Source organism: Schistocerca gregaria, chromosome 7, assembly GCF_023897955.1.
Source record: "Schistocerca gregaria isolate iqSchGreg1 chromosome 7, iqSchGreg1.2, whole genome shotgun sequence".
Taxonomy (NCBI): domain Eukaryota; kingdom Metazoa; phylum Arthropoda; class Insecta; order Orthoptera; family Acrididae; genus Schistocerca; species Schistocerca gregaria.
The window spans coordinates 487,336,256-487,480,434 of record NC_064926.1 but is presented as its reverse complement, the minus strand read 5'-3'; the positions used below and the strand labels follow the sequence as shown (position 1 = coordinate 487,480,434).

The following is a 144,179-nucleotide window of genomic DNA, read 5'->3' as shown; positions in this document are numbered from 1 at the left end:
ACTAGCAATAATCTTCAACTACTGCCTGACAAACGAGACCATCCCCGACACATGGAAGACGAGCAAAACTATAATGCTACCAAAACCGGACAAACCACGCACAGACCCGAAATCGTACCGACCGATCTCTCTGATAGACGTCACAGGAAAGACATATGAACGAATCATCACAGACAGACTCAAAAAATACACAGAAAACAAAGACCTACTCCCCACGACACAATCCGGATTCCGACCCAACCACTCGACAAACGACCCCCTATTTAAACTGACCAACGACGTGACAAAAGGGTACAACACAGGCAAATGCACGCTCGCCGTTTTCCTCGACATCGAGCGTGCCTTTGATAAGTTGTGGCATCGGGGTCTACTGTTCAAATTGTCGCAACTGGGAATACCAGCCACAATGATAAGAACAATAAACGCATACATTACCAACAGAACATGCAGGGTGCACGTAGGAGACCAATGTTCAGACCCTTTTACACCACAAGCAGGCGTACCCCAAGGAGGAATACTGTCACCGCTACTGTACACGCTGTACACTGCAGACATACCAAAAACTACGACACCTGACGAGACAGTAGCAATGTATGCAGATGATACTGCATACTGGTGCACTGGACTGAGAACGACTGCAATCCAACGAAAGACGGGACTATATCTCCGAAAACTTGAGGCATGGATGGCAAAATGGCGGATAAAGCCAAATCCGACCAAAACCCAAACAATACTTTTCAGACACAGAAACATGACGAAACGACGAACACAATCACAAGATGACATCCGACTAACTCTATGGGATACACAGCTAAGACTAAGTAAAACAGCCAAATACCTAGGGGTGCACCTGGACGACCACATGAACTGGAAAACACACCTGACGCACCTACTAGACAAAATCAGAAACAGACAAAACCTAATAAGACTTATCCAAGGGCGTTTCCGCGGATGTGACAATAAGACGGCGATACATACATACAAGACATTCATCAGACCTCTAATAGAATATGCGACAGCACCCCTAGGAGGCATCTCCAAAACAATCGCAAACCGACTTTACAGCACTGAAAGACGACTACTCCGAAGCATACAAAGACTGCCACCACTAACCCCTACCGAATCACTAAAATAGAACCCTTACAGACAAGACTTGCCCGACTCAGAGGGAACTACGGTAAACACATTCTACAAAGACGCCCCGACATGGAAGACCTAATCACTACTAGACCGCCGACCAAAAGAATACCCAAACGTAAATACATAGTACCAGCGTGTACAGTGGCACACAATACAACTAAATCATTCCCAGAAACCGCCCCAACCATGGAACCTATAACACAAAACGTGCCACAACACCCGCATCTAGACGAACGACAAGAACAGTAAAACGCACATACAAACAGAAATGGAAAACAAAACACACAACGACACAGCAAAACACCTGACATACACACACACAAGCACACACACACGTACAAGTACGTCGACTGCCCGCACCACAGCACAGCTAACACAACATACAATAAGTATTACCTAGTTAGTATGGAACCACCAAGTAGATATATATATATATATATATATATATATATATATAAATAAATAAAAATATCATTAAGAAAAATGTACCAATGTACACACTAACTGTATATTTAGATTAAGATTTAGATTAAGATCCTTAGAATAAGATAGTAACAATAAGCATATAACTGAATATAAGGAATTGTAAAAGAAAAAAAAAAAAACAACGAAAATGCACTTTTGTTAACGAACTGCAAAAAACTATGAACTGTTAAATAAAGAAATTAATGTAAACCCAATAAAAGTATGGCTGAAAAGGGCATTGCAAGCCTTAAAGCAGCCCGCTCCTCCCCATCAGGGAGGAGAATGAAAAGTGCAAAAAAAAAAAAAAAAAAAAAAAAAAAAAAAAAAAAAAAAAAAAATCCGACCCGTCAGTCGGCAAGACTCACTGGAGGAGAAATACCTCTCTGAAGATGTCCAGCGCAGCTCTGGACGAAACGTTTGGAGCTGGAGAGTTTTATGGACGACGACCTTACATCCCGGAAGGTTTACCAGAAGACAAAATACATAACCTTAACTCTTGTGACAAAGTGGTGTCAAAACTGAAATGTAGCATTTTTACTTAAGCTGGTCTAACAGTCCTTGTTAAGATACTTGTCTATAGAGTAGTCAGCTACCAAAAAGTCTTTCTAACTCTGTTTAAACTGTGCTTTATCTGAAAGCAAGTTTTTAATGGTTGCTGGCAATTAATTGAAAGTATGAGTTATTGAATATTGGACCCCTTTTTGGACAAAAGTGATTGATTTTAGGCCTTTATGTAGGTTGTTCTTATTTGTAGTACTGGTACTGTGTTCGCTTCTTTGGAAAGAAAGGGACCAAACTACAGGGTTATCAGTCCCTAACAAACTTTGTCAAGGACTATATATATCGGGAGGCAGTGGTTAGAATACCCAGTTCGATGAACAACTTTCTATGTGATTTTCTGAATTTACACCACAAATGAGTTTTCTTACATGCTTTTGCACTCTAAAAATGTTTGCTGGTTTTGATGAGTTACCCCAGAATATGATCCCATACGACATAAAATAATGAAAGTAATCAAAGTACACAAGTTTTTAATATGTATGGCTCCTACATATGACATAATTTGCATTGCAAATACAGACTTGTTCAGGCGCTTCAGCAATTTTGCAGTATGTCCTCCCAACTGAATATGTTATGGAGATATCATCCCAGAAACTTAACATTGTCAACCTTTCATATCTGCATGTCTTCACACATTATACACATGCTGGAAGAAAATCTCTTACATGTTCTGAACTGCATATATTGGGTCTTTCAAAGTTTAATGACAGTGAATTAGCTTTAAACCATGTATTAATGTCTAATTTGATTATCAGGCATTTCTAACTCTGGTCTTGACTTGCTATTTATTGCAATATTTGTGTCATCTGCAAACAAAACAAACTTAACATCTGGCACTGTAACAGATGAGAGGTCATTAATATACACAAGAAAAAGCAACAGACTTAGGACGGGACTTGAGGAACACTACATGTATTTAATTTCCAGTCAGATGATGACTTTTCCATGATAAATAGAAATGATGTGGAATGAGCACATATAATAACATGCTTAAACTTTTTTTAAAAAAAGAAAGAAAACAAAAGATAGAAGAAGACAAAAGATTTACATATGTGAGTGAGTAGTTCCTACCGACTACCTTTTACATGTTACAAGAAATTCTACAGAATAGAAGGTGTTGTCGAAGAGGAACTTTCTAATTTGGCTTTCAAATTTTACTTTGCTGTCTGTATACATCACTGTTCCTTTTGAACTGTAGGGGGTTATTTATAAAAAACTTCATGAGGGAATAAATATACTGTGAAGCAGTCAAAATGCCCAACTCCTTAACTGATTTCTACAAGATGATTGTGAGTGAGCACCACATTTTATTCTTACAGCACACTTTTGAGCAATGAAGAATGAGTAAACCCAGAACATTCCCTTAGGGAAATGGCAGCAAGGGACAACAAAGGACATCAGGTGCACTTAGTGTGCATACCTGGGAGCCTCATTCAACATGTTGAACAGGCTGTTCCAGCAGACACTGAGGGAACAGGATGCAACCAACTGCACATTTTGGCGTGCTGGAACAAATGATGCCTGTTGTCTGGGCTCCGAGGCAATATTTGGGTCATTCCCGCAATTGGCAGAGAAGGTTGAGAAGACCAGACTTGCACATAGAGTGTCAACAAACCTCACAGTTTGCAGCATGGTCTCAGAACTGATCATGTCCCTCTGGCTATGAGTCAAGTGGAAGGACGGAACCAGAGACTTTGAAGGTTCTGTGACAGGCTAGGCGGCAACTTCTTGGACTTGCACGATAGGGTTGAGAATTGTAGGGCCCTCTAAAATGGTCAGATGTGCACTACACGTCAGAGGCTGTTACTCAGTAGCTGACTATGTGTGGGGTGCACACAAGGTTTTTTTTTTTTAAGATTAGGTGACTCTTCATCCAGTCCAGATAATGGCAGCTGTAGGAAACCAAGAAGTATCAGTGAAAGGTGAAAAGAAATGCCTCTCACAAGTGAGAGTATCAAAATCCTAATGGCAAACTACCAAAGCATTCACAACAAAGTGCCAGAGTTTGCAGTACTCATAAAAAGCAGTGCTCCCATAACACCAGGTTAAAATCTGAAATTGACAGGAGTGAGAATTTGGGAAAAAAATTAAGTGTATATCAAAAGGAAAGACAGTTGAGAAATGGAAGTGGTATATTGGTCACAGTAGACAAGAAACTCAGATCCACTGAGACAGAAACTGGACTGCATATGAGACTGTTTCAGCTAGAATCAGTAGCAGAGGTGGGCAAGAAATGATAATTAGATCTGTAGGTAGTGGGGAGCAGGTGTGGTAATTATGACAATAAACAATCACTCACTTTTCTGTCACTTACTATGAATAATTTTATTCTCACAGCGTGTACACAAAATCTTGTAGCATAGACCATGTACTTCAGAGGACTCACTTGGCAAAGATACAGTTATTCTTGCTCAGGTAGGGCAGCGATATTATTGGGGGAGGAGGGGAGGGGTTGAGCCAGTGGTTCTACATCCCACAGATCCTTCTAGTGCCCACCAGACTCATCTCGTGATGTAATTGAAAGCTGTATAGAAAACATCATTTCACTTGTACCAAAGTTCTCTAATTATAATTCAATCATCAGTGGAGATTTTAATCAACCAACAGTTAACGAGGAAAACTACATTTTTGTCAGCAGTGGGTATGGAAAGACATCCTGTGACACATTACTAAATACTTTCTCTGAAAACTATCAGAACAGATAGTTAGGAATCCCTATCATGATGGGAATATATTGGATCCAGTGGCAACAAACAGACCCGACCTCTTTGAGGATGTCCATATGAAAATGTGTCCATGTTGCAGTTGTGGCATCAATGATTCAGCAAACTAGATAAAATATCAGCAGTCTCATATCTAGGTAAGGAACTTGAAACTTTCAGCACAGGGCACGAGCATGTGGAGGAATTCTGGCTCAAATTTAAAAGAACATTTGACCATGAACTGAATAGTTGTGTACCCAGTACAACATTTCACAATGGCGAGGAACCACCATTGTACGCAGTTGCTGTAAAGAAACTTCTAAAGGAACAGAAATTACTGCATAATAGTGTAAAACAAAGTGTAGGGTTATAAATAAAAAAATGCTGAATGAAACTTGTAGGGCTATAGATAGAGAGATGCAGAATGAAACATGTTTGGCTGTCAAGAGAGCAATGCATAATGACTTCAATGGATTACCATAGCAGAATCTTGTCAAATGATATTTCACAAAACCCAAATAAATTCTGGCCATATGTAATGGCTGTTAGTGGCACCAAAGTTAGTGGATGAGACAGGAACTGAACTTGAAGGTAGCAAAGCAAAGACTCAAATGCTTAACTCCTTTTGAAATATTCCTTTACAGAGGAAACCCCAAGAGAACTGCCCCCATTTAATCCTAGACCCACTGAAAAGATGAATGAAATAACTGTTAGTGTCAGTAGAATCCCTATCAGAGCCCATATTGAATTTGTGGCTGATTTAGCTCCTCTTTGTAATCTCTTGTAGATCCCTCAAACAAAAGGTCTTGCAAAAGGCACAGGTCACACCTGTCTACAAGAAGGGAAGTACAAGTGATCCACAAAACTACCATCCAATATCCTTGACACTGATTAGTTGTAGAATCTTAGAACATATTCTGAGCTCAAACATAACGTGGTAGCTCAAACAGAATGACCTCTTCAATGCCAAACAGCAAGGATTCTGAAAACATTGGTCATATGAAACCCAAATTCCACTTTTTCTCACTTGACATACTGAAACCTTTGGATCAAGGTAGTCAGATCCATTATTTCCTGATTTCTGAAAAGCATTTGCCTCAGTACCACACCTATGTTTATTGTCAAAAGTAGAGTCATAAGAGGTATGAAGTGAAATTTGTGACTGGATTGAGGACTTTTTGGTAGGGAGGATGCATCATGTTATCTTGGATGGGTTGTTATCGTCAGATGTAGAAGTAAGTTTGGGTGTGCCCCACGGAAGTGTGTTGGGATCATTGCAGACAATATTAATAGTAACCTCAGACTCTTTGTAGATTATGCAGTTGTCTATAATGAAGTACAATCTGAAAGAAGCTTCATAAACATTCAGTCAGACCTTGATAAGATTTCAAAGTCTTGCAGAGATGGCTACTTGCTTTAAATTTTCAGAAATGTAAAATTGCATCTCACAAAATGAAGAAAACATAGTATCCTATGACCATAATGTCAACGAGTGACTATTTGAATCGGCCATCTCATACTAATATCTGGGTGTAACAGTTCATGGGTATATGAAATGTAATGATTACTTAGACTTGGTTATGGGTAAAACAGGTGCCAGACTTTGGTTTATTGGTACAATACTGGGGAGGTGCGATCAGTGTACACAGGACATAGCTTGCAAATCACTCATGAGACTGGTTCTAAAATATTGTTAAGCGTATGGGACTCATACAAAAAGGATTAACAAGGGATACTGAATGTGTAAAGAGAAGGGCAGCACAGATGGTCACATGTATGTTTCATCCATGGGAGAGTGTCACAGCTGGCAGAAAATTGAAGATAGATGTAAACTATCCTGAGAAAATCTATGAACAAAATTTCAAAAACTGGCTTTAAAGGATGACTCTAGAAATATACTACAATCCCCTACGCAAAGCTCACACAAGCATTCAAACAATCTTTCTTCCTGTGTTCCATAAGTCAATGGAATAAGAAGAGCCCTAATATACCGAGCAAGGTGGCACAGTGGTTAGCACACTGGAGTCATATTCGGGAGGAAAATGGTTCAAACGCATGTCTGTCCTTCCTGACTTAGGTTTTCTGTGATTTCCCTAAATTTCTTCAGGCAAATACCAGTATGGTTCCTTTGAAAGGGCACGGAATAGAACTGAACGCCCCTTACAACTCGTAAGTCCGGCTATCTGCACAATATGGCAACACTGTAAGATGCGGAAGTGTTAGGAGGAAGTGTTGGCTACTTCTGAGATGTTCTTGGAGCGTGTGATCCTGTGGTCTAGTGGTAATCGTCGTGCATTCTAAACGTATAGTCGCCTGTTCGCATCAAACTGTATTCTTTTTTTTTTATACCACATTTAGGCACTCGTCTAAAGTTATGAGTCTTATTGAACATCGAAGATAATTCGCTTCACATTCTACCCACCAGAAATAACAAGTACTTCCAGAAACAACTCCGCAGGACAGGTCGTGGCTGCGTCGCGATCATAACAGCTTACGCTCGAGCGTTTTCCTCGTGCTGCAGCGGCTACCGGCCACCGGCCAGACGTTACCCGCCGCCTGAAATCCGGCACCGCCCATGTGGACGCGGCGTGACGCTGTCAGTGTATGTATCAACTGTCATTTTCGAATCTGAAGTTCTAGTTACCACCTTGCAGTTAAGCATTGGATTTTGCACATTTGAAAATCATCAACTACGGTTAAGCATTGTAAAATTTAGTCGCGAGTGGAAAAAGGTGTAACATCTGCAACACAGTATTTACTTTTGGTATAACAGAGGGGTGAATGCAAGAGGAGGCAGCTAGAAAGAATTGAATTGTGTGTGGAGCGAGTGCTTTTGGGAAAAATACGCCAGAAAAAGATATTCTTGTTTCAACAAAGATTGTTCTGGCATGAATGATTTTCCACTTTAAGGAAGTCTCGACTACTGATATAGGTGATGGAGTCTACCATTTAACCATAACACGACATTTCCTTTCAACAGGCAAAGTTCAGAAGTCTGGTGTAGGAGTAGTGCATGCTCTCATTCGAAACAACAAAAATCAACGGAGTGACTATTATTGAACGTTATCAAATACCTCATTGAGCATTCCTATGCAGGACTGTTAGTGGTGACGTGTTTTGATACCTTTATCATTAACTTCCTAAGAAGTAATGAAAAGCTGAGCCCCACCAAGAGACGTAAACTCGAGCAAAGAGTAGTGTGAACATAATATTTTACATCTGATAGCTCCAAAAGTGTGTTTTGGGCTACGAATTCTGCCCCAAGGAATGTGTGCATCGCAACTGGAATTTGTTACCAACAACTGAGACACCTTTCGGCCGCAGTGTAAGAAAATCGAGCAACAAAACGATGTCACCTGTGCTACTGCATGATAACACACACTGTTGATTTGAGAAACAAAACTATCCAGGAGATTGATAGGAAAGTCGTCTCTCAGGCACTTGTATTGATAGGGAAGTCCTCTCTCAAGCACTTGTTCCTCACGTCATATAACTGTAAAATTTTACCTTTCTCCTTCTTCATCGATCAACCGTCAAGGCAATGCATTTCTAGATGAAAATACTCTTCAGACTACACTGGTTTATTGACATCGTTAGAACCAGTAGGTTTCTACAGGTGTAGAATTTGTATACTACTTTAGCATTGTCAGATTGTTTTAGATATCGCGAAAGAAAGTTTTACTGATGATTAATTTCTCTTTGAAGATTACTGTTGCGTTTAGTAAACTAATGGAAAACGCAATAAAAATATTCACTGTACTAATAAAAAAAAAAACCAGCTTACTACAGAAACATCATGAGGGCAGTCTATCTTAATAGAGCATTAAGTGTCTAAGACGATTGAGCCTGTTTTAAGACGAATTATTAGGATATTCCCGACTTCTGACTTCAAAAAGATCTGTATTTGCTTTATCTCATGCATCATTCGCAAGTATTATGAAAATGTGGAAGTTGCTAGATAAAATTATGTATTCAGAACAATAAAAATATGTCGGCAGAAAACAAAAGCTGCATTATGAATTTGGCAGTACTGTAATGTTTTTGCTTTGACACTAAGGGTTACTAAAAGTAGCAAGACGAATTTTGCTCGAGCGTTGTCTTACGATTGCCTCATTGAATTTGTTATCTGCCTGCTTGTAGCTGTGCTACAAAAGAATAAAAAATCTGGCTTTCAGCGACTCTCGAAAGGCAAACAAAGGCAGTGTGCATTTGACAGGCAAGCACTTTACCTTCGATATTGCTCGATGCGTTTGGTCTGGGCGAACGTCACAAGACACTCGTTCAAGTTGATTCTTTGACTCAGTTTTTTTTTTATTTATTTATTTATTACAGTGAGCACGCAGCCCTCTGTCCGATCACGCTGAGCTACCGTGCCGGCTTGAGACGAGAGTAGTTGTATTTTCCGCGTGGAACGCCTTTCGTTACTCAAAAGCATTAGCTGATATCCTTATGTCACATCCCGAGAGAAAATCACTCACAGTATTCAATTGAAATGATACGGTAATATCAAGTGAATTTAGCAGGATAGTTCTGTGCCGACAAGGAAGTAACTCGTCGATCACAGAGTTGCCAAACATTCTGCGCTGTTGCCAAGTTTCAGTTATACTGCCAGGAAGGATACCAGCTGATGTATGCTGCAGGAGACCTCGGAAGTGACTATAGCTTCGTCTAAAAGTTGCAGGTGGCATTTCTGTAACTAGGTTTAGGGGATAGAGTACAATTACTTGTAATACATCGATGCACTGAATGCAAACTAAATGTCATAAATTAATAACTGCAACAATTATTTGTGTTCTACTATACTAACCGGACCGAAACCTTGAAAGCGTATTCACCAGACGCGATTCACTATTTTAGAGCTTCTCCAGTGGTTGAGTTGGCAATGTATCTTTACTGTACAATATTGTTATTGAGATCACTGTCATTGGCACATCCGCCAGAAGACAGGCATGGCCTGGCTTATTGTTGTCAGCTTTTCTTACGGATATTCTCAAATGGTTCAAATGCTCTGAGCACTATGGGACTTAACTTCTCAGGTCATCAGTCCCCTAGGACTACTTAAACCTAACTAAGGACATCACACACATCCATGCCCGAGGCAGGATTCGAACCCGCGACCGCTGTAGCGCCTAGAACCGCTTTGGCCACTCCGGCCGGCCACAGATATTCTGCCTTTGCTCGAAATGTGAAGACTTAAGGTGAATTCGGACATTCTATACGGCGGAAATTTGATGTTTCTATTCTTCCAGCTCTAACATTTAAAAAACAACTACGGTACAATAAGAGGCAAAAAAGCGCCTGTCAACCAACAATTGATAATGCAGTGATAATTAGTGGAATCTGATAAATTCCATCTGTCATCTCATAATTGTGAAAAACTACTTTTTTTCATCTGCACAGCACTGCAGTATGAACTCAAGGGTTTCATAGGATTCCTATACTTAATTTCGTTGTGATCGTTTTCAATGACAGTAGGGGAGGAGCCAAACCATCTGACTTGAAACATATTTTTCCAGCAGGATTTGAATCTTTGACTACAGTTGCGGTAGCACTTCCAGTGAGGTATCAAGAATGTGAGCAATCCACTCATTGGTATAGTACCGGCTAGGGCAGAAAGAAGCAGGTTTACGACAAAGTAAACAATGAGAGACACTGTCGCTGTCACAGAAATTGCTCAGAAAATTACATCTAGTGAAATGAGTAGGTTGATGTCCAGCACTATCACTGAGTTGCCATACATTTCCGAATAGCACTTAAGATAAAAATGAAAAACTGTGTGTGTGTGTGTGTGTGTGTGTGTGTGTGTGTGTGTGTGTGTGTGTGTGAGAGAGAGAGAGAGAGAGAGAGAGAGAGAGAGAGAGAGAGAGAGAGAGAGAGACTATGAGTCTAAACAGACAGCCTTGTTAATCAATTAAATATCCAAGGACAGATGTCCAGGCTGTCATGGGCGTTAAAATAGAACAATGGCGTCAGACGAAAATTTGTACCTGACCAGGTTCGAACCCGGATTCATAGTGTTTTTTTTTCTTTCGGACATGTCCGAAAGAACAGACACCACACATATATCCATATTCAGGGTGTTTCAGAAGGAATAGTAGATATTTTAGCAAGTGGTAGTACAGACGAACTGCATAAAAACATTCCATATAAATGCGTCCACTTTTTATTGAGTACAGAGATACAGATACGTGCGGTGATACAGATACGTATACCTAACAAACCGAAAGGGGGACATTCAAAGTTGATTTCAAAAATTCCCCCACCAACTTCAATGCCCATTTGACTTCTCTTGACAACACCACGTGTAGCTCTTCTGAGGTCGTTTCTGCGTTCTTTTATGAGGGCTGCACTATTCATAATCCGAACGATCAAATCGGCTCTTGAGTTTACTTTTTCTTTGTAGAGTTTGCCTTTAACCATCCCCGCAGGCAAAAATTCAAAGAGATAAGGCAAAGAAAAGTGCCCATATCTACTGATCCATTTTCCGGGAAATGATAGGTTTGGATAATGTGTCACCTGACGACCAGAATGCGCAGGAGCTCCGTCATGCAGGAGGAACATACGCATTCTTGTAGTCAAATGAACCTCTTCCAATGTCGCTGGAAGCTCATTTTCAGGGAAGTGTAGACAACTGGGTCCTGTAAGGACCAACATACGAAACGAAAATGCATTGAACCCAGCTATATGTACGCAATAAAAATTGGACAAATGGTATTTGGCATTTTTTCTGCAATTTGTCTATACTACCACCTCCTAAAATATTTACTATTTCTCCTGAAACATCCTGTATAATTATTTGGGTCTCGACGGGTCATCAAAAGTTTTCAGTGCTAGACGCACGTCATCATCCGAACCCTCGCGAAAATACAGTGTGACGGGAAGTGTGTGTAGATAGGTGCTGCAGAGAGGTTGGCTGCTGTGTCCTTACAGTGCCCACCTTCGGAGCTTCGAGTCCTCCCTCCGGCATGGGTGTGTGTGTTGTTCATAGCGTAAGTTAGCTTAAGTAGTGTGTAAGCTTAGGGACCGATGACCTAAGCAGCTTGGTCCCATAATATGTTACCACAAATTTACAAAATTTTAATTCCAAAATACTGCATCTCGATTCTTACAATAGTGCAATAGGTGCACACTGGTTAGATGTAACTGAAGAGAGACTCCAACTCAGATTGTGGTTAAGGGCAAATCCCAAGCGCATGGCTACGAACAATTGGGAGCGGAAACTTAATGTCATCGGAACCTTGTTGAAAGACCATGACATGCGAGTGTTAAGACCGACTGCAGAAAGTTCAGCTTATAAATACATACATACTTAGCAAAATATATCATGTCCCAGCAGTCTTACCGATACCACAGGTCACCGCACATAAAATATTAGCTGTAGCTTCTTGGTATGTGTGGGAAAAAAATATCTTCAAAGTATCCTTCCACAAGGCGACTTTGCAGAGACAAAACGGAGGACTTGGAATTAAACACGTGTTTGTAAACTAATACATGCCACTAAGACAGGCATCACGATACTTCTGTTCCTCTCGTTAGATCCCGGGGATAGGAACGCTCCTGCTAATGTATCACATATAGATGCCAGCCTAGATTATGTACGAACGTACAATGGCGACCGGAGCTGTATAAGACGTCCACCAGCACAAACCAACACTAGAGCCGTCTATGATTATATTACCAGATATCATCTTCACAGCACAATTCTGGTAAATTAATCTACTAAAAACTGGATGAACGTCTGGAAAAATGTCAACAGTAAAATTCTGCCATCTAGAGTCAGTGTCATATGGTACGACGTTGTAAGCGAAACCATACCCACAGCGGAACGATGATGGAAAATCAAATTGAGACCATCTCCATACTGCGACAAATGTCGGCTTGTAGACACTGTAGCGCACATCTTATGTGAAAATGTTGTTGTTGTTGTGGTCTTCAGTCCTGAGACTAGTTTGATGCAGCTCTCCATGCTACTCCATCCTGTGCAAGCTTCTTCATCTCCCAGTACCTACTGCAACCTACATCCTTCTGAATCTGCTTAGTGTATTCATCTCTTGGTCTCCCTCTACGATTTTTACCCTCCACGCTGCCCTCCAATGCTAAATTTGTGATTCCTTGATGCCTCAGAACATGTCCTACCAACCGATCCCTTCTTCCAGTCAAGTTGTGCCACAAACTTCTCTTCTCCCCAATCCTATTCAATACTTCCTCATTAGTTATGTGATCTACCCATCTAATCTTCAGCATTCTTCTGCAGCACCACATTTCAAAAGCTTCTATTCTCTTCTTGTCCAAACTATTTATTGTCCATGTTTCACTTCCATACATGGCTACACTCCATACAAATACTTTCAGAAATGACTTCCTGACACTTAAATCTATTTTCGATGTTAACAAATTTCTCTTCTTCAGAAACGCCTTCCTTGCCATTGCCAGTCTACATTTTATATCCTCTCTACTTCGACCATCATCAGTTATTTTGCTTCCCAAATAGCAAAACTCCTTTACTACTTTAAGTGTCTCATTTCCTAATCTAATTCCCTCAGCATCACCCAACTTAATTTGACTACATTCCATTAACCTCGTTTTGCTTTTGTTGATGTTCATCTTATATCCTCCTTTCAAGACACTATCCATTCAGTTCAACTGCTCTTCCAAGTCCTTTGCTGTCTCTGACAGAATTACGATGTCATCGGCGAACCTCAAAGTTTTTATTTCTTCTCCATGGATTTTAATACCTACTCCAAATTTTTATTTTGTTTCCTTCACTGCTTGCTCAATATACAGATTGAATAACATTGGGGAGAGACTACAACCCTGTCTCACTCCCTTCCCAACTGCTGCTTCCCTTTCATGTCCCTCGACTCTTATTACTGCCATCTGGTTTCTGTACAAATTGTAAATAGCCTTTCGCTCCCTGTATTTTACCCCTGCCTCATTCAGAATTTGAAAGAGAGTATTCCAGTCAACATTGTCAAAAGCTTTCTCTAAGTCTACAAATGCTAGAAACGTAGGTTTGCCTTTCCTTAATCTAGCTTCTAAGATACGTCGTAGGGTCAGTATTGCCTCACGTGTTCCAACATTTCTACGGAATCCAAACTGATCTGCCCCGAGGTCGGCTTCTAATAGTATTTCCATTCGTCTGTAAAGAATTCGCGTTAGTATTTTGCAGCTGTGGCTTATTAAACTGATAGGTCGGTAATTTTCACATCATCAACACCTGCTTTCTTTCGGATTGGAATTATTATATTCTTCTTGAAGTCTGAGGGTATTTCACCTCTCTCGTACATCTTGCTCAGCAGATGGAAGAGTTTTGTCAGGACTGGCTCTCCCAAGGCCGTCAGCAGTTCTAATGGAACGTTGTCTACTCCCGGGGCCTTGTTACGACTCAGGTCTTTCCATTTCGTCTTCATCTACATCCTCTTCCATTTCCATAATATTGTCCTCAAGTACATCGCCCTTGTATAGACCCTCTATATATTCCTTCCATCTTTCTGCTTTTCCTTCTTTGCTTAGAACTGGGTTTCCATCTGAGCTCTTGATATTCATACAAGTGGCTCTCTTATCTCCAAAGGTCTCTCTGATTTTCCTGTAGGCAGTATCTATTTTACCCCTAGTGAGATAAGCCTCTACATCCTTACATTTGTCCTCTAGCCATCCCTGCTTAGCCATTTTGCACTTCCTGTCGATCTCATTTTTGAGACGTCAGTATTCCTTTTTGCCTGCTTCATTCACTGCATTTTTATATTTTCTCCTTTCATCAATTAAATTCAATATTTCTTCTGTTACCCCAGGATTTCTATTATCCCTCATCTTTTTACCTACTTGATCCTCTGCTGCCTTCACTACTTCATCCCTCAGAGCTACCCATTCTTCTTCTACTGATTTTCTTTCCCCCATTCCTGTCCATTGTTCCCTTATGCTCTCCCTGAAACTCTGTACAACCTCTGGTTTAATCAGTTTGTCCAGATCCCATCGCCTTAAATTCCTACATTTTTGCAGTTTCTTCAGTTTTAATCTACAGCTCATAACCAATAGATTGTGGTCAGAGTCCACATCTACCCCTGGAAATGTCTTACAATTTAAAACCTGGTTCCTAAATCTCTGTCTTACCGTTATATAATCTATCTGAAACCTTTCAGTATATCCAGGCTTCTTCCATGTGTACAACGTTCTTTTATGATTCTTGAACCAAGTGTTAGCTATGATTAAGTTGTGCTCTGTGCAAAATTCCACCAGCCGGCTTAATCTTTCATTTCTTAGCCCCAGTCCATATTCACCTACTACGCTTCCTTCTCTCCCTTTTCCTACTACCGAATTCCAGTCACCCATGACTATTAAATATTCGTCACCCTTCACTATCTGAATAATTTCTTTTATTTCATCATACACTTCTTCAATTTCTTCGTCATCTGCAGAGCTAGTTGGCATATAAACTTGTACTACTGTAGTAGGTGTGGGCTTCGTATCTAACTTGGCCACAACAATGCGTTCACTATGCTGTTTGTAGTAGCTTACCCGCATTCCTATTGTTTTATTCATTATTAAACCTACTCCTGCATCACCTCTATTTGATTTTGTGTTTATAACCCTGTAGTCACCTGACCAGAAATCTTGTTCCTCCTGCCACCGAACTTCACTAATTCCCACTATATCTAACTTTAACCTATCCATTTCCCTTTTCAAATTTTCTAACCTAGAATCAGAAATTGGAACTGGACTAGGAAGAAATTAGCACCATCAACAGAACCACAGAAAGTCATATACCGATAACTGAAGCTTTACAACCCGACTGGAAATGTTACCCGTCCGCAAAGAATAACAGTTATTCGTGGCTTCTGGAACAGTTTGTGTTTTACGTCTTAACAAACAAAACTTTGAACTTAGAAGAGTACATGTTTTATATTACAGGAGAACATTTTAAACTGAAGAAGAATAACAAACATAAGGAATGGTTTCAAAAAGTTTTATCTATTGCTTTATGTGGGCTACAAAGAGGTGGACAGTTTTATTGATTAGAAGCAAAATACTATTCTTTCACTTTTTTATTCCTGGAATCTTCTTTTACGTTGATTCTAAAATCAGAACTGTTCTAATTTGGTAAAACCCCTCCGGCTCCGAAATTTCTTTCATTTGTTGGAAAATATATGGCTTCTGTACAGACCTCATATGGATCCAGTGCATAATAACTTAAATTGTGAATATATTTCTGAATGAATGTTTGTTATGTATTTTTCCGTCACCCTTTTCACTGTTATAAGTTATGTTCTACAAGAAACGCACGCCATTGGAGGTGACAATCTGTAATTTATTTTACCTTAATTACTACTTCAATTTTGTTATACAATTTAAGGCATATATGAACCATGGACCTTGCCATTGGTGGGGAGGCGATACAGCGATACAGATGGCCGTACCGTAGGTGCAACCACAACGGAGGGGTATCTGTTGAGAGGCCAGACAAACATGTGGTTCCTGGAGAGGGGCAGCAGCTTTTTCAGTAGTTGCAGGGGCAACAGTCTGGATGATTGACTAATCTAGCCTTGTAACACTAACCAAAACGGCCTTACTGTGCTGGTACTGCGAACGGCTGAAAGCAAGGGGAAACTACAGCCGTAATTTTTCCCTGAGGGCATGCAGCTTTACTGTATGGTTAAATGATAATGGCGTCCTCTTGGGTAAAATATTCCGGAGGTAAAATAGTGCTCAATTTGGATCTCAGGGCGGGGACTACTCAAGAGAACGTCATTATCAGGAGAAAGAAAACTGGCGTTCTACGGATCGGAGCGTAGAATGTCGGATCCCTTAATCGGGCAGGTAGGTTAGAAAATTTAAAAAGGGAAATGGATAGGTTAAAGTTAGATATAGTGGGAATTAGTGAAGTTCAGTGGCAGGAGGAACAAGACTTTTGGTCAGGTGAATACAGGGTTATAAATACAAAATCAATTGCGGTGATGCAGGAGTAGGTTTAATAATGAATAAAAAAATAGGAGTGCGGGTAAGCTACTACAAACAGCATAGCGAACGCATTATTGTGGCCAAGATAGACACGAAGCCCACACTTACTACAATAGTACAAGTTTATATGCCAACTAGCTCTGCAAATGATGAAGAAATTGATGAAATGTATGATGAGATAAAAGAAATTATTCAGGTAGTGAAGGGAGACGAAAATTTAATAGTCATGGGTGACTGGAATTCGGTAGTAGGAAAAGGGAGGGAAGGAAACGTAGTAGGTGAATATGGACTGGGGCTAAGAAATGAAAGATTAAGCCGGCTGGTAGAATTTTGCACAGAGCACAACTTAATCATAGCTAACACTTGGTTCAAGAATCATAAAAGAAGGTTGTACACATGGAAGAAGCCTGGAGATACTGACAGGTTTCAGATAGATTATATAATGGTAAGACAGAGATTTAGGAACCAGGTTTTAAATTTTAAGACATTTCCAGGGGCAGATGTGGACTCTGACCACAATCTATTGGTTATGAGCTGTAGATTAAAACTGAAGAAACTGCAAAAATGTAGGAATTTAAGGCGATGGGATCTGGACAAACTGATTAAACCAGAGGTTGTACAGAGTTTCAGGGAGAGCATAAGGGAACAATGGACAGGAATGGGGGAAAGAAAATCAGTAGAAGAAGAATGGGTAGCTCTGAGGGATGAAGTAGTGAAGGCAGCAGAGGATCAAGTAGGTAAAAAGATGAGGGATAATAGAAATCCTGGGGTAGCAGAAGAAATATTGAATTTAATTGATGAAAGGAGAAAATATAAAAATGCAGTAAATGAAGCAGGCAAAAAGGAATACAGACATCTCAAAAATGAGATCGACAGGAATGGCTAGAGGGCAAATTTAAGGATGTAGAGGCTTATCTCGCTAGGGGTAAGATAGATACAGCCTACAAGAAAATTGAAGAGACCGTTGGAGAAAAGAGAACCACTTGTATGAATATCATGGGCTCAAATGGAAACCCAGTTCTAAGCAAAGAATGATAAAGCAGAAAGGCGGAAGGAGTATATAGAGGGTCTATACAAGGGCGACGTACTTGAGGACAATATTCTGGAAATGGAAGAGAATGTAGATGAAGATGAAATGGGAGATACAATACTGCATCAAGAGTTTGACAGAGCACTGAAAGACCTGAGTCGTAACAAGGCCCCGGGAGTAGACAACATTCAGTTAGAACTACTGATGGCCGTGGGAGAGCCAGTCCAGACAAAACTCCACCATCTAGTGAGCAAGATGAATGAGACAGGCGAAATACCCTCAGACTTCAAGAAGAATATAATAATTCCAATCCCAAAGAAAGCAGGTGTTGACAGATGTGGAAATTACCGAACTATCAGTTTAATAAGCCACAGCTGCAAAATAATAACGCAAATTATTTACAGACGAATGGAAAAAGTAGTAGAAGCCAACCTTGGGGAAGATCAGTTTGGATTCTGTAGAAATATTGGAACACGTGACGCAATACTGACCCTACGACTTATCTAAGAACAAAGATTAAGGAATGGCAAACCTACGTTTCTAGCATTTGTAGACATAGAGGAAGCTTTTGACAATGTTGACTGGAATACTCTCTTTCAAGTTCTAAAGGCGGCAGGGGTAAAATACAGGGAGCGAAAGGCTAGTTACAATTTGCACAGAAAGCAGATGGCAGTCATAAGAGTCGAGGGGCATGAAAGGGAAGCAGAGGTTGGGAAAGGAGTGAGACAGGGTTGTAGCCTCTCCCTGATGTTATTCAATCTGTATATTGAGCAAGCAGTAAAGGAAACTAAAGAAAAATTTGGAGTAGGTATTAAAATCCAGGGAGAAGAAATAAAAACTTTGAGGTTCGCCGATGACATTGTAATTCCGTCAGGAACAGCAAAGGACTTGGAAGAGCAGTTCAACGGAATGGACAGTGTCTTGAAAGGAGGATATAAGATGAATTTCAACAAAAGCAAAACGAGGATAATGGAATGTAGTCAAATTAAGTCGGGTGATGCTGAGGGAATTAGATTAGGAAATGAGACACATAAAGTAGTAAAGGAGTTTTGCTATTTGGGAAGCAAAATAACTGATGATGGTCGAAGTAGAGAGGATATAAAATGTAGACTGGCAATGGCAAGGAAGGCATTTCTGAAGAAGAGAAATTTGTTAACATCGAATATAGATTTAAGTGTCAGGAAGTCGTTTCTGAAAGTATTTGTATGGAGTGTAGCCATGTATGGAAGTGAAACATGGATGATAAATAGTTTGGACAAGAAGAGAATAGAAGCTTTTGAAATGTGGTGCTACAGAAGAATGCTGAAGATAAGGTGGATAGATCACGTAACTAATGAGGTATTGAACAGGATTGGGGAGAAGAGAAGTTTGTGGCACAACTTGATTAGAAGAAGGGATCGGTTGGTAGGACATGTTTTGAGGCATCAACGTATCACAAATTTAGCATTGGAGGGCAGCGTGGAGGGTAAAAAACGTAGAGGGAGACCAAGAGATGAATACACTAAGCAGATTCAGAAGGACGTAGGTTGCAGTAAGTACTGGGAGATGAAGAAGCTTGCACAGGATAGAGTAGCATGGAGAGCTGCATCAAACCAGTCTCAGGACTGAAGACCACAACAACAACATGGGAACAAATCTGGAGTACATGGAAATAGTGCAGCTACTTAGTGACTGGTATCGGGGAGGCATTGTGGCCAGGCCTCGGATCTCCGAGACCTGCCCTCTTTGCCTCCGTCTACCTGGTGCTGAAAGTCTTCTTAAAAAAAAAAATAAAAAAATAAAAAAAAATAGTGCAGTGGCCAGCACGTCTGTCTAGTAATTAGGAGGTCCAGGTTCGAAGCCCAGTTGGTCACAAATTTTCATCTGCCGTCGTTGCTGTATTTCAACACCCTGTGACAGTGTGGACGTCGGTCCTTCAATATTTATGATGCAATTGTTTATTGAGACAATAGAGGTGATTTGCGAACATTTGTCTTTTCATCAATGTAAGGGACTTCTACGATATCCAACCCTTAGTGATTGCTTTGTGATGGCGGTAACCCTTGTCATATACATGCGAATCGGACTGATCAGATTGTAGTGCATATTTAGTCAAATAATGAATGGTCAGTGAAGCATTTACGAAGAGTAGAAGCAGGATTGCAGCGAACTGACCACTTAACCAAGTGTAACATAAAGTACCTGTGTAATGAGTCATTCCAGCTGCATAGAGGGTAATATTTGTTAAGCAATTCACCGCAGAATTAATGTAATACCCGCACGATGATCTTTGTAGTCATACTGTATCATTAGCAGCTCGCAAAGGGAGTACTACATCGTTAAATCGGATTACTCAAGCTGATGCCAAATAAAGAGAAGTGACGTGCTAAATTATGTGCGCCACCATTATCCATTTGACAACAACTCCACAACTACTGACAACCTGTATCATTATCAACACACAGTTGTAACTCGCAGTGATTACAAGTTGCTGATGTTTGTAAAGAATAGTGGAAACCGCCTCTGAAGTTCCATTTGTAGTCCCTCTTATGCCTAGGATGGAAAGAATCCTAAATAACAGTAATAGGTCACCTAGCGAAGAGTCCACGTATTGTCGCAAGTTCTTGCAGTTTGATGTTAATGCAGTTCCCGATGGTTTTACACTAACAGGTTCTTTTGGTTATCGGAATACTCATATGGGAATTATCAAAGTGTAATTGCTAGAATGCTCAACTACCTTAATAGCACCTCATTCTGGATTGAATACGACTCGGAAAGCGACGTTAATTTGACGTCCATCTCCTGAGGTCTTACTGAATGAAGTCTGAAGTGCACGCACAGTTGTGTTGCCTGCCGCATGGATTCTGTGAAGGTTGTGGCAGCTGGCAGTCATTGCTGAATACAGACATGTGCAAATATCCTCACTGCTCTAGCAGAACTCGTCTTCGTTGGATTTCTTCCATACCGTAATTAGCACAATAACATAAGACTTATTTTACTGAAGAACTTGATGCTCACAAGTTCTTAAATAAGAAACTCCTAGTGGCAGTAATGCATGAAAGGAGACAGACTGTTGGACAAAGGAATGGACAGCTCCCTGCTTTTTGTGTTTGCGATAGCAACTACGATAAGAATCTGGTGTCATATTATGCTTCAGAACCCTAAACTGTTTTTTTTTTTTTTTTTTTTTTTTTTTACTTCATACTAAAATAATAGTTATGATATGAGGAGATGACTTATATGCTTCTCAGGAACTTTAGTTTTTCGTGTTTATTTTCTCACTTCATACTAAAACAAGGGCGTTAATATGAGAAGAGGAAATGAAATATACACTTCCAAGGCATATGATTTTCTTGTGTGCTACTATTGCGTGCATGAAAGCCCTGCAGTGAATTTTTTGTGTATGTTGGGTAAATTTTGATATCACCTTACATTCCTTTGTGAGAAGGTTCCTTTTTCCTCAGGATTCAAATAGAGTGGACATTTCATCACTGGTTAATATTCTGATGACTAATGACATGATCTCATTGCAATTGCTCCATGGCACCTGTGAGTAGAGTCTCACTTTGGTTACTATGTGAACTTGCAGGCAGTGATGTCCGCTCACTGCAGTCAGAGCAAAGGTGATTTCTTTCTGTTTATGGGGAAGCGTCTGCTGCAGTGTCCACGCTCAGCCAAATAAACAAATCGCAGCGGCATTGGGCACTGCTAATTGCTGCACTTACGAGCCTCGACAACAAGAGCGCACTGTCTCTGCTAACGATACTATGGAGTTAACACATCTTACTTAAGGTGATGTGCAGGACGTGGGTTGGGTAAAAATTCAGTTTGCAACTTCCCATCGCATTAAAATACTTTACAGTCATATTTGATGCAATATTTATTGTTGGTTGTCTCTCTAATGTTAATAGCATTGATTCAGATTGTGCGTGAACACGAAAACACACACACACAGTGAGGGTGACAACTACTGTGTGCTGAACAACATATGCACCAGTCAAGTCCTCAGTTGGCATTGAGTGGATGAGACTTGTCATTACCTTGCATTGCAAGAATTGTAAGGAGGAGACTGAAAGCTGTGACAAAGCAAAGTTTGACCGATTATCAGACAATTGTCCACATGGTTTTTGTGGACGATCATTATGTAAGATCTCTCGAAGGCGTAGGGGCATTCATTTCTTTAAGTCGTCGATAGTGTAGCGTGATGGTTTACTTCCCACCATACGTTCTCTATATTCGTCCAAAGGTCGCTTGCATTTGTAGGTCCACATGGCAATGTCCTTGTTACCTCTGCCCACATATTCTGTATGTGGTTGATGTTCGGTGATCGTGGCACAAACGGCAACAGCTTTATCCTCTCTTGGCCCTGAAATCAATCTTGCACTGCTCTTCTATGATGGCTGGAGCTCTGCTCCTGCAAATACACTTTTATCTCGTTACTTCATAGGTTTATATTTAAATAATGTATTTGTAATAAGCACATTGTATTATTATTTTCCATAGTGTTAAGAATTCAGGCCCTGTCATAGATAAGTGATATAGATTCAACAGTCTGATTAAGAATGTGTTTTACCCAGTCTATCATACGATGAGTTGTAGTCAGATATCTACATTAAGACTGACTGGCTGAATGCGATTAGAACGATCTGGTATTGAAATAAAATTACAGAAATCGGATAATTTGATCGTCTGTATTGCAACAATGCTGTGCGCATAAATTCCTTTGATGGAGTAACAGGTAGCAACTGTCTAAGAAATATATCTACTGGCAGCAGTGTAACGTAATTATGGTTGGTTGGTTGTTTGGGGAAGGAGACCAGACCGTGTGGTCATCGGTCTCATTGGTGTACGGAAGGAAGGGGGAGGAAGTCGGCCATGCCGTTTCAGAAGAACCATCCCGGCATTTGCCTGCATTGATTTAGGGAAATCACGGAAAACCTAAATCAGGATGGCCGGACGCGGGATTGAACCGTCATCCTCCTGAATGCGAGTCCAATGCCTTACCACTGCGCCACCTCACTCGGTTAACGTAATTATAACCCACATTTATGTGATGGAAATACTGAATCGAACAATACACATCTACTTCAGTGGTGGGAAGATACACCATATAGGATTTGCTGATGACATAATAATAATGATGATGATGATGATGATGATGATGATGATGATGATGATGATGATGATGATAATAATAATAATAATAATAATAATAATAATAATAATAATAATAATAATAATAATACCCCATGTGGCAGATAGAGAAAAGCCTCCCCCAAATGGGTGGTACCGAGGAAACCAAATATTTGGACTGAACCAAATACTAACACAATCCTGAACGGCTACTCAACCCGTTGGACCCAAAATCCAGACACGTCTGGGTGAAAATCACCACAACTCTGGCCACTGTCTGTTAGCTCAATGAGCTAGGCTGAAAATATATGCTTTCAAAGGCTTCAACACCCTCTGGTCCTGTCCGGTCCTGGTATCACCCAGGCCAAACCAATGAAACACAAGCAAACATGAACTATGCAAGCAAAGTCAACTTTGCCCCAGGTGGTACACAACCTGCCCGTCGACAAGCGGCAGTTGGATTTTCGGATTCTGGGGAATCCAGGCTAGCACGGCAGAGAATATCAAAGTTCTCTGATAAATTTCCCTACAAGCAGAAAACATGCATTTGAAAACTAAACATCGATACATTGATCCAAACACGAAAACTAAATAATCTCACTAAATAATCAAGAAACTGAGCGAAAAAAAATTCTTGTCCTTGCTCTTCAAGAACCACGACTACCTGACAATGAAACCTTGCATTACGGAAACCATTGCATCTTCGAGATCAAAATACAACGAAAGGTGGTGAAAGGCGCACCAATCTTTGGCATGCCATTTCTCAACACAGATCTATCATCAACTCTGTCAAAGAAATCACACCCATCAACAATCGACTTATGAGTATGCCTCATTCAGAGACCTAGTAAAAAATATACACTCATCAATGCACATGCCCCCACCAAAGTCGAAAATAAGAAAAACACCGAAAATATTGAAACATTCTGGAACACTCTCGAAAAAACCATGAGCAAAAATATACACTCATCAATGCACATGCCCCCACCAAAGTCGAAAATAAGAAAAACACCGAAAATATTGAAACATTCTGGAACACTCTCGAAAAAACCATGAGCAAAATTCACCTAGATGACGCGAAAATACTAATGGGAGATTTCAACTCTCTACTAGGACAGAAAAGACATTGGAACAAATTCAACACAGCGAAACACTTACACCAATGGCACACATCTGACTGACATTTGCCAACGATTCGACTTCAAAAGGATTTCTACCCACTTTAGGAAAAAACCAGTCCCCAGGTAATATAAGGGAATCGTAAGACAAAGCTCGAGCAAAATTCGTTTAGCTACTTTCAGTAACACTTAGTGTCAGAGCGAAAACATTACGGTACTGCCAAATTCATAATGCAACTTTTGTTTTCTGACGACATTTTTTGTTGTTGTCAATACATAATTTTATCTAGCAACTGCCACATTTTCATAATACTTGCGAATGATACAGGAAATGAAGTAAACACAGATATTTTCGAAATCAGAAGTCGGTATTCCTACTAATTCATGTTAAAATAGGCTCAATGGTCTTACAGACACTTAATGCTTTATTCAGATAAACTGCCATCATGAAGTTTCTGTAGTAAGCTGAATTTAATTTGTATTACTGCAGTGAATATTTTAATTGTGTTTTCCATTAGTTTACTAAATGCAGCAGTAATCATCAAAGAGAAAGTAATCAGCAGTAGAATTTTCTTTCACGATATCTAAAACAATCTGACAATGCTAAAGTAGTTTACAAATTCTACACCTGTAGAAACCTACTGGTTCTAACGATGTCATTAAACCAGTATAGTTTGAAGAGTATTTTCATCTAGAAATGAATTGCCTTGACGGCTGATCGATCAAGAGGGAGAAAGGTAAAATTTTATGGGTATATGACGAGAGGGACAAGTGCTTGAGAGAGGACTTCCCTATCAATACAAGTGCCTGAGAGACGACTTTCCTATCAATGTACACGTACATGTAGAACAATATTCTATATGACATTACAGAATGAAAATATGCAAAACACATCAACTTACTGATTGTCTCTCCCCAAGATTTGTTATGATTCTGAGCACAAATGTGTCTGAACGGGCTGGTCCCAGCGGAGGTTCGAGTCCTCCCTCGGGCATGGGTGTAAGTGTTCGTCTTTAGGATAATTTAGATTAAGTAGTGTGTAAACTTAGGGACTGATGACCTTAGCAGTTTAGTCCCATAAGATTTCACACACATTTGAACATTTTGTATCTGAACAAAGTTGTTTTTTGGAGTTCCAAAATGTTTCTTTTCCAATTTCAATTCCCATCAACGTGGACCCCCAAGAATTTTTAAGTTTTCACCCTTTTATTATTACCTCACCATGTGTTAAATTTATTGTTGGCGTATTACTCCTAGATGTAAAGAACTGAATATGTTGTATCTTTTTAAAATTGAGGTTGAGACCATTCACAGAAAATCAGTCAATGATATCTTTAAGAACTTTGTTTACAATTTCTTCTGTTTCTGTATGTATGCTTGGATTTATTATAATGCTAGTGTCATCAGCAAAAATAAGTTATTCTGAGATTCTTGCATATTGGATGGGAGATCACTTACATATATGAGGAACAATAATGGACTTAAGATTGAACCTTGGGAGGATCCCATACAGACTTTTTCCCCGGTCACAATTATTTGTTGAATTAGAAAGTCCAGTTTTCTTTTGGTTAGGTATTACATTGTCCACTGAGTGGCTTTACAACCAATCCCATAAATCTTCAATTTATTAAGGAGAATACTGTGAGTCACAGTCAGATGCCTTAAATAGGTCACAGAAAATACCAACCATTGTTGTTTTATAAGGGGTGTTTAAAAGAAACGAGCCGGAGTCTGGAATGCATGAACCAATGACAGGAGGGTAATATCATAGTGTGTGTAAGGAGGTGTGGTTCCGGCCAGAGCGTGGAAGTTCACAGCCAGTTGCTGGAGGGCACGTGTGCACATCATGTGACTATACAGAGCTAGCAGCAGCACGCATCAATTGTCCAACGCTGCCACTCGCATTGCAAACAGTGACATGGAGGCGTCAACAGAAGAAGTGTTGTTAGTTTTCTGACAGTGGAAGGAGTAGGAGGAACGGAGATTTATCAACGAGTGTGACAAGTGTATGACAAACACTGCATGTCCCTTGAAGGGGTCAAGGTGTGGCACAAGCACTTCAGGGAAGGACAGATGTAGTTAGCTGATGATGCATAGTCTGGAGCACCACACTGCATTACCAATGACGTAATGATGTCGTCTAGCTAGTGAATGCACTCATTACCCAGGACCGCTGAGTGACCGTGAAAGTCGCAGCTGCCATGGTCAGATTGAGTGTCAGAAGTGTTCAACCCATCATGAATGAATGACTGCACATGCACAAAGTGTGTGCCCAATGGGTGCACCACAGTCTTTAACCACATCAGAAAGCATGTGAAATGGCCCACTGTCTTGCTCATCTGCAGCGCTAAGCTCAGGAAGGGAATGCGTTCCTGGTACGAGTGTTGCCCGGAGAGGAGTCATGGTGTCATCACTTCAAACCAAAATCAAAATGACAAAGACTCCATGGATGCATCCAGGGTCGGCAGCACCAAAAAAAGCCAAGGCCATCCACATGAGTACAGGGAAGGTTATGCTGACGTTCTTCTTTGACCACCATGGCCCCCTTCCGATTCACTTCCTGCAGCATGGGCCAACAGTGAATGCCCAGTGTTACTCACAAACCTTGATGACCCTTAGCCAAACGATCAAATCGAAATGGCCAGGCAATCTCACCCATGGGGTCATTCTACTCCAAGACAATGCAGAGCCTCATTCGGCCAATACCGTCACGGCACTCCTGCAGAAATTCAAATGGGAGGTTCTCGGCCACCCTCCATACAGTCCAGACCTCTCTTCTTGTGATTACGCCATTTGTGGTCCTTTTAAAAAGGCTCTGAAGGGCAAACGATTCACCTCGGACGACAATGTCCAACTGTACAAGCGGAACTGGTTAACATCGTAGCCCCGGGAATTTTATGAGACAGCCATTCACTGCCTTGTGTCACACTGGGGCAAGTGTCTCAACAGTTGGGGTCTTCTAACACACAGGTACTGGTTTCTGTAATTATGCCTCCAGCTTGTTTCTTTTTGAAGGCCCCTTATATTATCTGATGCTTGTAAAATCTGGTGAGTGAATATGAAAATCCATTCTTAGTAGAGCAACTCTCCTGAAACGCAAACTGTCATTTTCTGACAGTATTATTGTTCCAAACTACATCACTTTATTCAATTTTTTGAAAGTGATGTCAGCAGTGAAACAGGTCAGTATTTATTGACATCTCTCTTACCATGTTTCTTAAAGAGGGATTTAACAACAGCATATTTCAGTCTCTCTAGAAAAACATTTTGAGTCAGTGACGCATTACATGTTTCCAATGAAACTGGGCTCATCCTCATCATATGATATCAAATCTTTGGTATGCTATTGCAAATACCATCAAAGTCAGATGAGTTTTTATTTTTGAAAGAAAGTACAATTCTCTTTAGGAGAAGTTGGTGACACAGTCATATGATTGAATTTTATGAGATTTGATTTTTCAATATACTGCTGTAATTTTTCTCTTCGCCTGTTTGTCCCTATGCTTTCTGTTGTATTTCAGAAATTAGTATTAAACACATTTGGTACCTGTCACTCATCACTTGTCTGACTAATTAATGTGTCTGCACCATAAAAATAAACAATGACATGAACTGTGTAGATTATTCCATCTACTCAAGTCTGAAGACAGTAATCATTGACTGAAATCAATTACCTGATTAATAAACATTTGTGGTTCATGACTCAATTTACCAACAAAATCTGAATTGCTGGAGAACCTTACTGCAACTAAGTATGTTGCAACTCATGGGTATCGATATTACTTAGTTTTTGTAGTACAGGTGTATTTCTGCAAACAAACAGCACATAACCAGAACATGAGCAAACATTGGGAGTGTATGTCTTGTGTGCTTCTTCGCTCGACAGGGATTGGGCACAGACCGCTGAGTGGTGTCTGACTATTTAAAGATTGGCATATGAAGAAACTGTTATGTGAGAACCTACATGTCATTTGATAACAGCTATGTTAAATTTTTCTATTCACAATGGACTATAAGTAGGCTGACTGACAAAATTTTGGTTTAAGAAAAATGTGGTATTCTAGGAATTTTTGAAAGTTTGTGGAATCACTTTTTGCATGTGCATTTGGAGTACTTTACTTACGAGGGTGAGCATCATATTGAAAATTACTGTAAATTATACAAAATTCTTCATTAATGATTCAATCAGTTAATTAATTATGTCACTTGGTGTATAAAACTTGGGTTAAACGAAGTACAATGGAATAGGTCAAAACTTAACAATACTGTGACAAAATGGGTAATATGAAATTTAACTACTTATGAACGTTAATGTTAAAGAATGGGAAGTCCAGGTTGGCATATGAACAACTATGAAGAAGACAGATTGCTACTCACAGTAAAGATGACACACTATCTTACACATAGACACAACAATAAGACTATTACACACTGAGCTTTTGGCCAAAGTCTTCCTCAGAAAAGAAAGGAAAACACACACACACACACACACACACACACACACACACACACACACACACACACTCTCTACCTCCAGACACTGTGTGCGTGTCCTTTCCTTTCTGAAGAAGGCTTTGGTCAAAAGCTCGTTATGTAACAGCCTTTTTGTTGCGTCTATCTGCAGTTCAGTGTATCATCTTTGCATTGGTTAGCAATCTACCCTTTTCATAACTGTCGGACTTTAATGTTAATTGTCTCATAAATTAATTAGTTTCAAAGAACTTGGATTATGTTATTTTAAAGTTGAACCTACCTACTAATCTTCATATCCAGTGGATTCACCATGCCCAGAAATACTTACTAGATCACAATAATTTTTCTTGTTATGCAACATGGCAGAATAATGGATCTAACCGAGGAAACAGTTTAGTTGACACTTTTAAATATTCAGACACTTTACACATTAAACTAGTTAGAAACTGCACAAAATTTGAGAAATAAACAAAGAGGAAAGAATGTGTTGTTCACAGGAGTTGAAGTCACAACAGATGGAATAGTTCCAACATGCTATGTTACAACTCCTAAAACAGCTTAGTTCAGCCACAATTGCAGTTAAAATCATTGCAAAAGACGGTGACAGACAAATCCGTAAGTCAAGATATTTTGCATATTTTCAATCAATAATATCATATGATATTATGTTCAGGAGTAACTCATCTTAAATTAAGTCTTCATTGTTCAAAATTGTGTAGTAAGAATAATGTGTGGTGCAAGAAATGATGACATTCACTACTCCACAATAAGGTAGTCTTTATTACAAAAAGGCGTGAACTATGCTGCAACCAAACTTTTTGATCACTTACCCAGTAATATAAAATGTCTGACATACTTTATTTAAGTTTACTTTCTGTCCAAAGCATCAAGTTACAAATTAAAAGGAAAAATAAATAAAGTACAAGTTACAGGAACAGAACTGAGAAATAAAATTTTGAATAGTTTCAAATTGAAAAACAGCCTGGGTTATGAAGTTATTTAATCTCAATGATAAGTTTCACCCTTTTAAAGCATCATCAGAATGTCTAAAAAACAAGAAACACTGGAACATACATCAAAACTTACGCAAAAGTAGGAGTCATAAAGAATGAAGCATGGACACAATAAAAAGAAAGAAAATGACAATAAGCTACCCGCTGTGTGAAGGACACAGGAAAATTTCAAAAACTGTATGTTACCTTAAGCGTAGCAGCAGACAGTGTGATAGCAGCACAGCACAGGACCATGGTACAAAAGTATAAACACGGTATCAGCTGTGCAGGGCACAATAGGTCCATTTAGTACTCACACAAATATGACTACGACAGATTAAAAATCACACACAGTATTAGCCCATTTACTGAACATTACTGTGCCTTTATTACATCTTGTTTTGCTATTTATCATTCTACTATCATTTTACCTTCTTCTTTTGCCCATATACGGGCACATTAATATATACTTGTAAATAAAATAGAAAGAAACTTCCTCATGGGAAAAATATATTAAAACAAAGATTCCAAGACTTACCAAGCGGGAAAGCGCCGGTAGACAGGCACAATAAAATAACACACAAACACACACACAAAATTTCTAGTTTTCGCAACCGACAGTTGCTTCTTCAGGAAAGAGGGAAGGAGAGGGAAAGACGAAAGGATGTGGGTTTTAAGGGAGAGGGTAAGGAGTCATTCCAATCCCGGGAGCGCGCACACACACACACATCCATCCGTATGCGCAGATGGATGTGTGTGTGTGTGCGAGTGTACACCTGTCCTTTTTTCCCCCTAGGGTAAGTCTTTCCGGTCCCGGGATTGGAATGACTCCTTACCCTCTCCCTTAAAACCCACATCCTTTTGTCTTTCCCTCTCCTTCCCTCTTTCCTGAAGAAGCAACCGTCGGTTGCGAATGCTAGAAATTTTGTGTGTGTGTTTGTGTGTTATTTTATTGTGCCTGTCAACCGGCACTTTCCCGCTTGGTTAATATATATTTGGTTTTACATACTTCATATGACTACTTCTGTTTTTCATATAAGCATTTTAATCTACACTGAAGAGCCAAAACATTGTGACCATTTGCTTAATAGCTTATTTGTCCATCTTCTGAATGAAATACACCGCTGAGTCTGCATATCAGGGATCTGACAGTTTGTTCACAGGTTTGTGGAGGTATGTGGCACTAAATGTCTATGCACAGTTCACGTAATTTGTGGAAATAGCAGGCTGCTGATATGCATAAGTGGTGATTGTGTCAGATAGCGACCCAAATGGATTCCCTAGGATTTACATCAGGTGAATTTGGTCACCGAGGCATCAACGTGAGTTCACTATAATGTTCCTCAAACCACTGTACCATGATTCTGGATCTAAGACAGTGACAATTATACTGCTGAAAGATGATATCATCGTTGGGGAAGACATAAAGCATGAAGGGATGCAGGTGGTATGCAACTGTCAGCATACCTTTGATTACCACCGCATGTCAAATGCAGGCACTGGAGACTGTCTCCTATAGAGTAATACTGATCCTGCTAGCCTGCGTCCATGATGCACTGCACGTTTTGAGATGCCATTCACTTTCATCATGGCATTTGTGGAAACGACCATCGACCTAGTGTAGCAAAAATGTGATTCACCTGAAGAGCCGAAACTTTTCCATCAATCGACGGTCAGATTCTGATGAGCCCGTGCCCACTGCAATCGAAATTAACGATGTCGGTGGGTCAACATGTGAACATATAGGAGTGGTCTACTGTGGACCTCCATGTTCAACAATATGCAATGAATGGTGTGCTCTGAAACACTTGTTTCATCCAACAGCATTGTGCTGTTTCCACAGAGATGCCACAGATCACCACCTATCCCACTTCACAGATTAGACAATCATCCAACATGAAGAGTCATGGACAGCCATCCATTTTGCGCCTAGTTGTAGTTTCACTGTCCTACCTCTTTCCATAGATGCTCGTGACAGTAGCTCATGCACATTCAACATGCTTTGCCGTTTTCGAGATGCTTTTTTCACTGGCTCAGCGTAAGAATAATTTCCCCTTATCAAAGTGCTTATCTCAAAGGAGTTCCCAATTTTGCAGCCCACACCTTTGCTAGGGTGATCCCCGCCCGTGTCTGCTCCACTTACATACTTTTGTTATGGCATCACTTACCTGCAACACCACCAGGTGGCATCCAATGTCGCAGTGGGCAGTGGTCATAATGTTTTGGCTTTGGCTTATCAGTATTTGTTCACACAGTTTTATAACCATGTAAATGCCTTGTGGCTAGTTTTGTATGCCATCTGGTTATCTTTTGCCACACTAGTGGCGTGTGTGCTTTCTAGTTTGTCATAGTTGTATCTGTGTAAGGGCTTAACAGATCTATTACGCAGTGCATGGCTGATACTGTTTTTATAATTTTGTAAGTGTGGGCCTATGCTGTGCTGCTATGGTGGTGCCTGCTGATGCGGTTAAGGTAACAAATGGGTATTTGAAACTTCTGAAATTTTTCTGTCTTCTTCATACACAGGTTGGCTTATCGTCGTAATTTCCTTCTTTTAATTAGGTTCAACTCTCATTCTTTGTGACTGGTACAGATGAGTTTCACGTCTAGTTACTTTTGGTTCACTATATGTTTTCGTTTTTTATTCACATAGTTGTACAAGACACGACCATCCCCCCTTCCCCCAATTTGTTCTTAATAGATTGTTTTCTTATTTTATAGAGAATATGATGATGCCCCAAATGGGTGAAATGCATTACTGAAGTTAAGTAACACGGCAACACACTCTGTTTTTCAATTTGAAACAACTGACAAGTAATCTTAAAACAGGAAAAAAGAGTATTTTCAGCAGAATCAACTTGCACATAACACCACAAAAAATAGGGTTTGCACCTTTCATCTATGTAACAGGCATGAATCATGAAGGTTCTAGTTAAAAATGTACAGGAACTTCATTGGAGCACTGCCTTACCTCAAAGCATTTTGAGTCATCTTAGAGAGACCCTCACATAAGCAACACTGTGCAAACTCCGAAATGAAAGTAGGAAAAACAAAACCATCTAGAACACTGTAGACTAACACTGTGGTGCTAAACAACCTTTAGTAAAAAACAATAGCACTGGCAGTGTGATATTCCACTAGTGAATATACCTCCTTATCTGGTGCAACTCTGCAAACTCATATCATTCTCAGGTTTGTCATCAGCTGTCTGAAGCCCTTTGCCACAGACAATCTCTTCGACCTCCCTGGAACTGCTGCTCCCAAACCCTTGTCACATGGCTCATACCCCTGTAATATATCTAGATGCAAGACCTGTCCCATACATACTCCTACCACCACCACCCACTCCAGTTGTGATGTTAGCTTGCTTTATTTCTTCGTTGATGGTCCTCGGTGTCGACATACTGCATTGTGACACTGGCTGAAAAAATAGGGTGGGGTGGGGTGGAAGTGCAGTACTGATTACTGTAAATGATGTAGTCGACAGGTGCACAGTTGCGTTTCACGGTTCTTTACTTTTACTGTTCACCCCCCCCCCCCCCCCCCATATTATACAGTTATACGGCCACTGCACTATTGGTTAACTTTCGGTAAGCCTCAATAATAGGTTGCAGGCAAACATCCACATATTGCTACAATAGTTTACTGTTGAACACTTACGAGCAGTAAAAACCTCACCACACATTTCACAGTCTTTCAAATAAATTGAACAGACACTGTCATTGCTTTAACATATGACCTATTGGTGTAACACTTATTTCGCAGTTAAGTTGATGCATTGTTGTTGACCTAACCAATATGGGTTCTGTGTCTGAAAATCAGTCGCGGACTGTCTCGGGACCAAAAATCAAGCCCTTATATATCCTCACAATAATAGACACTGAAACTACACATTGTTTGATGTTAAATTTACAGAAATCACAGTTAAAACTTAACTCATTAAATTAACCGAATACATCGAAAACTTCCTTCTTTTTAACAATTTCTCCTACTAAAAGGGTTAAGCCAAATTATTTGTTTAAATGATGAAATTAACGGATATATTTATACAAACAATACTATTGACAAAACTGGGAATTACTTTGCAATTAATTAAGGGCTGACTTTGCTAACATGTTTTTGAATAGAGCCAAATAGATCCTTTACGAATACTATTAATTGTTCCCCCAAATGTTTATAATTAGTACTGAATTTATATTTGTTTATACGCCCAACAATAGAATTTAAGTTATGAAACAATTACTGATTCACCCTATAATAAAAGACACTGACTAGGAATAGTCAAAATAAATAATAAAATCAATTACATACATAAAACTGAGCACAAAATTAGATCTGGTGTTATATTCTTTAAAACTGAGGGCCAACCTTTCTTGTTTACGAAAATGCAGATTATACTCACATATGTTAATGGTAATCAGTTCAAAAATGAAAAAAATGAATTTTAAGCAGGCAGATGGCGAAACAAGAGGGGAATGTAAAAATGTCCCAGCTTGCTTTGTCACAGAGTCCAGTCACAAGCATTGTCTATCTCATCAAAGGCAGGGCTACTTGTGAAACCAGTTATTTAATCTACAAGCTAAGCTGCAAATACTGTGCTGCGTTCTATGTGGGCATGACAACCAACAAGCTATCTGTCCACATGAACGGCCACTGACAAACTGTGGCCAAGAAACAGATGGACCACCCAGTTGCTTAACACGCTGCCCAATGACATTCTTCGTATCAATGACTGCTTCACAGCCTGTCCCATCTGGATCCTATCTACCAAAATCAGCTTTTCTGAAATGCGCAGGTGGGAACTCTCCCTGCAATATATCCTATGTTCCCATAACCCTCCAGCCCACAACATTCGTTACTTATTGTCCTTTAGACACATTTCCATTAACCTGTTCCTACTCCAGCACTGTACAACCCACTATTCCACCAATGAACCCACAGTCTTTCTACTTCTCTCCTTTTCTGCTGCCCCCCCCCCCCCCCCCCTTCTGCTCTCTGTCCAACCTCCTGACTGCACCTACCTTCCCTATCCTCTCTCTCCACCTCGTCCATGTATGCTTCCACAAGCAGCAATTTACTGTCCACCACCCTTGCCCCACTATCCCTCTCCCACCCTGCCTCAGACTCCTCCTTACCCCCACCATCCACACTGCTTTCCTCATCATGCGCTGCTGCTTGCAGCCTGGCACGATAGTCAGACACTGTAGTCATGAGTGTGAGAATTGCATTTGCATTTGCATGTGTGTGTGTGTGTGTGTGTGTGTGTGTGTGTGTGTGTGTGTGTGTAATTCTGATGAAGGTTTACTTGTTGGACAATCTTTTTGTTGTGTCTATCTGCAAACCAGGATATCTGCTGTATGGTGAATAACACTCCATCCTTTTAACAATATTGTCATTATTTCATCCTGTGGAATTAGTGAAGTTTGGTGGCAAGAGGTACAACATTTCTGGTCATGTGAATAGAGGGTTATAAATACAAAATTATATAGCGGTAATGCAGGAGTAGGTTTAATAATGAATAAAAAAATAAGAATGTGGATAAGCTACTATGAACAGAACAGTGAACTCATTATTGTAGCCAAGATAGGCATGAAGCCCATGCCTACCTCAGTAGTACAAGTTTATATGCCAACTAGCTCTGCAGATGATAGAGAGACTGAAGAAATATATGGTGCAATAAAAGAAATTATTCAGATATTAAGGGGTTGAAAATTTAATACTTATGGGGGACTGGAATTTGATAGTAGTTAAAGGAAGAGAAGGAAAAGTAGTACGTGAATATGGACTGGGGAATGAAACAGGAGGCCGCCTGGTAGAATTTTGGACAGAGCATAACTTAATCATAGCGAACACTTGGTTTAAGAACCAAAAAAGAAGGTTGTATACATGAAAGAGGCCTAGAGACACTGGAAGGTTTTAGATAGATTGTATAATGGTATGACAGAGATTTAGGAACCACGTTTTAAATTGTAAGACATTACCAGTGCCAGATGTGGACTCTGACCACAATTTATTGGTTATGAACTGTAGATCAAAACTGAAGAAACTGCAAAAATGTAGGAATTTAAAGAGATGGGACCTGAGTAAACCGAAAGAACCAGAGGTTGTAGAGACATTCAGAGAGAGCATTAGGGAACAACTGACAAGAACAGGGGAAAGAAACATTAGAAGAAAAATGGATAGCCTTGAGAGATGAAGTAGGGAAGGCAGCAGAGGATCAAGCAGGTAAAAAGATAAGGACTGGTAGAAATCCTTGGGCAACAAAAGAGATATTGAATTTAATTGATGAAAGGAGAAAATACAAAAATGCAGTAAATGAAGCAGGCAAAACAGAATACAAACATCTCTAAAATGAGATCGACAGGAAGTGCAAAATGGCTAAGCACGGATGGCAAGAGGACAAACGTAAGGATGTAGAAGCATATATCACTAGGGGTAATGTAGATACTGCCTACAGGAAAATTAAACAGACCTTGGGAGAAAAGAGAACCACCTGTATGAATATAAAGAGCTCAGATGGAAAACCAGTCCTCAGCAAGGAAGGGAAAGCAGAAAGATGGAAGGATTATATATAGAAGGTCTATACAAGGGAGACATACTTGACAGCAATATTCTGGAAATGGAAGAGGACATAGGTGAAGATGAACTGGGAGATATGATACTACATCAAGAATTTGACAGAGCAGTGAAAGATATAAGTCAAAACAAGGTCCTGGTAGTAAACAACAATTTGTCAGAGCTACTGATAGCCTTGGGAGAGCCACCCATGACAAAAATCTTCCAGCTGGTGCACAAGACGTACTAGACAGGTGAAATACCAGCAGACTTCACGAAAAATACAATAATTCCATTTCCAAAGAAAGCAGGTGCTGACAGGTGTGAAAATTACGAACTATCAGTTTAGTAAGTCACAGTTGCAAAATACTGCCATGAATTCTTTACAGACGAATGGAAAAACTGGTAGAAGCCAAAGTCTGGGAAGATCAGTTTGAATACTGTAGAAATGTCAGAACACGTGAGTCACTACTGACCCTATGGCTTACCTTACAAGATAGGTTAAGGAAAGGCAAACCTACATTTCCATCATTTGTAGACTTAGAGAAAGCTTTTGACAATGTTGACTGAAATACTCTCTTTCAAATTCTGAAGGTGGCAGGGGTAAAATACAGGGAGCGAAAGGCTATTTACAATTTGTACAGAAACCAGATGGCAGTTATAAGAGTCGAGGGGCATGAAAGAGAAACAGTGGTTGGGAAGGGAGTGAGACAGGTTTGTAGCCTATCCCCAATATTATTCAATGTAGTAAAGAAAGAAGAAAAATTTGAAGTAGGAATTAAAATTCATGGAGAAAAAATAAAAACTTTGAGGTTTGCTGACAACATTGTAATTCTGTCAGAGACAGCAAAGGACCTGGAAGAGCAGCTGAATGGAATAGCCAGTGTCTTGTAGGGAGGATGTAAGATGAACATCGACAAAAGCAAAATGAGGATAATGTAATGTAGTAAAATTAAATCAGATGATGTTGAGGGAAGTAGATTAAGAAATGAGAAATTTAAAGTAGTAAACAAGTTTTGCTATTTGGGTAGCAAAATAACTGATGATGGTCAAAGTAGACAGAATGTAAAATGTAGACTGGCTATGGCAAGGAAAGTGTTTCTGAAGAAGAGAAATATGTTAACATCAAGTAAAGATTTCAGTGTCAGGAAGCCTTTTCTGAAGGTATTTGTATCGAGTGTAGCTATGTATGGAAGCGACACATGGACAATAAATAGTTTAGACAAGAAGAGAATAGAAGCTTTCAAAATGTGGTGCTACAGAAGAATGCTGAAGATCAGATGGGTACATCATGTAACTAATGAGGAGATAGTTAATAGAATTGGGTATAGAAGAGGAATTTGTGGCACAACTTGACTGGAAGAAGGACACATTCTCATGCATCAAGGGAACACCAATTTAGTACTGGAGGGAAGTGTGGAGGGGTAAAAATTGTAGAATGAGACCAAGAGATGAATACACTAAGCAGATTCAGAAGGATGCAGGTTGCAGCATTATTTGGAGATAGAGGCTTGCACAGGATAGAGTAGCATGGAGAGCTGCACCAAATCAGTCTCTGGACTGAAGACAATGACGATGACAACAACAACAACAACAACATTTCATCCTAGATTTTCCATTGTTTCAAAGAACTGAATTGTCACACGAACAGTCAACAATTAACCAAGCCGTTTAGCTAAGGTTTGGTGATCCTATATTTGTATTTTCGCACACAGTATTTCATAGAACTATGGATGCACTATACTACAGCTGCAGATAAAGAGCAATGATGCTGCAAAAACTAAAATATGTATCAATAATTATCACACATGTAATCAAACAGGAAGATAAAATATGTACGCGAAGTACAGGATATTGGATAAACATTGCCAGAGCAGACTTTGAAATGAAGAAGTCAAAAAGATTATATAAACAGAACTGTCACAGTAACTGATGCATGTTATGCAATAGCATATCAAATATAGGAAAGATTTTTCCATTTGTAATTTGTAATTTTCAACTGTACTATCATTTTTTCATGATGAGGGCTTTGAGAAATATGAAAAATGATTCCCTGTTGAAATGATCGCACAGCCAATAGCATTATATTAATTTTCAGAGAAGCAAAGTCTAAAATCTGAAGTAGGACTTTTGTTTCATGAGTAACACTAACATTTTTAGTTCACAAGTGAAATGACCTGGAATTAACATTTTGAGAGAACACAAAATTTTGACAATAGTCACCACTGATAAAATCTTCTCAAGTGATCATCTGGGTGGTTGCATTGACTTGTCAGAACATTTCTGTGAGTCTTGTACCCATCTTCTTGAGACAAAGTGTTGCGATGCCGTGTTCTGCATATTTATATAGCCGCTGGACAGCTGAGCTCTTCCGTAGGCGCCTCTGGAAGAAGGTGCTGTGCTGGTGGTGTGGGAGCAAGGTTTAGCCCTGGAGAGACATTGAGCCCTGATGTTTGTCTGTTCTGTCTGCGGACACCGCTACTTCAGAATGGAGCATCCTGTCGCATTTTCACTATTGCAACATTCCACACTCTGCTGAGTTTGCCATGCTCTGCCAAGCTGAAATACCCTGTCCCAGTTTATTAGGCTGTTGTGCAGACTTATTTCTACTGCTTCTGACAACTGAGTCCCGGAATTCATTGACACTGCATAGCTTCTTCATTTGTTCAAAATCGAAGATGTGTTCTTCATTCATGTTAAGCTCTACCACTGTGCACTTGTCTTCCTGCCATAGTCAAACATTTCTGATATGTTTTGAACAGTGCTTGAGATGCATCACTGCATCTGTCAGTATACTTCATCCCATATTCACACTCAATACTGTAAACACTCAATATCTGTTGTCCAAGCTGGTCTTTGGTTGAGCCAAGCATGTCCTTAATGATGCAACAACATCTATGACATGTTAAGACCAACCTACTCTGTAGCTCAGGAATGGGCACAGACATCATCAGAAGGCTTTACCCCAGGGCACTGGCACCACGACGACTATATGGCCTCCTGAAAATACAAAAGGAGGGAGTACTCTTGCAGCCTGTATTGAACACCATAAACTCGCCAACAAACAGGGTAGCCAAACATTTATCACAGTTGCTAAAACCTCTCGTCAGTCACTGCTAACACTACATCAAGAACTCCATTGAATTTGTGGAAACACTCCAAGGATTAATCTTGGACAAGAAAAGCCTACTAGTCAGCTTTGAAGTCACATCGCTTTTCATCCGGGTATCACTTGATGATCCTTCCTTCTACTTGAGGAACTCTTTTACAAGGACACAGTAAAACTCTTTCATCATGTACTAACCATCAACTATTTCAAATGTGGTAAAGAATCCTATGAGGAAATAAATGCAGTTGCCAAGGTTTCTCCATTAGCTCTGGGTATGGCCAATTTATTCATGGAGCACTTCGAGGATGTAGCACTGAATACTGCCCACCTAAAATCAAAGGCATTCTGTAGACATGTAGATGACACCTTCTTGATGTGGCCACATGGCAGAGAAAACCTACACGAGTTCCTACATCATCTCAGTGGTATACATGACCGCATCAGATTCATTATGGAGATAGAAGAGAATGGACGCCTACCTTTCTTAGACATTTTGATCAAGAGCAGTCTGGTCCGCAAATTGGGACACTCAGTCTTTATGCAGGAGATGCACATAGACCTGTACCTTAATGCTCAGCATTGCCACCATCCAGTGCAATGCAACTTGGTACAAACAACCTTGGTACATAGTGCCAGGTCCATCTGCAACAGGCAGAACCTGCTGGATTAGTCGTAGCATCTGAGGGAAACTTTCCATAAAAATGGTTATGAGAAACAAATTAGATGTGCCTTGTAAAGTGATGAGAGAAGGGTGGACAACCAAGAAGAAGAAGAAACCAAATGTGATGCATTCTTCTGCATCGGGGCTCGCCGACAGCCAAGTTCATGAGAATAATTGAAAAGCATCAAATAAAGACCTTTCCAGACAACACAGGAAATTAAGGATGGCTTGAGTTTGAGCAAAGACCAGCTAGGGCTTTAGGCATTGGGCACTTAAAATATTGAGTGTGAATGTGAGATGCAGTACATCCGACAGACACAACAATGCATATCACAGTACCATGTAGAACACGTAAGGAACTTCATGGTGGCAAAGCATAGTATGAATGAGGAATACACCTATGATTCTGAACAAATGAAAAAGCTAAACAGTGCCAGCAGGTTTTGGGACTCAAACATCACAGAGGTGTAAGAAATAGGTCTGCACAACAATATAATACAGCAGGATAGATTACAACTCAGCACAATGTGGAATTCCGCAATTGCAAAAATATGACAGGAATGCCCCACTCTGAAAGCACCAGCATCCACAGACAGAATGGATAAACATTGGGACTTGATGCCTGTACCAGGGCCAAGCTGATTTCCCTCACCACTGGTGCACCATCCCCTTCCAGAGGCACACGATCGACCTGTCCACAGAAGATGTCAGCAGTTGTATAGATTTGCAGAACAAGGCATCCTGACAATTCACCTGAAGATAATGGGTACGAAACTCATTGAAACATTGCAACAATACCATGTCACCACTCGGCTGATCACCTGAGAAGATTTTATCATGGAATATGCCAGGAAAGCCTACAATCACATATAATTGTCTCAACAATGACTATGATTGGTGCTGAGGCTGGCAGATGCTTCTTAACTCTGTAAAAGATTTTTGATGCTTTTAAGCAGCACAATGAGTAACACACGAGGTTGACTGCATCAATAATGCTGTCTGTCATATATAGGTGTACTAATGTTATTTTAAACTATTTTATTACACTTGTAGTTATAATCTGTATTAAAATTGTTTGGGTTCCATACAAATTTTGAAGTAATTTTACTATGCGTAGATATTTTGAATTCATGTGTGGCCCTCCAGTTACATTAGTCGTGTAAAACCACTGATTAGAACAAATTCAACTCCTCATTCGATATAGAATAGCAGTACAATTTAAATTTAGTTGACAACTGCTCATGTCGTGCATTTCTATAAAATCACAGGAAATTCATACCAAGACGTGTTGTTCCTCAGAAAGCAATTTTTTGTTCTCAGAACAACAAATTGAGGACTGAGAGAAATGCTTAGGCTGTATAAAAATGACTGAGCGTAACCAGGCTGAGCACATGGGGAGTGTATTCAGACAGAATACCTGGGTATAATAATTATGGATTCGAGATCACAGCCCATTTGGTGTTAGAAACACTCACTCAAAAGTTGTCTTCCTTCCACATTTATAATTATGGACTAAATTGTCACCAGTGACATAACCATCAACTACAGCTTATCAGTGTTATACAATGAGTCCGTGGATGGCACACTTACAGAAGATGTTTAAATTGCTATCTGGCTAAGACAACCAGCTGCGAATAGCTTTGGCAGTACTAGGTTCGATAATGAACCAATAATACAATGCTTTGTTATAAGACTCACTTTCAAACCAGTCCTGTTAATATTTAAACTTAGTAATGTTATTGCAATTGACACTTTTTTCAAATGTTCATTTCTGATGAAACTTCCACCCAGATAATTCCAAGCCATGGTGGTGATAATGTACATCAGTTTCATCCCATGACGTGTCCACTGGCTTAACTTTTTTTCAGCTTTCTTGCATGTAACTGTGGGGCACAGAACTCTGCTTCTGAAATCCCAACAGGATTATCTATGGGTACACATCACTTTTATATGCATGCAATCAAACAACTAATCTTCAAGTACCGTCAGCACTTCCACAGCTATGTTTGGGGTGAAGTTCTTCCCAGTACTGTACAAATTTGCACACCTCAAAATTCAACAAATATGCACCCTCAGGTCATTCAGCATTTGTTAACAAACTAACTAGAGCGTAACTTCCTGGCAGTTTAAAACTCCGTATGGACTGGGATTTGCAAACAGAACATTGGCCTGGAGACAGGGGTGAGCAAATAACTGAGACCAGGGCAGTTTGGCTGCCAGAGTGTTGTCTATGTGAGCAAGTAGCTTGGTCGAGTGCCCTCTGACAGGGGGACCAAATGCTTCATGCATGTGCAGTACAAAGTGTGGACACAGTGCACTAAGTCTGCCAGGCAGGTGCCCTATACTACATGTGGCTGCCCACAAGTGAGCTGATGGGCACTCCACAGAGCCGAATTTGAACAGCCTGCCTTTTGCTGTGACTAACCATTTCATTCCAATATTCTTTCTTCTGGGAGAGTAAGCACTGTGAGGTGTGCAGGAGAATCTTCACGTTTGCAGGGCAATGACTGATCCATTAAATATTGGGTAGATAGGCACATAAATTCTATTTCTTCTCTACAATGTCGGCTCACTCTGAAGATGACAAAGATACACAACTGAAATATCAGAAGAAATAGAATGTATGTAGCTGCATGCCTGAAATTTAATGGTATACACAGGGGAACTTCTGTGAAGCTTGCAAAGTAGAACAGGGATGCTAACAGAAGTAAAGCTTTTACAGTACTTTGATAGTGCAGTTGGCAGATCATTTGCCTGTGAAATGATCTGCCCACAAGATTTGCAGTCCCTAGTTCCGAAGATAAATTCCCTCATATCAGTATGTAGTAAATTACTCCATGGAACATAAGGAAAACAATATATGTAAAGAATTAGAATAACGTCACTTTCATGTCAACATAGGATGAATATAAATATTCATATAAATATTGTAATTAGTTTAGTGAAAAGGATATGATTCCACCACAACTGACAATCAAAATTCATAATTGTTCATAGATACCTCAGGGAAAAATCAAGACTACTGCAAAGTACACAATCTTATTTGTTGAATGATTCTGATTTAATCTGTTTGCTGTGAGCTATATGTATGTTTAGTAAGTACTGTTTTTAGATGGGCCTGATTATTTGGAGCTTTTGGTTAGGGAGCCTGTACTAAAAATGGACACCTGTATCTTTGTATCTGGTATATAAAAGATGGACTAAGAGGAAAACATGGAAATAGTTATATAAAATTGATGCATGAATGGAAAACACACACACACACACACACACACACACACACACACACACACACACACACACAGCAAAGAGAGAGAGAGAGAGAGAGAGAGAGAGAGAGAGAGAGAGAGAGAGAGAGAGAGAGAGAGAGAGGGGGGGGGGGGGGGGCGAGAGAGAAATGAATTTATAAAAATATAATCTCATAACCATTACAGTGCACACTATTATTTGTCAAGCTACTACTGATTGCTCCAGAGGGGAATGCAACAAGTGGAGGTATTAGTTCTGGCCAACAAAAACTGAAGGAGGAGGACAAGTTGAACAACAGGAAGGGAAGGGGGCCTACTATGTGTGTGCCATATGTTTCATACCAAGTCCATATGTTTCATACCAAGTGAAAGCAGATCTGAAACAGTCAGTCAAGAATTCCTTACATAATATACATAAGTGCCTTGTGACAAGTTTGTTTTCAGTTGTGGTATTTATTAGTACGAATAATGTATCAGTGCTCAGAAGCAGCATTCAGTGACATAGTTTATTCTAACAGACATTCTCCAAGTCACATATGGTTCCAGTGTTGAGTAAACAATTAATTACTCATTCTCAAACAAAGAAGCTCAACAAGACAACTGGTACTGACTTTAACGAATACTAAAATGCTACACATACCAATGTTATTGTTAAGATATGTAATGTTCACAATGGCTAGAAACATAAATACCAGTTTCAAGCACAACAACCAGAAAAGTTACACAGATGATGCTCGTACATTCATATATTTCACTTTATTTACAGAGGCTCGGCAAAAAGGCACAACATACTGGTAACTTTTTCATAAAGCACAAAACCTTCAATAGTCCTGCAAATATAGGAAAATAGAGAACAATACATTGCCTTGTTCCGCATAAAGCAATCATCGCCACATTAAAGCTCATCTGTTACAGAAATCTATTAACATTGTTTGTGAAACAAACTTTCTTTCAAAATTAGAAATTAAAATCTGCAAAAATAATAAAACCTTGCTTAATCAGAAAATATCTCCCTAAAAAAAATGAATCAGAAAAATTTCACTCCTCTGTTATCATCAAAATCCATAAATTCAGCATTACCACGTTGCTGCAGGCGAAGAACTGAGCGGACCAGTGTGTCTTCATCCAAACCATGGAAATCACAACTGACAGTATCATCTCCATGTGTTAGTTCGTATAATGTACATACTGTACCACTCATGCCGTTATCACGTGCCCAAGACAGAAGGCAGTCTGCCCACTCATCTATAGTGCGGCCACAATGCACAGCCCAGGTATAGCCCTGCTTGTCGAGACGTTCCGCATGACCAGTGCGAGCCAGTTCTTCCATTACAGCTGTTATGCCCTCTTCGGGAAACCGTCGGTTGATGGTGGCATTGGCAAATGGTGGACCCCGCCCTGCTTCACGCACGTCTACTTTACTTTGCCGCATCGCTCCGTACCATTCGAGTACAAGTGACCTGGTGTAAAGAAATATTTCTTTTCAGCTCTCTGACAAAGTATTAAATGAAAAAACAACACACTTTATACCAACTTCAATCCCATTACTCTTTTTATGTTAATTTTAGGAGAAGTCACGTAAATTATGAAAAGTAGCTTGACTGCATAACAGAAAACAATAAATAATTTTGTTAGACAATATCACAGGAATGAAACTAACCTCAGACTGCAGGAGCATGGTATGTGAGACATGTGAGGATCAGTATTATGTCCACTCTTATTTTTAACCTACACAAATGTGCTGACAATGACTTACAAGGTGATATCAAAAACTATAACGCTCGCTGATAGCAGTAGCATATTAATCAAGCATAGTATTAAACACTATTCAGATGTATTCTGAACAGGCTAGCAGTTTTAATTTTACACTCACAAGGACTCGTATTACAGGAAATGGACCGTTAGTACCAGAAGACGACATTAATCATCATACTCTTAACTTAAACACTGAGCCTAAAATACCTCAGGATCCAACACAATGAATTAAAATGGAGTCGAACACAAAAAACTTAGACACTCAATACAGCTTGTTTTTCTCTTAGAAGTTTGCCTCATTGTGCAAAATAGAGTACCTAATCTTATATATCCTGAGGCTAACATCTCCATCTCTCCTCATCCTTGCAACAGGTGAGGTCCACTCAACCTGACATTGAAGCGACCTACTCCATCTCAATCGTTTCCAATCCATACCTTCTTTCTCAAGAAAAGGAAATGACAGTTCCAAAAACTAGGAACAGGTTTTTTAATGTCTATTCGCAGTACTGGAGTTATGAACATACTGGCCAGCCATTCTGTGCACTCATAATTTTAGAAATAAATGCTTATAGAGTTCTGGGAAATACATTATTCCACATCCTACATTTATCAAACCAATCATGGAAACTTACAGTGACACCATTATCATCTTTGAAGATACAATCCAGAGTGGTGAATTAGCAATGTTGTTGAACAAATATGACCACCTCCTGTTTCACATATCACATTCATCAGTTACATTTCCTTTCAGTGTGATTATATAACCCACCGAAAACAACAAAACAGCAACCAAAACCATTATAAAAACTTTACCATGCATTACAAGTGGGAGAAAACTGGATAGTACACTTAACTTCTTTTTATGCCCATATGTATAGACTGTAAAATTAGAAAAAATCTTTGTCTTCGTTTCTTCATCATCAAGCCACATTGGGGCATTTATGGTGCTTCTCCACTTACCCCACCTTTCCATCATTCTTCTTCTACAACTGTTTTCTTCCAGTCCACATTCCTTCTTCTTAACATGGTCTTGATTGAGTCAATACCTCTTGCTCCACTTATCCCTCTTGCACTCAAGCTTGGACTTTATATCATTTGTTTTGGTATTCTTCCATCTTTCTTTCTCTTCCATCATTTAAGTCTTCTTCTCCATTTCCTTCCTAACATCTACATTTCTCACACTGTCTCTCCTCATTTTCCATAACATATTTCTTAGGAATTTCATTCACTGTCTTGGATGCTACTCTTCTCTCTTGTTGCACTGTCCATGTCTTTAACTCATATGTCAATGGAATGTACGGTACTTCTTGCACAGCATTTCCGTACACTTCATTGGCATCTCCCTTCCCCACATTAAGCCCCTCTCACACTAGCAAAATGTATTGCTTGGCTGTCCTCTTTTGTTGATTTCTGTGTCCGTCTTTGCATTCTGCATTATCACACTACTTAAATATTTAATGCTGTCCACAATTTCTATACCCTGTCCTTTTATGTATACATGGAAGAATCCTGGAGATACTAAAAGGTATCAGATAGATTATATAATAGTATGACAGAGATTTGGGAATCAGGTTTTAAATTGTAGGACATTTACAGGGGCAGATGTGGACTCTGACCACAATCTATTGGTTATGACCTGTAGATTAAAACTGAAGAAACTGCAAAAAGGTGGGAATTTAAGGAGATGGGACCTGGATAAACTGAAAGAACCAGAGGTTGTACAGAGTTTCAGGGAGAGCATAAGGGAACAATTGACAGGAATGGGGGAAAGAAATACAGTAGAAGAAGAATGGGTAGCTTTGAGGGATGAAGTAGTGAAGGCAGCAGTGGATCAAGTAGGTAAAAAGACAAGGGCTAGTAGAAATCCTTGGATAACAGAAGAAATATTGAATTTAATTGATGAAAGGAAAAAATATAAAAATGCAGTAAATGAAGCAGGCAAAAAGGAATACAAACATCTCAAAAATGAGATCGACAGGAAGTGCAAAAAGGCTAAGCAGGGATGGCTAGAGGACAAATGTAAGGATGTAGAAGCTTATCTCACTAGGGGTAAGATAGATACTGCCTACAGGAAAATTAAAGAGACCTTTGGAGAGAAGAGAACCACGTGTATGAATATCAAGAGCTCAGATGGCAGCCCAGTTCTAAGCAAAGAAGGGAAGGCAGAAAGGTGGAAGGAGTATATAGAAGGTTTATACAAGGGCGATGTACTTGAGGACAATATTATGGAAATAGAAGAGGATGTAGATGAAGACGAAATGGGAGATACGATACTGCGTGAAGAATTTGACAGAGCAGTGAAAGACCTGAGTCGAAACAAGGCCCCCGGAGTAGACAACATTCCATTAGAACTACTGACGGCCTTGGGAGAGCCAGTCATGACAAAACTCTACCAGCTGGTGAGCAAGATGTATGAGACAGGCGAAATACCCTCAGACTTTAAGAAGAATATAATAATTCCAATCCCAAAGAAAGCAGGTGCTGACAGATCGAACTATCAGTTTAATAAGTCACAGCTGCAATATACTAATGCAAATTCTTTACAGACGAATGGAAAAACTGGTAGATGCGGACCTCGGGGAGGATCAGTTTGGATTCCGTAGAAATGTTGGAACACGTGAGGCAATACTGACCTTACGACTTATTTTAGAAGAAAGATTAAGAAAAGGCAAACCTACGTTTCCAGCATTTGCAGACTTAGAGAAAGCTTTTGACAATGTTGACTGGAATACTCTCTTTCAAATTCTGAAGGTGGCAGGGGTAAAATACAGGGAGCGAAAGGCTATTTACAATTTGTACAGAAACCAGATGGCAGTCATAAGAGTCGAGGGGCATGAAAGGGAAGCAGAAGTTGGGAAAGGAGTGAGACAGGGTTGTAGCCTCTCCCTGATGTTATTCAATCTGTATATTGAGCAAGCAGTAAAGGAAACAAAAGCAAAATTCGGAGTAGGTATTAAAATTCATGGAGAAGAAGTAAAAACTTTGAGATTTGCCGATGACATTGTAATTCAGTCAGAGACGGCAAAGGACTTGGAAGAGCAGTTGAACGGAATGGACAGTGTCTTGAAAGGAGGATATAAGATAAACATCAACAAAAGCAAAATGAGGATAATGGGATGTAGTCAAATTAAATCGGGTGATGCTGAGGGAATTAGATTAGGAAATGAGACACTTAAGTAGTAAAGGAGTTTTGCTATTTAGGAAGTAAAATAACTGATGATGGTTGAAGTAGAGAGGATATAAAATGTAGACTGGCAATGGCAAGGAAAGCGTTTCTGAAGAAGAGAATTTTGTTAACATCGAATATAGATTTATGTATGAGAAAGTCGTTTCTGAAAGTATTTGTTTGGAGTGTAACCATGTATGGAAGTGAAACATGGACGATAACTAGTTTGGACAAGAAGAGAATAGAAGCTTTCGAAATGTGGTGCTGCAGAAGAATGCTGAAGATAAGGTGGATACATCACGTAACTAATGAGGAGGTATTGAATAGGATTGGGGAGAAGAGAAGGTTTGTGGCACAACTTGATTAGAAGAAGGGATCGGTTGGTAGGACATGTTTTGAGGCATCAACGTATCACAAATTTAGTATTGGAGGGCAGCGTGGAGGGTAAAAATCGTAGAGGGAGACCAAGAGATGAATACTCTAAGCAGATTCAGAAAGATATAGGTTGCAGTAGGTACTGGGAGATGAAGAAGCTTGCACAAGATAGAGTAGCATGGAGAGCTGCATCAAACCAGTCTCAGGACTGAAGACAACAACAACAACAACATCCTTTCATGTTAATTTGTCCTTTACTTTCTCTAGCTGTTCTGGTTTCCACCATAATGTTAGTTTTCTCCACACTGCATATCATCCCATATTTCTACAATTTTTTCATTTAAGATGTCTAGTTGCTGTGGTACAATTCCGCTATTGGTTCTCCCGCAAATGTAGCACTGGCAGATAATTATAATTTCATCTCCCTTCCTCTATGAGCTTTGTTGCTCTCTGTCATGAGTTCATCTATCACCATTACAAATAATAATGGCGACAACATACTTCCTTGACTCGATCCTGATCCAACTTGGATCTGAACACATTTGAAGATTTTGGCATACATTGCTTGAAGAATTCCAATTGTTTGTTTTCCAAACCTCCCCCCCCCCCTCTCTTCCCAAGGTCCCCAAACTTTCTCTGTGGTCACTATTGCATGTCTTAATTATCTGTCTCCCTTCTTGAACACTGGAACTATAATTCCCTTTTCCCTTTCTTCAGGCACACATCTCTGAGTCCATACGCACCTTAGCAATCTATGTATCCATTGTAGCCCCATAGATCCACATGCTTTTATCACTTTTACGTGTATTTGATCTATCCAACTGCGTCTCATATTTTCATTCTTAAACTGCTAGTTCCACTTCTAACAATATCTTTCTCTTTACAAGTCCAGGTCCCCCCATTGCACTCCTATTCCCTACTATAACTATTTTTCATGTTTAGCAGTTTGTCAAAGTACTCTTTTCATCCTTTCCTTTTCTCCTCTAGTTGTGTTACTAGCACTTCACTTTCCCCTTCCACCAGCTCTGTAATAGTGTAAAAGGAGTACATTATGAGATAGAATTGCAGCCACCTTCAAAGAGGTGAAATGTGTGGTACTGCTGATAAGACACTTTCTAACTTCCAGAACTAATAATTACTTCCTCAGGGAGGGGAGAATGATAGTTCAGGGAAGGTTAAAAAGGAAGGGGTCACTCAGACCTCAGAATGAAAGGGATCTACAAGTAATGAGACAAGGGTCTGCTGAAATTTTGTTTTTATTTGTTCTCATTTCTATTTATACTATTCATCACTCTTCTCCATAATCTACCTTTACTCCCTACACTGTCATCACATTCTCTGGACTGTAGCTGCCACATTGCATGCCAATGTACCCTCCCTGACCACCTCTCCCTGATGCCTCCCCATTCATCTTTGTCTACTCGCATCCTGTGGCTTACTGATTGGCCCTTTCTTTTCACCTTCTCCAACTTATTCCTCTCCCCTCCCAAAGGAAAGAACTGTTAGTAGGGCAAGGTAGGAAGTTTATCACTTTTATATGTGTCTCTCAAGAGTGATACACTTTTTGACTAGTCAGCAATTCTGTCTTACGATTTGTCAGTTTATTGGTTTATTTGGTTTAATTTTCCTCTGATACAATTGTAAAAGTATATACTGACACTACATTTCCCATCTGTGTATTAAGTTTAGCAATAACTGCCATGGCTTTCATTTATTCCCTACCGCCACTCTCAACAAGAGCAGGAGCATTAACAGTTAAGTATCCCCACAGCTTCTGTATGCCATCATGGTACTCAAGACAGCAATTGCACATACACATAATAAGCTTATGATTTAACACAGTTACACCAACTAAACTGGCATTGGTTTTAACTCCAGTGGAGGTCTGTAAGGTCTGACATGACTGTAGATCAGAAAATACCAAAACACAGCAGATTTACTGATAACACAATACACACACAGATGTTCTAGCACAATGACAAACAAACTCCAGCAATGATGTGTATGTGCAAGCATATTATCATTGTTCTGTCGAACAACTGTTGTCAGTTCCAAGTGTTGAATGTAACTAACATAGCTTTCCAGTTTATTTATCTGAACATCTATATACTGATGACACAGGTAATCACAGAGGCACCAACATGTAATACACAGTGAATACAACCCCTTCCTCTCCCCCCTCCATATATGCACATTCACAACAATTTAAAGTGTGCACCTTTTGCATAACTTTTCCACTTATTTAATCACTTTATTGAAAAACAATCAAATTATTTAAAAATTATTTGCAATAGAAAAAAGTCCCAAAAAGTTGAACAATTATTAAATTATTCTCCTTCATAAGTATCATCATCATTTGTGAACATGGCTAAAATTGGACTGTGTACAGATTGGGACATCGTTCGGGTGCTGATGACCGTGCACTTGAGTGCCCCACAAGCCAATCATCATCATCATCATCATCATCATCATCCTTCATAAAAAACTATATAACCAAAACAAAAAAAAAAGGATGTGACACCTGATGGGCAAATTATTTGGAACCCTTGGTAAATAAATAAATAATGATCTTACAGAACACGAGGGCATACTGGAAAAATAAAAAATGACAACAGAGAAAGAAGAGGAAGTGAAGTCATTACATGGTCCAAGTTGGTCACTACGAAAATAAAAAATAAGCTTACAGAGGAATTCACTCCTTGCAATCACATACAATTCTTTTCCATGATCCTTAAAAGACAGTAGCGCAACAGCTGGACAGTGAGTTAGAGAAATATCAAGCAGGTTTCAGAGCATCAATATCATTTATTGAACAAAGAGAAAATCTCAAGATCATCCTCCAATACAGCAAGAAATGAACCAGACAATGGGATAGCTATCTTAGAATTCCAAAAGGCATATGACTGCACAGATAGAACCACTCCTTTCGGAATACTAAGAGAACTAGGACTCAATGAAAACCTCAGTAGATTGGTGCACTCTACCCTGTCCAACACCAAATCCAAAGTACATTGGACAACTCTCCAAGAGTTTCCCAATCAGTACAAAGGTCAGGCAAGGAGAGGGTATTTCATGTATATTATGTAATAGTGTCCTGGGGAAAAAAAAGGCACAGAATAGATATGTTTACCAACAATCCATGTACTAATGATGGAAAACAAAGCAGAAAATCTAAGAATTCTGTGTCACAGGTGTTTGCTGATGACCTGACCTTACCTGGCAAAGGACCTGCAACAGGCTTCTATGCAAATCCAAGTATGACATTTAACAACAGTGAAACATGTTTATTGATCAACATCACATAGACTGAATTCATTACAAATTGTAAAGATGCTCCTAGAATGGTGAGAGTCAATTATACCAAGGATATCAAGACAGCCAAAACTGTAAATGTACCTTTGAAATGGATCTCAAATGATGTCACTGAAACCGTAGCTCTTGAGCAAAGGAAAATCAAACTACAGAGGGCATACCATGCCTCTAGAAAAATTTACACCTTCAACCACCTGTTGTTGAACATCAAATTAAGCCTCTATAACACAGCAGTCAAATCGTTGAGTCTTCTGTGCAGTGCATTGCCTATACCTAACCAAGAAGGCACCCAAGAAGACCTCCGGTTGCATTACATATCAGTCTCACTGCAACTAAGACTTTAATGGGGTTCCAATAACTAAAAAGGCTGTAATAATTATAGGAGAATAAGTGATATGCCCTCATCTGGTATGATGCTCAAACAAACCATAAAAGAAAGACTAGACAACAGGTAGACGATGTGGAAGAACAAGTGGGTTTAAGACTACAATGCACAGGCAATATATTCTTACAGAACAACTAGCAGAAAAGAAATAGCATGCAAAAAGGAGCTGCACATAATATTAATTCATTTAAAAAGGTTTATGACATTGTGTCAATTAAAAACATATGGGAAGAGGAAAAAAAAAATTTCCGCATTTTATACGTAGTCTGTGACAGAGCTGTGCAAGGATAATAAAAGTACAATCAAAACATGTAACTACCTAACTGAAACATTTACAATTAACAAGAGACTGAGACAGTGTTATTCCATCACTGCTACATTGATCAAAATACATACTGAAAGACTCTAAGACACAAGAGGAGAAAATATCAAAGTGTGTTTCCACAAAAATGGAATGGGAGTATTTGAAGTCTATTGTTTTCAAGCGATTCACATCAAACACGAAAAAACATAACTAACTTGTTTAGAAAATTAGTAGAGGAATATAAAGAGTGGAGTACATTTGAAAACTGCAGTTTATATCCACAGAAGCTGTAGGCAACTTAAGAACTGAAAAGGCTTTTTTTCCTTAAATACGCCCTCATACAAGTAGTTGGACCTTACTCTACCACCAGATGTAAGGGTGTTTGAGATATACAAAATAAAATATGGAAAGCAAAAGTCACAACTAAGCAACTAAATCCAGTACTACAGGACGAAACAAGATTTTCTTGCATTTTGCAGGAACCTGCGCCCCCCACCCCCACTCATCCTCCCCAGGTTGTCTGCATTTCTACTGCAACCTACATCCTTTTCAAGTTTCTTACTGTGGTCAAACTTCAGTCTCCTTCAACAATTTTTGTGTTGTTGCTGTGCACACCCCACTGGGTCAAGGTGGTTCATGGTGGTATTTCCCTTGTATGTGTCAAAATTCAGTCCACCTCTGTAAATTTCTGGACCCAGATGCTAGGATAGTTTTATTCCTAATGGTGAAGGTGTTGTTGATGTTGTTTTTGTGGTGGTGGTGGAAGCTTAAGAATTATACTGAATTTAATACAGCTTGACTACTGTGACGTTTTTATATGGGTATGTCACCACAAAAGGCTTCAAGACACAGAGCTTTCCTTTCACATCTTAATTCTTTACACCTGTCAATTCATTATTCACAGGACTCCTCTAACATTAAATTCAAATTCCCAGCTTCATATTATGGAACTGGATTTCTTTTCCATTAACTATTCTTCTAAGATTATTTCTTTATTCTATTGGTAGTCAAAGGAAGAGGGAAGTGAATGAAGAATAACTTACAGGTATGCCTTAAAATGCTTAACAATGTAAAAAATTGGATGAGACATATTTCAAATTTCACACTTAGATAATTTATTCTCTAAGTCAACATTTTTACAATGAAGGAATACATATCAGTATCTTCAAACCTCCATGCTGCTATCTGCTTTGCTCTTGTCTCTGCATGTGGTTGCAACGTGAAGAATGGTGGGAAGTGAAACTGCCATGGAAACTCAATATTGGGATTTTCAATTGACATCTCAGCAACCCTCCTAAAAGTACAGAAATAAAATCAGTTAAAATAGTAATTATAATAGGCAGAAACAGAAGCTGGAAATTACTAAATCCAGGTAGAAATGAACTTATACACTGCAAAATTCTGTAGGACTGGACTACAAAGGATCTTAAGCATTTTCAAGCACTTTGAATAAAATTTTCTTCTTCAGAATCTACCTCATTGTGGAGGGAAACAAAATAATGAGACGCACAGAAAATAATGAAGTTCTGCACTTTGAAAGTTAATTAATTAAAATCAAAAATTAAGATGTGGAAGAACACATTGCCTCAGTCCAGGAGAAAAGTGACAGCCAATGCCATTATGTGATTCCCATTTGGAGAGCATAATTTTATGTTATTTAGTTACAATGAAATTAATTTCTCAGTATCTCGTATCTTTATTCAACTTACTCAGCAGTTTCTAGTCAATGCTTAACAGACATAAAGGCCTACAGATTTCCCAAAAATAAATCTGTAAATTACTGCATTATCAACCACATTTTTAGAAGGAAAAAAAATTTATCCCTGTGTTGTTCTGGAAATACAGCAACCATTGCACAACCAGATACCTATCAGCAGCTTAATTTCGTACTATATTAAGAATTTGAAAACATATCCTTATTTTCATTGGTTTCTCCGATACCATGGACTTTCTTTACATGCTCTAGGCCCTCATTGTTCTTTCTAACATTTGCATTTAAGTCTCCGGTGATAATCAAGATGTCTCTCTTACTGATACTTTTAATGGTGTCACTTAAGGAGAGGTAAAACACTTTTTCTGTTCAGTATCTGAGGTTTCTGTAGGAGCATAACACTGGACGACTGTGACATTTCGAATGTTTGTCTTAAACTTCAAACTTATGTGCCAGTCACAATTTGGTGATTGGAGGTAAATTATTCCCACACAAGAATTGCCATAAGGTTGTATGGGTATTCCGTGATCACAGAACGGAAAACCAAATTGATCATATAGCGCTAAGCAAAAAATTTAGAACGTCACTGATGAAAGTGAGAAATAAATGTGGGGCTGACGTTGGCAGTGAGCACCACTTTATTGTTGCAAATTTTCGACTAAAAATCAAGGCTAAAAATAGAAAGTTTGAATAACGAAACAAAAAATATGATGCGGGAAAACTTAAAATAACAGCAAAACAAGAAGTTTCCTGTATTGAGCTAAGGAACTGCTGAGACGCACTCCAAGAGGCATAGGAAAATGATGAAAACAGTGTTGATGATATATGGACGCAGATTAAGGACGTCTATTGCAATGTGAGCAAACAGGCCCTGGGCTTTATAACCATTAGAAGAAAGATTGGATGTCTGAGCATACATGGCATTTGATCGGCTGTAGCAAGAAGATTAAGGCAAAACTAAATATGAGTAAAACAAGACAGCAGAAAACTCGAATGCAAGCTGAGTATGCCACTACTGACTCTCAGAGAGCAGTGTGAGGAATGATAAGAGAAAGTGGATGGATGAGCAAGCTCTGAGAGCAGAGACAGCCGCAGCAAGGGGTGATGCAAAAGAACTGTACTGCATCACTAGAATGTTGTCCAAAATAGGTTTCAACAAGAACAGACCTGTAAAAATCAAGGAGGGTCGTCTGTTAACGACAGAAGAAGACCAACTTAGAAGATGCAGAGAACATTTTTCTGAAGTCTGAAACAGAGAGTAACCTGAAGATAGGGAGAGGTAATGAAATTTTCCAGATGCCAGTGATAGAATCAATGTAAAAACACCATCTAAGACTGAAATTAAAATAGCTCTCAAACAGATAAAGGACGGGAAGGCTCCAGGAATGGATAATATTGCACCTGAGGTGCTAAAATCAGACACTTACACCTCCGTACTGCATCCATTGTTTGAGAAGATATGGTCAGAAGAGAAAATACCAAAGGATTGGAAAGAAGGGGTGATTATTAAGTTGAAAAAGAAAGGGGATACTACCAACTGTAATAAATGGCGAGGCATAACCCTCCTATCTGTACCAAGTAAAGTACTCTGTAGATTGATGCTAAATCGCACCAAGGACTCAGTCGAGGCACCACTGAGAAAAGAGCAAGCTGGGTTTAGAGAGCACAGAAGTTGTGTCAATCTCATCAACACACTGCATATAATAGGTTGGTTGATTGGTTGTTTGTTTGGGGAAGGAGACCAGACAGTGTGGTCATCGGTCTCATCGATGTACGGAAGGATGGGGAAGGAAGTCGGTCGGCCGTGCCCTTTCAGAGGAACCGTCCCGGCATTTGCCTGCAGTGATTTAGGGAAATCACGGAAAACCTAAATCAGGATGGCCGGACGCGAGATTGTACCGACTTCCTCCTGAATGCGAGTCCAGTACCTTACCACTGCGCCACCTCGCTCGGTGTCACTGCATATAATACTTGAGCAGAGTGCAGAATAGCAGAACACACTCTACCTTACATTTATTGATTCTGAAAAGGCATTTGACTCTCTTAATCGGAGAGTTATGTGGCATACCTTGGAAGAATATGGAATACCATCAAAGATAATAAATATTATTAAAGCCATGTATGATGGATATGAAACTTACTGGATCTACCCAAGCAAATGCTGGGGTGAGGCAGGGATGCGTTCCATTACCTACCTTTTTCTTGTTGGCACTGGTCAGCGTAATGAAAAGTGTTGTTGATGGTAGGAGAAGAGGTCTTCAGTTGGGAATGCAAGACTGGCTTGAAGACTTTGACTTTGCTGACAATATCCGTCTGCTCTCGCAAAGATCGCGTGACATGGAAGGAAAGTTGGAAAGACTGAAAGAGGAAGCAGAAATTGCAGGACTTAAAATAAATGTTCAGAAAACTAAGGAAATGAGAATGCGATCTGAAAAACAAGCAAAGCTAACAGTGTATGGAAAGGAATTGGAACAAGTAGACTCCTTTGTATATCTAGGAAGTACCATCTGTAAAGATGGAGGAGCCGAGGAGGATGTAAAGAGTCGGATATGAAAGGCAAATGGAGCCTTTGTACAGCTGTACCCTGTCTGGCGTAATAACATCTCGAGACGAACCAAGCTGCGTTTGTTCAGTAGCAACGTAAAATCAGTCCTCCTGTATAGTTGCAAAACATGGAAGGTAACAAAAATGAATGTAAACCACCTGAAAGTCTTCATAAACCGGTGTCTTCGGCAAATTATAAATGTGAGGTGGCCAGATGTTATATCAAATGACGAATTGTGGGAGATTACAAACCAGCGACCAATCCGTGAACAAATAAAGGAAAGTAAATGGAGGTGGATTGGTTACACAATACGCAAACAACAAGGAGCTGTTGAAAAGGCAGCCCTGGATTGGAGTCCACAAGGAACATATAGGCGTAGGCGCCCGAAAAAGACATGGAAAAGAACGGTGGAAGAAGAAGCTCTGAAAGCTGGTAAGACATGGAATGAAGTGAAATGTTTGGCTGTCAACAGAATCAGATGGAAGGTCTTTACTGCTGCCCTGTGATCCGACAGGAACAACAGAAAATAAGTCAAGTAAGTCAATATTAAGAATTTATATTGCAAGCTGTATCACCATGTCAATATATATTGATGGAAAAATACTATTTTTAATAACTAATACACAGTACTTGGATATGTGAACCTTCCTTCCCTGTGAGAAGCTACGAAAAGTTTGTTCACTGCTTCTGAGTGTTCCTTAAGTACCATTTATCACACAATAAGAGGATTAGTGATCGTGTTTTCATACCTTAGAACAGTGGCTGGCACTCCTGATCTGCTGTGCTTGAAAGTTTTTTGCCACCAAACTTTTTTTAAAGTTGGACTATCACTGGAGTGAGATATATATATATATATATATATATATATATATATATATATATATATATATATATATATATATAAAAAGCAGATCCTTTAAATGAAACCAAAATTTCTGTGAAAATGATTTCACTGCATGTGACAAATGAACATTTCTCATTTCCATGAATTTCACAACTTAAATGAAATTACAGTAATAAGATTTACTGCACATTGTGCTGCTTGTATAACATTTTTTCCTGCCCGTGCCAAACAATGATTTTTTCCAGAGACAATATGAAATATTTTCTGTTGAAATGTGTGAGTGAAAAACAAGTGATCACTTTTTACTAGGCACCCATGATGTAGGTTTAAAGACAAGAATAGTATAAAGTTATAGAATAGAATAGAATAGATATGAAGAAAAGATAGAGAGACAAAAGAATGAACGCTTGCTACACCTTAAATTGTCTCTTTTCTCAGCAACCAACCTTTCACCTTTTCAAACCCCCTTAACTCAGTATGATTAATCATTTTCACAACCCACTGAATCCATATTCACCATATTACAACATGGCGCGCACACACACTACACTAGTCCCTCTGTGGCTGAGGCAGTCGCACATGTCACTTCTATGATTATTATAACCTCTAAAAATAAACTGAGCAATTCAAAAGATCAAAAACCTGGTGAAAATGTTTTTACTTTGGAGGTTCTATGTACTTTTGAAAAATACCAAACCATCAACTCCACTCACAGCTCATTATTTGACATACATTAGATAATTTGCTCATTATTTATCTGTAGCAGTTCTTATCTCAGTTACAATTTTTCAGTCATTCAACTAAATAATATGCTGACCTTTTACGGCTATTCATTTCTGATTGTGACGTCTGGTAAACATCAGCAGTTAATTAGTACATGTGTTTAGAGCCACTAAAAAAGCAAATGTAAGAAATACTTCGTAACAAAAATACAGTAAGTTTAATGACACTAATAGAAATTAATCAGACGTTACATAGTTGATGTATGAATAACATGGTGAATGAGGGTTGTTTTCCATACACCAAATACCATGAAAGATGAAATGATACATAGAAAATACTTAATAATAGAAACTGACAACATCAAATAGTTTATGTATGAATAACATGGTGAATGAGGGTTGTTTTCCATACACCAAATACCATGAAAGATGAAATGATACATAGAAAATACTTAATAATAGAAACTGACATCATCAATTTTAGGCCCTCAAATGAATGTTTAATAATTTTCACAGAAGTGGAAGAGAACAGTTTCTGGCTATATTACTTCTGCATGCAAAAATCAAACATTGCAAAATCCAGGGTGGAATGTAACAATATCATGAAAAGGTAAGTTGTTACCTAACATATAGTGGAGATGCTGAGTTGCAGATAGGCACAACAAAAAGAATGCCACAAATACATCTTTCGGCCAGTAAGGCCTTCATCAAAATTAGAAGACAGACACAAACATACACACTCACACAAATGCAACTGACACACACAACTCTGCAGTCACAGGCAACTGAGGCATCAGCTGCCTGAAACTGCAGTTTTGTGTGTGTGTGTGTGTGTGTGTGTGTGTGTGTGTGGGCGCGCGCGCACATGTGTGTTTGTTCTAATTTTGGTGAAGGCATTACTGGCCGAAAGCTGTATTTGTAAAAGTTTTTTTGTTGTGCCTATCTGCGACTCTGCATCTCCGCTATATGGTGAGTAGCATCTTTCCTCTTCATAATATTGTTACATTCCATCCTCGATTTTCCATTGTTTGATTTTTGCCGGACAGCTTTTCTTCAAGCCTAACCCAGTGATGTTTTCCTTTGTTACTATTTTCTAATGCATCACTATACCCAATGTCTGTCTGTCCTTTCTCTTCTTTCCTGTGTTTCTCTTGTAGCCTTACAAACCACACTGCACACTCTACTTACGAGCCACACTGTTCAACCGTCTTGGCCATGCGCAACAGACAGCTACAAGTATTACTTTTGTATGCAATATTCATTATGGCTTAACTGCAAAAACTGCCAGAATTTTGTCATATGGATTTTCTAAAGGTAATGTTAAACCTAACCAAGGAAATGGGAAAGAATGAACATAGCAAGACTGGAATGGCTCAGGACATAATTAAGTAAACAGATTTTCAGAATCTGCACTAGAACAGACAAGTATATCAAGGGCCACTAACTTTACAGAGTTAACTGTGGAACTGTTATTTAACAAACTGGTTTTCCTTACAAAAAGGCAAGTTTTAATTGCGAGACATATACAATCGGGATGAGACAACACCAACAACTCTACAGAAGCCACTGAAAGTACTCGCTCAGCCTGTCTGCAGAGCAGTTGGAGAACTCTTTCAGTTGTGTAAACAGTTGCAATAATTGTGCTGGGCACAAATTGCTCAAGTTTCCTTAGGTGTACTTTAAATGTCACATGTCCCACCTGGCTCTGGGAATGTAACCAGTCTCAGGTTGAATGAACAGTGAATAATTGTTACAAATTTTACAGCGCTTTGCCAAAAATTAAAGTTCTACAAAAGAGCATCCTAAACTCATCATTCTGGACAATCATAAAAGCCACACATGCTTAGCAACAGTATCATATGCGTAAGACAACAGTACTATTTTGTTTACTCTTGCACCTTACATAAGCTACATCCTCTTGATTTGGGAGTCTCGCTTCTTTCAAGAAATTCCATAATGCAGCACACTGTGATCTTAGGGCAAAGCACAAAGGTATCAGTCACAATCTATGGTATCAGTGGGTTAATTGGCAGGGGATTCCCCCTTGCCACCACTAACAGAAACATGTGCAGCTCTTTAAGGCATGTTGTATGGAGCCCCTGAACACAAAATGTTTTTGGACCTGTAAACTATTAGTCAGCTTATTCGACTAATCAACATTTGCTGACTTAGTTTAGGCAAAGAACTGATTTACCATGTACTTCCACTATTGATGTAACTGCAGATATCTGAGCATTTCTCATCCTTCTGAAGACATGATGTCCAAAAGAAAAAGGAGTGAACAATATCTCCAGATGACATTCAGCCTCATCCCCAGGGCCCTTTTCCACAAAGAAAACTAAACAAATGATTCTGATATATACTCCCATCAAAACACAATTTTGGAGGAGGTGTTAGACTAAAAGGAGGAAAGAAAATGAAGAAATCTATTAAAATTTAAATGGGAAGATATTTGACTTGTAAGATTCATAAGAGCCTGAGGGGTCTGTTACCTATGGCCACTCACCTTCATCAGTATATCTTTCTTCGGGTGAAGAAACAATGGCGTTTTCTTCACCAAATTTTGTGACAGTGAAAGTCTATGGCAAATATTCTACAATTTTAGACATTACGTTACTAAAGTTTTGCAAGTCATAAAAGTGGAGATCCAGTATCATTTTACATACATATGACTTGAGCAATGAAATTTAGGCAAACACATGAGAGAAGTTTTGTGCAAGACATTGCTCTATTGAAATTATCTAATCTGTTTCAATTATGATCAGCTTGGTATGCAAATATGTGGTCTTTTCCAGAATGAGATTTTCACTCTGCAGCAGAGTGTGCGCTGATATGAAACTTCCTGGCAGATTAAAACTGTGTGCCCGACCGAGACTCGAACTCGGGACCTTTGCCTTTCGCGGGCAAGTGCTCTACCAACTGAGCTACCGAAGCACGACTCACGCCCGGTACTCACAGCTTTACTTCTGCCAGTATCTCGTCTCCTACCTTCCAAACTGTACAGAAGCACTCCTGGCAGCTCTCCGCTGCAGAGTAAAAATCTCATTCTGGAATTTGTAGGCTGTTGTGATTCTACAATTTATTGTTTGTGTCATTACAATTTATTACATAGGTTGTAGTCATTGGCTATTTGGATGTGTATTTCATTTCTGAATGTATACATTTTAATGACAGTTTATTTTATTTATTTGAGATACATATTCCATATATCCAGTATGGTGTGATTACACATGGATGTGGAACAAGTCAAAGAAGATACAATATGGATACCATACAATACAATACATACTGGTATATTACACATGGTAGATGAATGATTCAAAACTGGTACAATACAATAATATAATAGAGATAATAAACAATGATACACAAAAATACAATAGTGATAAAAAACAATACAGATACAATGACAAATGAAATAATCTGAATTACTACTCAAATTATTTATCTCTGCTGAAGAATCCATCTAAAGAGTAGAAACATTTTTCCAGTAGGAATTCCGTGAGCTGCATTTTTTCTTTTTTTAAAATAGCGTTTTATTTATTTTAGACACTTAATATTATTCGGGAGTGCATTAAAGATTTTTGTACTTGTGTACTTTACCCCTTTTTGTACCAGAGAGAGAATTTTCTATTCACAGTGCATATCACCTTTCCGTCTTGTGTTATAATGATGGTATGCATAATTTGTTTTCTATTCAGAGGAATTGAGAAGTGTGAAAGCCATGAGTGAGAGGAAATGTTGTGAGGTAGTGGTTAATATACCTAGCTGTTTAAAAAGATTGTGACATGAGGTTCTTGGAGGAACACTACATACAGGCTTAATTTGGACTACTTTTTTCTGGCTTACAAAATTTTTTTCTGAAAGTGGTAAGTTGCCCCAAAAGATTATTCCATAGCACATCACTGAATGAAAGTAGCCAAAATATGCAGACTTTGATATGCTGATGTCTCCAATTTTGGAAATTATTCAGATGGCAAATTTTGCTGAGCTAACCTTTATTGGTGTTTGCTGTACGTGGAATTCCCAGTTGAGCCAGTTATCTATGTGAACGCCTAGGAACTTAGTGCACTGAACACTCTATAACTGTTGGCTCTCGTGTGCAATGTCAATCCCTTCTGGGCTTATGTAACTGGATTGGAAGTACATGTAATTTGTTTTACTGAGGTTTATTGCCAGATAATTTGCTGTGAACCAGTTCAGAACATTTGCAAGTGCTTGGTTGGCATTTAACTCTGTGTCAGTGGAGGTTTAGCTGGCTGTAACTATACTTGTGTCATCTGTGATTCCGTTAAGATTGCTACGTGTGTCAGTTAACCTCCAGCAGAGGGTTAAGTGGACCACTTGCAAGTATGTTACATTTTGGCCTCTGCTTTTGATGATATTTAGATTATACTCTTAATACTTTTTTCCAAACATTCCTTGAATAGCGACCAAAGCAGTTATGTGCTAAACATGTAATTCTTGTTAAATATTAAAATACAAAAAGTCAAAATGTAAAAACTGGTTCAGTTACCCTAACTTTAGCCTACTCCTTGTGTAATGGTTTTCCATTCTGAAGGTTACTTTCCTCCCTCTGAAGTTGTATATAGCAAGCAGTATTCACAATATCACAGACCTTCAACTGGTCATGCAAAAGATCTTGCGTCATGCAGGGAGTTGGCTGGAGTGGAGCTAATTTTGTCTACAACCGGGAACACAGAAGATACTATGCTTTTGCTTTTTGAAACCCATAGTGATTTTTTTATTTTTGTATGGAATTTTGAAGTTGCATTATCACAACCTTTACAAATATTTTTGATAGTGACGGAAGACGAGAGATTTTGCGATAGTTTCCCATATGTTTTTTGCGCCTCTGAATAATGGTTACTTATTGCATACTTCAGAGTAGCTGAGAAACTAACTCGGTTGGCCTAGGATGATTCTGAAGAGTACTAGCAGCAGCATTTCCCAACAGTTTACAGTAAGAACCAATAGTAAACTACTATACAATGATTCCAATAATGAGCATACCCTTATGTCGTTCCCAATTATTTCTCGATGAAGGCTAGGTTCTTGCTCAAAATCCCTCGCTACACCAATCATATCGCCATTTTCCTGTTACGGAATTTCTACGACCAGTGTCAATAATAATAAACAGTCGAAAATAAGAGCTGTTCCATACCGACTGCAGCCACAGAAAACCACGAGCAATTATTTTTGTGACATTGTATACACAGTACAATAGCGGGCGAAATCGGAGGGCAACCTGTCCGAACGACTTTTTATTAAAAAATAAAGTTACATGGAATGAGGTAATTCGTCAGTAGGCCTACCGTTGGATTTACTTCTCTACGCCAAAACAATGTACTCGACTACACTAATAATTACTCAAATATGTGACAGCACTCTATTCTAATAAGTTTTAACCTCATTTGTACGTCATGTCTCCATCTTAAAATACAGTACACGGAGATTATATTTTGTTAACTTCATTTAGCTGACAAATCCATATTATAGGACTTACAAAAATATTATGTTCAGTTGTCTATAGCACCCGTATGAATTTCACCGCCAAACGTCGCCCATCTATCTTTCACTTCTACACTTCGAGAATGATTCACCAACGGATCCTGGTCGACGCGTTCAACACTTGTGAATGACAACACAACACATGTGTACCATGGCCGACAGTATGTCAAATCCCCGATGTGTATTGCTGTTTAGCGGAAAACGGAAGTCTGGTAAAGATTACATAGTCGAAAATCTACTACAAAGGTAAGATAATTACTGTAATTGAGAAGTTTTTATACTGACGTTAAGTCGCCGGGTGTCAATAAAAGAAAGCTGTCTGGTATTTGTAGTGACATTTGCTTACGACTTGATCCGTATAGTGTATAATGTTCATGTGTAACTGCACGAACCACTGTCAGCGTAACGAACAAAATAAACACACTTCGGCAAATGCAAGCTTGCTGCTGCTTTTGTATAATTCTGAAATCGCCTGTCAATGACTGGAAAACGCCTTTAACAGCTATGATGATCACTGTTTCAGACTCTATGCCTCGGGTTATGAATAATTCAGGTATACTTATAGAAAGGCAAACCGCGCTCTGGAATGGAAAATTCATTTGCGCATTATAGAAATGAAATCACAATAGACCACAATTGTTGCGATCTTCCGACGGTAACAAAAGTGGAATTTAATGGTCACGAACTACACGAAATACCTTGTGTAAAATACTAGGAGTCTAAAGGGATAAAAGGGTAAAATGGAGTCAACAATCTTAAACGGTTTGCATATGTTGCACTTTTCAGTAATGAACGAATGTTGCTGCACAACCGTTCAGTCAGATCTCGGTAAGATTCCAACGTGGTTTAAAGGTTGTTAACCTGGACAACTATATAGAAAATCTGCCCTCTTTTCAATAGCATATTTGCTTTGTTGTTTTTTGTTTATTTCTGTAGCCATCCTTGTACGTTAAATACTGCTTTGTTGTCCAAATATACAAGTAAATTCTATGTGAATTCGGTACAATGAAAATAGAAGATACAAGTACACACATAAAATAGCACATGTAAGATAAAAAAGAAATTGATCCAGATATATTTATTTCTTTAGTCATTCTAATCCTACATGTATAGATTATGTACAAGGATATTGGACATGGTTAAGACTTTACACCATAAAATACTGTTTGTATTGCATTCTTAGGGTCTAGATATTTAAGTAATTTAGCAAAGAATCATATAGCTATCCAATAAACATTAGAGACAATACACAAAGTAGAATGTTCATAATGCATATATATTTTGGTTGTTTGGATTCTAAGTACAGTACTCTGTCAGACTGTAAAAGCAATGATCAATTAAAAATTGCATTTAGTTCAGCCTTAAAACTCCTGAGTTTAGTTATTGGTCTGGTGGATCATTGTAAATTTTTCTACTAGTACGTAGAGTGCGTTCTTGGCATCTCATCTGCTTCATATGAAGATAAGATTTTTGTCTTTATTGTATGCATGTTTATCTTTATTTTTAATAAGATATCTGGGTGTCTATCAATATATTTTTTTACAAAAACTTACATTTAGTAGATAAAAATGCAAGGAAGAGGAAGAATTGACATTTTTTTTTAAAATGTGTGTCTGCATGATTTCCTTTGTTGTTGAATTACCCAGAAGATTATGCCATACTTAATTACAGACTGTACATAGAAGTAGTATACATTTAACAGGCTGTCTTTGCTGCAACAACTTTTTAAGATCCCCCATTATGTATAAGGTTTTTCTTAGTTTTCTTTGCAAATATTCAGTGTGTATCTCCCATTTTATGTTGTTGTGGAGCCAGAGACCCAGAAATATTGTGCTGTCAGTACTTTCAAGAACTCTGCCCCTTAGTTCTGTCTGTACATTTGGCTGGTGCCTTATTTCTGGATTGTAGAAGTTCAGTGTTAGGCCTACTGTCTTTTCTTTGTTTATAATTAGCCTGTTGTAGCTGAACTTCTGTTCTGTGCTCTTCATTGTTTGGATAGCAGAGTCTCTTAGTTTTTCTTGTTTTCCCACTAATAAGGGTTGGAGGGTAGTTTGGCAGCACTTGCTATATATGAGGTCTTTAATATAGAGGAGAAGTAGAATGGATTCTAATACTGATCCTTGAGGGACGCAATATTTCAAGTTTTCATAACCTAAGTAGTAGTAGCTGATTTTGTTACAGTCAGTATATTACACTTCAAACACCTGCTTGTGTCCACATAGGTATGTCCTCAGTCACTCATTGGATATACCTCTAATTCCTAAGTGGTCAAGCTTTTGCAGTAGGTTATTACGGTCAATGATGACGAAAGTTTTGATAAATCAAGACATATGCCTGTCACAAAATTGCTCTTATCCAGTTTAGCATAGATTTCTTTAAGAAATTCAAGTATTGCACTCTCAGTTGTATAGCCTTTTCTGAAACCACACTGTGAGCGAGAGAGAGTTTTATGTTTCTTTAGGAAATCAGACAATCTCATATAAAAACATTTTCTAAAAGTTTTGAAAATACAGACAGTAGGGCTATTGGCCTATAATTTGAAATGTTTTCCAGATTTCCTTTTTTGGCAGTGGTTTCAGTTTTGCTATGAATGTATAATGTGAATGTAAAATGACTCATTCCACATTATTACAATAAATAATGCAAATGTTCCATGGAACGTGCAACTAAATATAGAAATTTATATGTGTTGTGCACATGTCTGTATTATTACATACTCATAGTCTTTTCCTCATATGCCTGTACTCTTGTATTCTGTAAGCAGCAAATTGTTTTCCACACACCTTAATTCAGTAATACTTTTACATCAACATCCCCTGATAATTATTGTCCGATCTCGTTCATACCATTCATGTACAAAATTATAGAATATTGTATGAACCAACAGATGAACCTGTACTTCGAGCAAAATAATGTGCTTAGCTCCGCACAGAATGGTTTGAGACCTTTTCTGCACTGTCAGAGCTGTTGAGACCATCATCACAAAAGTGTATGATTCCTTTGAGAGTAAGAAAACAACCGGTGCAACTCTTCTGGATTTGCCAGAAGCTTTTGGTACTGTCTCTCATAGTTGTTGTTGCGGTCTTCAGTCCTGAGACTGGTTTGATGCAGCTCTCCATGCTACGCTATCCTGTGCAAGCTTCTTTATCTCCCAGTACTTACCGCAACCTACATCCTTCTGAATCTGCTTAGTGTATTCATCTCTTGGTCTCCCTCTACGATTTTTACCCTCCTTGCTGCCCTCTAATGCTAAATTGGTGATACCTTGATGCCTCAGAACATGTCCTACCAACCGGTCCCTTCTTCTTGTCACGATGTGCCACAAACTACTCTTCTCCCCAATTCTATTCAATACCTCCTCATTAGTTATGTGATCTACCATCTAATCTTCAGCATTCTTCTGTAGAACCACATTTTGAAAGCTTCTATTCTCTTCTTGTCCAAACTGTTTATCGTCCATGCTTCGCTTCCATACATGGCTACACTCCATACAAATACTTACAGAAACAACTTCCTAACACTTAAATCTGTAGTTGATGTTAACAAATTTCTGTTCATCAGAAATGCTTTCCTTGCCATTACCAGTCTACATTTTATGTCCTCTCTACTTCCGCAAATAGCAAAACTCCTCTACTACTTTAAGTGTCTCATTTCCTAATCTAATTCCCTCAGCATCATCCGACTTCATTCGACTACATTCCATTATCCTCGTTTTCCTTTTGTTGAAGTTCATCTTATATCATCCTTTCAAGACACTGTCCATTCCGTTCAACTGTTCTTCCAAGTCCTTTGCTGTCTCTGACATAATTACAATGTCATCAGCAAACCTCGAAGTTTCTATTTCTTCTCCATGGATTTTAATACCTACTCATAGTATACTTATCAAAAAGCTCCAGTGCTACAGAGTTTGAGAGTATGCTCTTCACCTTATTGAGGCATACCTAAGCAACAGAGGGCAGACGGCAGCTATAAACAACCAAAGATCAGGCTCATTACCTGTTACAAAAGGCATTCCACAGGGCTGGGTACTGGCTCCATTCTTGTTCAATGAACACACAATGATTTACCATCATTCTTCCCATGTTGTATGCAGGTGAGATAACACTAATCATACAGGTTGATGCAATAATTGATAACAGGCAAATTGTTTGCAAATTAATAGTAATACTAAAGACATTGTTTTCACTTTAAGTGTCTCCAGTGAAGATTACAAAATAATTAAACTGTTAGGTTTCTACATAAATCAGAAACTCAGTTGGGCGAGCTACACAGAAAAATTGTGCTCATAAAAAAAGGAAGTAAGTAAGAGAGAATCTTCTGAAGATAACTAGAAAGAGTTCAGTATTATGACAGTCCCTGAAGTCTAAATGTAAAGCTGCCTTCTAAATATCAGAGAGAATTTAAGTAATTTTAACCATAAAATGTCTGTACATGAACACAACCCAAGAAGTGGATAATTAATTGCTACGTCTAACAGTAGGCTAGCTAAGCTACAACAGCTACAAATATCTAGGTACCAGATTTTTCAATAGACTTCCAAAAGATGCCCATTCTGTTTACTACAGTATATTTGAAATTGGTTTAGAGGAGTGGTTTATGGTGAAAGCATACCACTCCATAAAAGAGTATGAGTAATCAGACTTAGTGATGTAAAAGTTCTGACGAATTACTGTCATACTAAGTTGAAACAAATTGTTGGGTAAAAGGTTCCTGCATATATAATTTTCATATAATGATGTGTCATTGATGTAAATATCATAAAATTTTATGCACCTCATGTTTTGATTGCATTATATGTAAATATTTACACGAATGACATGTAAAATGTTCCAAGGTGAATGAACTATTAGATGATCATCAGACAACAGCTGTTTAATATGTAAACATAGGCCTAATGAAAATGATGATGAGTGAAAGAGAGTATTTTCAGTTTTGGCTTAATATATACATAACATCAAAAAGTAAATGGTCATTGTAGTCACTTTTAGAATAAAAATCTTTGTCCAAGTTTTATATTTTCTAATTTAAATTGTTTTCATCTCCTAACTTCTAATGTAAGTGGGCAGTCTGGTTTGTTGCATATGGAGTGCTGTGCTATTTTGGATGTTTGGCTTATACTGAAAGTTTGATTTTAATCTAGTGATGTGATCAAGCCCACCTGCATATTTTTAAGTTCATTTTGATCTCAATAAGACCTTTCAGTCATTCTGAAATTGCAAGTTGCTGCTGCAGGCTATAGGTTTCATTCAATATAGTTTTATTCAACCAGTCACTGGACAAGTTTGAAATTTCAAAATTATTAACCACTTTTCGTAACTGTGTAGTGGTAATAGCAATCACCATACCTCCAAGCATAAAATGTATAACTTTTTTTTTAAAATAAGATGATGTATAGTTTTCTGCATGGTACAACTCTGACATTCTTCACACTGACTTTGCTGTGCATGACAAATTTTCCATGAATTTTCATGCATACTCACTTATTCAGTGAAATATTGATTTCAATATGAACAAGTATTGGTGCTGTTTTAAGCCATTAATTCATAACTGAAAAGTATACCACCAGAGATAGCATTTAGATAGTTTCAAATGTTTATTTATTTATTTATTCATTCACCCTTTGACCATTCGGCACAACATAGGCCTATAGAACATACCAGAAACTTGACACACACACACACACACACACACACACACACACACACACACACACACACACACCACCACCACCACCACCACCATGTTAATGGTGCATTGACATCCACTCTGGCAAAGATATTTTAACAACACTGATTACATAGATGAGGTGTGTGCAGGGAGCTGTTGAGTACCTCATAGGAAGGCAGATAAAACACAAAATGATCCAGTGCACAGTCTTCCAGACCAAACTTCTGCTACAAGAGGAAGAGCTGGAAGAGGACATTTTCTACCAATGTAGTGGGCATTGTAACAAAACAGTCAGAAAACAAACACAAAAGGATGCATAGTACACCACACTGAGACCAATACATATTCATTTCACAGCACTGAAAAATAAGGAACAGTTATACATATTGACACACCAGTACAAGAAACATTAAAAGATACGACACCTGTTGACAGTTCACTAAGTCAAAAACTCCTTCCCTCTTTCCTGACGAAGCAATTGTTGATTGCAAAAGCTTGAATTTTGTGTGTATGTTTGTGTGTCTATCAACCTGCCAGCACATTTGTTTGGTAAGTCACATCATCTTTGTTTTTAGATATATAGGTCAATAGTTAAATATACAGCTCTAAAACCAGCAGTATATTTACTTTTATAGGGTAGTATGTCAATATTTCTTCCGTCGATATATCAATACCTTTTTTTTTTTTTAAGTATTGAGAGTTGATAATGATATTTATTTAAATATCAGTATATCAGATTCCTGATATTTTTAAAAATATCAACAGTCGTAGTAGCAGATGACAGAATAACAACAATGCTACAAGTACCACAAACATGAAATCTAGAAATAAGTAGGTAATAGAAATAAAACAATGAATTTTCCTGTTTGTACAAGTAAAGCAAATAATTATTTGGTTCTTTAGGTCATTATTTTCAAATATGTAAATGTGTAATTTGTGAAATGCATAAGGGGCAAACTGTAAAATACGAACTTTATAAAAATATATTAAAAACAAAGATTCCAAGACTTACCAAGCGGGAAAGCGCCGGCAGACAGGCACAATGAACAAAACACACAAACACACACACAGAATTACTAGCTTTCGCAACCGATGGTTGCTTCTTCAGGAAAGAGGGAAGGAGAGGGAAAGACGAAGGAAGTGGGTTTTAAGGGAGAGGGTAAGGAGTCATTCCAATCCCGGGAGCGGAAAGACTTCCCTTAGGGGAAGGACAGGTGTACACTCGCACACACACACACATATCCATTCGCACATACACAGACATGTCTGCTTGTGTCTGTGTATGTGCGGATGGATATGTGTGTGTGTGTGCGAGTGTTCACCTGTCCTTTTTTACCCCTAAGGGAAGTCTTTCCGCTCCCGGGATTGGAATGACTCCTTACCCTCTCCCTTAAAACCCACTTCCTTCGTCTTTCCCTCTTCTTCCCTCTTTCCTGAAGAAGCAACCATCGGTTGTGAAAGCTAGTAATTCTGTGTGTGTGTTTGTGTGTTTTGTTCATTGTGCCTGTCTGCCGGCGCTTTCCCGCTTGGTAAGTCTTGGAATCTTTGTTTTTAATATATTTTTCCCATGTGGAAGTTTCTTTCTATTTTATTTACATGAACTTTATAAAAATGTGCATAAACATACATATGAAGTATATCTTCTGTTTTTTGTTTTGTTTTTCTTTTTTAATTAACTATTTAATTATATAGAAAACAAGAAAAGAACTAAAATTCTGAAAATTGTGTAGCATTCACCTTGTGATCCAATTAAAATTACCCTGTGGTAACTGACAGAGCAATACTGTGGGGAGGCGGGGCAGCAGTGTTGCTAACTTGTAGACAGCCACACTTCACAAGGTGCTGCATGTGGCACTCAAGAAAGAACTACCACTGGGTGGCAGCTGGTCTCTACCATTCGGCTCACTGAAACGTCAATCACAAGGTCATTTCAGTAAGAGTATAGCAACCAGTGAAAACTATGAAAACCAAAGTCAGGATGGCCAGATGGGGCACTAACCCCACTCCTCCCATATGTGAATCCAATTCATTAAAACTAGCTTAGCCACCTCACTCAGTACATGACTTGCAAAGAAAATGATATGTATCTAGCTTACAAGAAGTGTATGTCATGCACAAGAAGTATAATCAGTGATGTAACTAAAACATGAACCACTTCATAAAATTACACACACACACCTGCCAATACTATACCCATCACAACTGTTCTTATAACAGATTCCTATTTCTGAGGAGTCTGAAATAGAGAAAACAGGATACCAACAGCAGGAACATTCTTTTGAAAAGACACACATGGCATATGTGTTACATCTATTAACAAATTAAAAAGTGCTCAACAATAAATGAGGACCTGGTATTTCTGTAAGGTAACAGATTGACTTACACTCTAGAAACACTCAATGACAAATGTTTTTAGCTCTGCTCTAAAAGTCAATTCCTTCTCCAGCCTCTTTATATAAATTTCATTTAAAAGACTCTTAGTTTCACCTCAGAAAACTATTTTATAAGCTATAAGGGATTATAAGTAACCAAAGTGAGCCATTCTAGCACCTTCTGAGGAATGTATTTCAGAGAAAAGCTCTCAAACTGTGTCTCTGAGAGAGATTTGTTACATGATCTTTCAGTTTGTCTTGATCAACATACTTTCCTAAAAAGTTTTGTACATCATACTCTTTATAACACACTTCTGCCCAGTACCAGATGGAATTCTTGGTTTTGTTTCATTTTTACAAACTGAATGTAATCATGCACTGTATATCAAGTTTTTTTGGCAATGGAAATTATTCCTGAAAGTTAATGTTCAGGTGACTAATAAATGCAGTTGCTTACAAAAAATTTGTAAATCATTTCCTAATGCAATGTTCATATCTGTTGACAGCTGTGTAAGAGAACACTTTACAAAGCATGATGTGCATAGGAGTAACAGAGGTAAAGAAATTGTATGTGCCAAAATAATGAAAGCCATTTTATGAGCATTTAGAGTCACCAGAATTCCAATTCTGCCTGAAATGGCAAATGTAGAGGGCCCAACTATACCTGTGCAAACAGTGGAAGAACTGATAGAAACATTGTCACAAACTTTAGGTGCAGCAACAGTGATTTTTCCGTCTCAAAACACAACCATTAAACATACAACTATCTTCGTGCCTTCATCAATAGCAATTTCAGAAACTTCATCAGCTGCTGACCTTTCATCAGTACTGACACCCAAGACCCTTCATCAGTATTGGTCCCTCCAAAGTCTTTAGCAGTTTAAGACCTTTCACTACCTGGTGTGTGTACATCATCAGCAGTATCAGAGGCAAGCAGAAGCAGCACAAGAAATGGGAAACACACAACTCTGCTTGATTTTTGGTACCCAGCCTTATTTCCAGGACTAACCTAACTCAAAGAACTGCTAGTACACTCCCTACAAACTCTGACTGCAATTTACAGAAGAACCGTGTCGTGAGAACATTGCACTGAAATCCTTTTTAATACACTGCCTATTTATGTGGTAACTGCTTATAGAGCTCCTTCAGGAAAGCTACGTATGAGTTCAGAGTTATTCAATTTGGACTATGTAATGCTCAAGCCGCCATTGAATGTACAATGAACAACTTGTTTCGACACCTTAAATGGAGGTCTGGATGACATTGTCATCTTTCAAAAACATTTGGAGAACATCTAAGCCACCTTATAACCGTGTTGACGTGTGTTCTGTCTGGCTATCTCAACTTCAATTCGAAAAAGAACCTCTTTGTTGCCAGAGAAATAAAAATGTTTGAGCACCTAGTGACTGGCAGTGGTGTCCATCACAATCCAGTGAAAATAAGAGCAGTCGGAGATTTTCTGACTCTCAGCACATTTGTGATGTGAGAAGTTTTCTTGGAATGTGCTAATATTATCAGTGTTCATAAAGGGCTTCTGTACCAAGGCATGGTCCCTTGCAAGAACTACTACAGGGAGATGCCAAATTTTCCTAGAACCAGGTGCAAAGATAGACTTTTTTTGCTCTTAAGAAGGTCCTAACACCATCTCCAGTCTTTAGTGTTGCGAGACAAGGATGCCAAGACAGAACTTCGTACCAACACTAGTGGTTATGGGATGGGTGTAGTTCTAGTACAAATTCAGGAAGGTGCTGAAAAGGTGCTAACTTATGTTTGTAGAGTACTGTCCAAGTCCGAGATGAACTACTGTACTACCTAAAATGAGTGGCTTGCAGTTGTTTGGGCCATCAACATGTTCTGGCTTCATGTATTGTTATCCAATGGGATGAAACTTGGTTAACCCTCTCACCATTCTGACAGACCAACATTCTCTATGCTTACTGACTAGTCTGAAGGATACATCAGGTTGACTGTCGACAATGGCACTTACGCTTCAGGAATGCAAGGTCACAGTGATACACAAAAACAGGTTGCAGACTGCCTTTCAAGGCATCCTGTGGCAGAAGACAGCAGTGTGGACAAAATCTCAGTCATTACTTCATTAAATCACATTGCTACTGAACAGATCCAGCATTGCTAAAAACCATAGAAGCCTTTAAGGTTGAGGAACCAACAAAAGAAGAATTCCAATTAATAAAGTGAACATTGTATATGAGAAACTATAATCCAATGGTTCATAAATAGTTGTTCGTCATCCCACCTCATCTACAGCCAGATATTCTGAAATATTCCCATGATACTCTGACATCTTGTCACATGGAATTTGTGAAGACACTAGATAGAATCAGACAAAGGCATTACTTTCTAGGTCTGTACTGATCCATTAGGCATTATGTTAGCCACTGTAAGCTATGCCAGTGACAGAAGCACTTACTGAAATTACATCTGGGGTCTCCCATAAGTCCAAACCCTCGCCCACATCATGGTAAATGGGCAGCAGCCCAAAGTAGGGATGTGACTGATGGGGTGATGTATGGTGGAGACTATGTGTACCCCAGGACCATTCTGGTAGCTGTGAAGACCCAGCAGGAACCCTGAAAAGTGAGGACTATCGGGACTCTGGTGAAGATGTGGTGGCTTGTAGTATGTCTGGTTGGCTCCCCAAAGACAAAGAAAAGAAAACCCTAATTAAAAATTACCCATCCTCTGGAAGGAGTTGGACATATCCGTGACAATCTCCTCCATAGAAAGAACTCATGTCACGGAACTTCAACAAATTGGAGGTGAACCAGTCAGTTGTGACAAAAATGACAGGGAAAGGTTAGTGATAATGGACAAACGGTCATGGGAGAAAGAGTAGAAATATAAAGTGCAAATCAGATTTATGTAATGTAATCTGGAGCCTGACAGAGCAACTAGGTGAAATAATGAAACTGAAATGGAGTATCATAGCTCTACAGGAAGTAAGGTGAAACAAAAGTGGAATCCTAGGAAAGCGAGGAGCTAGTATGTTCTATAGCTTTAGTGCAACGAAGTGGGGTAGCACAGTAGTAAGCACACTAGACTCACATTTTGGAGGATGATGGTTCAAATCCACGTCCAATTATTCTGATTTAGGTTTTCCATGCTTTCCCTAAATCACTTGATTCAAATGCCAAGATGGTTCCTTCAAAAGAGCATGGACGCTTTCCTTCTCCAGCCTTCCCTAATCTGAGCTTGTGCTTCATCTCTAATGACATCATTGTCGACGGGACAGTAAACACTAATCTCGTCATCTTCCTCCTCCAGTTTTAGCGTGGATAAGTATGAGCTCAGTATGGGCTTAAGCACCTTGTGATTGGGTTCACTTGTACCAGTGCTAGGCTCTCAACACTGGATGAAAGTGGAAATTTTCATTTATTTAATAATCAATGCCCATGCTCCAACTGAGGAAGAAAGAAAAGGACTTGTTTTATGAACTCAAGGAAGGAACACATGATTACTGCCCAGTCTACAATGTAAAAATAGTCACTGGTGATCTAAATCCTCAAGTGTGAAGAGCACAGATATTTGAACCAACACAAGTCACCAAATGGGAACATTGCTAACCTGATTGATCATGTGTTCATTAATGCAAAGCACAAGTTAGAACTCCTGGACTTAAGGAGCCTCAGAGGCCCAAATGGAGACATTGACCATTTTTTGGTATGGGCACAAGTGAGAGTTAGACTCTCCAGTGCATCTAAAGGAACTCAAACCAAAAAACAGAAATGTAATGTGAGAGCTCTAGAATCATCTGTAGTTACAAAGCAGTATGAGGAGATCATCTCACAAAAAAGATAAAGAATACAGTGGAGATGTCAGCAACGAACCAAGGCACATAAGATGTCCACAGTGTGATACTGATTATGAGATTGCAACAGAAGAAAAGAATGTGGTATACAGAAAAATGTTACAGTCAAATTGCAGAAGAGCATGAATGAGAGTTTGTAAAGAAAAAGGAGGACTAAAAGGATCCATCAATGAAAAAAGAGAGAGTAGATAAAAGCAAACATTAGAGTATTATAGTTTCTGAGTAATTGAATGAGGTAAGGGAATTGTGTAGGAAGGTAAAAGCTGCTTGGAAACAGTTCAGTGGAAAAACAAGCTTTGTAAAGGGTGAAAGAGGACAAATCATAAGTCAGGGGAAGAGATCTGTGTGAGGTGGCACCAACGTTAGTTAAACTCCTTAACTTCAGAATAATACCAAGAGATCTGCAATTGCCTGTTCTCTAAATTTTCTCAATAACGTTTCACAAAAAGAATGTCTTCTTTGCTCCAGGGGTTCCCATTTGAATTGACAAAGCTTTTCTATAATACTTGCGTGTTGATCAGATCTAGCAGCATGCTTCTGAATTGCTTTGACATCTTTGTTTAATCCACCCTGTTGGGAATCCCAAGCACTTTCAGTACTCAAGAATGGGTCTCACAACTGTTCTGTACATGGTCTGCTGTTTAGACGAGCTACACTTTTCCTTAAAGTCTCCCAGTGAACGGAAGTTGACCATTCGCTTTCCATACCATCCGTATGTGCTTGTTCCATTTCATCTACGTCCATGCTCTGTAAACCACTTTGACATGCATTGCACAGGGTACATCCAATTGTATCAGTTATTAGGGTTTCTTCCTGTTCCATTCACATATAGAGAGCAGGAAGTATGATTGAACTTCTCTGTGCACACTGTAGTTATCCTAATCTTGTCTTCACGAACCCTATGCGAGTCATAAGTAAGTGGTTGTAATATATTCCTAGAATTATCATTTAAAACTTTTTCTTGAAACTTTGTTAGTAGACTTTTTTGGGATAGTTTATGTCTATCTTCAAGAGTCTACCATTTCAGTTTCTTCAGCATCACTGAAACACTCTCCCACACGTTAAACAAATCCATTAATTTTTGTGCTGCGCTTCTCTGTCAGTATTTAATATCCCATGTTAGTCCCATGTGGTAAGGGTCCCACACACTTCAGCAGTGTTCTAGAATGGTTCGCACAAGTTATTTGTAAGCAATTTCATTTATAGACTGATTGAACTTCCCCAGTATTCTACCAACAAGCTGAAATCTATCATCTGCATTACCCAGAATAGAGCCTATGTGATCATTCCATTTCATATCCATACAAAATGTTACACCCAGGTATTTGTCCGTGTGATCATTCCATTTCATATCCATACAAAGTTTTATGCCCAGGTATTTGTAGGAGTTCACCAATTCCAACAGTGACTCATTGATATCGTAGTCATATAATGCTATGTTTTTTCATTTTGTGAAGTGCAGAATTTTACGTTTCTGAACATTTAAAGCCAGTAGCCAGTATTTGCACCACTTTGAAATCTTATCGAGATCTGAGCAAATATTTATGCAGCTTCTTTCAGGCAGTACTTCATTATAGATAACTGCATCATCAGCAGAAGGTCTGAGGTTACTATTAATATTGTCCAAAAGGTCATTAACATACAGCTTCAACAGCAAGTGTCTCACTACATTTCCATGGGGCTCACCTGAAGATACTTTTATGTCTGACAATGTCTATCAAAAGTCATTAATCCAGTCACAAATTTCACTTGATACCCCATACGATCAAACTTTTTATTATAAGTGTAAATTTGCTAGTGAGTCAAATGCTTTTCAGAAATCAAGTAATACTCTATCTACCCAACTACCTGGATATGAAGATTCCAGTTTGTCATGTGAGAAAAGTGCAAATTGGGTTTCACGTGATCGATGTTTTCGGAATCCATGCTGGTTGGCATGGAGGAGGCCATCCTATTCGAGATCCCTCATTATGTTTGAGCTCATAATATGTTTTAAGATTCTACAACAAATCGATGTCAAGGGTATTGGACAGTAGTTTTGTGGATCACTTCTACTACCCTTCTTGTAGGCAGGTGTTACCTGTGCTTTCTTCCAACTGCTGGGCACAGTTTTTGTTCAAAGGATCTACAATAAATTATAGTTAGAGGAGGGGTTAACTCAGCTGCAAATTCAATATAGGATCTGATAGGGACTACATTGGTGTCTGCAGCTTTGTTCTATTTTAACAATTTCAGCTGTTTCTCAACACCATGAACACTAATACCAATTTCACTCATATTTTCAGTGCTACAATGATTAAATTGGGGCAAATTTCCTAGCTGGTCCTTTGTAAAAGAACATTCGAAAACAGAGTGAAGCATTTCAGCTTTTGCATTGCTGCTGTCAGTTTCAGTCCTTATCTCATTCACTGGAAGACTGGACAGTAACTTTGATGCCACTAATAGTGTTTGCATATGACCAGAATTTCTGTGGGTTTTGTGAAAGATCATTTGATAATATCCTGCTATTGTAGTCACTGAAGGCTTCATGCATATTGCTTTGCAACACTATGCCTAGATATTTAATCAATGTGAACTTATCAAGTAGAACACAACTCGCACTGTATTTGAACATTACAGTATTGTTGTCTTTACTCATCTGCATTAACTTACATTTTTCTACATTTAGAGCAAGCTGCTGTACATCACACCAAATAGAAATTCTGTCTAAGTCATCCTATATCCTTCTGTAATTACTAAACAGCAGTATTTTGCTGTATACTACATGATCATCATCAGCAAACATTTGCAGTTTGCTGTTCAATCTGCCTGTTAGATCCATTATGTATACAGGGTGTTACAGAAAGGTACAGCCAAACTTTCAGGAAACATTCCTCACACACAAATAAAGAAAAGATGTTATGTGGACAAGTATCTGGAAATGCTTAATTTCCATGTTAGAGCTCATTTTAGTTTCTTCCACCTACGCTCAATGGAGCACGTTATCATGATTTCCTACGGGATACTCTACCTATGCTGCTAGAACATGTGCCTTTCCAAGTACGACACAACATGTAGTTCATGCACAATGGAGCTCCTGCACATTTCAGACGAAGTATTCGTATGCTTCTCAACAACATATTCGGTGACCAATGGATTGGTAGAGGCGGACCAATTCTATGGCCTCCACGCTCTCCTGACCTCAACCCTCTTGACTTTCATTTATGGGGGCATTTGAAAGCTCTTGTCTACGCAACCCCGGTACCAAATGTAGAGACTCTTCATGCTCATATTTGGACAGCTGTGATACAATACGCCATTCTCCAGGGCTGCATCAGCGCATCAGGGATTCCATGCGATGGAGGGTGGATGCATATATCCTCACTAAAGAAGCACATTTTGAACATTTCCTGTAACAAAGTGTTTGAAGTCACGCTGGTACGTTCTGTTGCAGTGTGTTTCCATTCCATGATTAATGTGATTTGAAGAGAAGTAATTAAATGAACTCTAACGTGGAAAATAAGCATTTCCGGACACATGTCCACATAACATATTTTCTTTCTTTGTGTGTTAGGAATGTTTCCTGAAAGTTTGGCCGTACCTTTTTGTAACGCCCTGTATAGAGAAGAAGAGGAACCCTGATTCTATTATTGAAGAAGTCTTCAAACCACTCATATATATGGGACCTATTCTGTCCGCTTGGACTTCCATTAACAGTCTGCAGTGGGGCACTGTGTCAAGCACTTTCTGGAAATTTATGAACATGGAATTTGCCTATTCCCCTTCATCCATGGTTCACAGGATTTTGTGGAAGAAAGGGGCAAACTGAGTTTACAAAAATGAAGCTTTCTAAATCTGTGCTGATTCGTTGACAGCAGTTTTTCTGCCTTAAAGAAATTTATTGTATTCAAACTTAGAATATGTTCAAGAGTTCTGCAGCCCACTAATGTAAGGATATGGGTCTCTAATTTTGGGGATCTGTGCTTTTACCTTTCTTATGTACAGGAGTCGCCATGTTTTTTCTTTCAGTTGCTTGGGACTTTGTGCCGTGTGAGAGACTCATAATAAATACAAGCTAGGTAAGGGGCCAGTGCTGCAGAGTACTCTGTTAAAACCAAATTGGAGTACCATCCAGAATTGGAGACTTATTTGCTTTCATCTCTTTCAATTGCTTCTTAGTGCCAGTAATGCCTATTTCTATGTCCTCCATACTGAAGTCTGACCAGTGGTCAAATAGTGGTATGTCTGTATGATCTTTTTGAATGAACTGTGTCGTAAATGCGAAATTTAAGACTTCAGCTTTTGTTTTGCTATCTTCTATTGTCATACCAGACTGGTTGTTGAACAACAGGATAGAAGCCAGTAGAGGTACAAGGAATAAATGACTTGAACAAAAATACTGGCCCACAGTCTCTGGAGGAGATGAGAATTGCTTTCAAGAAACTGAAGATCAGTAGGTTTCCAGGTGCAGATAATATTCCAGCAGAACTGTTCAAACAAGGTGACAATGAACTTGATTCAGTTTGTCCTGAAAGTGGTCATTTCAGTATAGATTGAGGAGAAAATATCCCAGCAAGGGAGAGAAGGATTATATGCCCTATATACAAGAAAGGAGATATATTGGATTTTATGACAACTATTGACGAATTACACTGCTAAACTTGGATGACAAAATATTCTCCAACATACTGTCTGACAATCTCCTCCCAATTGTTGAGAGAGAGTGGCTCATACCAATGAGGATTCCTCCCAGAGAAATTAACAGTGCAGTAGATCTTCACTGTATGGGAAATTCTAGAAAAGAAAATTAAATTCAAGAATGGCCTGCATCATCCTTTCATCAACTACAAATCAGTGTACTGTACCATGCCAGCTGAACTAGGAACTGTGGAAAATTGTTAAGGTTTATGAGAATGTCAATGAATGAGGTACAGACTAGTATAAGAATGGAAAGAATGGGGTCTAATCCATTAGTCATACTCAATGGTATAAGGCAAGTAAATTTTTTGGCATGATACCTTGGAGAATGTCATGTGTGATACAAACCTTGTATGCAGTGCAATGGTCTTTTATAAACCAGTGCAGATACTAGTTTATACCAGTGACATAGGTAACAATTGCAGTTGCAAGAACTAGGAAGACAGTGGAAAGACATTCATCACACTTGAGCATGCCAATGGGAATATGGAACTGAATATCAACAAACAGAAAACGTAATATGTGGGTGTGGGAAAATCATGTAGGGAAATCATGCTCCCTCAGTACCATTGGGTAATTATACATTTGAGAGAGTAGAGCAGTTTAAATGGATGGGATCAAGAGTCACTCACTCAAATGGCACCTTTTATGAAGTTAAACAGAGATTAAAATTATTTTCCTGAAGACTCTTCACTTTCATCACTAAATTAACAATATATGAAACACTTGAAAGACCATTGTTTACGTATGCCAGGGAAACTGAGTTGTTAACGACAAGAGATATTGGAATGCTAGAAGCCTTTGAGAGAAAGGTACTTCAAAGAATCATTGGCCCAAACTGTGAAAGAAGAGAAGCAGGAGGAAATGCAATCATGAGCTATACACTATATATGAAGCTCCACCAATTAGAAGAATAGTGAAATCATCCAGATTGAGATGGGTGGGGCAAGTGGCAAGGGTGAGTGCTGTGGAAGTAACTAAAAGGATATCAAAATTTCTATTATTCCATCCTCGACTTTCCATTGTTTAAAAGAACATGTGATAGAAATCCAGGAGTGTTAAAGAGGATGAGGTCAGCCTTGAACCAGATGGCTGGATGGAGCAATGGAGGACATGTAGAAAAACGGCTGTAGGGGAAGGAAAGCTCAAGTGTTGAATTGTGATAAGCTGATGGACAAATGTTGAAGAGGCCAAGATTCACGTTGAACTGTAGAACCATAGAAGCATAATCTAGTACCAATTCGATTTGCAGCAGCACCATTCTACTGAATTGGCATAATTATCTTGCAGAGGTTCCAAATGTTGACTAACGGGAATTGATGGGTCATAGTCTGCACTGACTACTTCGTGCTTTTTACTGTCACTAAGCTGTGCCGACTGTCGAAGTTCTGTGAACTGTAAAGGCTCCTTGTAGAAGACATCATTTCGAAGCATGGAGCATTCTGTGTGGTGGTCTCTGATTGTGGAAAAGTTTTACAGTTGGGACTGGTATCAGAGGTAATCTCAGGTTGTAACATCACCCACAGGATGACAACTGCCTACCATCCACAAATGAATGGCCTCACAGAACGCTTTGATAAGATGTTGGCAGATATGCTTTCAATGTACATTAATTTTGAATTGAGAGAGTGTAGTACATTAATTTTGAATTGAGAGAGTGTAGTACAGTGCTGTCCATTGTGACATATGCATATAACACAGTGAAGTGAGACACTACAGGATTCACACTGTTCTTTCTGTTCCATAGTTGTGATGCTGAAACGACAGTAGATATGGTATTCCCATTTCACTGGGATGATGCTCAGGATGACTATGTGAAACACCAGGACCAAAGAAGCAAGACAGTTGCCTCGCATACAGCTGCTGGATGCCCTGCGGAAGGACCAAGAGTGCTGTAATACTGAGCACCAGCCAGTGAAATAAAGCCCAGGGGAGTTGCTAAGGATTTTTACACTTGCAGAAATTGAGACTGCCAGGAAAGTTACTAAATCGCTACTTTGGGCCTCCTCATAGCCTTCGATACTTGCTGGACAATCACATACGAAGTCGAGGGTTATGACCCTTCATCAAGAAGCTAAAAATGTAGAGATATCATCCATGTTTTCTGTATGAAACCCTGTTGCAGTCCTTAGGTACAGCTTAACATAAGGTCTTCTCATACAAGGAAACTGAAGACTTGCATGATGATTGTGAAGCTTTGGTATAATTATATGTTATTTAGTCTTTATCGTTTCTGAAAGGAACTTGAAATTTCTTACATTTGTGATGTTTGCATATTCTGGAATACTCAGCACTCTCTGCTTAGGAACTCAGTTTAGCCTCTGTCTGTATGTTGGTATTCATAATAAATGTGCTCTCCGTGCAAATTTATCATACTTCACTGTTGACTGTGCTTTTGGGGAACCATGATGATCCAGAGCATTAGTGGGGCGTTTTTGTGCATCACTGTGATTTGAAGTGCTGCTTTTGGGTCAATGGGAGTTGCATTCTACCGTGAAGTTGGAAACAGTTTGCATGCGTTTGCAATGATAATGTATTGTAATTTTATTAATGGCATCATCATGATTAACCACTCAGAAAAACGTAATGAGCTGCATATGCCAGCACCATACTTGGTACATCTTGTTCAGCTGGTTAGAGCCTGGGGTGTGGATGTCACTCATTGCTTCTTTAGTGTTCACCACTAAACCCCCAGTTCTTTAAAAAGAAAAATTCCCATGTATAAAACAGCTTCAGACTTCCCATTACTTCGCAAATAAGTTAATGTGTTAAACATTTGACATTAAACATGCAAATGAGAAAATGTTTCGAAAGGGCTTGAAACAGTGTTTAAAGTTTATTGAAAATCACTATCTGCTATCATTCACTGCCTGAGTATTGTGTGAGTAATTTGTGCTTTGTTTTAAGCAAAAGCTAGTTTTTCATGCAACTGTGTTAATGATGCCATGTCCCCTGAACTGTGTTATACACTAATATAATTTTGCAGTTACATTCAGTGGTATATGTGGATACTGTTCGCAAAATGTATTGCAAATAGAGTTAGTAGTAGTTGTTGTTGTTGTTGTCTTCAGTCCTGAGACTGGTTTGATGCAGCTCTCCATGCTACTCTATCCTGTGCAAGCTGCTTCATCTCCCAGTACCTACTGCAACCTACATCCTTCTGAATCTGCTTAGTGTACTCATCTCTCGGTCTCCCTCTACGATTTTTACCCTCCACGCTGCCCTCCAATGCTAAATTTGTGATCCCTTGATGCCTCAAAACATGTCCTACCAACCGATCCCTTCTTCTAGTCAAGTTGTGCCACAAACTTCTCTTCTCCCCAATCCTATTCAATACCTCCTCATTAGTTACGTGATCTATCCACCTTATCTTCAGTATTTTTCTGTAGCACCATAGTTCGAAAGCTTCTATTCTCTTCTGGTCCAAACTAGTTATCGTCCGTGTTTCACTTCCATACATGGCTACACTCCAAACAAATACTTTCAGAAATGACTTCCTGATACATAAATCTATATTCGATGTTAACAAATTTCTCTTCTTCAGAAACGCTTTCCTTGCCATTGCCAGTCTACATTTTATATCCTCTCTACTTCGACCATCATCAGTTATTTTACTTCCTAAATAGCAAAACTCCTTTACTACTTTAAGTGTCTCATTTCCTAATCTAATTCCCTCAGCATCACCCGATTTAATTTGACTACATTCCATTATCCTCGTTTTGCTTTTGTTAATGTTCATCTTATATCCTCCTTTCAAGACACTGTCCATTCCATTCAACTGCTCTTCCAAGTCCTTTGCCTTCTCTGACAGAATTACAATGTCATCGGCGAACCTCAAAGTTTTTACTTCGTCTCCATGAATTTTAATACCTACTCCAAATTTTTCTTTTGTTTCCTTTACTGCTTGCTCAATATACAGATTGAATAACATCGGGGAGAGGCTACAACCCTGTCTCACTCCTTTCCCAACCACTGCTTCCCTTTCATGCCCCTCGACTCTTATTACTGGCATCTGGTTTCTGTACAAATTATAAATAGCCTTTCGCTCCCTGTATTTTACCCCTGCCACCTTTAGAATGTGAAAAAGAGTATTCCAGTCAACATTGTCAAAAGCTTTCTCTAAGTCTACAAATGCTAGAAACGTAGGTTTGCCTTTTCTTAATCTTTCTTCTAAGACAAGTCGTAAGGTCAGTATTGCCTCACGTGTTCCAACATTTCTACGGAATCCAAATTGATCCTCCCCGAGGTCTGCATCTACCAGTTTTTCCATTCGTCTGTAAAGAATTCGCGTTAGTATTTTGCAGCCGTGGCTTATTAAACTGATAGTTCGGTAATTTTCACATCTGTCAGCACCTGCTTTCTTTGGGATTGGAATTATTATATTCTTCTTAAAGTCTGAGGGTATTTCGCCTGTCTCATACATCTTGCTCACCAGCTGGTAGAGTTTTGTCATGACTGGCTCTCCCAAGGCCGTCAGTAGTTCTAATGGAATGTTGTCTACTCCGGGGGCCTTGTTTCGACTCAGGTCTTTCACTGCTCTGTCAAATTCTTCACGCAGTATCGTATCTCCCATTTCGTCTTCATCTACATCCTCTTCTATTTCCATAATATTGTCCTCAAGTACATCGCCCTTGTATAAACCTTCTATATACTCCTTCCACCTTTCTGCCTTCCCTTCTTTGCTTAGAACTGGGTTGCCATCTGAGCTCTTGATATTCATACACGTGGTTCTCTTCTCTCCAAAAGTCTCTTTAATTTCCCTGTAGGCAGTATCTATCTTACCCCTAGTGAGATAAGCTTCTACATCCTTACATTTGTCCTCTAGCCATCCCTGTTTAGCCATTTTGCACTTCCTGTCGATCTCATTTTTGAGATGTTTGTATTCCTTTTTGCCTGCTTCATTTACTGCATTTTTATATTTTCTCCTTTCATCAATTAAATTCAATATTTCTTCTGTTACCCAAGGATTTCTACTAGCCCTTGTCTTTTTACCTACTTTATCCTCTGCTGCCTTCACTACTACATCCCTCAGAGCTACCCATTCTTATTCTACTGTATTTCTTTCCCCTATTCCTGTCAATTGTTCCCTTATGCTCTCTCTGAAACTCTGTACAACCTCTGGTTCTTTCAGTTTATCCAGGTCCCATCTCCTTAATTTCTTACATTTTTGCAGTTTCTTCAGTTTTAATCTACAGGTCATAACCAATAGATTGTGGTCAGAGTCCACATCTGCCCCTGGAAATGTCTTACAACTTAAAACCTGGTTCCTAAATCTCTGTCTTGCCATTATATAATCTATCTGATACCTTTTAGTATCTCCAGGGTTCTTCCACGTATACAACCTTCTTTCATGATTCTTAAACCAAGTGTTAGCTATGATTAAGTTGTGCTCTGTGCAAAATTCTACTAGGCGGCTTCCTCTTTCATTTCTTAGTTAGTAGTAAATAAGTAATAAATTAGAACATCATGCCTGATGTGGGAGTTTTACATCTACATCTACATTTATGCTCCGCAAGCCACCCAACGATGTGTGGCGGAGGGCACTTTACGTGCCACTGTCATGACCTCCCTTCCTGTTCCAGTCGCGTATGGTTCGCGGGAAGAATGACTGTCTGAAAGCCTCTGTGCGCGCTCTAATCTCTCTAATTTTACATTCGTGATCTCCTCGGGAGGTATAAGTAGGGGGAAGCAATATATGTGATACCTCATCCAGAAACACACCCTCTCGAAACCTGGCGAGCAAGCTACACCGTGATGCAGAGCGCCTCTCTTGCAGAGTCTGCCACTTGAGTGTGCTAAACATCTCCATAGCGCTATCACGGTTACCAAATAACCCTGTGACGAAACACGCCGCTCTTCTTTGGATCTTCTCTATCTCCTCCGTCAACCCGATCTGGTACGGATCCCACACTGATGAGCAATACTCAAGTATAGGCCGAATGAGTGTTTTGTAAGCCACCTCCTTTGTCGATGGACTACATTTTCTAAGGACTCTCCCAATGAATCTCAACCTGGTACCCGCCTTGCCAACAATTAATTTTATATGATCATTCCACTTCAAATCGTTCCACACGCATACTCCCAGATATTTTACAGAAGCAACTGCTACCAGTGTTTGTTCCGCTATCATATAATCATACAATAAAGGATCCTTCTTTCTATGTATTCGCAATATATTACATTTGTCTATGTTAAGGGTCAGTTGCCACTCCCTGCACCAAGTGCCTATCTGCTGCAGATCTTCCTGTATTTCGCTACAATTTTCTAATGCTGCAACTTCTCTGTATACTACAGCATCATCTGCGAAAAGCTGCATGGAACTTCCGACACTATCTACTAGTCATTTATATATATTGTGAAAAGCAATGGTCCCATAACACTCCCCTGTGACACGCCAGAGGTTACTTTAACGTCTGTAGATGTCTCTCCATTGATAACAACATGCTGTGTTCTGTTTGCTAAAAATTCTCCAATCCAGCCACACAGCTGGTCTGATATTCCGTAGGCTCTTACTGTGTTTAACGGGCAACAGTGCGGAACTGTATCAAACGCCTTCCGGAAGTCAAGGAAAATAGCATCTACCTGGGAGCCTGTATCTAATATTTTCTGGGTCTCATGAACAAATAAAGCGAGTTGGGTCTCACACAATCGCTGTTTCCGGAATCCATGCTGATTCCTAGAGAGTAGGTTCCGGGTTTCCAAAAACGACATGATACTCAAGCAAAAAACATGTTCTAAAATTCTACAACAGATCAACATCAGAGATATAGGTCTATAGTTTTGCGCATCTGCACGACGACCCTTCTTGAAGACTGGGACTACCTGTGCTCTTTTCCAATCATTTGGAACCTTCTGTTCCTCTAGAGACATGCGGTACACGGCTGTTAGTATGGGGGCAAGTTCTTTAGTGTACTCTGTGTAGAATCGAATTCGATGTCAGACATTTTTTCGTTTGTGCGAAAGCTGCAGTGCGGTCTTCCTCTGTGAAACAGCTTTGGAAAAAGGTGTTTAGTATTTCAGCTTTACGCGTGTCATCCTCTGTTTCAATGTCATCATCATCCCGGAGTGTCTGGATATGCTGTTTTGAGCCACTTACTGATTTAACGTAAGACCAGAACTTCCTAGGATTTTCTGTCAAGTCGGTATATAGAATTTTACTTTTGAATTCACTGAACGCGTCACGCATAGCCCTCCTTACGCTAACTTTGACATTGTGTAGCTTCTGTTTGTCTGAGAGGTTTTGGCTGTGTTTAAACTTGGAGTGAAGCTCTCTTTGCTTTCGCAGTAGTTTCCTAACTTTGTTGTTGAACCACTGTGGGTTTTTCCCGTCCCTCACAGTTTTACTCGGCACGTACCTGCCTAAAACGCTTTTTACAATTGCCTTAAACTTTTTCCATAAACACTCAACATTGTCAGTGTCAGAACAGAAATTTTTGTTTTGATCTGTTAGGTAGTCTGAAATCTGCCTTCTATTACTCTTGCTAAACAGATAAACCTTCCTCCCTTATTTTATATTCCTATTACCTTCCATATTCAGGGATACTGCAACGGCCTTATGATCACTGATTCCCTGTTCTGCACATACAGAGTCTAAAAGTTCGGGTCTGTTTGTTATCAGTAGGTCCAAGATGTTATCTCCACGAGTCGGTTCTCTGTTTAATTGCTCGAGGTAATTTTCGGATAGTGCACTCAGTATAATGTCACTCGATGCTCTGTCCCTACCACCCGTCCTAAACATCTAAGTGTCTCAGTCTATATCTGGTAAATTGAAATCTCCACCTAAGACTATAACATGCTGAGAAAATTTATGTGAAATATATTCCAAATTTTCTCTCAGTTTTTCTGTCACTAATGCTGCTAAGTCGGGAGGTCGGTAAAAGGAGCCAATTATTAACCTAGCTCTGTTGTTGAGTGTAACCTCCACCCATAATAATTCACAGGAACTATCCACTTCTAATTGACTACAGGATAAACCACTACTAACAGCGACAAACACTCCACCACAGGTTGCATGCAATCCTTTCTAAACACCATCTGTGCCTTTGTAAAAATTTCGGCAGAATTTATCTCTGGCTTCAGCCAGCTTTCTGTTCCTATAACGATTTCAACTTCGGTGCTTTCTACCATCGCTTGAAGTTCTGTTACTTTACCAATGCAGCTTTGATAGTTTACTATTACAATACCGATTGCTGCTTGGTCCCCACATGTCCTGACTTTGCCCCGCACGCTTTGAGGCTGTTGCCCTTTCTGTACTTGGCCGAAGCCATCTAACCTAAAAAAACCACCCAGCCCACACCACACAACCCCTGCTACCTGTGTAGCCGCTTGCTGCATGTAGTGGACTCCTGACCTATCCAGCGGAACCCGAAACCCCACCACCCTATGGCGCAAGTCGAGGAATCTGCAGCCCAATCGGTCGCAGAACCGTCTCAGCCGCTGATTCAGACCCTCCATTCGGCTCTGTACCAAAGATCCGCAGTCAGTCCTGTCGGCGATGATGTAGATGGTGAGCTCTGTTTTCATCCCGCTAGCGAGACTGGCAGTCTTCACTAACTCAGATAGCCACCGGAAGCCAGAGAGGATGTCCTCCGGTCCATAGCGACACACATCATTGGTGCCGACATGAGCGACCACCTGCAGATGGCTGCACCCTGTACCCTTCATGGCATCCGGAAGGACCCTTTCCACATTTGGAATGACTCCCCCCGGTATGCACACGGAGTGCACATTGGTTTTCTTCCCCTCTCTTGCTGCCATATCCCTAAGGGGCCCCATTACGCGCCTGGCGTTGGAGCTCCCAACTACCAGTAAGCCCACCCTCTGCGACCGCTCGGATCTCGCAGACTGAGGGGCAACCTCTGGAACAGGACAAGCAGCCATGTCAGGCCGAAGATCAGTATCAGCCTGAGACAGAGCCTGAAACCAGTTCGTCAGACAAACTGGAGAGGCCTTCCGTTCAGCCCTCCGGAATGTCTTTTGCCCCCTTCCACACCTTGAGATGATCTCCCACACTACTACAGGTGAGGGATCAGCCTCAATGTGGACAGTATTTCGGGCAACCACAGTCGTAGTCCAATCGGGGGATGCGTGGGACGAGCTGGCCGTCCCTGACAAACCCCCATCCGGACCCCCACAGTGGTGCCCATTGGCAACAGCCTCAAGCTGTGTGACCGAAGCCAACACTGCCTGAAGCTGGGAGTGAAGGGACGCCAACTCAGCCTGCATCCGAACACAGCAGATGCAGTCCCTATCCATGCTAAAGACTGTTGTGCAAAGAACGTCTGAACTAATCTACAGAGAGCACAAACAGATCGACACAAAATTTAAACGGTTATTAAAATACAAGATTGCCTAGTAAATGCAGTAATGCTGCTACTTGCGCACTGCTGACACACTGCTCGGCGGCGGAAGGAGACTACGCGATTTTACACTGTTCAGGTACTAAAATGCGATGCTACAATTCTCAAATACTATAATACGTCCGAAATTTATGAATTAAACAATGCAAGTACCAAAAACACGCAATGAAATTAAGAATTAAACTATGTAACAAATGAGTGAGCTAGGAGTATACTGTGTAAACATCAAAAATTTATGTGGGGGAGTCAAATGAAAACCTTAAAAATGTAATTAAAAATTGACATTTTGTGCCATTGTTCTGTAAGTTGGCAGTAGTGTACCCAAGGATGTAAGAAAAACCCCACAGCAGGCAGCTTACTACAGACAAGCAGAACACTGCTATAATACCAGTTCAAAATGCCTGCCTCGCTTCTGAGGAGCACCAAGAAAGAACAGAGTTGCGTCACATCTCTTTTTTTTTGCTTTTGAAGGTATGAAACCTATTGAAATTCATTGGTGAGTCAAGGTCCAGTATGGTGATGTATATCTATCACTGCAGCAAGTGTGGGGGCAGAGTAGAAATCTTGAAAATTGTGTGACTTCTATGACAGGTGCTCATTGTTCGTGTCAGGCATACCGCATTGTGACACCAGAGTCTACTACAGCAGTTGAAGCCATTGTGATGAAAAATCACCATATGTTGATGGATGAAATAACTGCAGATCTGAATGTTAGTAAAGACTCAGCACGTCATATCATTCATTAAGCACTTAAGTTTTACAAAGTTTCTGCAAATTCTTTGCAATGGCAGCTCACTCCAGAACTGAAAGAGTGATACACTGATGTCTGTAAAGAAGTTTTGCAGTGCTTTGTAACAGATGATGTTTATTTTTTGTGAAAATCATAACAGGAGACAGAAGCTGAGTACACTACCACCAACCTAAAACAAAGATAATAGGCAAGGATTGACGCAATCCCTTATCACCAAAACACAAGAAATTCTGGACACAGCTATCTGCAGGGAAGATTTTGCTGATGCTTCTGGGTTGGATGAGGCATTGACTCAGGACCAAGCAGCCATGTCATATACCAGCTCTGCTGCAATCATTACACAGCTTTTTTTGTGCTGGTATGACTGCCAACCAGCTGTTCATTCACCATTACGAATGGCCAACAGCAAAGTGGTCTCCCTGCGGCACACAACATGCATTGGAACATAACACTCTTGATTTTAATGGGTGCTTCACAACCCGGTCATCCATATCCTCTCCTCCACAACCTGCTTTTCTGAACTATGCAGATGGAAATTATACTAGCAACACTTTCTCTACTCCGAAAGTCATTCTGGCTTCAGCCTATGGCAAGCTACTGTTCCCACACCCTCCACCCAAAAGTTTACATTCTCTCTGTCATATCACCTCTTACCAATTCATAGTCCCTCACCCTTATTGTGCACCTTCCTCTGCCAATGCACCACCTGCCTTTTCATCTTCTCTGCTCCTCTTTTCTTCTGGTTCCCATTCCCCCCTCCTCCCTCGCTCCCCACAACCTCACGACACTGCACCAGGCCTTGTTCCATTACCATCTAGCCCCTCGACACTCTGTCAGGCTGTGCTGACTTCTTTCCCACCATCTGTACCCTGCTATCCTCCCCCTTTCCATTCCATATTGCAGCTTTGTGACGCAGCGCAATTGTATTGTGGCTGGAGATGGTAGTCTTGTGTGTGTGAGGTGTACTTGCTTGTGTGAATGTGTTCTTTTCTTTTCGGAAGAAGACTGGTCCAAAAGCTAAATGTGTAACAGAGTTTTCATTGTACACATATGTAATTTAATGTGTCGCTTTAAAATGAGTAGCAATTTATCCTTTTCATAATATTATTGATATTCCAACATGAACTTCTCATTGTTTGATTTTGTGTTCCAATTTCGTTCATAGAAAAATATTTAATGTTTTCAGTTGACTCCCTCTCATAGTAAGCAATAAATATTCCACATTTCATAATTTTTTAAGGTTGTTGACATGAAAAGGTTTTGTAGAGGTTTAAATTATGTGTAAACTCTTTTGGAAGTCATGAAGTGCTCTCATTCTCAAATACTGAGTGAGTATAGTCTGCGTATTTGCATTCAGTAAGTCATTCTGCCGTAAGACATAAGCAGATCTAACTTTAATACTTACGTTATTGCATTAAACCTTGAACATAAAATTATGCCTTGTAATGAGTAGTTCATGACAGCATTTTAAAGGTTTGATTCAGCCAATAATTTTTTAAATATCAAAAATCAAAATTTTGTTACCCCTGTATGTTGTACATCGGCAACCTGCAACTGGGTCTGGGTGCTGTGAAGTGGGTCAACTGTTTAGTAATATAGATTATGAATGCTGCTTAATTATCATGTCATAAGTGCCACACTAAACTAGTCTGAATATTACTTGTGCCACTGTGGCGAAAAACGAAACTTTCCTTCACATATGCAGCTGCTGTTTCACTTGGCAGTTGCCTTTTACATTTTTGTCAGTACTGAAGCCACCATTGCAGCTTACCTTCCAGGGGGTTGGAAATACATGTCTCTATCCCACCCCATAACAGGAAAAAAAATGATAGTCACAAGTCATGGACTGTCAAAATGAAAATTTTTATCATAAAATTGGCTCATATATGTGAATGCATGTTCCATCATTACATACTCTCTATCCGAAGATTTAATTGTTGCTGAAAACAGGGGACTTGTCAGTATTCATTCAAGAAAGTATGGGCAGATGTACAATACAGAGCCGGTTTATAATTTTGTCTGCGCCAATAGTCTAAGTGAACTTTAAGCAATTGTATAAGGTTGCATTTTTCTGCTTATGATTAGAAGGTTACCAAAAGGGATCTTACTTTTTATCACACAAGGCATCACAATTCTAGAAGCACAGAAGTGCAGTATGGACACGGATCCAAATAAAATTTTCATCACTGATTGTATGTCTATATTAAAGCATATAATGACAAAGTAGTGCAGAATATCTACGTTATTACATCATCAAAATAATAGAGCAGTGCGTTCACTGTAATCGAAAAGGGAAAATCATAGAAATAACTTGTCTGAAAGCACATTATGGAATCGTATACAATGAAGAAATTGATACGCTTGTGTAGGGAACAATGCTTTTAAAGATAATATTACCCTACTCAGAATTTAATAACTTCATTAAATCCCACATTAAAGTCTTTTTGGCAAGTAGAAATCTACATGGTAAAGGAATTAAAAGGCAGTTAACATGCAGAAACTCAAGACAGGATGTCACTGAAACCTTGGTTCCACAAAACCAAATGCATCCAAAGAAGCATTCCAGTTAATTGAACATTATTTTAAGCCATTGTGATTTTCCTAGACACCTGTAATGCTTGGAATTTGCGAGACAGTGTACCGTGATTGCAGAAATGAGAAGTTATTCTGTCTCTCTCTGTCAAGAATTCGAGAAGGAGAGCCAATTAAAAACTGAATAAAGGAAAATGTACCTCTCCCTGTCTCCAATAGTTCTCCACCAGGAACAGTATTAGTAATTATCTAGACCTAGCAACAAAAGATTTCAACAAAAGTGATTTGTACATTTAGTACATATTATAATAAGTAGCATATATTCATATAAAAAATTACAGAAAACAACAATAATTTACTTTGTAAGGAAACATGATTGGAGTGTTTACATTATGCTATGTTAGCTATAATTATTCGCTAGAATAAAACTTGAATTTGTGTGTGCACTTCTCTTATTTAACCTATAAAAAAATCTTGATTAAACATGTTATTCTCTGTGTGAAACTACTACTGGAAGATCAGTGTGGCAGGGGCTACATTACACTTGAAGGATTGTTATTGTGACATCCTCTAGATACCATTAATCCACATGAAAGGCAGTTTTGGTCTATTTCCATTTGATTCCACCTGCATATTATGTTCTTCCATAGTAAAGTAAATAGGTGCAACCTTAACCTGAAAGTTCGTGTAAACACAGCAGTGCTATTGGAGCTGATACGCCCTCGCCTCCCTCTTATGTTTGAATCAACTTACCCAACCATTTATAAGAGGACCTACAGTTTAACATGGGCTCCAACAATTATGCCGCCTGACACTTCTCAAATACAAAAATAATTGCCAAAGTTGACTGGGCCAGTAAATGATTAATATCTTTTCTGTTGGTTGGGCTCCTTCAGTGTAGTAATGCATTTAACTTCTTATCTGTAAAGTCAAGATACATGAATAACTACAGACTGCACAGAGTTTAACCCAGTGAGCACATTTGCTACCACCTCATTCATTATGTTCACAGTGTGTCTTATCTGCCAAACATCCTCCAGCTGTTGTGGGAAGCATGAAAATAGCATGATTCCAAAGAATTTTTGACACTTACCAGCACTGAGTGACTTGCTTCAAACTTTTTTAGCTGCGGCATATGTTATAAACGGTGCTTGCACTGGTTACCAGCAGTGGCCTAAAGGAAATCATCAGTATATCAACTGATAGTACTTCTATAATAGTTCTCTATGTGCTTAAAGAGATGACAAAAAAGGCAGTGCATTCACACTGAAATAATGGAATGCAGCTGTAAAAGGAATGTGATTCTCCATATTTAAAATAAAATATTGAGAGATGCAGATACATTAAGATTTTTTAAAACTGAAATGAAAAGGTGAAAGAAAAAATGCGACACTGAAATATAATACTATGTATTTCTTTTTCTTCTCTGCCCCCCCCCCCCCCTCCCACTACCACCTTATGAGTTATATAATGTTATAGATAGTAGTAAGGATTAAATTTAAACAACTTTCCTTTTTAGGCTGAAGCCTAATGATGCTGTGGTACTGCGATTGTCAGCACCAATCAAAAAATATTGGGCTGAAAGTAAGGGTCTCGATTTTGATCAGCTGCTTGGTACAGGTGCATACAAAGAAAATTATCGGCTAGAAATGATACGTTGGGGAGAGTCAGTCAGGGCCAGAGACCCAGGCTACTTCTGTCAGCGTGCAATAGAAATGTCCAACGGTAAGAAATTCTGTTGTAAAAATAAGTATAAATAATACCTATTGTCATGGGCTCTTCTGTCACACTGTCTTCCTGGTTAAGGCTGTATGAGAAACATCTTCTATGTTATTTTTATTTCTTTTCCCCATATAAAGGCTGCATTACTACTTTGGCTGTAGCCATGTGAGAAGTTCTTTCAGTTGCATGAGCAACACACACCAGTCAAATAACAATGGTTGTCAGATGATTTTTAGAAAAAGACCTCCATACTCTCAGTAGTTGTTTCCAGTGCAATTAATAGTATGGGGTTAGCAAATATGTTGTTGGCAGAAATTGTAAATAAACTAAATAAAATTAGCTCATAGGTGTGAGCTGTTCATCTGAATTCTATGTTAAATCAGGCTTGTGTGTTATCCCTGGATAAACACTCAAAACTTCTTCCAGTTGTTCAGATATGTCTGTGTGGCATTGGTTCTTGGTTCTTAAATACTGCATGAGTTGCTCAAACTGGATATTTTGTATAAAGAAGTGGGCATTATTGTCCAAAACTATTTGCATTATTTTCCAAAGCTATCATTATTATTTAATGAAAAAGAATTTACCAAGTGATATCTTTAAGTGTGCTGCCTGAACCAGTATAAAATCAGTGTTTAACTTAATTTACATTTCAGTTTCTCTGCAATGAAAATAAGTACATAATTCTCACAAAATATCATTTGTACTTATTATGGAAGAAATCATTTAAAAAACTGCATCATTTTTAATTCCATATTTTGTCACAATATATGGTGACAACCCACCAGAAATGAAACTTCACATCAGATATAAAATGTGTGCTGGATCAGTACTAAAAACTGGGCCTAGCAAGGATCTTAGTTGAAGTTTCGATAAAACACTCAGTTTTAATGTATGGAAAAGTTTTATAGGAACATACATTCTACTGCAGAGTGAAAAATTCAGGCAGATAACACTAGAAATATTTGATTATTAAATTTTATTATTAAATTATGTGCTTTAAGCAGTGTCAAATGTAGGGTTAGACTCGCATGCATGTAACAAACCACACACCAACCTTCTAATTTGCATGTCACTCTACTATCAGCAGGTAGTAAAACTGGATGTTTAACCATCTTGTTATATCCTTATTTCCCACATGAGTAATGGCAGTAAACTTTTTTTTGGAACAGTTGATATTGAATGATGTTTTTCAGACAGGTAGTAGCTAGTCTTAAGGCTGCACCTAGAATTCTGCTTAGTTCTTTGTAATGGGGGTTTGGGGGCACTCCTACAAAGTACAGCTCCTATATAGATCTCCCGAAGGCTCTACTAAATTAATGTTTGGTAGTAATTTTTTGAAAGTGTTTTGAATAGATTTTGTTCCTGACATTGGCAAGACTATCTAATGTAGGGCTCAGTTTGCAAATGTCTTGCTAGAGTGCAATAGAATATGGCAATGTCTCCGGTTTAGAATTAAAACTGAGAAAACGCTAAGCAAACAGCAAGACTAACATGCACTACATTTATATCTCTTCAAAATGTGTGTGTGATTGGTTGTGATGAAGTGTCACATATGGTGAAGTTGGCAGATAAATATGCTATGTAAAGATCGTAAGTTATTTAGTAATTTATTGTGAAGAGGAAGGGAGGTACAATACGAAACTTTTGGCAAAAGTGTAATATTTCCTCCCCCATCTCCTTTGAAATCATGATTGTGGTGACAGACTTATCTGTAGTGCAACCTGTACTCTAGGTTAGTTTCAATTGGTGTCACAACCTTCCCCAGTATGGAAACATTGAGCAATACAGATGTATTTGTTTAAGAAAACTTAACAACTCAATTCATTTCTTACAGTACTTCTTTACACTTTTCACATATGGTTCAGTAATGCAGTTCACCAAAAAGGAATGTAGCAAGGATACAAACGAAAACTCTATAGTAGGCAAACATTTGCCACATACATTAGACTGTAAGAGAGTTTTCAGTGCACTTTTCTCTGGTGGTTTGCTGAAGACTACTTTGTATTTTGGCATTGAGTAAATATGATGACAAATGTCCATGCCTCATAAGTCTAAGAAATTGCATTTTCATTCAAACATTAAGAATATGTATTTAAAAAAATAAAAAGTAATTGGCTGGGAGCTGGGACAGAATTGAGAGGAGAGAAGATCCTGTAAGTTGAGGCCCCCAGTCACTCTCTCAACGTCCTCAGATGTCTCAACTGGAAGGGCATTTCACAAGAAAGGCAGGTGGCCACATTTGATATATCACAGATGTTTGGAAAAGATAGTTTTTTTTATTGTAGCTAAACCACAAAATTTGCTTTAAGGTCGTAGGAGAAGCATAGTATGTTATTTATGAGAAGTGTTTCCTTTGACTGCAATGTTGAGCTGAGCCTATTTGTCCTAACTGCTATGTCTGTTCTTCTTATGTTTGTAAATGTTTTGGAGGTCTCAAAGTAACAATATTATGAAAAGGATAGTTGTTACACTCCATATAGTATAGATGCTGAGTTGTAGATAGGCACGACTGAAAGACAAAGTCTGAAGGAGAGAAATTTGTTAACATCGAGTATAGATTTAAGTGTCAGGAAGACATTTCTGAAAGTATTTGTATGGAGTGTAGCCATGTATGGAAGTGAAACATGGACGATAAATAGTTTGGACAAGAAGAGAATAGTATAGATGCTGAGTTGTAGATAGGCACGACTGAAAGACAAAGTCTGACTTCAGCTGTCAGAGGCTGCGGTCATGTTTTTGTACGCTGCATTTGTGTGTGTGTGTGTGTGTGTGTGTGTGTGTGTGTGTGTGTGTGTGTGTTTTGTCCATTTTCGATGAAGGCCTTGTTGTCTGAAAGTTCACTTTACAACAGTCTTTTTGTTGAGCCTATCTGCGACTCAGCATCTCCGCTATATAGTGAGTAGCAACTATCATTTTCATAATATTGTTACAGTGAATCCTGGATTTTTTCCATTGTTTTACAAGCAAAGTAAATTTTTCCTCAACTTGAAAGTTTTTTTGAACCTCTCTGTGCTTTATTAGCCAGGGTGTTATTGGAGGTGATAAGTCCTTACCTTTATCCGACCTTCAAACTTGCTTACCCCGCCAAATATTGGGAGACGTACAGTTTAACATGATCTGCAAATCACATTCCTGTCCAGCAGAATACAGAAGAGTTGTTTCACAACAGAGGCTCAGCAAAAGTTTTCTATTGCTCAGGCTTGCCTATTGCACAGGCTTGCAATTGTTGCATCATGTTAAACATTCTCATATTATATTACATGATCTGCAGAATGAAATTTTCAGTCTGCAGTGGAGTGTGTACTGGTCCAAGACTCGAACTCAAGACTTTTGCCTTTCACTGGCAATTGCTGGACCTACCCAAACACAACTCATGACCTGTCCTCACAGCTTGACTTCTGCCAGTACCTTGTCTCCTAACTTTACAGAAGCTTTCCTGTGGATCTTGTTAGACTAGCGCTCCAGGAAGAAACGATTTTGTAGAAACATGGCTTAACCACAGCCTGGGGGATGTTTCTAGAATGAAATTTTCACTCTGCAGCAGAGTGTGCGGTGATATGAAACTTCCTCTCAGATTAAAACTGTGTGCTGGGCTGAGACTTGAACTCAGAACCTTTGCCTTTCGTGGGCAAGAGCGCTTGCCCACAAAAAACAGAGGTCCAGAGTTCAAGTCTCCGACATACAGTTTTAATCTGCCTGGAAGTTTCTTATACAATCTGTATATAGAAATCTAGACAGAAGTAACTAGTGGGAAGGTAGGGTATGACAGCAAATCAAATTGAAGAGAATCCAGTAATCATGAACAGTGAATGGGAAGCTACAGATCAAAATTAGTGTGTATTTAACTCTGTAAAGCGGAGGATTTATCTCCAAGTCTGTAGATAGTTCAGCCATTAATATCAAATGTATATCTCCAGGTATACTACCATGAATAAAATAAATAAGTTGGATTCTGTTACTCAGGAACTATTCATTGTGGCTTATTTGTTTGCAGTTGGTTTTTATGTTGGAATATGCCCTGAGGCTGAGACAAGTTTTATCAGATCGGTGAACTCAGTTATTGTAGATAAGCTCCTTATTACACCTGCATGTGTGCACTCTGCCAAAATAGAAACAATAGAAACAAGACTGATTTGTGCATGTACAAAGCATATTCAGTTAGTGGTAGATGCCTTCATGGCAGAAATGATACGAGCCAACACATCTGCCTCAATTCTTTCCACTGTTCTTCTCCACTACTCCTACATTGATCAGTTTTGATGAAATGTGATGGCAGAATGTGAGCTCCCTTATTTATTTTGTGTTAGATAGTATAGTTTCCTGATGCTGAAGTATTAAATGTAATTAGATGTAATGTATATGTCTTCACTGTGAAGACTGGTTTGATGTAGCTCTCCATGCTATCCTGTGCAAGCCTCTTCATCTTTGCATAACTACTGCAGTTTTCGTCCATATGAACCTGTTTATTTTAGGCCAGCATGAGTCTCCCTACGTAAATGTTATGCTCCACACTTCCCTACATTATCAAATTGTTCGTTCCTTGTGGCATATCCTATTGACTGATCACTTCTTTTAGTCAACTTGTGCCATAAATCTCTTTTCTCCACAGTTCGATTCAGTAGCTCTTAATTAGTTATCTGATCTGCTCATCTAAATGTCAGAATTCTTTTTCTGTTCTCTTCTTGTCTGAGCTGTGTTTTATTCACATTAATTTTCATTTTCATAAAAGACCATTCACCAGATAAATACCTTTCAGGAAAAGACTCCCTAAAATTTAAATTCGTATTTGATGTTAACATATTTCTCTTTTATAGAAATGCATTTCTTGCTACCGTGTCTGTATCTTATATCCTATCCGCTACAGCAATCATCAGTTATTTTTCTGTTATAGCAGCAAAACACATATACTTCTTTTAGTGCCTCATTTCATAATGCAATTCCCCCAGTATCACCTGATTTAATTAGACTACATTCCAGTACCAGTGTTTTACATTTGTGGATGTTCACATTATAATATCTTTTCAAGACACTGCCCACTCTATAAAACTTCTCTTCAGAGCCCTTTGCCATCTCAGACAGAAGTACAATGTCATCAGCAAGCCTCATAGTTTCTGTTTCTTCTCCCTGAACTTTTAATTTCTCTCTGGACTTTTAATTTCTCTCTGGATTTCTTCTTGGTTTCCTTCGCACCTTGCTCAATGTGGAGTTTGAATAACACTGGGGATAACCCTGCCTCACTCTCTTTCACTTCCTTGGACTCCTGCAGTAGCAGTCTTGTTTTTGTACAAGTTGTAGGTAACCTTAAACTCCTTGTATTTTATCCTTCCTACCTTCAGAATTTCGAAGACTGTACTCCAGTCAACATAGTCAAAAGCTTCCTCTAAATGTACAAATCCTATAAACATAGGTTTTTTTTCTTTTTTAAATGTGTCTTGTTAGATTTGTTGTAAGCTCAGTATTGCCTCACATGTTTCTACATTTTTCCAGAACCCAGGCTCATGTTCCCTGAGGTCAGCTTTTACCAGTCTTTCCATTCTTCTATATGTATGTTTTTATTCATTATGCTATTTTCTACATTATCTTTTAAGAATATAATTGCATAAGAACATACAAAGAGTCACCATAGGATTGATGTTTACTTGGATTAACAGGCATTGCAGCTGCTCTCTTCTAAAGCCAGATTACCCTATTCATGTGCATAGCTTCGTTATAAGACAGGAGTAGTTCTTGAAAATGTGAGATATTTCGATATGTAAACATAGAAGCTAGTCATTTTGCAGGTGTAGCTTATATGCTCCTTTTGTGTAAGATGCTCATCCATCACATTGTCAAGAAATTTATGTTTATCAAATGTTTCAACTAAGTACAATTATTCATCATGTATTCCATTTCAAATTTATTGTAATTTTACAAAAAATTCAATTTATTTTTATTCAGTGAAAATTTATTCATGATATATTCTGTGATCAAACCAAAGTTCTCTTTATTGTTTCGCATTGCTTTGGACTCATTACAGCACTACCTAATGAAGCGCATATCATCAGCATAGTTCACTTAAGAGTTTTGTGACTGTATATTGTCATATATGAAACAGAAATAATCCAAGACTATATACCTGGGGGACCCCACAACTGAGAATTTTGTGCTATGATTTCAATGTTAGGGTCTTGCCTTCATTTTTATTATATATTTTGGTATATTGTCTTCTATTCCAGAGATAATAAATTTAAGAAATCTAATGCTACTACTCTTATTCCATAAGTTTCTAGTTGGCATAAAATCTCTGAATGGTTCACATAAACAAAGACATTAGACAAATTTAAAAAAAGATGTAGTCACCTTGGTTCCCTTACACAGTGTATTCGGTGCTCCACAGAAAAAAGTTTCTACTGTTGTTATATTGTGGATCACCCTTTTTGTAGTCCATGCTGTGAATTGTTTACTAGATTATATTTCGAAATGAAAGATTTCATTTGATCAAGAACTGTTCCTTTCAAGTAACTTGTGAAGCAGTGAGATGAATGAAATTGGCTTGTAATCCTTTGTCATTGGTTGCTCCCTTTTTATACACTGGTAGTATCTCGATGATTTTTAAAACTTCCAGTATGGTTCTTGTCACAATCACTAATTCTGTTTTTAGCTGTGAGATAATTTTCAGAACCTCATATTCTGTTACAATTCTCCTGTTTTAGTTGAGTTTATTCCTTGTCTTGAATGATCCATTTCTTCCCTGTATGCCTTATTAAATTTATCTATGAGAGCATTACATACTGTCTTTGAGTCACTGATGAACATTCCACTTTCTTTTAGTACTGTATTACTGCATCCTAGATATTCCCTCTTCTCACATTCATTATTTACTGCACTTTACTTTTACCTGGCGTAGTGCCGTAGCTCAAGGCGGCATAGGCTCAACAACTCATTGAAGTCCCCTGCAAAAATATTGAACCATGTGGCCTCTGTAGCCACCTATAATTGTGAAAGTGTTGCCGGTGCATGATTTTGTGCACAAACTGACCACCCGATTACATCCCATAAAAGTTTGATGGGATTCATGTAGGTGATCTGGGTGGTGCGGGCTTTCAAAAAAAATAATGGTGGCCCTCAACTATGTACTCTCAGACTCAGAGTTGAAATATTAAAAGCTGGTTTCATAGTTTAGGGGCTGGGATACATAGTTGCCACATTACAAGCCAAATACTGCAGAGTCCAAAACATACAATATGAATACACACATGGATCAAATGGTTGAAGGTTCCTATCACTCGGATTGCAAATTTTAAATGTAACATAGAAATTTATAAATGAAAGAATGCAATTAAATAAAATCTGCAGGTACTATTTTAGCAACTTTAAATGATGAGTACGATTGCAGAAGTACCTTTAAGAATGCCATTTATTACTGTAAAACACATTGGTGTTGATGGTCCAGCAATTAAATAAAATATAAGTTGAACGAAGGGAAACAATAGGTTCCTACTTCACATGATTAGTTATGAGAAACAGCATACCTCGCAAGATATTCACTTCTAAATGCAAACTACATCTTCACTGCAGAAGCCACGGAAATCTTACACGTGCACAAGTCGGCACTACGAAATATTTCTCTCTCTCTCTCTCTCTCTCTCTCTCTCTCTCTCTCTCTCTCTCTCTCTCTCCCGTGACCGTGCCCAAACTGCTCAACACTCTCCAAGTATTTCCTGCAACAGTCAGTCACGCCTTCCCGTCCAGCACACTCTCCCATGTCCTCTCACCCGATACTCCTCCCCCACTTCCATACAGTCTTTCCATTGACTTCGGTAGTCACCTACCATAGTAACGGGCGCTGTGATTGGCTAGAGCGCTCCCGCCATGTCTCCAAGCCAATGCACACTCACATACATATTGAAACACATACAAACTACTGGATTTACATTTAAATAACTTGAAATTAAATAAATATTCTTACAGCTGGACCACACTCTAAAACACATTATTAAATACATAAATTAAGTAAACGTATATCAAAGGAATACCAACAAAAGTAGGCCAGTAGCCTAATGTGTCTGTGCTTTCTAAACCACAGTAAATATTTGACCAATTTCTTCCTGATTAGTATATATCAGATATAAGCAAAGACATAGACAAATAAATATATTTATAAGCATGCTGCTACTGTTTTTTTATCTAACCGTGGCTGACGTGATCAATAGTAATTGGCTACTTTGACTTTCAATAACTCGTGTACTATTCAAGTTACATGCCTGTAATTCATACCAATTTAGGTTTACACTAATGGCTTTCTAAAGACATGTTGATCGACAAAATCGGATTAACAATTTAGATTTTGGAAACACGTTGCTGGGTGTTACTTGTATAATTTACAATCAGATACTCAACTTTAAACTACTAAAGATATTGTCAAAATCGCCTTGCAAAAAATGGTAATGTACATGTTTCTTTTTAAGGTATCACGATTCCTCTGGCTATTATTAACTTCTACACGAACTGTGAAACGTTTGCCATCATGGTTTCACAAGGTCTGCCATCTTTGGCACTCCTGGCATACAAATCTCCTTCATCGACACAAAGCACAGTCCTCAACACAGCGTCAGCATGGAATTCCCAGCCACGCGGTCGGCCTGGACCAAGTGCTGGGGCTATCCCTCTTAGTCCGGCTACTGTTCGGCACCACGTGGTTGCTGACGAGCCCTGGCCTGCCGAGAGGCCCGTGCGACCACACCAATTCCAAACTTAGAATAGTGCCACAACTCACCCGTTACTTCACAGTGGCCAAAGCATTCTCTCAGATGTAATACAATGGAACACCTACATCTGTCCTTATTATGTTATTTATTATATGACTACCAGTTTTGGTGCTTCACTGTACTATCTTCATTGCATAACTGACACCGAAGGGGTTAACTATGAACTGGTTTTCACAGACTGCTGTAACAACGATGTTGTGTCTCCAACCATCAGCTACCAACTCAGTAGTTGGTAATTGATCATTGGAGACACAACATCACTGTTATAGGTAATCTGCAGAAACCTGTTCATAGATGCTGGCCACTAATGAATCATGTATACAATTGGAGTTAACCCCCTTGGTGTCAGTTACAGGCTGAAAATAGTGCACTGAAGCACTGAAACTAGTAGCCATATAATAAATGACACCATAAGGACAGCTGTAGATGTTCCATTTTATTAATAAGTTAACAGCTGAAATCCCTCAAACCACCAATCAGAAGGATGGACATACAATCACTCAAATTGTCTGGAATGTTCTTCAGATCAAATGTGAACAATTGTGGCACGATGACATGGCACATTTTCATCCATATAAATTCCATCATTGTTTGGGAACATGAAGTCCGTGAATGGCTGCGACCAAACAGAACCATTTCCAGTCAGTTATCAGTTGAGATGGACCAGAGGACCCCCATCACTCCATGTAAACACAGGGCAAACCATTACAGAGCTACCACCAGCCTGCGCAGTGACTTGTTGACAACTTGAGTCCATGGCTTTGTGCAGTCTGCGCTACACTCAACCCTACCATCAGTTCTTACTAACCGAAATCGGAATTCACCTGGCCAGACCACAGTTTTCCAGTCATCTGGGGTCCAACCAATATGATCATGAGCCAAGGAGAGCACTGCAGTGTAATCTGCAGGTTTCTTTAATTATTAGGATACATGACGCTTTGGTTCATACTGTATGACTTCCTAAATATTTGCACCATTGAACATGCCTGCAAAGAACTGTGGTTAAATATTTCATAGAAATGTCCCAATCTGATTTGTATACCCGATATCAGCAGGAGCTCCTTACTCTTATTCACATCTGTGTTCGGAACTTTTAGCTGTATTACCTTTTATTAACAATTTTATTAAAAGAAAAGTTGCTACTCACCATATAGAACAGTAGATAAGGGACTCGGCTCACTACTGGTGGCCGGAAGTTGCGGTTTGATAACTGGCAGCTATATAAGTGACATTTCTGGTAAGACGGCATCAGTCGTTGAGCAGACGCGCGTGCAGCAGCATTTACACAGACTAGTTATCGCACATTATTTTAGGAGGAGAAGGCATTCGCACCTTACCGTGTATTAAGCTATTGATAATATATCTGTTACTACGAAGAGCGGAGTAGGTGCACAAGTTATTCTTCATGGTCCTTCAATGTTTTGTGGATGCATGCTGAATTTTACACTTACTAATGCTGATGCTAGTGCACATGGTAATGGTTGTGTTACTGTGGCTCTAGTTTGTAGTGGTAAAGTGGAGACTGTATCAGGGCTGGAGACTTTTAGCAGCCAAGAAGATATTGCTTATCGTACATTTCAGATATGTGAAGTGCGTGAAATATTTAATTAATCTGATTTGTATACCTGCTACCACCAGGAGCTCCTTAATATTATTCACATAAGTGTTTGGAGCTTTCAACTATATTATCTTTTACTAACAATGTTATGAAAAGGAAAGTTGCTACTCACCATATAGCGGAGATGATGAGTTGCAGATAGGCACAACAAAATGACTGTCACCAATAAAGCTTTCGCCCAGTAAAGCCTTCATCAAAAATAGACCTCTCTCTCTCTCTCTCACTCACACACACACACACACACACACACAACAGCAGTCTCAGGCAGTTTGTGTGTGTGTGTGTGTGTGTGTGTGTGTCATCTATTTTTGAGAAAGGCCTTATTGTTCAAAAGCTTTATTTTCCTTTTCATAATATTGTTCCATTGCAACCTATATTTTCCATTGTTTGATTTTTATCTTTTATTAATATTTATAAATAATTTTGGAATGTAAATTGTTGCCATGCCCCAAAATGGTGGTTGGTTGTTTGGGGAAGGAGACCAGACAGCGTGGTCATCGGTCTCATCGGATTTGGGAAGGAAGTCGGCCGTGCCCTTTCAGAGGAACCATCCCGGCATTCGCCTGGAGTGATTTAGGGAAATCACGGAAAACCTAAATCAGGATGGCCGGACGTGGGATTGAACCATCGTCCTCCCGAATGCGAGTCCAGTGTCTAACCCCTGCGCCACCTCGCTCGGTCCAAAATAGTGGCTCTCAGACATATCCAAATGTAACTTTCAATGTTGATATACATAGTACAGAGGAAATAATAAAACAAACATCTGCTAATTTTTGTTTATATAAATAGCATATGAAATTCAACATCTTCTTTGGGGTTCTATCTTCAACTGGCATAAAGATCTTTCGAGTAAAAAGTATACTTCTGTTTGCTAACAAGAATCTTTACTTTCATAACAGTAAATGCTCTTACTTTTCAGGCACCCAATTCAGTGTGTGGATTGTGAGTGATACCAGGAGACTGTCTGATTTGAAATGGTTCTTGGATAACTGTGGTGGGCCCTCTGTGGTTCACACTGTAAGAGTTGTTGCTGATGATGCAGTCCGGAAACAGCGTGGATGGATGTACACGCCAGGTATCAGAATGCTCTTTATGTTATTGCTGCTGTTTCATCAGTCAGTAAAACTAGAAGATTAGCAAGGATCCAGATCTCTATGCGTTTAAACAATTCAAGGACATGTATGTGTTATCCAGGTTCTTTTAAAATACATTAGAAATTCCCAATGCTTCATTTGTATCAGAAGATCTGCACTTCACAAGCCATCAGACAGTGTACACCCAGAATACATACAGCAACATACCCAGGCATAAATCTGAATTTCCATTATTAAAACAAGAGAAATTCAGATTGTGTGGTCATTAGCGCAAGATGTTTATAGGAAGAAGTAATATGTTTTTGTTTCTTTTTAGTTGAGAAATTTCCCATAAAAAGTTCTTCAGCTGGGATCAAATACTTAACCTGTGTTATCTGCTTCAAGGAGTTGATTTTGCTGCTGTTGCTGTATAAAAGAAGAAGAAACAGAAGTCCTGTTCTTACAAACACCAACCAAGTGGGTAGTAATGCTGACATTAATTCATGCCACACACAGTATTGAGTTGCTATCTTCTTTATTTCATGGTATGTCTGTGAAAAGTTGACACAGGTGCCGTGTTCATACTTCAAACAAAACTGGGCTTACAACAGTAGTTCCACATTGGTCTTATGTATATTTTGCTACAGTGACTTGATTAAAAAAAAATTGAGGGATAACAGTACATTAAATAATATTGCATAAGTCAAACAATAAAATGATATTACATAATGTTTGAATTTTTTACAGAGCAGTCTCATTCACAATGAAAATAGATGTGTAAATACAACAATACATATTATATTTTAGTGAATTGTTCATAAAAATAGAATATAAATTCTTCCTATCATGTTTCCTAAGTTTAATAAAAATGTACTTCATTTCAGTAAAACAGCCTTTTCAAAAGTAAGCATGCCAGACAGGATAATGGTTTGTAATTACACAGTTACACTTGCATATTGATTGGATTTTGTTCTTTGTCTTTTTGTATTACATTACTTTTAAATTATGTATCATCAATAACAATTATAACTAAATTTTACTGATTTTAATACTTTCCAATTACGTCTGATTGAAATGTATTATCAACAATGGTGGTACTAGAATTTTAGTAATATTAAGAGAATAGAATATTTTTAAACATTCCTACCTGTTACAGTGTCTACTTGAGGTAGAAAGAATACATTGTGTTCCTTTATTTCATGATCACAGTTCCCAAAGTATAGTATTACTGGTATTGCCCATATTTGGCTTTGCGTAGGAGTGTTGTTGACATGATACCAGCTTTTCAGTTGTACGAGTGAGAAACTGCTGGTAACAAACTTAAAAGAAGCAGTAAAGTCCTAGCGGTTACGTTTCAGTGTAGTACTTAAGTTTCAGGACAAGCCTTTCTCTTAATGCACAAGGCTTTTGACCGTGTGAATCACGAAATTCTTCTAGATAAGCTGAAGTATTGTGATATGAAATGGACAATGCACAAATGGTTCAGTTCATCTTTAACTGGAAGAAGGTTGAAATTAGCAGTACAGATAGTCTTCAAAAATTGGCAGAGTCCTCTAACTGGAGAGGTATCCCACATGGTTCAGTCTTGGGTCCCTTATTGTTCTAAATATATATGAATGACTTGTCATTCTGTATTCATGAAGATGCAGTCTAGTTCTATTTGCCGATGATACAAGTATAGTAATCACACCCAACAAACAAGAATTAGCTGAGGAAATTGTAAATAACCTCTTTCAGAAAATTATTACATGGTTCTCTGCAAATCGACTCTCGCTAAATTTTGAAAAAACACAGTACATACAGTTCTATATGGTAAATGGCACACCACCATTGATAAATATAGACTTTGGACAGAAGTATGTTACTAAGGCAGGATATTCAAAATTTCTGGGTGTGTGCACTGATGGGAAATTTAAGTGGAAGGAACATGTTGATGGTCTGCTGAAATGTTTAGGTTTAGCTACTTATGCTATTAGTGTTATAGCAAATTTTGGTGGTAAACATATTAGTAAGTTGGCCTCCTATGCCCATTTTCATTCATTGCTTTCATATGGCATCGTATTAAGAGAAAAAGTATTCATTGCACAAAAACATGTAATCAGAATAATAGCTGGAGCCCACTCAAGATCGCCCTGCAGATATTTCTTTAAGTAACTTTTGATATTCATGACATCTTCACGATACATATATTAAATTTATTATTAATACTCTATCACAGTTCAAAAATAATAGCAAAGTGCTAGTAACATTACAATAAAGGACACTCTTCACTGTTCTGGATGAAACCTGCCTGTGGCACAGAAAGAGGTGAATTATGCTGCCACGTCATTTGTCAAATAGCATTAAAAGTCTGACAGATAGCCAACCAGCTTTTAAAAACAAATTAAAAGAATTGTTGAATGACAACTCCTACTCAATAGATAAATTTTTAGATATGATGTAGTAACTGATAAAAAAGTGTAAAGAAAACTTACCATATGTTAAACTGACACATTCCACATCATTACAAAATGTCATATTCATGATCTGTGGTACAAGTATTAATGCAATGTAACATTATTCTTGTAGCGTCTCCTAATGCAATACTTTGCACATTTCTGTGGTGCTAGTTCCCACCTGCAGAGTTCTGTGAAACTGATGTCTGGGGGTAAAAGCCAGATGGTGTGTGTGGTGAAACAAGTGCCGAGGTCACGAATGCCATGTTGTAGAGCATGCTCTGCAACAGGATGTGTATTGAAATGCAGTGAGGTGCTGTTGTTTACACTTCCATTACTATCCACTACTCTGTAATCTAAGTAATTTTCGATTGTGTAATATGCATTACTTATGAAGAATGTTCTAGCTATCTTTTTGAACAGATGTAGTTTAGTAATCTTTTTCGTTTCCATTGATAATTTATTTTACAATTTATCCCCGATATAATATGCTGTTTCGAGGGTTTTCTTTTTTTTTCTTTTTTTTATTTTTTTTCCCTCTCTCTCTCTCTCTCTCTCTCTCTCTCTCTCTCTCTCTCTCTCTCTCTCTCTCTCAGTAAACATAATCCCGAACTGGCTCTTGTTCCATGATTGTGTATAAAACTGTTAGTGCAGTATTTAGTAATATTTTCCCTGATATGAACCACAAAATGGTTCAAATGACTCTGAGCACTATGGGACTTAACTTCTAAGGTCATCAGTCCCCTAGAACTTAGAACTACTTAAACGTAACTAACCTAAGGACATCACACACATCGTCTAAGGTCCGGCCAATATGGTCACAAACCCAGGAGAGGCGCTTCAAGAGCAAAGCAGGTTTCGAACCTGCGACCGTAGCAGTCGTGTGGTTCCACACTGTAGCGCCTAGAACTGTTTGGCCACTCTGGCCTGCTATGAACCACAAATTGGTACATGTTCTCACTTGATGCAGTAAGGATGCCCAACTTTTTAAATAGCTCTTTAGAGTGAGTCAGATTGTTACTTCACTTATTATTCTTATGGCCCTTTTCTGTAGATGAAAACTGAGGCCATGTAGCTTCCTTTGATCGCCAGAAAAGAATCCCATAGAGAAGACTTGAGTGTATGCAGGCATAGTATGTCACCACAATACAGTGGTTGTTACAAACTGATGCTAACACGCTAAGACCATAACATCTGCTGACATTCCCTTTGTATGTTTATATATCTTTGTATGTTCATTCCATGTTAGCTGACAATCAATGTTCATTCCTAAAAACTTCGTGTTTTGCTACACAATATATAGATATTTCATCTTTGCTTAAAGTGACAGAGTTTCTTCCCTTCTTTATGGTGAAGTACATACTGTTTGCTTTGTATATGTTCAACACTGATTTATTACATACTGCCCAATAATAAACATACTTGAGGATTTCATTTGCTCTCTGTAATACAAGATCTGATGTTTTATGAGTGGCTATGATGCTGGTGCCATTGACAAAGAGAAATTTTGGTCCATGTCTTACCTTACCTGGAAAGTCATTTATACGGGGTGTTACAAAAAGGTATGGACAAACTTTCAGGAAACATTCCTCACACACAAAGAAAGAAAATATGTTATGTGGACATGTGTCGGGAAATGCTTACTTTCCATGTTAGAGCTCATTTTATTACTTCTCTTCAAATCACATTAATCATGGAATGGAAACACACTGCAACAGAACGTACCAGCATGACTTTAAACACTTTGTTACAGGAAATGTTCAAAATCTCCTCCGTTAGCAAGGATACATGCATCCACCCTCCGTCGCATGGAATCCCTGATGCGCTGATGCAGCCCTGGAGAATGGCATATTGTATCACAGCCATCCACAAAACGAGCATGAAGAGTCTCTATATTTGGTACTGGCGTTGCATAGACAACAGCTTTCAAATGCCCCCATAAATGAAAGTCAAGAGGGTTGAGGTCAGGAGAGCGTGGAGGTCATGGAATTGGTCCGCCTCTACCAATCCATCGGTCACCGAATCTGTTGTTGAGAAGCGTACAAACACTTCGACTGAAATGTACAGGAGCTCCATCATGCATGAACCACATGTTGTGTCGTACTTGTAAAGGCACATGTTCTAGCAGCACAGGTAAAGAATCCCATATGAAATCATGATAACGTGCTCCATTGAGCGTATATGGAAGAACATGGGGCCCAATCAAGACATCACCAACAATGCCTGCCCAAACGTTCATAGATAATCTGTGTTGATGACGTGATTGCACAACTGCATGCAGATTCTCGTCAGCCCACACATGTTGAATGTGAAAATTTACAATTTAATCACGTTGGAATGAAGGCTCATCCGTAAAGAGAACATTTGCACTGAAATGAGGATTGACACATTGTTGGATGAACCATTCCCAGTCGCGAGTTATAGGCTGGAATGTTCCGTGCTCCCTAAGACGTCGATCAGTTGCTTCGAACGTCTTCCTGTCGGGACATCTTCGTTCTGGAAATCTGTCTCGATACAAACGTACCACGCCACGGCTATTGCCCCGTGCTAATCCATACATCACATGGACATCTGCCAACTCCGCATTTGTAAACATTGCACTGACTGCAAAACCACGTTCGTGATGAACACTAACCTGTTGATGCTACGTACTGATGTGTTTGATGCTAGTACTGTCGAGCAATAAGTCGCATGTGAACACAAGCACCGAAGTCAACATTACCTTCCTTCAATTAGGCCAACTGGCGGTGAATCGAGGAAGTTCAGTACGTACTGACGAAACTAAAATGAGCTCTGACATGGATATTAAGCATTTCCAGACACATGTCCACATAACATCTTTTCTTTGTTTGTGTGTGGGGAATGTTTCCTGAAAGTTTGGCCATACCCTTTTGTAACACCCTGTATACACTGAGGTGACAAAAGTCATGGGATACCTCCAGATATAGTGTGAGACCACCATTTGCCCAGCGTAGTGCAGCAACGTGACCTGGCATGGACTCAACAAGTTGTTGGAAATCCCCAGCAGAGATATTGAGCCATCCTGCCTCTATAGTTGTCCATAATTGTGAAAATGTTGCCAGTGTAGGAATTTGTGCACGAACTGACCTCTCAATAATGTCCATAAATGTACAATGGGATTCTTGTTGGGTGATCTGGGTGGTGAAATCATTCACTCGAATTGTCTAAAATGTTCTTCAAACCAATCATGAACAGTTGTGCCCCAGTGACATGGTGCGTTGTTATCCATAAAAATTCCATTGTTGTTTGGGAAAATGAAGTCCATGAATAGCTTCAAATGATCTCCAAGTAGTCTAATATAACCACTTCCAGTCAATGACTGGTTCAGTTGGATCCATTGGAGGATCCATCCATTCCATGTAAACACGGCCCACACCATTATGGAGCTACCACCAGCTTGCACAGTGCCTTGTTGACAATTTGGATCCCTGGCTCATGGGGTCTGCACTACACTCAAACCCTACCATCAGCTTTTACCAACACATTTGAACAGGCCACAGTCTTCCAGTTGTCTAAGGTCCGGCCAGTATGGTCACAAGCCCAGGAGAGGCGCTGCAAGAGCAAAGGCACTCACATCGGTTGTCTGCTGCCATAGTTCATTAATGCCAAATTTCACTGCACTGTCTTAACAGATATATTCATAGTATGTCTCAAATTGATTTCTGCATTTATTTATTCAATGTTGCTTGTCCATTAGCACTTACAACTCTACACAAATGCTGCTGCTCTCAGTTGTTAAATGATTGTTGTCATCCTCTGTGTTGTCCGTGGTGAGAGCTAATGCTTGAAATTTGGTATTCTCAGCACACTCTTGACACTGTGGATCTAGGAATATGGAATTTCCTAACAGTTTCCAAAATGGAATATCCAGTGCTGACTCCAGCTACACAATGCAAAAACAAAATTTAAAATATCTACTGAAACACCAGAGAAAATGCACATAACAACTCTTACAAGAGGCATCTCATATATGCAGACTGAAGCGACAAATAAAATTGTGTACCAAGGCCAGGAATCGAACCCAGGTCTCCTGCTCACTATGCAGATGTGCTAACACTGCGTCACCCTGGCACACTGGTTGTGCACTACTGAAAGGAGCAGGAGACGCAAGTTCAAATCTTGATTCTGTAGAAATTTTCATTCTTCGCTTCAGTCTGCATATGTACACCATAGATGTTTGAGACTTGAAAAGGCCTCTGGAACCATGTAATTTCATTTGTCTAACAATTGTTTTACTAAAAATTTATCATCAGACAAGTGAATTATGTCCACCATTTGCACCCTGTTTTCCAGGTAAGACTGAAAGCAGACATTTGCATTCCTCTTATACATAGTGCCTATGGCTTGCTCAATAATATTTCATGGACAACAGTGTCAGAAGTCATGAACAAGTCTAAGAAAATGCCTGTAACACAATCATCCCTATCAGGAGCTTCAAGTAACACTTTTGTGAACTCTGCAATGACCAATATTGTACCCCTCCCATTTCGGGAATCAAATTTTGCTTCATTGAAGAGGCTGTATTTACTCATGTACCTTAGTAATCTCTCTTTGATGATTGCTTAAGTTACTTTTGAGAATGAAGGCTGCAGTGAAATTGGCCTGTTGTTTTCTGTACTTTCCATGTTACCTTACTTCAGTAAGGGCACCACTCATGCGTGCATTTGGTACTCTGGGAAAACACCTAAATTAAGGGACTCATTCATTGTGTTAATTGATGGTGCTTGTATGCTGTCTACAAGTACACATGCCTTTGGAACAGAGACGGGAGCCTTATCTATGCCTGCTGACTCCTAACTTTTTTTATCATTGTACTGTCTTCCTCATTTGAGGGAAACAAATCATTGTGATGTGTAAATCATTGTGGGTGCTACATGTGTTTTGAGAAGATGTTGCTGCAGTTTCTCTGAAATACCAGAGAAATAATCACGTACAAAACTTGCTAATTCTTGAGGGCTTGCTATTATTCTACATCCATCTTTGATTTGTATGTTGTTATACATGGCTACCTTTTCCAGTTTCTTGTTTTAGAACATACAACAATTTGCTTTTATTTTCTGTAATATATATTATTTTGTCATTGAATTTAAACTGTAAGTTATTGTTATTTTGTTTTTTATTTATTTTAGTGTTTACTCCTTATCTTCTGTTTATAACTCTATGCGCCATTAGACAAAAACATCTAGTTTTTGCTTATATAAAAGAGTGATTGTTAGCATACAAAAGAGGCAGGCAACTAGTTCCCTCCAGTGGAATAATAAATGGCACATGGACTCAATTGAATAACTAATAATTGCGCTATCTTTCAAGCTTTTGTCCTATTTAGATAGTGAAGTTACCATTTTTCAGAGTACCGGTGCAGGTGAGTGGTCGTTGTTCTCACTTTATATGTACAATGTGAAAGTTCTGTTGTTGTAAAATTCCCATGACATTGAAGATTGAAATCATTTAATATTACAGATTTTATCCCATTATCCATGCAGATTCACTATAAGTGATGTGCTTCATTTCATGTGACAGGTATTGATGATGCTGAATCTGAGTGTGGCCTTGATTCCATTACTGATTGGAACTGGACAATTTCCAATAATGGTGTAGGCACAGAAGAAATAGAAGCTATTTTACAGAACATTGTGCAGTGGGTGAACTCTGCAACTACAGTGACTCGATGACAACCTTCTGGTGCAGATTATAGAATAAGTGTTCAGCCATTCATCTTGTCTTTTGCCTAAAACCTCCTTCAGTCCAGTGTATCAGATGATTCATTAGAGCTTGTTGGGCATAAAATGATGTAGTGTGATCATTGTTAAAGATACTTGCTGTAAATTCATTTGATGCATCAGCGGTAGCATTGTGCAGGTATAAGATTGCGGTACATTTGAAATTTTAGGTTTTTTAGGCGGACATTCAATAAATTCTTGGTAGTATTTATGCAAGGCACTGGAAAAACATTGTTTGTAATAAAAGGTGTAGTGTTAAAAATGTACTGTTTGAACTTTACAAATAAGATTTTAATAAAATGTTTCAAAATTTTTTTTTGTGATTTTGATGTTTTCGGTTGTCAAATAGTCCGTCCTATCATAATTAGAACATTCTGAATGTTATTTTATGTGGAAGACAGTTGGTTGTTCTAGTTTTGAGCGCCAAGACACAAAGTAATACGCTATTAGTGAAGCTGTATTATCAGAATGGGGAATGTGCTAGTTCAGCATTACAATCCTATCGCCATAGGAAGGGGATTCGAATGGGTAAAGGTCCGTTGACAAATGCAGCTGTGGCGAGAATTATTTCAAAGTTTGAAGCCACGGGTTGTTTAGACGGTAGCCCCCATAGTGGCTGACTGAGCACAAGGCGTAATGCTGCTGAGACAGTTCAGGAAGAAATGGAGACTGTAGCGGGTTCGTCTATGCACGGGGAAGTCAGCGCTCATCAAGTCGCACATCACACCGGCATTCCATACACCACTGTTTTGTTGGCACTGAGGCGTACCCTCAGATGCTATCCGTACAAAATCCATCGGCATCATGAGATGTTACCTGGCGATTTAGTGAAGTGGAGGGCATTTGCTGTGTGGGCATTTCAAAAGATGGCGGAAGATGACGATTAGTTGAGTAACGTGTTGTGGACCAACGAAGCTCATTTCACGTTCCAAGGGTCTGTCAACGCCCACAACTGCAGAATTTTGGCTACCGAAAATCCTAAAACAGTTGCGGAAAGTCCATTGCATGACGAGAAAGTCAGGCTATGGGTTGGATTTACCACATCTATCGTTATAGGGCCTTTTTTCTTCGAACAAATGCGTGATTCTGGTTTTGTAACTGCTACTGTGACGGGTGAGAGGTACGCCGATATGTTACAGAATCGCATCGTCCTGAGCCTGGCTGATAAAACACCTGCTGGAACGTACGATGTTTATGCAGGATGGCACTCCACCCCATATTGCTAGACGTGTGAAAGATCTCTTGCACGCGTTGTTTGGTGGTGACCGTGTGCTCAGCCGCCACTTTTGTCGTGCTTGGCCTCCCATGTCCCCAGACCTCAGTCCGTGCGATTATTGGCATTGGGTTTACCTGAAGTCGCAAGTGTATTGTGATCGACCGACATCTCAAGGGATGCTGAAAGACAACATCCGACGCCAATGCCTCACCATAACTCCGGACATGCTTTACAGTGCTGTTCACAACATTATTCCTCAATTACAGCTATTGTTGAGGAATGATGGCGGACATATTGGGCATTTCCTGTAAAGAACTTCACCTTTGCTTTGTCTTACTTTGTTATGCTAATTATTCCTATTCTTATCAGATGAAGTACCATCTGTCAGAAATTTTTTGAACTTTCGTAATTTTTTTGTTCTAATAAAACCCCATGTCATTCCAAGCATGTGTTTCAATTTGTACCTCTGTATCTACATTATTCTGTGATTTATTCAGTTTTCAGATTTATACTGACTTTCTGATCACCCGTACATACATAATTTTTGTGTATTGTTGGCTGCAACAGGCAGAAACATTCTTTGTTGGTGCTGCATATTTTAGGGATTTTGAAAAATTCAAGCTGCTATGTTCTACTTTGGCATGCCATTGTGGACGTTGGCACAGAGACTAATTAATGAAAAATCTGTGCAATTTGCACATTTATTTATATATAAAAGCCAACTTCTGAATTTACTTTTGTATGAGACAGCGTGTACAAGATCTGTGTGCCGATTTGAAATACATATTTTACTGTTCGCATCAGTTCTGCATAATCTTCCACTGATTGTATCAAAACACATTTGAATTGTGATGTGTTGTGAAAATTCTAACATTCGCAAGTGTCGCAAAAAACTCTTAATGTTATCGTCAGTTGTAGGCTTTAACTTATTTGTGCTCTTTTAAAATTGTTGAGCACACTAGGTCTAACATTGTTGCAAACAATCATTCTGTAATTTCATTGTGTAATTACGTGAGAAGCAGGGTATTTTTGAGAGTTTTGAATGCTTACAAATCATTGTTTTAAAGTGTTATTACTTGATTTTTTTTAAAAAAAAATATGATTGTTTCACATATAGTACCTCAAAGCTAGTTTTAGTTACTAAATAAAGCTGTATCGTGAGAAAATATGCTGTTTCGTAAATGTAACTGTGTTCTTTAGACTCAATAACAGGCCACATCTAACTGAACAAAATACAGGTTATATTTATTTTCTGTGAAGATTGAGTTACTCCAGTGTTCCTTTGACCAATAAGCAGGGAAGAACTGTTACACACTACTAAGTCACTAAAAAAAAAAAAAAAAATGTTCAGCTCGAGTTGATAATATGCCAGACTATATCATAAAAATATCGGCAGAATGTACACACACATCCCTGTTAGACATCTGCAATTATCCACTATCAAGTGGTATCTTCCTGCAGCACTTAAAAACTGGAAAAGTTACAAAACAGTCCTTAGTAGCAGATGGTCAACTATAGATCTGCGTCGTCAAGCTTTTTAAAAAGCATTGAAAAATTAGTTCTGTCACAGTCAACCAACTTTTTTAACAACAGGATGTCAACATGGCTTCAGGCCACAGCACAGTACTGAAACAGCCACTTTCACACTTGCAAATCGTATTTTATATGCAGGGGATGATCGCAGAAATGATTTAACCAAGGCCTTTGATCTAAGTGATCATGAAATTATTCTGAGAAAGTTAGTGTGTTCTAGTGTAAGAGATCTTCCAAGCAAGTGACTGAAATCCTACTTAGAAAATCGCTCTCAGATAAGAGAGGTCAAACATAAAAAAAAAGAAAATCCAGGCTTATCACTGGAAACCTTCCACATTAAACCTTGGTCTACCACAAGTCTCAGTTTTATGTCCCTCTCTCTTCTTAGCTTTCATAAATGACTTGCCCCTACGTGTTCAACACTCTGAACCAGTCCTATTTGCAGGCGATACCAGTATACACTCCTGGAAATGGAAAAAAGAACACATTGACACCGGTGTGTCAGACCCACCATACTTGCTCCGGACACTGCGAGAGGGCTGTACAAGCAATGATCACACACACGGCACAGCGGACACACCAGGAACCGTGGTGTTGGCCGTCGAATGGCGCTAGCTGCGCAGCATTTGTGCACCGCCGCCGTCAGTGTCAGCCAGTTTGCCGTGGCATACGGAGCTCCATCGCAGTCTTTAGCACTGGCAGCATGCCGCGACAGCGTGGATGTGAGCCGTATGTGCAGTTGACGGACTTTGAGCGAGGGCGTATAGTGGGCATGCGGGAGGCCGGGTGGACATACCGCCGAATTGCTCAACACGTGGGGCGTGAGGTCTCCACAGTACATAGATGTTGTCTTCAGTGGTCGGCGGAAGATGCACGTGCCCGTCGACCTGGGACCGGACCGCAGCGACGCACGGATGCACGCCAAGACCGTAGGATCCTACGCAGTGCCATAGGGGATTGCATCGCCACTTCCCAGCAAATTAGGGACACTGTTGCTCCTGGGGTATCGGCGAGGACCATTCGCAACTGTCTCCATGAAGCGAGGCTGCGGTCCCGCACACCGTTAGACCATCTTCCGCTCACGCCCCAACATCGTGCAGCCCGCCCCCAGTGTTGTCGCGACAGGCGTGAATGGAGGGACGAATGCAGACGTGTCGTCTTCAGCGATGAGAGTCGCTTCTGCCTTGGTGCCAGTGATGGTCGTATGCGTGTTTGGCGCCATGCAGGTGAGCGCCACAATCAGGACAGCATACGACCGAGGCACACAGGGCCAACACCCGGCATCATGGTGTGGGGAGCGATCTACACTGGCCGTACACCTCTGGTGATCGTCGAAGGGACACTGAATAGTGCACGGTACATCCAAACCGTCATCGAACCCATCGTTCTACCATTCCTAGACTGGCAAGGGAACTTGCTGTTCCAACAGGACAATGTATCCCGTGCCACCCAACGTGCTCTAGAAGGTGTAAGTCAACTACCCTGGCCAGCAAGATCTCCGGATCTGTCCGCCATTGAGCATGTTTGGGACTGGATGAAGCGTCGTCTCACGCGGTCTGCACGTCCAGCACAAACGCTGGTCCAACTGAGGCGCCAGGTGGAAATGGCATGGCAAGCTGTTCCACAGGACTACATCCAGCATCTCTACGATCGTCTCCATGGGAGAATAGCAGCCTGCATTGCTGCGAAAGGTGGATATACACTGTACTAGTGCCGACATTGTGCATGCTCTGTTGCCTGTGGTTCTGTCAGTATGATCATGTGATGTATCTGACCCCAGGAATGTGTCAATAAAGTTTCCCCTTCCTGGGACAATGAATTCACGGTGTTCTTATTTCAATTTCCAGGAGTGTATTTGTTGAAGGTGGAAATGAAATGGCCCGTAATCTGTATGCCAAAGACGCAAATGGAAAAGATTACAGAGAAGTTTGTGAGGAATGAGCTAGTGGTAAACCCTCAAAAAACAGTCGCCACACACTTCCATACGCCGCAAAATAAAAATCATTATGAGGATAATGAAAAATGCAAAAAGCTGAAAATCGTGTAAACCGTTCTTGAAAGTACTTAGGATCCTAGTCCTACCATGTTTCTATATATTTGAGGTTGTCATGTATGTAAATAAGGAGCATACTAAAAAAGGAAAATGTATTTATAGAAAATAAAACTGTGCTTGAATACCCTACAAAGTAAAATAATGATGAACATAGCAATCATTGGTATAACACCCTGTACAAGAAAGATGTATATCACTCATGATCACAGCTGTGTAAGAGGGTGGCAAGTTACTTCAAGACCATTAACAAACCATATCTTTAAAAAATCTGTAACTTTATATTCTCTGGAAAACTAATTTTACTCAGTATCACAGTACCTTGGAAACTGAATTTTAAATATACTGCACAGCTGATGCCAAGAATCTGTCTCCTGGTAAATATGTACATACAAGTACTGAAAAATGACAGTGCAAAAGAGCCAAGTTGCATGAGGTATATTGAACTACATTGTATTATATGTTAAACATATAACACTTAACAAAATAAAATTATGTAAAAGGCATATTTTAAGAATTTTCTCTCTTGTAAAATATGCTTACATGAATATCATACAAATGATTCTAGCAAATAATAATACTAAATATAACAATGTTTTAATTAATGAACTTTCGTCCAACCTCCATGATGTATGTCCTCAAAGAAATCAGGATGTAAAATAAATAAAAAAAGTAATGGATTTTTCCAGATTGTGGAACACAGAAGAAACATAAAACAAAACAGTAACACAGCACAGTAAAAATACAATATTATTCCAGCAGATACATAAATTTTAGCTTTATCCACAAAAGTTCTTCTTTCAAGTCTCTTGTATCTTAAACATTCTAAAAATTCTGCTACTGAATATAAGGAATAGCAATCATCTAGTATCAATTCCCTTAGGATTTTACGAAAGTATGTGAATGATAATATGAGTTTTATCTTATGTGGAAGACTATTCTAAATTTGTATACCACTGTTTATTGTGGAAGTGATGTAGGCTGGAAGTGGGAGGATTGACAACTTTTGAAAGAGGGTTTGCAAGAATCTGTTTGTTCAGCATGTTGCATTGCTTTTACAGTTCTTTTCTGGATTAGGAAAATAAGTGAACTAGGTGTTGTATTAACCCAGAATTTAATTTCATACAGTAGCATGCTATGGAAGTGAGCAAAGTAGGCAATTTGGAAAGTGCTAAAAATTGCTTTAATGGAGATTAATCATAGACTATAATATATGTTTTTGGCGTTTCATTTGTTTTGTTTTTATGTGTATGCCATTTGAAGTTATTTTGAAGCCATATGCCTGAAAGCTTTGTTTCCAGAGAAGATGAAAGTTGGTTGGAGTTTATTGTCACTGGTGTTGCATGCATCACCTTTTAAACAGAAATTTAGGAGTGTTTACCAATAGTTAATTCCCCTCAAACCATCTGTTTAGCTGTGCTGTAGTTTTATTTAAAGCTACTTGTAACCGACTTGGGGTGTTCCCTGTAATAAGGATGCTTATGTCATCTGCAAAAAAATGTATTTGTTTGTGACTCAGTGTTTAGGTTCAAATTCTTTATATACGGGAGAAAGAGGATTGGTCCAAGACTGGATCCCTGAGGGCCTCCCTCTTTTTCTTCGAATTTGTGCATCTGAGAAACATATCCTAGTATTTTTCTTTAGTTCATGTTTTGTTTGTATTTTCTGCTTTCTGTCCTTCAAGTACAATGTGAACCATTTTACTGCAGTACCTCTAATGTCATATACTTGGCATTTGTCCAGCAGTATGTTGTGGCCCAGTGTGTCAAAGGCTTAACCCAAGTGGCACTTTATTTTTTGCCCATTGTTTGTGGAGCATTGTGCACAAAATCGTAGATAGCACGATATATTTTTCCTGAATCCATGCGAATTATCAGTGACCATTTTGTTCTTCTCTACAAATTTCAGTAACCTATTACACGGTACTTTTTCTATGATTTTACTAAAACCTGATAATAAGGAAAGTGGTCTATAGTTTTCTACATTTGATTTGTCTCCTTTTTATGAATAGGGACCACTTTAGCAATTTTTGAACAGTCTGGAAATGTGCCCATCAGAAAAGATGAATTGACTATATCTGCAAGAGGCAGTGAAGTGTTGGTGGTACAATGCTTTATGACACAATCGGGAACACTGTCATTTCCTGATGACATTTTCTTAAGAGTTGATGCAGCACATATGGTTTCATATGGAGTTGTTCCACAAACATAGTTGAATGAGGAACATAAGGGCACTTTGTTTTTCTTTTTCTTTCCAGTATATGTTTTGCCACTATTAAATTATTTGTGATATCTGCGTAGTAACACCTAAAAAGATTTCGGTTGTGTTTGGGATCAGTTACACCCTTGTCCTCATGGTTCAGAGTGATATTTTCCATTTTAAGGAACACTTTATTTGCTTCCTTTTTATTAACTTCCATTCTGTTTCGATTTTATTTGCTGACGCTGTTACGAACTTATCATTGGCTTCTTTTGTACCTGACACATCACTCTTTGTAGGTGTGAATGTATTTCTGAAGGTAGCTATTCAGAAGTGGGGTATGTTATTTTTTCTCCTTTATCAGAGTAATTCTCTTTTCCTTGCTGTTGATATTTTCGTACCTATTATTATCCATCTCTTCGCTTTCCGAGTTGTGCCTTATATTACTTGTGTTTGGAGAGGGAATGCAATTTCAAGGTAATCACTGAAGATGCTAGAGAATTTCTCAAACGAGTTACACAGTAAAAACATGGCTAGAAATCATAAAGTGAATAAATTTTTCTGAATCTGATTAATCTATGTCAGACAGCAAAGAAGATGGCGTTGATTTCTTGCTGTGAAGTATGTAAGTACCAGTTACTGCTACTTTATCTGCTAATTTATCTTCATCAGAAAATTCAGAGGCTTCAGCTTTCAGGAATTCTGTTAATTCCATGTTATTGTCAAGTCATATGTATATGACCACTATGGGAACTACTACTGGAGTGGAGTGCAGTTACCTCGGAGGTAGAATAAGGGGAGACGGCGCTAAGACTTATGCTGTACCTTGTTTTGGAGCTAATAGGCAGGGCCTGCCGCCATCTTGGATCCCCCAAAACATTAGCAGATGATTGTCTACAACTGCTTCTTCTACGTTATTTCTGTCGTGTGCACGCGATATTTGTTTTATATAGTTAAGTTTACACTGTTTTAGCGAACAACACAGCATAAGGAACGCAACTTCAAACGATTTTCTGGTCTTAAATGCGTATTCTATACAGTAATACGACATGAAAATATGACGCTTCTGGCCTCAGTACTGAAATTCCTTTTTGATTACATACTTCGAATAACCGAGAAGAGAAGTATATGCTATGAAAAGCGTGCTTTCGTAATCCATTTCTATTTACTTACATTGTGTTTATGTCGATAATTGATAAAGCCAGAACTCCAAAAGCAATGATTGATAGTTTAGAGGCAACGATTTGTATTCGTTGCATTTTCAAATGGAATGCAAATTTTTAATCAAATTTGCAAGAAACTTACCTATTCCCTTTGGTGTCCCATAGATGTATGCAGGGATAATATAAACAAGCCAGCTGTCATGTCAACAAAGTGAAAGATTCGTTAAATTACGAAGGAAAATAATGGAATTTAGAATTGTCAGGCCCATTGTAGTTTACACATCTGCTTTGTTTTTAAATTGTACCTATCAAGAGACATTCAGTGCGGCATATAACAGCAATTTACAGGGTAACACGACAACATGGTGATTCATGTAATGATCTAACTAGCGTGAAACTTTGCTTTAACAAATATGTAACCCTTTAAGTACTTGTAATTTAACCACTGTAACAGATGTTCCACGCATTTTACGTGCTTTCGTAATCCATTTCTATTTACTTACATTGTGTTTATGTCGATAATTGATAAAGCCAGAACTCCAAAAGCAATGATTGATAGTTTAGAGGCAACGATTTGTATTCGTTGCATTTTCAAATGGAATGCAAATTTTTAATCAAATTTGCAAGAAACTTACCTATTCCCTTTGGTGTCCCATAGATGTATGCAGGGATAATATAAACAAGCCAGCTGTCATGTCAACAAAGTGAAAGATTCGTTAAATTACGAAGGAAAATAATGGAATTTAGAATTGTCAGGCCCATTGTAGTTTACACATCTGCTTTGTTTTTAAATTGTACCTATCAAGAGACATTCAGTGCGGCATATAACAGCAATTTACAGGGTAACACGACAACATGGTGATTCATGTAATGATCTAACTAGCGTGAAACTTTGCTTTAACAAATATGTAACCCTTTAAGTACTTGTAATTTAACCACTGTAACAGATGTTCCACGCATTTTACTGAAGATTTAATTACCTACATGTAGTTACATTACTTTTATATTAAGTTATTGCATTTTAAAACAATAGTCCCCATTTCCAGGATATTTCTTGCCAGGACTTTTCAGTTACTTAGGAATAACCAAACAATGAAAACCAAGTGTATTGCTCATCTCCAGAGAGCTCTTCGCGTTTGATTGATAGGAAATCTAACATCAAAGCGCAGTAAAACAACCATACTGTAAAACTTTACAGTGCATCATAATTTCAAGCATGTATAAGACAATAGCGCTTCAATAAGTCCACTTACGAATGAAATGTGATTTGTTTAAACTTTAGGCTGCAATCAGAACTATTAGTACACCCGTAAGCAACGCAAGCCGGCATTTTTTATCTAAACACTTCACGACTACACGGAATCGAACCACCAGAAGGGAATGTTTTGGGGTAGGTAACATGGCGGATCTTCACTTGGGTCGACTTCAAGTTTGTGACGTCTATTTTTTCAATCGTGATGTAGCTTCATTCTTTCTTTAAATAATGTCAATGCCTAATGTTCCTGTCTTATGAACGACAACGATTTGTTTCGTTAATGAAACAAATTTTTGCACTGCTTACAGCAGGCAACCACAGTGATCGAATAATATAAGCATTTTCAAGTTTTAGTAATTTGTGACCATAAGGATATCAAGTGTGTTACTACAAGCTAATTTCCTTTCATTGTTGAACCTGCTATTGTGTTATAGTATGTGTTCTTAACTGAATGAAATATGTCTTATGAAGAAAACGGCATTGTTACGAGGTCAAAGATGAAACTTGAGCTACTAATAATTTTTTATGTTGCTGCAGTCACAGTCACACATATAGTCTGCCTTCACTTAATGACAGAGCAGCAGTATCTGTGTAGAGTTGTCAGAGCGAACAGACAGGCAACGGTGCGTGAAGTAACCGCAGAAATCAATGTAAGATGTACAATGAACGTGTCCTTTAGGACAGTGCGGTGAGATTTGGCGTTACTCCCATTGACAATCTCGAGTTGACACATAAACATGGAGTGAGCAACTATACAGCAGATAGAACTAGGGCATTAAATTTTAGTTTGAAACAAGTCACCCCTAGGGAAGTGTCTAAAATAATTGCAAAATTGAGTAACTCCAAAACCGAGGATTATTACGATTTCTCTAATGCTATATTGAAACAAATCTCAGACACACAATATTGTTAACGTTAACTAATCTCATAAATTGCATCCTTGAGGAGGTAATCTTTCCAGATTGTTTAAAAATGACGATCATAGTTACAATCCCCAAGAAAGGAGACAGAGACTGTCCAAATAGCTACAGACCAGTTTCGATTGTCCCTATTTTATCAAAAGTCATTGAATATTGCAGGGAAACACAACTATTGAAGTACTTTGAACCGAACAATTTATTTAACAATGCTCAGTTTGGATTTAGGACAGGTAAATCAACCATTAAAGCTGTAGACAATATCATCAACGAGATTGTTACCAATTTCGAGCTATATTTAATTACTTGTATTACACTCTTAGACCTCAGTAAGGCTTTCGACACTATTTCTCTTGAGATCTTATTTTCTAAGTTAAAATATACGGAATAAAGGGCTCACAGTTATCGCTAACCTTCATAACAGACAACAAATGGTCATAATTGAGAACCAACTATCAGACGTACTCAAAATTGAAACCAGAGTTATTCAAGGATCAGTAATTCGTCCATTTCTCTTTTTAGTGTATATCAATGACCTCCCACATAAGTTGCCAGACAAATCAATTCTATATGCTGATGACATCACCTTAATAACATCAGACGGAAACCTGGAAACTTTACAGGACAATACAGACATGGTAGAAAACACCACATGGTTGCAAAGCAATAAATTGGTCTTAAATGACAATAAAACAGAGGCAATATATTTTCATTTGAGTAAGTTTAAACCAGAAGGGACGGTAAACACATCTGTCAAACTGCTAGGAATTTTTTTAGGCCCAAATTTGAACTGGGGCGAACATACGCAACAACTGTGCAAGAAACTGTCCAGAGTAATTTTTTTACTGCGCAAACTTAGGACTTGTGTCAGTAAGAGCCAAATGTTACAGGCATAATATGCTTTTTTCCTACTAGTTAACTAAACTGCTAATGATGCTTTGCGTTACCAATAAACAGATTATGAAATTTACGGCCGTTGTATAAATAGAAAAAGTGCATCATTTTTAGTAATAACATTTTTAATTTGAAAATAAATAGTCGATCTTTAATATCTGAATAAAAGAGTGCTGAATATAAAATTCAGAAATTTATCATACTTAAATTAAAGAACAACAGCGATCGAAAGATTGTCTTACATGTTAATGCGGCGCATTAATTTCTCACTATGGCGCACCTCTCAGTTACAGGGTCCGTCTTAACACTAACAATCTAAAGCAAAGCTAAGCCTGTCAGTCGATCCATATTCGGCCTTATATACAGTGGAAGGACAAAAATATGAAAACAACAAAAACACAACACATTACTATGCCTGACAGGTGGTAGGAAAGCAGTTGGCATTCAAAATAGATTCCAGATACCTTGGAAACTATAGACACAAGTGCTGTATAGCTTTCAAGGGAATATTATACCAAATCTGCAAAATAGTTGCACGTTTGGGTGACAATGATGGAGGTGGGTAGCGATTACGCACCCTTCTCTCCAAAGCAGACCACAATGAATCAATATTAATTACACTTGCTAACTATGGTAGTCAGGGGAGATGCTACAATTCCTGCTCGTGCTCACAAAACCAACCCTGTATATCAAACAGTGGTTCTGTCGTCTCAGTACATGGCATCACTATTTGGGGACAAAGAAATGTACCATGGGACTGACCTGATCAATCAAAATGGTCACACACTCCTTGGCAGTTATGCGACTTTGCAAAGTAACTATGAGTGTCATGGAGTTCCACAATGTTGCTGCCTAAATCATCACTGAACACCTACCATGTTTCACTGCTAGGACATAAACTGGGCCAGAAGTTGGAAACAGCGTGAAACAAGACTCGTCCAAGCTAAAGACTTTCTTAAATTGCTGCACAGTCTGGTGCTGAGGGTTGACAGGTGCGACTTTCAGTTCTGTAGTGACTTTTGCAGCTATAACCAGTGGGTTGTTACACTGTCCATAGCTCCTTGCTCCTTTCTACTATCCTCCATTTCTGTAATTGTCTTTGACTCTTTTTCTTTTTCAAATGAAACATCACAGGGTTTGATGAAAAAAGGATCATGTTGTGTCAGTGTCAGTCTACACATATAGGCTGTCACTCTACCTGGCTTCTCACTAAAGATTTCATAGTAATTCCACGAATCTTTATCTAAATCATCTCTTTTTTGTCATACTCAAATTATCTGCTGTGTTTATATGGTACTAAAGGTGAAAAGCTGTCACTAAACAAATGGCTGTTATAAAACTCATCATCCTGCTCAATGTAATTTCTATCATCAAAAACTTCAACACCACTTAATTGATTCATAATTTTTCCAGTCAAAACTAAAACTGGCTTTAACTATCCAGACCATCACTAACAAAATGTGTTCATTCAGACCAGCTACCACTAGATGACCTTGTTCAAAAGTAAAATTATCAACTGAATGAAATTAAAGCTTGTCTACTAATCAGTTTACTAAATTTTCCTGTGACTCCTTTAATTCTAATATTGGTGATAAGAAATCCTGTATAACATTCAGTGTTGTTCCGTCTCTGAACTTAACAGAAATAAAAAACACAAACAGGACTACCAGTATCTACTAAACAAGTTCTTTTTCAAGAAACAATAGAAGTCTCAATGTATGGGCTACCAGGTATCTTATGTTTCTCAAAATTTTCGTCTTCTGCTAGTAAATCATCTTCAGTCTCCTTAAAATTTAAATCAGAGTTCAGCTGTAATTCACTAGCTGCTGTAGGTTGTAACACTCTCAGTGACAACTTACAACTTAAGTGTGTATCTTCTAAAACTGACAAATCACTCTCAAATGTATATGTGTGTTGTCTAAGCGAAAGAATCTGACCACCTGTATCCAAAGTATTAGAAGATGTTTGTGTGTTTAACATTAGTATCGAACTGAAAATATGTATCACAAACAGTATTACAAGTAACTTCAGCATAATTTGATCTGTTCAAAACTTCAAGCGTGTTGTTACTGGTCTGCCTAATTTTCTCATCTTTATTACTGCATCTGTGTAAGGTCTCACTGACATTAATGGGGATTAGTTGACTCTCAGGCACCTTCTCTACTAACATCAAAGTATCATCATCAATCTTTCAACTTACTTCATCATCCAACTTTTCTACAAAAATCATACCATGTAATTCTTCACAGAGGAATGGATCAGCAACAACATAAGCAGTATTATCACATCTACTAAAATCATCATCAAAATAATCAATATTATTACTAGCATCAATATGAACATCTGATTCTACTTCAAAACTCTCGTTACAGCTAAATCATCATCAATATCACTTGTGTTTGTGCCGGCAGACATACAGGCAGAATCAGTTATCAAGTTATCATTCTCCTTAGGTACAAGATTATCAGCTTCTGCCACATCTACCTCAGATAAGACTGACACTACATCATCACACAACGCCCGCCCCCGGTAGCTGAATGGTCAGTGTGACACACTGTCAATCCTAAGAGCCTGAGTTCGATTTCCGGCTGGGTCGAGGATTTTCTCCGCTCAGGGACTGGGTGTAGTGTTGTCCTAATCATCATCATTTCAACCCCATCGACGCGCAGGTCGCCGAAGTGGCGTCAAATCGAAAGACCTGCACAAGGCGAACGGTCTATCCGACGGGAGGCCCTAGCCACACGACATTTCATTTTATCACACAACGAACTGGCTAAACCATATTTATCAAAATCATTACATACAACATCATTATTAAAGATACATTGTTCATCAAGAAGACTAGTCAGTTCAAACTGATTTCCTACTATTCTGTCATCTTTGCTCATCTCTTGTAGCGTGCAATCCCAAAATTCATTCCCTGAATTGGTTGTTTTTACCCAGTAATCAGTACTGTGTCTGCTGCAGTATCTGTAATGTGAACTACATCTACCTCTTCTCCTCATAGCCCGCTTTCTGCCAGTTCTTCTCACCTCAAACTGACAGGCATCCAGTGAGGTGGTTGTCTGTTCTCCTGAATGTTATTACTATTCTTGCTTGATCTGTTGTCATTTCTCCTCTTCCTATTATTACTCTCATTATTTTTGTGTTTATTACTAATATTATCATTATTCCCATTCTGTGTGTAATGGTTATTATAACTGTTATTTCTTCTGTCATTATTATTATTGTGCCCCCTAGCCCCCCCCCCCCACACACACACACGTTGAAATTGCTGCACTCTATGACTGTGGCTGTTATTTGACCTGTCATCTGTCATTATTTTTCCAGGAACAATCCAGTTTGTCAAAATATTTAAGAAATTCTTCTACCAAATCGGCTGGTTCACAGACCAAACCCCATTGGACACAGTAAGGCAAGCTCTGTTTCAGTGTGTCAGTGTTTATGAGCTAATCTAATGGCCTTTCAAGGTGCACTAATGCCCTAAGCTGTCTTCCACAAAATTCGCACATCCTCATATTTCTTTCACGACATCTCTTACCATTTAGAAATTGTATCTAAAGTGTGGCCTGTTTATTTTCTAAACAAAATTTGTTAAAAAATAATCTTTCAAAATTGGCAAAAGTCATTTCTGGGTTGACGTGCTTTTTAGCACAGTGGAAAGCTTCTCCATCCAGAAAACACTTCACTAATCTAATTTTAAGCGTTTCTTGCATACTAGATGTGAAGCTTACTTGCACTGGTATATAAAATCGATGGGATGCAATTTAAAATCTCGTGAGAAAATACTCAGTGTAACACTATTACAATTATTTACATACACACTGCCACTACCATAAGTGCTACTAAACACATTTGTTTCCAAAACGCCTACACTGGAGTTAACTGTTTGAAGATATTGAGCAACTGTATAAACTCTATTGTTAATGAGAGCAGTTTGTCTGTAACAAGCACTGAATTTAATTTTTCCTGAGTATAATTACTACAGTATAGTTTTGAATTGTTTTGAAATCGGATTTTCTCCTACTTAACTCGTCAATGACAATATTTTCGATCATTAACCAATTTTAATTCTACATGTATGAATTTCGTCAGACAATCAAACTGTAACTCTACAACATGTACTAGTTCATTAATAGCATGTAATATTTTATTTGCTGCAACAGTAACCTACTTAATTCACTTTAGGCTATTATTTTATTTTTCGCACATTACATCTACTGTCTGAAATTTTTGGTCCATATTTTTACAAACATTTTTAAAATTACTTGATATTTTCCTACTTTATTCTGATAATGTAATATCTAGTAGTTCAGAGATCTGTTCAATTGGTGGCCGGGGTGGCCGAGCGGTTCTAGGTGCTACAGTCGGGAACTGCGCGACCACTACGGTCGCAGCTTCGAATCCTGCCTCGGGCATGGATGCGTGTGACATTCATAGGTTAGTTAGGTTTAAGTAGTTTTAAGTTCTAGGGGACTGGTGACCTCAGAAGCTAAGTCCCATAGTGCTAAGAGCCATTTGAACCAGCTGTTAAATTAAATTAACTAGCTATCCTATCTGCTGAAAACTTGGAAATAGTGATGATAAACTGCTGGATGTATGTCCTTGATCCTGATCTGGAAAATTTAAGGTTGGAGGCGATGTGTGTAGCTGACATCCAGATACGGTGATCACGCATATTTGGTCTAAATTACTTTCACACATATTGGCGAAACTCGTTATCAAAAAAATCACTTGAAAACTCTTTCACTAATAAATTCCTTCAGACATGTCACACGCAGTATTCTATAACTAACTATAAGGTATGGACAGTGAAATCACTTCCTACTATCAAATACTTTAATCACTGAAACCAGAGAAAGAAAAGACAATCAATAAATGTACTCATATGACAAAAAATCATGGTCTGGCGATGGTTCACACTTTTGCATATACACTTTTTGCCAGCTGGGTCTGTCCATGTCCAAAGTCAAGCACAGCAGTTTTTGCAATCAACTATTGTACCCGAAACTCAACATGAATTAACACATGTACACACTTACACACTTCTGATCTGCTCCACCACATTAAAATATTAAAGTGGAACTGCTGACAATGGAGAAGTCAGTGTGGTTCTGGATGTCTGTAATATGGATTGATAATAAATGAAATATTTGCAGTCTTATAAAAGTTGAAAGTTTATGCCAAACGTTATACCAAGTTTCACAGGCACAATGGCAAAGTGAACCACAAGAATTTAAAGAATGGGCCTCCACCAGCTGTGATGCAACTGTCTCAACAAACTGACTGAACTGAAAAGTGCAGAACTGTTCATTAATTTAGAGATGAAATATTGTCACCAAAATGTTTGTGACATTTACATAACTTGTAGATCTTTAGTCTTGAGATGGAGCTTCCCTGCAAATACTCCTGAGTTCTTGAGCTGTGTTGCTGTGCATGCAAAACTAGTCATGTAATTTACCAAATAAAATCCAGGTACAGATTTTCCACAAAATTGCTTTAGTCACACATTAGATATTTGGCAGAGAAAAATTTGTAAGCAAAGTTCTACATGCTGTGCCGCTCAGCATTGGTAACAAATTGGTAGTATTTATATGATTTGCAAAATCATTTTAAATCAGAATTTCCAAATTTTAAGAAACAACAATTAAAAGTCTGTAACAAAATAAATTCACATACATAGAAAAATAACGAAAATAATGCTTTACAATTTTATGCGGTCATGGATATAATTTCATTAAGAATTCCGAAGTAATTTACAAATTTCCATAAAACAATAGTACATATTACATATCAATTAATCACAGTCAAAGTAAAGATCAAAAAGTATTCTTACCATGTGTATGAATTCCATGTAATGTGTTTATCAAAAATAGCTGGCCAATTTGCCAAGTATAAATTTGTAAACTGCAAGATACACTTTGTTTATGTAGGTATGTTCGGGTTTCGATAAATATCAATTAACAGACTCAGTGCAGTTGCAGGTTTAGATCAATAAGTTAGTAATAATTTAAAACAAAATATTCCTAGTGTGCTGGCGAAAGCTGTCGGCAGCACTCCGATCGGCAAAGAGGCTGTGACAAGGTCGGCAGTAGACACTATAGCAAGCGACCCTATCAGGAGAGAGGGCAACAACAGACTCGTCAACAACCCGCCGCCAACGCCCTCTCGACAGCCAGTATTTAGATCGCCGCCGCAGACTGGGGAGCCCAGTCAGTTATACAGTGAATCATCGAGTCGAGTCATCAGTCACAGCCCAGTCATTTGCAGTCGCAGACAGCCGCAGGTGTAAGCAGAGTTTCAGTCTCAGGCAACACATAGTGACCAGAGTTGTGTGTACAATAGGACTTGTACTTCACCAGCAGTGAGGCTAACGTGGACTATTACAAAAGCGGTTGTACCACAACAACTAGTTCAAAGATATGTAATCTCTTATTCTTATGAATAAAGAACCCTGTTGATACCTGCGTGCTGTTATTTTATAGAACATGGATACCATCCACCAAACATCCTTTCCTTGCTCCCCATGGTACAAGCCTACAGTGACAATGAAATGACAGAACTGGTGATGAGTATAATTCAGTACAGATTTTGCTTGCTTCTCTTGTGTTTTAGCTTGCTTGTATTTGATAATGTGATTTTGTGTTCTTGCATGTATTCCAGGAGTGGGTCCACAGACCTAATCAAATTTCTCTTTTCAGAGGCTTTGCTTGCTTTTTGCTATAACATATTTGTGTAAACCATGGCTGACCCACCCCCTCCACCCTCTGATCCCACGCCACAGCTGCAGATGGCCAATATGATAGATCTACCACAAGCTTTTCAGTTTCAGAACTAACAAATTGCTACCTTGCTGACAACAGTACAACAACTGCTCACTGCACAAGCTGCATCGCCCAACCGACCAGCCCAACAAGTGCCGCCGACCAGCATACCAACATTCTGGCAATTTAAGGACACAGAAGAGGAATGGCGTGAATGCCTGACACAATTCCAAGCATATTGTGAAGTTCATCGAGTTCGAGTTACTGTAGAACTACAATAATTTCATTCGATCATGGGGTCCCCAGTGTTCAGGTTTATACAAAAACTATTTCCAGCTGCGTCTCCTGACGGCTCAGTTATGACCAAGTAATCCAAATAGCTGCAGCCAGATATCAGTTTCTTCGCTTGCAGGAAAAGCCGGAACAGATGTACCATCAGTGATGTACAGAATCAACTGGCATGACTAGGAAGCGTAAATTTAATTATAGTTGTGGCAACGTTTACAGTGATTTAATGATTAGGTATGCAATAACATTCTGTGTCCCAAATAGTAGAATCGGGAATAGATTCTGAAGTACTCTGATCCCTCACTTCCAGAAATGTTGCAAATCTTAGAGCAATATGATTTGCGTGCCACAACGGCCGATAAGTTTGATCAGGCCCCGACGTGTCGGATCGAGTCTCTCCTTGTTTGTGACCGCCCCCAGTAGCCACAAAAAGTAGAGCATATACCGCTGACAGCCACATAGACAGGTAAGAAGACCTGTGAACTTAGTGAAGTCTTGCTCTAAATGTTTTGCCCGCCATAAAAGACAGGGTTACCCATCACGTAATTCAGCGTGATGCACGTGTGGAAAAAAAGGCCACGTCCCAGCAGTTTGACTGCAACGGTACGAAAACCAATTTTGCCCACTCTCATAAGAAAGAGGCTCATGCACCCGCAGTGAACGTTGTGTTTTCCAAACCTAAGACAAGTTCTGACTAAAGTAAGATTAAACTTGTGCCTCCTTCTCGCCCTAGTGCTGCGCAATGACATTCTAACAAACTATTTGTCTCACTACCAATTGCTGGGCATCATGTGAACTTTCAGTTACGCACAGGCACCGCAGTAACTTTGCTTAATGGTGCCACGAATGAACAGTTGGGCTAAATCTAGCAAGCACCTCATTGCTTACAACGGAGAGGAAATTCCAGTGTGTGGACAGTGTAGTTTGCATGCCACTTACAGATCTCACACTAGGGCAACGAATTTCACTGTGTTGAAATCGAGAGACACTGGGAACATTCTCGGTTTAGATGCCTTTGATTTGTTTGGACTTATCATCCATGAGAATGTACTTTCCATATCAGCATTTGCACCAAAAGAACAGTGTCACTAGCTTGCTTAAAGAATTTCCTAACTACTTTCAGAAGGAATGGGAAAAGCTAATAACTTTGTAGTGCATGTCACAGTGAAAGCCTAAGTTGTTCCAGGACGCACCCTGTTCCAAATGCTTTAAGAGACAAAGTGGCCACTCAATTGAAACACTTGCAAGATAGTGGTCTAATTGCTCCCATTCAAGCTAATCAATGGGCAAGTCCTCTCATTTTGTTGTCTAAGCCTTCTGGCCGCATTCGCATTTGTGTTCTAAAATGTTCAAGTGTGTGAATTCTTTAGGGATGAAACTGCTAAGATCATCGGTCCCTAGACATACACACTACTTAAACTAACTTAAACTGACTTATGCCAAAAACTACACACACACACCCATGCCCGAGGGAGGACTCGAACTTCCGGCGGGAGGGGCCGTGCAATCCGTGACATGGCGCCTCTAAACGTGCGGCCAATCTGCCCGGCCATTTGCGTTAACTTCAAGTCTAGTTGTTGACACTTATCCGTTACCTCATCCTCAAGAACCCATGGACAGACTTGCCGCAGAACGCTACTTTTCGAAAATAGGTTTGAGTGATGCCTACTTGCAAATTCCATTGGATGAAGAATCATAGAAAGTGTTTGTTGTAAATACACACTTTGGACTGTTCAAGTATTTGCGTTTGCTTTTCAGCAGTGCTTCTACACCCACCAATTTTCAACCTTACTTGGAACAGCTCACTGCAAAAGTGCCATTTATTTCAAACTATCTTGATGATATTGTCGTCTCAGGTCATACGCCAGAGGGACACATTGCCAATTTGCATACTCTTTTTCAAGTGTTGTCAGAAGCAGGACTCAAGTGTCGTCCCGAACAGTGTGCCTTTTTTCAAACTAAGCTATGGCACTTAGGTCACGTGATAAACAGTTAGGGTGTGCAGCGCCTCCAATCTCATTTGCTTGCAATCCATGACCTACCTGTTCCTCGCAATGCGTCTGAACTGCAGTCGGTAATTGGCAAGATGAAATGCTACATTCGTTTCATACCGAATGCCATTCAGATCGCGGCTCCATTGTATCGCTTGTGTCAGAAAAATGTACCATTTGTGTGGACAGAAGAGTGTCAAGTTGCATTTCGGAAACTCAAAAATTCTTTGCTTGATGGTAGATATTTAGTGCATTTTGACTCTGACAAGCCGTCAGTTTTTCAAGTCAGCGCTTAGTCCTACAGAATCACACAGAATTGGTGCACAAGACAGACCTATTGCTTTTGGCTCAAAGTTGTTAACTCGAACTCAGTGCAATTATTCTCAAATTGATAAAGAGGCTCTCGGTATTGTGTATGTTGTGACAAAATTCCATCACTATTTGTATGGTCGCAGGTTTTATTTAGTAACAGATCACAAGCCTTTGCAGTCCTTGTTTCATCCTTCAAATCTGGTTCCTACTCGCAGTAATTAAAAATTGTAATGAGGAGCTTTGTTGGTTTCACAGTATCGCTATGAAATTGTTTACAGACCTACGGCAAAGTTTGGCAATGCAGACGCTCTATCTCGCTTTCCGGTCGGCCCAGACCCTGATTTTGATGCATCTTCCGCATCTTGTTGCCAAATCGATGCGCAGGGCTGTGAATTGCTGGAATCTTTTCCCTTGCCCTACAGAAAATTTGCACCGGCCATGGAAGTAGACCTATATCTCAAGATTTTGATGCATTACATTCGCACGTCTTGGCCTCGCTCATTGAAAAGTAAACCAGAACTTAGTTTTGCGCTGACGCTTTGATCATCAGCATAACCTTTTGGTATAACAAGATGTGTCCGCAGCTCGTGGTCTTGCGGTAACGTTCTCGCTTCCCGCGCACGGCGTCCCGGGTTCGATCCACCGTGGGGATTTTCTCTGCTTCGTGATGACTAGGTGTCGTGTGTCTTTCATCATCATTTCATCATCATTGACTCGCAAGTCGCCGAAGTGGCGTCAACTAAAAAGGACTTGCAATACGGCGGCCGAATTTCCCCAAATGGGGCCTCTCGGCCAACAATGCCATACGGTCATATCGTTTCATTTCACAATAAGATGTGACTCTAGTTCAAAATGACAGTGGACAATCGCGTGTGCTTACTTCAGAAGCGTTGCAAAAGGATGTGTTGCGGTTGCTCCTCCAAGGACATTGGGGAACTGTTCGCACTAAACAGTTAGCGTGCCGGCACTATACTTGGCAGGGCATGGACGCCCACATTGAACAGATTAGGTCACAGCGGCGTGTGCTTAATTCAAAAGTGTTGCAAAAGGATGTGTTGCGGTTGCTCCTCCAAGGACATTGGGGAATTGTTCGCACTAAACAGTTAGCGTGCCGGCACTATACTTGGCAGGGCATGAACGCCCACATTGAACAGATTAGGTCACAGTGTCGCACATGCGCGGAGAACCAACGCGCTCCGCCACAGACATTCTCAACTTGCCCTAAGACTCGATCCCCATGGCAACGAGTGCACATTGACTTTGCAGGACCATTTTAGAACACTCGTTGGCTCACAGTGATAGACTCTTTTAGCAAGTTCCCATTTGTGGTGCCTGTGGCTTCTACCATATCACACAGTACCATTCAAACCTTGTCTTCCATATTGTGCATACAAGATTTGCCAGAAATACTTGTGTCGGACAAAGGACCACAGTTTACTTCAGGTGATTATGAACAGTTTTGCGAACGAAATGGCATTCGTCATCTAATAAGTGCTCCGTTTCACCCACAGTCCAACGGAGCAGCAGAATGCTACGTACACACGTTCAGACAACAGATGTCCAAGCTTTGCACCACCCACACACAGGAACAAGCGCTGCTACTCTTACTCTCCTCCCACTCTCCAGATGGACCATTATCGGTGGAACTTCTGCATGTCCGCCACCATCGGACCCTGCTCCACTTGCTACACCCACTGCAGCATCCAGTGCCGCCAATGGTTAGCAAATTTCGCTTTCCGACTCATGATCTTGTTCTTTTCAGGGCTTATGGCAATTGTGGGCGCTGGGAAAGAGGCGTGATCCAGGAACACATTGGCTCTTTTTTGTACTTTGTTCCAGGTCCCGATGGTTTGCAGTGCCGCCACCAGAACCAAATTCGCACACAGCATTTGCCCCGTGATTTTGCTGCTTTTCTTCTCCCAGGTTCACGGTCTCATGGTACTGCACGGCCTTCGCCGCCGCCGATGGTGCCACCAGGGCACCCCAGGAGGAGCAGTCCCCGCTCGCCGACCCTATGGATCTGAACCCATCAATGCTGTCTCCATCGCCACCGTCACCCCAGGACATGTCCTCAGACCTGGACATTTGCCATGGCAGTAGTTTTCCGGAGGATGCTCCTGATGCCTCATGAGCCAGATGGTGGGGTATAGTCAAGAGAATGCCACCCTCCACAGCTACGGCTCCAGGCTTATCTCTACATCTAGAGTCCTGCCTCTCTCGCTGTTGTCGTTCACAGCCTCACTACATGGCAATGGTACAGCATTTTGGGGGGGAGGAATTTGCCGGCGTAGGCTGTTGCCGGCATTCCAGTTGACAAAGGGGCTGTGACAAGATGGATAGTAGGCAGCGGAGCGAGTGAGACTATCAGGAGAGAGGGCAATGACAGACTCACAAACAACCACCGCCAATACCCTCTCGACCACCGTGTACGGCACGACTTGTACTTCACAAGCAGTGAGGCTAACTTGGACTATTACAGATGAGCCAGTACCACAACAACTAGGTTAAAGGCAAGTAGTTTTGTAGTCTTATGAATAAAGAACTCTGTTAATACATGCGTGCTGTTGTGTTATACAATGAGGATACCGGCCACCAAACAGCATCCTCTCTTTGCTTCCTATGGTATAAACCTACAGTGGCAAGGAGATGAGAGAAACCTAGTATATTCACAAACTTGTTACTGCCACAGACTAAAACAGCAAACTCAGATTTTACATAAGTTGCGTTAAAGAGGGTATTTACTGGCATAGGTGTGCTGTAGCATTGTACATTAAACAACTAATTGATCATAAAATAAAAGCAGTCTCTTCATAGGGTGACAAAGGATGCCTGAGGGGCTGTTTTATTGGATTGTGTAGATCACCTAAGAGTATCATCAATGTATTTTTAGGAAAATTTGGCATTCTGATACACGTATTTAGAGAAACTGGATTCATACATTATGACATCGTAATAGGTGGAGATCTTAATGTAGATTTTGGTATGACAACACATAAATGTAGTATCACTGAATTGAAAATCTATTAAGTCAGTGCAATTTACACTCCATTAATAATAGGCCCATAAGAAATCAAATATGTATTGACAATATTTTTGTCGGTTTGAAAAGTGATAGTGTTTCAATTTTCAGACTATAATTCTGTATACTTAAATTACACAAATAGGTTCCCTCTTGATAAGAGTAATGTAACTTGACCTGTCATAAAAGTTGTGATCATCAAACTTGTCACTGACAATAAAATTGTCAGGCTTTGTAAGTCTCTTGCTGGCAGAGACTGGTTTGATTCATGTTATGACACTCAATCTATTTTATTTAATGATATGTCAGCAAAAATAATATCTGCTACACTGTTAAAGCATTTTAGATACAATTCAAGCAGTGTTCCCATAAAGAAGTAGAGAATAATTGATGAAGAGTTCACAACCAAAATTCCACGCAGACAAGATCCCTAGTATGCTAAGCGAATAACAAATTGTAAAAACCAAATTATGCTGTTGTTCAGTATTATCAATACTCTGAAATCTTACCATGCCAGACTAACCTGTGTTAAATGTAAGAATGAGCATAAAAAAGCCACTGTGGAAGCAAAAAAACCATGCAGTCTTAGTAGTAATGGGGACTATACTAATAAGTGGCAAGTTGCATGGAAAATTATTGTGAGAGTTTCATAATGGTTAGTATATGGAAAAATGTGCAGCTACCATCGCTATGAATTGAACCAATTTATTCACATGAATCAGTTCACAATAACATACACTCATTTTAATACACAATGGCATGGCAAGACAATAACAAGTGAGAAGAACAAATACATTGTAATATTGAAAGACGTAAATTCATATAATTCTTCATATCGATTCTGTATGTCTGTATCTGCACCTCCAGTGTAGAGTACAGAGAACATGAAGTGGAATCCAAAATTTTCTGGACTGGGGCTGCCATTTGGAAAGTAGGAGTAGTAGATCTTTGCACCATTAGGTGGCGAGAAATGCATATCTGATGAGTCAGTGTGCAGAGAGGCATTCAGCTGGGAGGATGTGTTGCGTGTCCTGAGTGATTTCCGTAATACTCTGTATTTGGTGTGTGGCGATTTTACGATGGATCTGCGAACAGAACATCGCATGTTGAAGTGTGCATGGACCTTCGTCAGACCGCATCTGATGATCCAACCTTCTTGTCATGGGTTATCATTGGTGACGAGAGCTGGATTTACAGTTATGACCCAGAGACAAGACAACAATCGTGCCAGTGGGAAGAGCCTGGGCTGTCCAGGACCCAAAAAAGCGAGACAGGTGAAGAGTAAAGTGAAGAGCATGATCATCGTTTTCTTTGATACCAAGGGAATTGTGCACAAAGAATTCGTCCCACCCAAGCAAACAGTGAATTCCGTGTACTACTGTGACATTTTGCGACAGCTCCGTGAAAACGTACGGCGACGACGGCCCGAACTTTGGCGTCAAGGGAACTGCCTGCTCCCTGTCACACGTCCTTGCTCACCAGGAGGTTTTTGGCAAAAAAACAACATGGCGGTTGTACCCCACCCACCGTACTCACCATTTTTGGCACCTTTAGACTTTGCACTATTCCCAAAACTGAAACTCACGTTGAAAGGCCGTTGGTTCGACACTCTAGACAGGATTCAAGAAGCATTGCTGGTCGTGATGAACACCATCAAAGAAAACGTTCGACCAGTGGCAGAAGCACTGGGACCAATGTTTACATGTGGATGGGAACTACTTTGAGGGTGATGGTGACCATTAGTCGAAAGGTATGGTTTCCAACAGATGGCAGCACCAGTTCCGAAAATTTTGGATAGTACCTCACAGGATAGGAGGGGGATCATTCTCCTGAATGTAATCTTTCAGAAAATCAGAAGGGTGCAGGGACCTGCCACCGTGAGAATGGGGTGGATCGTCATGAATGATACTTGGATATGGTAGTCAGATGTCAAAATCCTCCCTGAGGGTAGGATGGTCTGACTGAAGAACCATGTCGTTTGTAGTGGAAACGGATGAAGGATTCTTAGATAGCGATTGCAGGTTGTTTACCTCTTCCTGGTCCCCCTGCACCCAAGCTCGCTGGAGGCACTGGACAGAGATTGTTGACGGTTTACCATGCAGAAAGATAGAAAACGTTTGTTCTCCATTTTGGAGTACTTTATGGGGCCCAGAAGAATGTTGTTGGAGAACAGCCCAGATGGTGTCATCTTGGAGCATCAGATTGGTGCCGTTATTTAATCTGGGTGTATATGCCCTGGGACAACTGGAAAAACGCGGGAGTCTTTTCATCTGGGAGAACCCCACGAACTTTATAGAATTCTGGGAATTTTTCATTGTTTCAGTTTTCAATAAATTTTTGTAATTTCGATTAGTAAGATCTGGTACTCTAACAAAGAATTTTACTCTAACTCCTCTACTGCAGAATAAAACTGCATTAATAAAACATAAACGAGAGAATAACACCAAAATAAAATTTTAATTGCAAAGAAAATGCGTCAATTACAATTAAAAAAAAAACAATACACACACAAGCGCCTGCCGACAGCAAAATGTGTCGAAGTCTAAGGCCGAAGACTATGTAATACAACAAACTGCTTTTCATGAGTGTGACGTCGCAACTGTATAAATTTCTAACAGGTCGCGGGAAAATGTTACGAATGTGGCTTGTGAAGCGTTTCTTTCTTTCTATGCAAAACAAATTATGTGTGAGAAACTGTGATGAATTTTTGAAATCATGGAGCGATTGACTTTCATTCAAAACTTGACACTTAGAGGACCAGCCATTTCAAAAAATTATGCGCCCAGAAGATCAGCCAATTATGCCATTATTAAAAATTTTATTGGCACATTTGAGTTTGATATATCTTAAAAAAAAAGAAGACCAAGCTTCATGTTTCGTTTTTCATATTTATTTTAGCTCTTTCATAGATAACAAATTATTCAATAAAGCTGGCAAAAAGTAAAATCATCTGTAAAAAAAAGAAAAGGTGACTTCTTGAACAATTCCACACGCAAATGGCTTTTCTATTGAAATATCAAAGTGCTTGACGGGCCATGTGTTCAGCCAGGTGACATACGAAATGTTCAATGTATAGCAGTGAAATTTATGATCGAGCTTGTCGGAAATATTCAGCTGCTGCAATTTAAGCTGTGCTCTGGCTCCTGCCTAACCATACCCTTGGAAAAAAACAATAAAAAAATTTTTGACATCAAGTGTTCAAAGCTTAGCTTTTCTTGTAGCTATACTGCATATATATTAATTTAAACCGAAGACTTTTCCTATTTGAGTGCTCACACTGCTGAACAGCAATGTTGCTGTTGGCTGACTAGATCACGTGTCCTACGCTCTGAATATCTGCTGTCATTGGCTGGAAATATCGTGTGGTATGGGCTGTGACTGGCTCACAAAAATGCATTGTACTGGGCGGTCTCAATTTCAGGGCTGTAGAATCTATCATGCTGTGTTTGGCGTAATTCATATTGTCGCGTAGAAGAAGGTGTAATTAGATGAATGACGAACACTAACTTCAATTAACGAAGGTTTATTCAGCACCTGCACATACAAGAGCGCGGAGTGAACTGCCTCCAGCCAGAACACATATGGTATATATACAGTCACAGAACATTTCTTTAATAGGTCGTGGTAAAATGTTTCGAATGTGTTTTGAGAAGCGTTATACAAAGGCTTCTGTGATGCTCAGCTGTTCTTTAATTAACGGCTCAGCATTTTCTACTCACATGTGTCTTAGAAAGATCTGCGGTTCTCGGCGACAGTTAACAATCCACAATTCACTGAATCCGTTCTTAAACGAGGCAACAGAAGTTGGGATAACCAAGTTATTCTTCAGTGGTATGCTTCTCTTACAGTCCACTACAAGATCCATGGGCTGATGCATGGCATGACACATGACAGATAGCTTTCTAGCTCTGACTGCAGGATTGATCATTTCACCATGCACGCAGTCTCCACACACTCGGATGCGCAACTTCCTGTCCACAGTATCTCATCTCGTCTAGCCCGAGACGCTTTCCCATCCGAGAATGACATCATGACTACACTCTTGTAAGACGATGAATTCTAAGGGCTGTGTATGGCCGCTTATACACACACGAATGACACATCTTCCTGTAGGTTTTACATATTTCCCATTAGCCACCTTCAGTAGAGATGTTTTGCTGTCGAGGAATACTGTTTTCTGCAACTGGCCACAGCACTTCTCTGAAATGACTGAATATGATGCTTCAGAGTCCACAAGAGCTTGTGATGGCCATCCACGAGAATATCGACGCAGTTTCCTATCATTTTTGTAGTAATCGACGGCGGAGGATTTTTCTCTTCGGCGGTCTCACTTCCAAGGAAGGTCCCACCCTTTAGTTTTCCAGGTTGCGACGGCTAGATGATCGGCTGGAGCTTCTAAACGGCGACGGAGACCTCGATTGACGCACTGGGGAGGGTCTTCTCTAGCGGCTAGCTTGCGGCGATGGTGACCTACGTCGTCCTGCACCCACATCTTCATGTTCATCTTCGTCGTCCCGGAGTTGGCGTCGGCTAAGATCGGTCTGCTGTCTTCTGGCGCGGGCGTCATCAAGTATCCGCCGCCTTTTTCGACAATAGCGCACCACATGTCCCGGTCGTCCGCAGTGGAACAATAGTGGTTGGTTATCCTGGGTCCTCCAGACGTCTGTCTTCCTTGGTGCCCAAACAGGTTCCTCATGCGGCATTGTAGCAATGTAACTTCGGCTGGGTCTCGACTTTTTCGCCATTTTAAAGGGAAGTGAGGGACGAGAGATTGGGTTCAATGTCTGTTCCACTTCCTCCCTTATGACCTCTTGAAGCGTCTTGGGTGTTTTCTCGCTATGCAATCCAAGTGGCTTCTGAACTTCCTCTCTCACTATCTGGTGCAATCTTATCTTGCTCCTTCATTCTAGGATCCACTATTTTAAACAGCTCCAAGACGTCTTGAATGTAGGATGTTGTAGTTTCTCCTGGAGGCTGTGCCCTGCACTTTAATTTATCTTCAGCATTGTACTTCTGTCGTTGAGTGTCGCCGAAATACTTGCGCAATTCCACCTGGAATACTTCCCAGCTTGTAAACTCCTTGTTGTTCTCATACCATTGTTTGGCAGTGCCCTCCAAGAAGAAAAATACGTTAGCTAAACACACGGTGTCATCCCATTTGTTAAATTTGGCTAGACGCTCACATACCTTCAGCCACTTGTTTGGATAGTGACCATCGTCACCAGAGAACCTGGAAGGATGTCTCATGTGGTGGCACATGATTGCTGTCACCGTAATGTCCTCTTCTTCTTCTGTCTCCGATAGATTGCGATCTGTTGAAACGGCGATTCTGCCGGGGCCTGATGGGAGCCACTCTGTCGTCGATCATGTGTGCTATCACTAGTTCTGTTACCCAGCGTCTCCACCAGAATAATGTCACGTAGAAGAAGGTGCAATTAGATGAATGACGAACACTAACTGCTCTTAACGAAGGTTTATTCAGCACTTCCACATACAACAGCGCGGAGCGAACTGCCTCCGACCAGAACACGTACCTTATACATACAGTTACAGAATATTCCAGTACAATGATTCTTGACATTTGTGGACACTTCTAGAATGTACTCGAACCGAATATAGAAATTAAAATATGTAGCCTATGTCCATCCAAACATTTATTGGAGTACCATGTAAAAATTTGATTGAAATCGGCTTAGAACTTTTCGAGAAATTTGCTGGCAACGTGTCCTCTTGATATGTTATATACAGGGTGTTACAAAAAGGTACGGCCAAACTTTCAGGAAACATTCCTCACACACAAATAAAGAAAAGATGTTATGTGGACATACGTCCGGAAACGATTAATTTCCATGTCAGAGTTCATTTTAGTTTCGTCAATATGTACTGAACTTCCTTGATTCATCGCCAGTTGGTTCAATTGAAGGAAGGTAATGTTGACTTCGGTGCTTGTGTTGACACGCGACCCATTGTTCTACAGTACTAGCATCAAGCACATCAGTACGTAGCATCGACAGGTTAGTGTTCATCACGAACGTGGTTTTGCTGTCAGTGCAATGTTTACAAATGCGGAGTTGGCAGATGTCCATTTGATGTATGGATTAGCACGGGGCAATAGCCGTGGCGCGGTACGTTTGTATCGAAACAGATTTCCAGAACGAAGGTGTCCCGACAGGAAGACGTTCGAAGCAATTGATCGGCGTCTTAGGGAGCACGGAACATTCCAGCCTATGACTCGCGTCTGGGGAAGACCTAGAACGACGAGGACACCTGCTATGGATGAGGCAATTCTTCGTGCAGTTGACGA

The 144,179-nt window shown here is 39.3% G+C and overlaps 2 protein-coding genes across 6 annotated transcripts; one reads left to right on the top strand and one right to left on the bottom strand.

The window, feature by feature from the left end:
* Positions 1-43,613: 43,613 nt before the first annotated feature.
* Positions 43,614-63,939, bottom strand: LOC126282151 (vacuolar protein-sorting-associated protein 25). Of its 2 annotated transcripts, none has more exons than XM_049981663.1 (3): positions 63,747-63,939; positions 53,590-53,712; positions 43,614-44,581 (listed from the first exon to the last, which is right to left on the bottom strand). In XM_049981663.1, the coding sequence occupies exons 2-3, from the start codon at positions 53,697-53,699 to the stop codon at positions 44,149-44,151; spliced, it is 543 nt and encodes a 180-aa protein (XP_049837620.1). In that variant the 5' UTR covers positions 53,700-53,712; positions 63,747-63,939; the 3' UTR covers positions 43,614-44,148. The 2 variants fall into 2 exon arrangements, with proteins under 2 accessions (XP_049837620.1, XP_049837621.1); XM_049981664.1 differs by lacking the exon at positions 63,747-63,939 and adding an exon at positions 63,254-63,663.
* Positions 63,879-114,589, top strand: LOC126282150 (phosphomevalonate kinase). 4 transcript variants are annotated; one of them, XR_007551338.1, is made up of 5 exons: positions 63,879-63,997; positions 94,458-94,663; positions 105,945-106,100; positions 108,667-108,846; positions 114,075-114,156. XR_007551338.1 is itself a non-coding variant. In XM_049981659.1 (4 exons), exons 1-4 carry the CDS (start codon positions 63,879-63,881, stop codon positions 114,224-114,226), a joined length of 633 nt encoding a protein of 210 aa, XP_049837616.1. In that variant the 3' UTR covers positions 114,227-114,589. The 4 variants fall into 4 exon arrangements, 3 of the variants coding, with proteins under 3 accessions (XP_049837616.1, XP_049837618.1, XP_049837619.1); XM_049981659.1 differs by lacking the exon at positions 108,667-108,846 and having other exon boundaries at positions 114,075-114,589; XM_049981661.1 differs by lacking the exons at positions 108,667-108,846; positions 114,075-114,156 and adding an exon at positions 113,684-113,916.
* The last annotated feature ends 29,590 nt before the right edge of the window (positions 114,590-144,179 follow it).

Excerpts from the sequence above, each read along its gene's own strand:
- LOC126282151 (XM_049981663.1), bottom strand. The coding sequence starts at position 53,699 with ATGTCAATTGAAAATCCCAATATTGAGTTTCCATGGCAGTTTCACTTC. Across the intron at positions 44,582-53,589 it reads AAGCAGATAGCAGCATGGAG|GTCACTTGTACTCGAATGGT; the intron begins GTTTGAAGATAC and ends TCTTTACACCAG.
- LOC126282150 (XM_049981659.1), top strand. The coding sequence starts at position 63,879 with ATGACAACACAACACATGTGTACCATGGCCGACAGTATGTCAAATCCC. Across the intron at positions 94,664-105,944 it reads TGCAATAGAAATGTCCAACG|GCACCCAATTCAGTGTGTGG; the intron begins GTAAGAAATTCT and ends CTTACTTTTCAG. Across the intron at positions 106,101-114,074 it reads TGGATGGATGTACACGCCAG|GTATTGATGATGCTGAATCT; the intron begins GTATCAGAATGC and ends TTCATGTGACAG.